The 143,123-nt window shown below is 42.6% G+C and overlaps 3 protein-coding genes and 1 long non-coding RNA gene across 11 annotated transcripts; 3 read left to right on the top strand and 1 right to left on the bottom strand.

Annotated features, from left to right (window-relative positions):
* The first annotated feature begins 2,962 nt into the window (after positions 1-2,962).
* PNISR (PNN interacting serine and arginine rich protein) lies at positions 2,963-30,054 on the top strand. Of its 2 annotated transcripts, none has more exons than XM_064707240.1 (12): positions 2,963-3,083; positions 15,330-15,448; positions 16,672-16,857; positions 18,624-18,850; positions 20,518-20,704; positions 20,966-21,156; positions 21,761-21,898; positions 22,923-23,022; positions 23,730-23,783; positions 25,051-25,221; positions 26,748-27,849; positions 28,088-30,054. In XM_064707240.1, exons 2-12 carry the CDS (start codon positions 15,361-15,363, stop codon positions 28,116-28,118), a joined length of 2,475 nt encoding a protein of 824 aa, XP_064563310.1. In that variant the 5' UTR covers positions 2,963-3,083; positions 15,330-15,360; the 3' UTR covers positions 28,119-30,054. The 2 variants fall into 2 exon arrangements, with proteins under 2 accessions (XP_064563310.1, XP_064563311.1); XM_064707241.1 differs by lacking the exon at positions 2,963-3,083 and adding an exon at positions 3,337-3,355.
* A 2,443-nt stretch (positions 30,055-32,497) lies between these two features.
* On the top strand, positions 32,498-40,102 carry COQ3 (coenzyme Q3, methyltransferase). 6 transcript variants are annotated; one of them, XM_064707248.1, is made up of 7 exons: positions 32,498-32,596; positions 33,523-33,620; positions 33,998-34,150; positions 34,309-34,408; positions 35,989-36,231; positions 37,453-37,612; positions 39,011-40,101. In XM_064707248.1, exons 2-7 carry the CDS (start codon positions 33,607-33,609, stop codon positions 39,226-39,228), a joined length of 888 nt encoding a protein of 295 aa, XP_064563318.1. In that variant the 5' UTR covers positions 32,498-32,596; positions 33,523-33,606; the 3' UTR covers positions 39,229-40,101. The 6 variants fall into 6 exon arrangements, with proteins under 6 accessions (XP_064563318.1, XP_064563313.1, XP_064563317.1 ...); XM_064707243.1 differs by having other exon boundaries at positions 32,500-32,596; positions 33,497-33,620; XM_064707247.1 differs by having other exon boundaries at positions 32,506-32,596; positions 33,527-33,620.
* An 11,145-nt stretch (positions 40,103-51,247) lies between these two features.
* Positions 51,248-72,469, top strand: FAXC (failed axon connections homolog, metaxin like GST domain containing). The gene is made up of 6 exons (XM_064707249.1): positions 51,248-51,635; positions 52,041-52,176; positions 57,350-57,546; positions 64,518-64,735; positions 70,277-70,393; positions 71,918-72,469. The coding sequence occupies exons 1-6, from the start codon at positions 51,367-51,369 to the stop codon at positions 72,199-72,201; spliced, it is 1,221 nt and encodes a 406-aa protein (XP_064563319.1). The 5' UTR covers positions 51,248-51,366; the 3' UTR covers positions 72,202-72,469.
* Positions 72,470-123,197: 50,728 nt separating this feature from the next.
* Positions 123,198-132,606, bottom strand: LOC135445195 (uncharacterized). Of its 2 annotated transcripts, XR_010439476.1 has the most exons (5): positions 132,422-132,606; positions 130,294-130,427; positions 129,168-129,289; positions 125,196-125,322; positions 123,198-124,212 (listed from the first exon to the last, which is right to left on the bottom strand). It is a non-coding gene; the product is annotated as an uncharacterized LOC135445195 (long non-coding RNA). The 2 variants fall into 2 exon arrangements; XR_010439475.1 differs by lacking the exons at positions 123,198-124,212; positions 125,196-125,322 and having other exon boundaries at positions 126,566-129,289.
* Between the last annotated feature and the right edge of the window lie 10,517 nt (positions 132,607-143,123).

Raw genomic sequence — 143,123 nt, forward strand, 5'->3', positions numbered from 1 at the left:
ACACAAACTGAATCATAAAGGGACATGAAATTAATGCCTCTACATTCTCAACCCATTATAAAAATCTTACTTGAACATATTTGTAACAAACTAAGAAAGGAGTAATTTCTTTAGCAGAAAATCTAAGATGTATTAAAAAGGAATTGAATTAGATGAGAACAAAGAAAGCATTTAAATACAACTCTTCTGTTAACAATAATTAACAAATTCAATTTTCATGAAAAAGCACACCTCAGCTCTAGCTATCTGTATTCCAGCTAACAACATCATGACCTAAGTCTACACTAAGTAAGGAAGGAAGATAATGTTTAGATGGGAGTTGTTACAACAACCCTGATTAAACAAAGATTTGATACTCCTTAGTTTTCAATATCTGGACTCTATTTTGCTGTACCCTGTACACATTTATACATTTGTACAAAGATTTGTATATCTATGGGAAAGAAATGCCACTATTCTTTGGTAGAACCATTTCAGTCTAATTATTTTAGAACAGATTATTGTTGCTTCTGTGTCTTTTTACCATGTCTTAGGCTGTTATTTTGCCAGCTGTTCTAGCTGTTGTACCTCTCCTGTTGGTGTATAAACAAATTGCAGAAATGGTGAAAAGTGATTATTCAAAAGGATTCATAATCTAGTTTTTTGTAAATGGATTATAAAATATATTTTCAGATGGATGTCTGTTTGTGCAAGTCAAACACTTTCTATGCACAACATTACATAAGAAATCTAAGTTAATTTTTATGTTATAATAAAACCATTGCAATGCACTGCAGCCACTTCAAAACTACTTTGTGTGTACATTTCACTTATATAAAGTTATAAACACTTCCATCATCACTGATAGCAGTAGAAAATACTAACTTTTAAGTGTCAAGAATGTTTCTTACATCTATTGCAGCTTCCAGCATTTTTCTAGCACAAAATGTAAAGATGCAGAACTGCTTTTAAAAGAAAACAAGAGCATTTATTTTGAATGAGTTTATGACCTCTTAGCAATTGAATTACCTCACTGCTTTGCTAGTTTAGGTTTTTTTTGCTTTTGAGCTGTGTAACATAGGAATTGTTTTAATGTATTCTGTAGTGAAACCACCCTGCCAATGGTCACCATTCCCTATTTAGCCATTCCACAAAGCTGAGTTCAGATTCTACTGACATTTATACATGGAGATAATCCCTGGTATGTTCATGTGTGCTTGCACTTACACAAAAGGCAATCCAATAATCAAAAATCTTGTTGCTAAATTCAAAATACTTGTGAGTAATAAATCAAGCATGTTAAAACTTTCATCTAGTTTTCATTCATTTCCTTTTTTCATCTGTCTGAACTAATAGTCTGACTTTACTCTCAAATTTAAATTGATATTTAAATAACAAATAGTATTTTTAGAATTTGACTACAGTGCTGATACATGGTACATTTCATTTGTAGATTTCCAATTCCAGATATTACTAAGTAAGCAGACTGTATTTACAAAACAAACACAATTCTGATCAGTTTTCCAGTCTACCCAAGGTGCTTTAACAATTTCTGAGAGAATAGCTGCATTTGTCATCTATTCATTTTCCCTTTTCATCTGTTATATATTGTTAGAAAAATATGTAAATAAAACATCCAGCCATTTGGAAAGCTGTGTTATTTAAACATAAGCTGTATGTTTTACACCTGAGTTAATGTATTTGGCTTGTCTCTTGTCTCACACCACCACTGCCTGTGGAAGAGCTCCCCAGGGATGAATCCATATCCTTGAACACTTAAGGTGCACCTCTTGTTTCCCCTGCCTTACCCTCTGTGGCAAAGGGCACGGATAAAGTTTGTTCCCTTTAGGAGAACTGAGTTCTGTAATTCTGTGATAAAACCAGGACCAAGAGTGGGACTCCCTCGCACGCCGTTTCAGTGGCAGCGGGAAGTTTGTCCATCCATAAGCATCACTCCAGAGTCCCAGATGTGAGTCGACACTGGACAGACTTAAAACTTCTACAGCATTTCTGTCCGTGGAAAGCATGCTCAATCCTGTGACAAAAACGGGAAAATCTAGAATGCTTCAGCCAACACTAATATGTAGCCTAACTGGCACTGACAATCATAACAAAAGTTTCTTGAATTTTCTCTAGATTTATGAGTGTCAATTCTGTTACTCCGTGTGAATATTAATATCACTTTATGCAATGATCAGAGACTGTGGATGTTTTAGGCATTTACATCCGTGACGCTGAGGGAAGGGAAGCAGCGATCCCAGCCGTAAGTGATGTGCCAGCTAATGGAAACCTCTGCTCCACACAAAGGAATGCAATTACCCAGTCCCTGCCGGCGGAATCATCCCAGGGTCGATACAAGAAGAGCTGGTTACTGCAGGTGATTTTTTTTTTTCTTCTCCATGCCTTAAAATAAAAGGAGAAATTCCAGGTAGAAGTCACAGAAGTTAATGTGGATATGCAGAAGCTATTTGGAGAATTGTCCTTACAGCCATACCCTGGCCTGGCTTTGAACGCTCACACTCTGTAGCCGTGCAGCACAGAAGTTATTGTGTATTTCAGTGTAGGGCCACTGCCCAGGGCCTGTCCACGTCGTACTCACACCACTTACAGGCGTAGCTACCAGCATTATAAACTTCTTCATGCAGCTTTATGAACTTCTTCATGCCGACCCCGTACTGGAAGCACGGATCACACTCCGACTACAAGTTACCCGTGGAGCTGCGGAGCTAATGCGCCTCCCACGGGCCTCCTGACACTATGGCAGGCGGGAATGTGAATTCCGCTCGGTTCTCCCCGCTCCTTCCCGGCCCGGAGCCGTCCCCGCCTCCCCGTCCCGCCGCCGGGGCTGCCCGCAGCAAAGATGGCGGCGGGGGGGGGGGCGCTGGCGCTGCGGCCGCGCCGAGGGGAGCGGGAAGCACCGCCCTCAGCAAAGATGGCGGAGGCAGCGCCCGAGTGTGCCAGGCGAGGGTCAGCACCGTGACGCCTTTCATTTCCGGGTGAGCGCTAGCGGGCGCCATATTGTCTTGTCCGTGAAGACGAGGAGTGATAGCGGGGGCAGCGCGGCCGCGGAGCGGCGGCACCGGCGGCGGGAGGCGGGGGAGCGCGTAAGTAGCGGGGCGGGCTGCGCTGCGCTCGCCAGCGCTCCAGGGGGGCCGGCGGGTGTCGTTGACCCGCTCTTCCCCTTCGCTCCGAGTCGAACCGGGAGGGCGCCGCGCGCCGCGGTGGCGGCGGCAGCAGCTGCTCGCCGGGCGTGAGGAACCGGCGGCGCAGACAGCGGAAACCGGCGGCCGGGACGAGAAGGGACGAGCCGAGAGCCGTTCGCCCTCCCCCGCTGCCCGTCCGGGTGGGGGGGGGGGCGGCGCGCCGCGCATGCGCGGTGAGGGCGTTGTGGGGGGGCGTTGGGGACCCCCGGGACCCCCCCCTTCCCCCCGCCCGCCCTCCTGCGGGGGTCCCCGGTGGGGACGGGCCCGGTGCCGGCAGTGCGCATGCCCCGGGGCCGCCCCGCGCCGCTGCCGCTGCCCCGGGAGAGGCCGGTGCCGAGCGCGAGCCGGCGGGGCCGGGATGCTGCAGCCGGGCCGGAGCCGGGGGGGGGGGCAGCGCCCGTGGCTCCGCGGGGCGCGGTGTGTGCCCGGGCTGGCCCGTAACCCAGTTAGGGAAGCGCCGTGTGCGCTGGGATTCCGTGCTTGGCTGTGTCAGCAGCCTGGCTCCCGCACATGAAATGTATTCCTGGGGTATTTGTGCTGTTTCATGGCTTTCGGGGCCGCTCCTATGAGTTCGTTCCACTGGAGGGCTCCAGAGAACTGAAATTCACACAGCGGCATTTGCGAGATACCTGCACCAGTAGCTTGGCAAACGCAGGGTGTTTTTAAATGGGTTCTCAAACAGATCATGGTTTGAAAGCCTTTTTGCTTTCAGCGCTTATCCCTGCAGTTTCTCTGTACTTCATTAGGTAATCCCACAAAGTTGTTGAAGGGAATTTTAATGGGATGTGCTAGGCTTTATGGTTAAGGATGGAGACACAAAAGTGATCCGAGGGCAGGAACCACTCTTCTGTGAAGACAGGCAAAGAGAGCTGGGATTGTTCAGCCTGGAAAAGAGAAGGCTCCAGGGAGACCGTCCCTTGTTGTGGGCTTTCAGTACCTAAAGGGAATCAAAGGTACTTTTGTGCATGAAAAAGCTGGTAAAAGGCTTGTTACCAGGGCTCTGGGTGAGGGACAGCAGTATTAAACTGAAATATAGATTTAGACTGAACATCAGGAAGAATTTGTTTATAATAAGGATGGAGAAACTGTGGAATACATTTCCTATGGAAGCTGCATGATTGGAAGTGTCCAAGATCAGGTTGGACAGAACCTTCAGCAACATCATTTCATGCAGAATGTTGAACTAGATGGTCTTCAAAGGTCCCTTCCAACCCAAACCATTGGATAATTCTGTGATATCCTACCCCAGCTGAAATTTCCTAAGCTTCTGTAACAAATGATAATGGAGAGTATTCAGACACCTTGGTTGTTGTTCATTTCTTCTCTTATAGTTGACACCTGTAAATGTTTTCTGTCTGTTGGAAGGTGTGGGGTACAGGAAACAAGAGTTGCCCTAAAGGGTTGCCCTTTGTTTTGAGGCACAGTCAGCCACCTTTCAGAGAGGGGGAATGGTGGTCTTCAAGCATAAAGCTTGTCTACCAGCAGACAGTATTCCAACATCATTTTCCAAAGGCAGGGTTACAAGTACCAGTGCAGTTCAGCCAACACCTGTACTGTTGGCAGGAGTAAGAAACCCCTTTCTGGAGTGCAGCTGCACAAAAGATGGCTCTGATGGGGGTGACAGATGCAGCTGCAGCTCCCCTGACTGTAGAACAGAGGGGAACTGAAAGTCTCTGCTTTGTCCAGGCACAAGCTGCTAGGACTGCTGACAGACAAGCTCCTGGTTTTTAATTTGTTTGGTGCAGCAGCAAACCTTGTGTCATCTCTGCTGTTAGCCATGACAAGGCTTCCTTTGTCCCATATCACATACAAACTCCTGCTCTGATAAGAATGCTTTCTACACTTTGGGCTCAGGAGTCTTGTAGGGCTTAAGAGTCCACAAATTTAGCACAGTTCCACAATTTTTTAGTGGTTAGCTCACCTTATAAGCTGCAGTGGTAGAGTGGAGTTATAACCATGTTTGATTTTTAGTTAAGTGCAGGATTATGTAAAGATTCAATGGGAACAGGAGTGTCCAGTCTCACTTCTTTTTGTGACTGAGGTATGTGGTGGTTCTGAGTCTGTTTTTGGGAGCAAGTAATATTTTGGGTAAGTTTTATTAAAGTCTTCTTGCTTTCATCACTAGCTGATCCCTTATTAAGTGATAACTGTATTTATCATTGAAGTCAATATCTGTTCATGACTAGTGAGGAGCAGTTGTTTATTTAGTTATTTGCATTGTTAATTTTTGTGTAGAGCATGTTCATTGCAGAGGAAGTTGTAGATGGACCATTCACTTCAGAAAAAAAATAATGCTGTGTTACAGGGCTAATTGAAAACCCTGCATCAGGACTTTCAGTGGAATGATACACGAAAAAAATAATCAGGTTGGACATTTTTTCCCCCCAAACCCAGCACAGTTTTGACTTAAACTGCTGAAGTTATGATAATGTTTCTGTGGTAGTAAATGTTCTAGCAGTGATTTTGTTTTGATACTGTATGATAATCAAATCATGTATTTGTCTTTGTCTTAGAAATAGAAAAAATAAGTAAATGGTACCTGGATGCCAATATCTGGTCCTTTTGCTCTTTTAAAAAAGAGTTGTGTTCAGCTCAGTGGATATGTGGATGTAAGTTTGGATTGACAGACCTTGGAAGCTGTACTGCTGGAGTGACTCCCTGAAGAAGATTTCACAGTACTTTTTTTTTTTTCTCCTTTTAGTTTTTTTTAAATTCGACCTTTGTTCATGCTGCTTCCTCTTGTTAGCATTGTAAATATTAGTCAGACATACTGATGTGTGAACAAAGTTCTGGGAAAACTTCATGGATCCTGAGCAAGCTGTTTGCATCAATTCTTTTTCTGGTTCTGTATTTTGGATCTTGGTTACACATTTGAAAAGCCTCTGTTCTTCAGTCTGAGAAAGAACAGTTCTATGTTAAAAAATGCAATGGAACAAATTTTAGTGATACACAACTATAAGTGAGCTGGAAGATTTTACATGTTTTTGACTTATCATGCTAACAGATCCCAGCAGGCTCAAAGGTATAGATAGCTTCTGGCTCTCAAGAGGAGAAGAGATGCATGGTACCTGGGCATGAAATGCTGGGACAGCTTAGGGTGGTGCCCTGCCTGATGGATAAAAGTCTTTGGCCAAGTGAAAGTGTAGTGAATGAAACAGAGAAGTAGGCAAGACAGTTACTGTAACGTTTCTGATTTATTGCAGACTTAAAGCACACCATAAGTAATTGATTTTCTAATCAACAACTGAGTATAATACAGTAATAAATATTAATTCTCCCAAGTAAAATGAAAGCTGGGGTGCTTTTGTCTGAGTGATGAATATACATTTGTTCTGACTCTGAGTGAATGTGTCTGCAGCCCCTCTGTAGTAACTTACAGAGTTTGTTCCTATGTAAATGCATAGGATACAGCGCTTTTCCAGACTCCCACATCCTTTTAACTGCAGAAGGATTCTGTCTTACCTGGGTCTCCTATGCTAAGACCCCCACCTAATGATAATTCTTTTGACACCCTTTCTGCATTAATTTTTTTTTGGTAGGGGGACTCCTTTGGGTATGCAAAGCTATTTTTCATTTGCAGTTCGTTTCAGTTGCACCTCTTTTGTACAAATTCTCACAGAAAAGTGTCTTTTATTCCAGTGACACAGTCATGGAAGAAGTGCTCAGTTTACATTTCCTTCCAGTTGGGAGCACTTTGAAACAGACATCTCTGGAGTTTGTACCATGTGTGTCCATTATTGACTTTGGATTCCAGTGTGGTTGGATATTGATAATACCAAGGTTGAGCTGCTCTTTCTAATTCCTTGGGAGAGCTATGTAAGCTGTTGGTGTTGTGTACCCAGAGGATTTATCCACTAGTTCAACCTCATTGGTGATGTCTTTGCTGCCATGGCCCTGTTGAAGCAATAGCACAGTGGAAGGAAAGTGAGGGGGGAACAGCTCTGCAGCAACACTTGCTCCGTTTGAACTCTTGGAGGAATTGGCCTTATTGCTGTCTTTCTACTGACTGCCCTGATCCTGGTGTGGTGAATGTAGGATTATGTTTATCCTGCTTGCAACTGAACAGTTGCACAGAATTCATCATGGAAACTCATCATGAGCTTTCAGTCACTGTGCTAAAACTTCACAGAGTCAGTGTCAGCTACCTTGAATGAAAGGTAAAAGCCTTACATTAAAATAAGGCACCCACATGAAAGATCAAGAAATCAGGCTATTGATTTCAAGGAGCTCTGCTCCTGAAACATCTCCAGTTTCCTTTAGGTTCATCTTCAGAGCCTAAATCTATATGAGATAAAGAAACTGCCCACAGAGTATGTGATGCTTTTGAGATCCTTCTCAAGATGTGTTGTGGATGACTTCTGTAGCCCAGGTTCTACAGGGAACATCAGAGACTAATGTGCCTTTGTGTGTTTCAAAACCAGTAATTGCAGTTTGTTACAAACCAGGACTCCTACCTCTTGGGGTTTTTCCCTTCAACTGTGTAGACCTAAATATAGTCAAACAGTCATGGCTGCACTGTCAGGTTACCTCAGAGGCTGTGGAACATCTCTGAACCCTGAGGTACAAAGAGCAGCTGTGTAGGGATTCTCCAAGTATGCATGATGGCCTGCTCTTTCAGCTTCCTTGTTCAATTAGATGATGGATATTTCTTTGCTAAATGCCATGCCTGTTTGGAATGCCTGCAAGACAAATCTTTAGTCACCAGAGAAATTCCTGCAGCTGTGTGTTAAGAGTTTAATTAGCAAGTAAAACTTGTCAGGCCATCTTGTGTCATATATTGACCTGCTCTTCAGGAAAGATGAGTAGCATGATCAGAAAACTGATGCAACAGCCTCCCCTCAGCATCAGAAGGGTCTTGATTTCTGGCTGTGGGTTCTATAGGTTCCAGAATCCTTAGTCTGCCTGTCTACAGGGTTGAATAAACCACCAGGGTGTGCCCTGAAGATGAGGTGCAATGATACTGATGTCTCAAGTAGTGTAGGGATTTCTGACCTTGATCTCTTCAGCTCAGGACACAGCAGAAGGTGTGTGCCACTCTCCTTCTAGGGACAGCTTGACTCCTAGGTTGTCTCCTGATTTCTTGGAGTTGAGATAGTCTAGCTTCTAACAAATCCTTGATTTTATTCCAAAGATGACTACTTTCCTCATTTGTAAGACATTTCACTTTCATGGATTTCCTGGCAAGCCATTGAAGAGAATCTCTGAATCTCTTCAGTATCTGCTGCAGAAGCTGTTGAGCTCTAAGGTGTTCTGCATGGTTAGGATGGTGTGTAACATTGGTATTAGGAAGAAGGAGATTGTCAGAGTGATGGGAGTTACTTAGGAGGAGCAAGAAAGTGTGTACAAGATGCACTCATCAGGACAGCTTGGTGTGGTTAGTTATCTTCCTGATGCTTTTCTGGAGCTGAGCTAACTTCCTAGCTCTCTGTGCTTCTCATCTTGGACTGGCTGCATCAATTGGAGCAATTCAGTTTATCCATTAGCTGTATTAAATTTTGTTTGGGGACAGATCTTGCTTATCTTTCCAGGGGAAGTTTCTTGCTATTTTTCAGTCCTGCTGCAGCCAATGTCATAAGGCATTTAAGGAAGATTGTATCTCCAGGGTGACAAGCAGGCTTTGTCTTTTGACATTTCCAAGACTGAGCCTTGCTCCATAAGACTCCTCCAGTGTTGAGAGGTCAGAGCACAGTTAGCTCTGCACAAGTGCTGTTGAACTGGGAGTGGATTTTAGGAGTTTACATTATGAAACTGCCTAGGTAGAGTTGTCCAAGGAACCTGAGTGAGCCTGTTACTGCTCAAGTTCTGTTGGTGGCCTTGTCTGAAAGATGGCCCCACCTTTGACATCAAGGACCTTCACTAAGCACTGTGCCATTGGCAAGTTCTCAGGAAACCATGCTCTGCTTCCTGTTGGTGTGGAAATGTGTAATTTCCTTCAGGATAGCTGTGTTTTGTGGGAAGTGCTTGGGGGAGTCTCCCAGAGTTAAAGGTGAGCTTGTGAATTAACACTCAAGACTGGTAAGTACCTTCTAAATGTGTAATTTCAGTGTGTGGTGTGTCTGGACACATCATACAGCTATGTTGGAAAATAACCTTATTATGCTAACAAATAGGGTGAAGGAGATGCTTTTTTTCCCTGAAAGAACAGGTTAACATTGAGGTGTAATTTGTAGTTGAGATGCATGTTACAATCAAGCATGGGAGTGGAAAGGTGCCTTTAAAAATATGCTCTTTGTCTTTACACAAAGAAAAGTTAGTTTAAATACAGTGATAGAGAGTTTGACATCACATTTAAATGTTTCTGAGTGCTGTTGGCTCTCAGAGGTTGATGGTGGTCGAGGTAAGTCCTGTCTGTATTGCTATCTCAGCTTTCATCATCAGCAGTGGAGCCCTCACCAGCAGTCCTGTCAAGGGTTGCACATTTTCATACCAGTAATTTGCTTTAATAAGACTTCAGCACATTCTAGTCCAGCCTTTGAATAGAAATTTAAAAAGAAAAAACCCCAACACGTGAAAGAACATAATTCAGAACATGTTTGCTCTTAAGAACTCCTGCAGCATTTTCAGGTATCTTGTGAACTTTCCATAATCTGTTAAATACGTGTAACTGAAATTAAATGTGAGCTGATGGGGTGCTTTGTTCATGTGATTGTGCTTCTGTATAAAACAAAGGGAATCCTGAATTGGCTTCTGTTTCTTCATTGGTAAACAGATTTTTAATAGATTCAGGTTCCTGTTCTGTGATCTGACATCAGGGAACAGCTCTTGAAGCACCAATAAATGTTCTTTTGTTTATTTGTGTGTGTATGCTAGAGAGAGAGAAGGAGAGAAAAAAAGGCTATGTCCAATTGAATTGGAGGGTAGAACAGCTAAGTAAAAGAACCTTCACTCATCATTGTGAAGGAGGCATAGTATCTGCATTTTCCTTTGTAAGTAGGTGCCTACAAAATGGATCCATTCTTTAAACCTGTTGCTTTTCAAACCTGTTGTATCATCACCTGTACTAGTGATGTCAGAACCAATATGTCTTAATGAGACTGCTGGGTTGAAGCACCCCTCTGTTACTGTCTTGCTAACCTTTGAACTGAGTTAATTTTAGCCAATATTCATCTCCCTCCCCTCCAACTTCAGTAGGAAATAAAGTTTGTTTCACTGTCATTTGGATGCTCTGCTGTGTTTGGCCTTAGGTCACTGGTGGGAAATAGAGCTGTCCATTGTATTAGGTGACGCTTTTCTTTCAGGTGATGCTGATTTGGGAACTTGTAAGAAATAAAAACTTGTTTATTATTTGTGTGGCAGCATCCAAAGTTAATTTTGTCAGTGCAGATTTTAGTTAGTAGGAGAGGATTTTGAGTCTCCATTATTAATTACTACTTGTGTCTCAGGTTGTTTTTTGTCATATACATTAGTACAAGAGGTTCCAGTTGTTTCAAGCCTTTAAGTTCCTGGTTTAGTGGGTGAGAGGCATTGCTTGTTGATTTTGGATTTCTTTCCTTCTCCCCTGCCTTGGTATAGAAGCTGAATGCCTTGCAGTACTTTTAAAATTACTGCTAACAGGTTACATTTTCTCCACTGTGTTTTGTGAGTTCTTTGTGAAGTAGTTTGTGCCCTTTTCTGTTTGTGGGCTCAGGTTCAAAAGTGTTGTTTTGGTAACTCACATCTCGTTTGTTCATTACTGTATGACTTGACTTTTTCTGGTTTGATTTTTGACACCTTTAAAATATCATTGGGAAGGAAACTGTCAGTGATGTCTGACAGGACAATCCTGAGATTCTGTTGAAGAGTCCTTTCATACTCAGTAAAGTTTCACAAGCAGAATACAAAGTTTCAATGCCTTTATGTAAAAAAGAGTAGCATCAAATAGCACAAGTGCTTGTTTTAGTTATCTTTTGGAACATGACAGCTGCAAATGAGGAGCTAAAAACAGGTTGGGGTTAGCCTCTGAAACTTAAAAGCAGATGGAATTATTAGACACTGAAGTGCTTAGCAAAATAATTTTTGAAGACAATGAACCATTTTTAAATGCCTGTAGCCTCCCTGTAGTAGATAAAAAAATTATATCAAGTGTCTTTTTCATGTTTACCTTGTACCAGTTAGTGAAAACTGGGAGAAAATGCAGGAAAATAAATGGAGAACTAAAAAACAGGGGAGTCTGTTTCCCAGAAAATGACAATGTCCTGCTGTTGCAGGTGACCATAAAAAGAGAGGTGCTACAAGTAACCACTTCTGTTCAGTGGTTCTGAGCCACACATTTAGTCTTCAATATTAAAAATTTTGAATATGACCTTCTCTTTTAGCCTGTATATGTTAATATTGCTTCTATAAACATTTTAAGGTGCAAATTTTATTCCTTCCATATCCAGTTTGTGTTTCTGTAAAGCAAACATTGCTCAATAAGGAAGATGTATTGAAATACATAAAAAAAATCATTTTGGACAGTTTTCACATCATATTTGGAAAAGGGCTTCTACATGTATGGTTGCATAAAGAAAGTGATGTCATTGCTTAAGTGTTTCTGTAGTACATAGTTCTGATTAGTAATGAATGTTTTTACAGTGAATTTGGTAATAAAGCTGTGTGCTTTAAAGCCAGCATATTTTATAGTTACCAACCTATGAAAATCGACATTTCTTCAGGAAAACCGTAGAAGTACAAATGCAATACAGAATTAAGATGTTACAAACCAGGACTTTCTGGTTGAAACCAAGCTTTCAAATACAGTTCACAAACTGATTTTAAATTAGTTTGTTCTGAGTGGCATAAATTGAATTAATCAAATATTGAAGTTCTTCAGGGTTTGGCACTGTTGCTGCTGTCTTGTCATAATGTTGTGCATCAAAATAGAACCCAGCTCCATGCCTTGACCTATTGCTGTACACTTCCCCACCTGATTTCTGTCCCCAGAATAGAAGTAATAAGATGAAATAACTTCTCTAGGGCAAGTAGAAGAGTAAACAAGTGCTTCAGTTTGTCCATAGTGAGGATCAAGGCCTGAGAGTAAAGAAAAAAAAGGCAGAATACTAAGTGTCCATTTCAGTTGAGAAATAAATATATAATTGTGCTAGCTGGAACATGTTTAAAAAAAATCTGTAATGCTGAAGATTTTAGGACAGAGATAGAACAAGTCCAGTAAAAATAAATCTCATCTAATCCTACCACGTAAAAACTGTGTAGGAGGTTCCAATTTAGTTGCATTTGTAGAAGTGGTCTTAATATTGTTACATTTTGATGAGAGAAATTGGTATTTAACTGTGTAATTTTTTTTTGCATTCAATTATATGTAAAGCAGTCTTATTAGTGAAAAAAACCAACCTTTTGCTGAGTTTTAGTGTAATTCCACGCACTTGTTGCAACATACTATGTATTGAGGTAAAAAAATGTTACCAGAATTAGTGAAATCCATGTTGATTAGTGCTAGTGGGATTTAACAGCTGCAAACAAAGGGAGCAGTACCATGAGGCTGTGCACTGCAGTGGTAGTCTGAAACCCCAATTCTTAAAACTTTTAATATGTAAACAAATTTATTTTGACATTTGAAAGAGTCTTTATTCTGGATGAAAAAATGAACTGAGGGAAGGAAAAAACACTTACCGTTTTCTTTAGGGTGAAAATAGTATTTGCAGTTACTTCCTCATATCTAGTGTATGATATATGTGTCTAGGAATACCTGGAGAGCTAATTTAAGGGATCAGTTAAAATGTTGCAATAAGTGCATTAGTAGCCACCCCATACACTCAGCTGGTATAAAAAAGTTAATTTCCTAGGTACAGATAAAATTGTGAAAAGAGAGAAGAGAAAGGGTGGTGTCTTCACTTATTAAAGGTTTGGATAGCATAAAAGCATTCATGAAATGGGAAAAAGCCTCCATACTTAGTTTAGCAAGAAAAGATAGTGAAAATAATAAAGTATTAGATAGGTTTTGCCCAATACTCCCCCTGTTGCCAAAGTTGATGTGGTCTTGTTTGAAGCCCCCGCCCCCAAAATGCAGCTGAAGGTTTCAGAGCCACAGGTGTAATTTTTGTACAGTGTTGACAATAAGTGGTTTCAAAACAAAGGTGATCTACAGTTTTTCAGATAAAGGATTACATTTGACAGAAGTATGCAAAATACAAGTTTGTGTTCATCTCTGCATGGCCCAGTGCCTCTGATGTTGAGTGCAGCTCTTTGTGGTGCACTTTTGTGGAGTGATGCTCTGCCCATGCAGTCATGCAGTGCCTGTGTGAGCTGGCGAGCTCAGGATGCCTTTGTGAGCAGGTTCCACTCCAGAGAGCAGGCTCTGTCTGTGGGGTGTGTGTGTCCTGCTCCCTCGGGGCCACTGGGGCTGCTCCTGGCTGGCCACCCAAGTGGCACTGGCTGCTTTGAACTGGTTTGCTGTGAAGCAGAGAGGCTCTATTCATCTCTTCTGTATTGCACTTGGCTGTGAGCCACGGCTGGGTCCTGTACGCTGCTCCTGTGACCTCAGGGAATGAATTTTTCTCTTTCTTTTAAGTTTGGAGTGTTTGAAACTACCTACATGCTTGATGTTTTAACAGTGTGAACTCAGGGGTTGTATGTTAAATTCCATGAGTGCGCGGGGGCGTGAACGGCCCTGGAATCCGGCTATCTGGTGAGGGGCGAAGGCCAGGGCCCCTGAGCATCAGAAAACAGCCCCCTGGGCATCTTGGCCTTGGGCTGAGCTGGGTGATAGCTCGGAGCAGCGCGGTGAGAGACGAATTAGAGGCGACCACTTGCTGGGGTAAACTGTCGGTTATTACAGAAGAACCAACAAGGAGGGGAAACCCCCAGCAAATGGCCCAAACAGGGGCAGGAGAGGTTTTAAGGGAAAAGGGGGGAAGAAGACAGGAAACCCAGCTATCCAATAGTAATACATATTTGGAGGTACGAAACATAACTGATATACCAAAGTAACCAACTGTTATAAATCATAGGAGGGGCTCCGGGCTACAGCCAACCATAACTCCCAGAGAAAAGAAAATTCTCGAAACCTGGGAGGAGAAAAGGAGTGATTGACTGACCCCAAGGAGGAAACAACTTTCACTTTATAAGAGAAACCAGGGGAGGAGCAGTTTCATTTCCATAGCAACCTAACTGACAGGGTCCTGGGAAAGGAAGAAACCATTTAATACAGAAAATGGGGGGAGCAAACTAACAAACTTAAGAACACACCACAGCACATGAGGATATATTCACTGAGTGGAAAGCCTGTTGAGAAGTTCTTGACAGATTGGGTAGGGCAGAGGGGGTCACACTCAGTGCATTCCTACCCTACTGGTTTTTGGGAACAGCTTCTGGAGTGAAGTGTTCCCAGAGCTGTGCCTAGTCTTTGTCTTTGGAGAAGCTGTTTGGAGCAGTGCAGGTGGCTGCTCTGGGGTACTCCGTGTGTGGCAGGGTAGGTGCAGGTGCTGGGAGGAGCTGTGTGCCATTGGGGCAGCCTGCCTGCACTGCTGTGCCTCACACGTTCACCCAGAGCTGGCCCTGGAGCTGCACTGCAAGCAGGCTGTGGGGCTCTGCTGCTGCCTGCTCAGTGAGGATATATACAGCACGGCAAGAGTTGTTTCTCATGATTTTAAGGGGCAATGTGGTAATTGTGTGGTCATATTGATTTATCTTTCTCAGATTTGAAGGTTATATTTAGAAGTTAAAAAGAGTCTGTACAATGCATAACATGCATGCGGGCACTGTCTTGTACCTGTGCAGTTCTCCTGTGCAATCATTAACAATGTGTTTTACCATTTGGTGACTTTTGTCTTGCTTAACAGCCTTGCATGACACTTGTTTGAAGAAATACACATCTTTTCCCTAAGAAGCAGGCAAAGATACCAATCATGCCTTTTATATTTTGACTTGCTTTAAATTACATTTATTGCCAGTTGAGATCTTGTCGTACAAACTTGTCATATCTCTCCTTGAACATCATTTGGTAGTTAATTTCTTTGTGAAAATACAGAGAAATCATACTAGACTCCTGAAATCTTACAGTAATATTTCAGATATTACTCCAAAAGGATGAACCATTTCCTCCAGCTTAAAATATTAAGCCAGCATTGCTTCAGCTTGCTTTGCAAGGCTTAACTATATCTGCAGTTATGTAAGTTTCAGTTATGTGATATTTCATGGGCATCTATTTAAACATACAACTATTATTTTTAGTTGAAATATAGACTATATAAAGACTTAAAAGATGTGGGATCAAGGTGGACAACCTTGGCAGCAATGGCCTTTGAACCAACAGCAGTGGATGCAGTCATTTCAGCACCAGCAAGATCCAAGTAAGTATATAGAAAGCTTTGTGGATTCATTCTTTTAATGTGTTGTCATTCAAATTTTTGAATCTTCGTGACAGAGTATGACTCATAGTTGCCTTTGTAGCTGCTCTCAAGAGAATACATTTATGATGCTTTTCTGAACTAGAAAACATAGAAAATGTACAAAGATTCATACAAATGTTTTCACATGGTTAATATGTAATATGCAAATACAAGCACGAAACCTGAGTTATCCTACACAATTTACCACCATTTTACCAGTCATGCAGATCAACATTTAGACTTCTGTTACTAGATATGTATCCCTGTCAGTTCTTTAGCCAAGCTAAATCCTTTGTTTGAGAGAATGTGCTTTTTTATTCAGTACCTGTGTGGCAGAAGTATTAATGCAGATTATATATACAGAAAGAAATGTCACTGGAAGACCAATGCAGTTCTTGATTTAGGTTACAGTAGTGATAATCATGATCTCTTGTTTGAATTTTTTTTCCCCCACCAAAACCACCAAGTGCTTTAAAGAGTAGAACATTATATAACTTAAATTGAGAATGTGGTGGCAACAATTCAAAATATCAAGAGAAATAGAGAAATGGATGAAAGTGCAGGTGTGTATTTAATACTAAGGCAAAGTGATCAGGCACACAGTTTTTACTGTCACTTTAATTTCTGTTAATTTCACTGGAAGGTTTTCTTAATTTGATAATAAGCAGAAGACATACTTGTGTTCTTATCTGAGAGTGCAATTTATTTCTTTACTGATAGGAATGGCAGTAAAGAAAAAGAATGGGAGAGAGAACTGTAACATAATATCTGGCAAGGGTTATATGAAGAGGGTACATTGAAGAATAATTTTCCAACTATATCTTTTTTACTCTCAAATCTTCATGAATTTATAATATAAGGATATGTATATTAATTTCTGATGTCAAAATTAGCTCACATATAAAAAAGTGCATTACTACCACCCATTCAGTGCTAATGTAAAATAATCTGCCTTGTGACATTTTGAACATATGCAGAGAAACTGTACTTCAGCAAGTGTGTACACTGACATTTGCTTTGTTTCTTTTACTGTACACTGTGAATAAGTTTAAATGGTGCTCACAGTGCTTGCTGAAGGTAAATATTGCCCATTTATCTTGAGCAATAAGACATGTAATTGAGAAACAGTGTTGAACTTCAGACGTGTGGGTTCTAACCTCTTTAACTTCCTCTGTTTATTTTAGGCCAGATTGACTGGGCTGCATTAGCTCAAGCATGGATTGCTCAGCGAGAAGCCTCAGGGCAGCAGAACGTGGTGGAACAACAAGGAATGATGCCAAACGGACAGGATATTTCAGGAATAGAGTCTGGTCCAAACAACCATAATAATTTTCAGGGGGATCCCAATTTCAACAGAATGTGGCAGCCAGGTTTGTTTCCCTTGCTGTTCATTCCTTTTTTTCATGTTTTTTCATTTTATTCTGGTCAGATTTTTTTGGTGCGAACATGCCCTGTCCCTCAGGCTTCAAAATGCCAAACTACCAGTTGATTTATTAATCACAGCTCCTACTCAGAGAGCTACTGTTGCCTCTGCTGGAGTGTAATACCTGCTTCTGGCATGATCTTGAAGTGTAGAATGAGGTCACAGTATAACTGATGCTGGCTTTAGATGTCAAAAAATCTTTAAAAAGGAAGATCAGCAAAAGTCTGTGTGAAAAATAATGGGTTTATTGCATTTCATATACTTAGAATTTACTCTTTTTAACTTAGATATTTGATTGTCAGCATTTTTCAGTCATTGTAAGTTAAAGGTGATTGTGCTCTTCTGTTGGTATTGATTATTTTCTGTATTTTTTACTTCCTCCAAACTTTATTTTTTCCCAAAAATTAATTTTCTTTTTAAAATTTCACAAGATACCACTGGTAATAAGAATGGGATAGAAATGGGTTATTTTCTGCTAAGAATTTTTCTGAAATTGTTTTCTGAAAGCTGGCTTATGATACTATAATGTAATGCAATTTGAAGTGTATGAGCAGCATAGTAAGCCTATGTGCACGTCCTAAGTTGTTTTGGGGAAAATTGTGCTTCATACTTGATTCTGTTAATGGTTGAGAGAATAACACTCTCAGTTTTCAGTGTCCAAATGTATTGAAATGCAACATTTAATATAAGTAGGCTTAATATGTTATTGGTAGCTCTTATATGTGTGTAATAAAAGGGAAGTAGCCATCAGGTTTCACCTACCTGCACTAGGCTACAAGTTACTGTAGGCACATGTGAGAATTTTTAACTTTTCTACATGGCAGAGTGTATTCTAGCTGTATTTTTGTACAGTGAGTAGAAATTTTCACAGAAATAGAAAAGCTATAATAGCACTTTTTAGTTGCTACAGTAATAGATGCAATTATGATGCAGATGGGAAGGACAGTAAAAATTAGAAAAATGTACTGAAGGACTGGATGGAAAGTAGGAATTAACCTGAGAGGCTAGATCCTAATTCTGTTACTGGTGAGAGTTATAAGGCAGCTCTGTCACGGTCTATAAGTATCTGTATAGTGCACATAATTTTTGTCTTTTTAAGGAGTCAGTCAAAAATTATGGCCACATGAGCTATTAATTCATTCCTTTTCACTCTGTTAGCCAATTGTAACGTATGTTTGAGGGCTTATGACTGTAGCTTATTCTGGGACCTGTGCTAGATATTGGGTAATCCAAGAAATCATCCATTATCAGGACTCAAGAGTTTAAGGCATAGGTTTCAGTGGTTGTGCTGCTTACAACACCATTTTCCTTCCATGGTAGGTATTTCAAGTCTATTATGCAAAATAGTAAAATCGCTCCTTGCTTTCAAAATTGATGTAGAGAAGTAGGAGCAAGTTTAAGCAATTTGTAAGTCTTGTGGTGAACTCACTATTACTAGAAATTTATAAAAACAAATTTAGAGGATGTCTGTACCTGTCCAGTTCTGTCCCCCAGCTGCATGTTTCAGTTCAGCTACAGCTATTTGTATTTCCTTAGTTTAGTTGAAGAAATTATTGAGACAGTATAATATAGTCTTCAGATGGATGATTCTTCCTTGCTTTATCATCTGTGATGCTTTGAGGAACCTTGTGATCAATGCAAGAACACTGAGTGATTGGTGACTCATTTAATGATACTAACTTGGTATCCAATTGTATTCTGACTCCTGAACAGAATGGGGAATGCCTCACCAGCCCCCTCACCCACCTCCAGATCAGCCGTGGATGGCTCCAACCCCCCCAGGTCAAATGGAAATTGTTCCTCCGTCGGAAGACAGCAACAGCCAGGACAGTGGGGAATTTACTCCTGACAACAGGCACATGTTTAACCAGAACAATCACAACTTTGGGGCACCTCCCGATAACTTTGCAATGGGGCCAGTGAACCAGTTTGACTATCAGGTGAAACATATTTGTTGCTTTAGTAGTGTAGGCGCGCAGAGTCCCTTCCATGGATGTGTTCCTCTAATATCATCTAGCGGCGGCTTTCATTCTTCAGTTCTGCCAACATCTACAGAATCTGTTATCTGCTAAGATACATGTTAACCAAACACTTGACAGAAGATACTTTAAAAGTTCTCAGTTCTCTTCAGAGGCCAAAGGGTTTTATTTTTCTACAGTATTAATAAGAAATGGCTGTTGTCTGCAGTATTAAAATGAATCGCTGTGTTCCAGTATATAAATTAACATTATGTAGCTTTGTGTTTAAAAAAAAAAAAACAAAAAAGAGGAGAAGGAAAAAAATAAATTCCAAAAGATATGCTTAAATATGCTAGATAATGTACCACAGGAAACAGTCCTGTATTTGCAAGGACATAGACTGGATGATCCATTGATCTTTTCCATATCTATCTGCTGTGATTCTTTGAATAAACAGTGGTATTTCTAAAAAAAAAAAAAATCCATATCCACTTTTTTATTCATTCTGGCATATAAGTTGTATAGTATAATAAACATGTAGGTGGTTTTGTTGCTAATAATAGCAGGGTACATTAGACAGACCTTTAAACACAAAGAAGTTTTGTATCTTCCCTCTATTTTCAGTATTTTTCTTCAGAACTCCTGATGTAAATGACAAACTAGCTGTCTAAAAACCTACCTCCTATTCATAAACAAATACATGGGAAGATGGGCAGAATTTTTTTTATTATCTTCTAGGCTATTTTTTATCTTCTAGATTATTTTTCCTCTTAAAATTCTCTTGTTGAACAGCACTGTTAAATAGGGAACTAATAATTTTCCAGTATGTGAGTTTATTATAATTTTTGTTTATTGTCATGGGACAAACTCTTAAAATTAGCTTCTCTAAATACTACAGAAAACTTGTTTTGCATTGAATGAAAGAGGGATGCTTAGCCTGAAATTGTAGTGCCTTAGTGCTAGTCACTTAAATACTCAGTGGAATATTTGATACTGTACCCTTTTTCCTGAACACTCTCTTCTTAAATAGTTTCATTTAGCATTTCTGGGCAGTAAATATTAAAATAAAAAACTCCTCATATATGCCTCAAGACTTGTGATTTTTGGGTTGTATAGAGATTGCCCAGAATCCATAATCTGTACTAAAATTGCATATTATGCATTTAATATTTTAATCATAATAATGAGACCTGTGAAGGATTACTGGAAAGTACATAGTGCAAAATTCTTATGTAATAAAAGGCTGGTCTTTTTTTGTTCTCATGCTGTAGTTAAAAGACTGCTAACACAGCTAGACTTTTAAATCTTAGTTTTGTACACTCTTTATTTAACTGCATGCTCTGATGCTAAGCTGGCATGGAACTGATGGAGATAAATGGCGATTATAGAGCTTAATGTTTAGCGCAATGTGAAAGGAGATTGGTTGAAGCCCTTTCAGGTTTGTTAAGTATCCTTGCTTAAGTCTAAGTTTAGTCATTAAATATTTAAAAGAAACTTGTTTCTTGGGGACCACAGTAAAAGAGATTGAGAGATCTCAGTAGCATAGAAATCATGGATTCCTACTTGCATGGATTTTTGTAGACCGACTTGCTCACATGCTGCATTTAGTGTTACCATGTGAAGAAAAATAAACTGCATTACTCTTTCAGCATGGGGCTGCTTTTGGTCCACCTCAAGGTGGATTTCACCCACCTTATTGGCAGCCAGGACCACCAGGGCCACCAGGTCCTCCAGCACCTCCTGCACCTACTCAGAATCGAAGGGAAAGACCCTCATTCAGAGATCGACAGCGGTCACCTATTGCGATGCCTGTGAAGCAGGAGCCTCCCCAGATTGGTACATGTTAACCACTCCTTAATGAAAAATTAAAAGCTGTATTTTATAAGGAATTGCAAAATTTGAAGACCTTTTTCTTTTAAATAGCAAGAGCAGGGAAAGAAAAAGCAATTATAAATGTTTTTCCCCACAATCAGATGTGGGACTTGTTTTGAATGGGGATAGGGGGTTTACGTCTTTATTTTGGGGCATATTTTTATTCCTTTTTGTGGGGGGAAGGTTTTTTTCATCTTGCAAAACTGTAAACCTTGCTTTATGTAGATGCTGTGAAGCGTAGAACTCTGCCTGCCTGGATTCGTGAGGGCCTGGAAAAGATGGAAAGAGAAAAACAGAAAAAATTGGAAAAAGAGAGAATGGAGCAGCAACGTTCACAGATGTCCAAAAAAGAGAAAAAGGAAAGTGAGGAGGCTGAAGAAGGGGATGGCCCACGGTTACCTCAGAGAAGTAAATTTGTAAGTATAAGGGCTTGTTTTTGCTCAGATTTGTATTTCCTGAAAGCTATCAACTTTTTAGTCTCTTAGAAGGAGAGGCTCTGTGTTCCTGGTTACCTCATTGGTTTTGTTTTTTAAAGTAAGGTTACGCTGCTGCTCTGTTGATAATTACTTATGTTTTGAAGATTTTAATGGCTAAGAGGTAGAAGTATATAATTTGTTCTGTAATAGCAAAGAAACAAGGATGAAATTGGACTTTTTTTTTTTCCCTTTTGGAATGTACAGAGCCTTTGAAAATCAGAATTCCAAGTCAGCAGCTGAAAATATTCAGATACCTGTATTTGCTAAACTGAGCCAATTTAGGCAACCTTGCATTGCCTTCATTTTAGCAGTTATATTTTCTGTAGTCCAAAGTATATGTCTGGCAGGGAACTGACAACTAAGTATTTTCTTCGCTTGTGTGGGTACATGTACCTGCATATTTTTTAGGAAAGGAGAAAATAAATGGTTTTATGATAACTTGTAATACAGATTTCAGTACAAAGTAAATAAAGCTATTAAAAATAGAAACTAAGAAGCTTGATATTTAAGTTTTTTCCTGAAGTGTATGATACTGTATTTGTAGGACAGTGATGAGGAAGATGAAGATGCTGAAAACACAGAAGCTGTAAGTGTTGGGAAAGTCAGCAGGAGTCCATCCCCAGCTCCTCAAGAGGAGCAAAGTGAACCAGAAATGACAGAAGAAGAAAAGGAGTATCAAATGGTATTAATAATGTAGTTCTCACTAAGTATTTCTGTTTAACTGCTCATACTTCTCAGGCATATCAAAGTAAATCACTTGTTCTATGCCCAATGCTGTCAACAGAGGTGCAGTATGCATTGTGCAGTAAAGCAGGATTATGTTTGCATCTGTTCATAATGCTGTCTTTCCTATAGAAACAAGGATATCAGTTATATAATTCATATTTAGCACAATAGTGAAAGAATGTAATGACTAAAATCTTTACATTGATCTTTACTAATTCTAGGTTTTGTTTCACTTCACAAATTTCTGAAGACTTTTAGTGATTAAGTGCACCCATTTCAAATCTGTGTTTCAGCACAGATGGGGTGCTGTTCCTATGAAAGGGTATTTAAGAAATGTATTCTTGCAAGGAAGTGCTACAACCCTAAATCCTAGATCACCAATAGTTTCACTGTGTCTGCACAACCTTCACACTTGTGAATTCTTGTTAATTAAGGCCCTGAATTCTACTAAGTTTGATGAATATATTTTTGTAGAGCATGTAGCCAGACATAAACGACTTGGAGAACTAGCTACCACCTCAATTTTTTTTTTTCAATTTTTGTAGAAAATATGTAATAATAAAATGCTGCATAAGGAACTTCCCTCTGATGGTCTTTACAGGCAGCATACCAGTCAGAAAAGTGCTCTTTATTTTTTGAAAGAATAATTGGAATCAGTCTAAGTACATTGCTGATTTAGATATTCATTGTTGTAATCATTTTAGACATTAAGATCAGTGCCTGGATAGCTGTGTGCAATACATGCAGACACAGTTCACAGTCAAAATAGAAACTTTAGAGTTGTGAAATCAGGTCACATTTAAACAGCTTCAATCTTTTCTTGGTTTTTTAGTCATGTCTTTTGAAAGAAGTTATTAAATAAAATGTGCAGGAGATGACTTTCATAGTCATCAAAAGAAGTGAAGCTGTACGGATATAACTTGAATGCAGAATTTAGTCAAGATGTTTTGGCCTTTAATTGTATATGCAATTTTCTTCAGATGATGCTGACAAAAATGCTGCTGACAGAGATTCTCTTAGATGTCACAAATGAAGAAATCTATTATGTGGCCAAAGATGTCCACCGTAAAGCAACTAAAGGTATGCTGGGTTTGGGAGGTTTTTTTTTTTTGAGTTTCTTCTGCAAAAATTCTGTATTTGCATGTCTTTAGAACATTTAACCTCCATAGTTCTCCCTCAAGAACAATTCCAGTATAATGCATCCAACTTGGTAGAGTTCAAATCCAGTAATCATGTACTGTTGTCCTGTGCAGTGTATTGTGAGTTACTTGAGTTATTCCATTTTTTTCATACAATTCATTTCAGTTAAAATGGTACCTGTGTGTCAATGACTCTTGAGTTGTAGCTGTTCCTTACTACTATCATCTTTATCTCAAAGCTGTTCAGAAGTGAAAAGAGATGAACTTTGAGTCCTCAATTAGTAATTAATTTGCTTTTGCTATTAACATGTATTGTACTTACAGAACAGATTATTTTAACATAACAGAGTTAATCTAAGTATGTAACTACTGAAGTTGAAAATTATGTGCAGATGCTGTAACTTGGAAAGTGATTTATGAGTATATATTTGGGTCTTTTCTGTTCACTGTTAATTTGCAGTTAAATTCTAAATCTTCATGGTCAGAAAATCTAGAAGTGGTTTTAAATGGATGATGCGTTTTTAATGTTTCTTCTCTCCCTCCAAAGAACAGCAATAGTAGTAGATTTAACAATACCATAGACTCATGACTATGAAATCGTGGCTATTTGTGTTAACATGTTGTTCCTGTTGTTGATGTGATACAAAGCTCCTGCAAAACAGCTGGCACAGTCCAGTGCACTGGCTTCCCTCACTGGACTCGGTAAGTATGTTCCTTATTTTTGAGAGGGCTTAAAGGGGGAGTTTCACTTTTGCCTTGCATTTCTAGAAATTGCATTTTGAAACTAGACTTGAATTGCCTGGGAGTATGGGTCACTTTCTGATAACTTTATCATTACCAGCACCTTTGTTTGTTCCACAGGTGGTCCTACTGATATATAAGTGGGATAGTTGCTGGAGTAAAGGACTAGGCAGTGTGATTTAGTTTATGAGAATCTTGCCCTAATTTTGAAAATATGTAAAAATTTTAGATAAATTCACTTGTCAAAATATGATAGTTTCAGAAGCACACTGCAGCCTTCAAAGAAAGGAATACTGTTTCATACTTTTCTTCTGTTTTGATCCATATGAACCAGGGGGGAAAGTTGATAGAAGAGTAATGTGAAAGTCTATAAATAAAAATATTATAATCTTTGTAATTATTATTTTATTGAGAAGCTACATAAACACAAAGGCTCCCATATCATATACTGCCAGAAACAACACAGGAAAGAGAGATTGAAATTCCAGCTTGAGACACAACTGCAAGAGATTTCCAACATGACTTTTATCATCTAAAATGTACTACAGCAGTGTCAGTGATCAGTTATGTGTTCATTACATGGAATATTGATGAATTAGATAAAATGTTATCATCACAAGTATTCATGTTTCAAAACTAACTCAGTAAAGATCCTAAGGACCTCAGACTGAAAGAAATCCATGTCATGTTTAAACTGACTTTATCCTTATCAGTCCAGTAGTTAAATATCTCTGGGGGAGAAGAAAGTCTGTTTCTATTCCATCTCCATACCTGTCAAAGTGCAGTCTTTTCTAAATCATATGGAAAAAATTGATATGGCATTCAGAATTTCTGTAGCCTTGGACTATGGAGGCAGCTGAGATGTCTTCTGGGAAAGATCCCAGGCATTTTCTGTCCCGTTGCTGATACAGAGGCAGGCACTGTTACAGTCTCCACAGGCAGCTTTTTTGCCTTTCCATACAATGGAAAAAGTACCATGGTCACAGTGGTTGCTTGCTGAAAATAAACAAGCTGTTCCAGAAGGAGTAGAAGCAGACAGTGACCATCAAAGCAGATACGGGGGCCTTGAACACACTGGCAAACAGCACTGGCACTTACCAGAATAAAGTGACTTCTTCAGAGACAAGGAAGTGAAGGAAGGGCAGTGTTACTCTCCTCTTTGCCTCACAGAAGTATTAAGAACAAAGCTTAATCTTTCCTCGTGATAGACTGGACTTTATGCACGCAGGTGGACTGGGTGGTTATGGATCAGGAGACAGTGAAGATGAGAGGAGTGACAGAGGCTCTGAATCATCTGATACTGATGATGAGGAATTACGGCACAGAATAAGGCAAAAACAGGAAGCGTTTTGGAGAAAAGAAAGAGAACAGCAACTACTACTAGAAAAACAGCTAGAAGGTAAACCATAGGATGTCTTCTTACTGTGCCACTGTACATGGAGTTTACTACTTAGTATATGTAAATTGATGGCAAAGAAACACGTTTTCAGCAAAAAACATCTGAAACGAAATTTTTAAATAATGGATTTTTAATTCAAAATAAAAGACCTGAAACCTTGTGATTTACTTCTGCTTCTCCATACACGGCAAGGTTTGTCCTTTTGTACAAGCAATGTAGGCCAAAATGGTAGCACATTTGATCCCAGTGCTGAAGAGCTGTCTCAGGATGGATGCAGTGTTAAGAAGTCATGAACCAAGTTCACAGGCTGGAGGAGAAAGTGCTGTTATGATAAAACTTCAAATTGATGGTTTCCTCCTTTAACTTTTTATTTAAAAGCCTGCAAATAAGACATATGGAGCCCTTAATGAAAGGCTGGACTAGCCAAACTTTTGGTTTTCTTAACAGTCCTGTCTCTCTTTGAGTGTTGGAAGATGTATGCATAAAAGCAAAGCCATATGGAGAGAGTCTGAGTGGTGCCTGTGACCTCTGTCTCCTAGTGCAGGAAGCCAGATGTCACTGTGGAGACATCTCCATGGGACTATTTGTAGAAATGCAAAACCAGGGTGTAAAGCAGCTGATTCTGTATCTCCATAATACTGAAGAATGCTAGTTCAGAGTCTCATTTGTAGCAGTGTTTTGGAAAGGTAGAAGATTTCTAATGGACAATACAGCACTATCTAATATACACTGGCTTCAGCCTGTATTGCCTAATAACTTAGGGACCAGCTGGAATTGTTTTCTGGGTTAAATTTGACCATTAGCTGCCATTTGGACCACTCTGGGTTTCTGGATGCAGTTTTAATCCCTAAATTAATTCAGGAAATGATGGCCCACATCAAAAGCCCATTTTAAGGCAAAAAATGTATGTCAGTTATTTTTTCTGGATTCAATTTAAAATGGGGAGATTAAGTTGGCAGTGATGCAAAGAATCCTAGATTGAATAAAAATAATTTTTATTTTGGAAACCTCTGAGAAATGCTCTGAGGGTCTCACTATGTGAGAAATACAGCTTCTTCAGACCAGACAGTAATCCTCAAACCCAGATGAATGGGGCTCTAAGAAAGGCAAGAAGCATCAGTACTTTCTGCTGTATTGATGAGGAGTCTTGTAGGAAGCAGAAAGGGAGAATCAGGTGTGCAGAAAGGTTGCAAAAGGAAAAAGTCTATTGTGTAGATCATTTTGGGAGTTCTGGTGTCCCAGGATGTTTGTTTGAGAACTCCCATCTTAAGCCATTAAAACATGGAATAACATCAATACTTCTAAAATGACTGGGCTCTACTTCTTCTAAACCAAGAGGACAACTTTTCTAGAATTATAAGAAAAGAGAGTGGTTTGTTAAGTAGTTGGTATAGTGGCAGTGTTTTAATTATAAGTATTATGAGAGGTGCTTGGAAACTTGGTTTTGTTAATGTAATAGTGCGGAAATTACTGACATACTGCTTGAAATGAATTGCATTTTATTTCCTGTGTACTTCTTTTTTCAGAAGAAAAGCTACAAAATGAAAAAGTTTCAAAAGAGATGAACGAATTTACCAACAAAGAACAGAATAATAACTTAGCATCACAGGAGGCAAAAGACATTGAAGCAGATATGGTTCATGAAAAGAAGAGATCTCCAAATGCAGTCGCTCCTGATGTAGAACTCAAGAAAGAGGGTAAAGAGAGGACAGGAAGGAGTGGGTCAAGGAGCTCTAGCAGTGGTAGCAGCAGCAGCAATAGCAGGAGCAGCAGCAGTAGCAGCACAGTGTCCAGTTCTTCGTACAGCACCAGCTCAGGTAGCAGCCGCAGCACTTCACGCTCTTCCTCTCCCAAGAGGAAGAAGAGGCACAGCCGCAGTAGGACGCCGTCACATAAAGTTAGGCGCAGTAGGAGCAGGAGTTACTCCCACAGGAACAGGAGAGAGAGGAGTAGGAGCAGGGAGAAAATAAGGGAAAGGAGAAGATCTAGTAGAAATCACAGTGCTGAAAGGGGGGAGAGGCGGAGAAATCGGAGTCCTTCGAGAGAGAGAAGCTGGGACAGGCGGAGGAGCGGCAGCCGCTCCAGAGACCGGCGAGCCAACCGTGCGAGCCGCAGCAGGAGCAGGGAGCGGCGTAAAGCCGAGGAGCAGCGCAGGAGCCCTGCTGGAAATAGGCACAAACATAAAAGTGAGGGTAAAGATCAAGAAAGGAAGAAGGAGCAGGGTGGAGGTGGAGATAAAGACAAAAAAAAGAACAGAGAAAGGGAGAGAGATCAGGAAAAAAGAAAAGATAAGGCCAAAAAAGAGGAAAAAGAAAGTAAGGCTGGCAATCATGAGGACAGTAGATTAAAGAGAAAAAGAGACAGCGAAAGAACTTTCTCTCGCAGTGATTCAATATGTGTGAAAATAATAAGACAGGATTCCAGACAAGAAAGCAAAAAAGTTATTACCAAAGATAGCAAAAAACGATCAGGCTCTGAATCTAGTGCAAGGAGTAGTTCTGAATCACCAGGAAGCAGTAAAGAAAAGAAGTCTAAGAAATCGAAGCATATTCGGTCATGCTCCATGGAGAAATCTCAAAGGTCTGGTAAGAAGGCAAGCCGCAAACACAAGTCTAAGTCACGATCAAGGTAGTATACTTTTTAAGTACTTTGTCTGACTTTTAAAAAGTTTTTTTATATTCGTCTTCATGTGTACGGCATATGAACCTTTTTAATGAAGTATGGTATTTATTAAACTTTGTCTTAGGCAAAAGTAACTTTGGAAAATCTTTTAAAACTATTAATTACTAAGCCTAAAGTGTGTGTGGGTTTGGGGGTCTTTTATTTTTTCCAATTAACTTTTTCCCCCTTTTCCTTTATTTTTCAGATCAACAACTCCTCTTCGTCGTAAACGCTGAGGAATTTATGGCACCAGTGCTATGATGTTTAAAAATTCCATGAGTTATAAAAGGCTTGTCTCATTATAGAGGCACATTGTGGCTATGTAGGTGAAACCAGAATCCTTTTTTTTATTTGTAAATAGGTGTATTTTTTCCAAATGCTGCTCAGAATAATAGGATTTCTTTGTATTACATTTTTTCAAGAACGGTAGTGCTTATTAAGACTATAAAACAGGCCATTCTCTTTCAGCTGTAATGTTCTTAAAATTACTATTGAATGTACTGTGATGTCAATAAAGCTCTTTAGTTCATTTTTTTGTTTAAAATTCTTGCACCTGAATTTTGTGGTATATGGTAGAAAGTACTTAAAAAAAAGAAAAAGAAAACGGCAGCTTTTTTGGTATAACAGATTTTTAAAGTACTTGAAAAAGATTTAACATGAAACACTTGTAATCCATGGACATTATGAGATTACTTTATTGGGGGTGTGGAAGAACAGAGAAAAGACATCTTATTTTTCTTTAGTTATGTATAATAGACTTTTTAATAACCCTTTTTTTTTTTTTGGTCTAGCTGGTACTATATGCTGTTTGTGTAAAATATGGGTCACTGTAACAAACTATACTTAAACAGACTGAACCCCATTAGGAATATGTGCAATTAACTGATCTCATGTGGCAGTGTTGAGCTCTGGAACTCTATTCCTCACCCAGTTTTCAGAGAGATCTTTGGATGTTCAGGCATATTACACACATCTCACAATTTTAGATGTTTTTATGGAGCATGTTTATAAACATCACTCAGTGCACATTGGAAACTGACAATAGGTTAACTTGACATTTTGGCACATGCATTAAATGCGTAGTGAATATTGAAGCTGGTTCTTAGTTCACAAAAATTATGACTTGTGTAAAGCTGATACATTGATGTATTAGCAATGCCACTAAATTTTTGATTTTAATATTACCACAGAATGAAAGAGGTCACTGATTACCTGCTTAAGGAAATTGACTATTGCTATTAGAAACAAGAGTGTGAAATAATAGAAGTTAAAAAACAAACCAACCACACCCAACTCTAGGCCAGTGACTGTTACAGAAGAACATAAATTCAGGGAGAGATCTGTGCCTAAAAGGTCTGGTATGACACCAGTTGTGGAAAAGGTAAAAGACTTAACATCGAAGTAAGTTCTCTTTGATTGGCTCAATCTTTTAAGAAAAAATGGTACTGGTACAGGCAGCTTGGAAAGTATGTCTTCATGAATAGATAAATCCATTTAACTACATCAAAATTCAGCTATGCAGCTTTTTTCCACTGTAATTTTTTTCATAAATAAGATGCAGAAATGAACTGCTTCAGGGCAAAGAAATGCATTTTAACTATGTGTTTAATAAGCAAGCTAATTGCTAGTGAATACATGCATGTTTATCAAAACACTGTTTCAGATAAATAATCAGTTATAAATTATAACACCCCCCTCAATTATATCATTCATATAGAGTAAGCAGTCATATTTATTAGCAAATAAGGCATAATTTACAACACACAACTTTTGCTTGCATTGGTAGGAATATAAATAATGATGTATTGATCCAATCTCACAACACTCTTGGCTCTGGGTAAGAGTGAGGAATTTTGGAAAGTAGGTAGCATAACAGTTCAGATGTCCTAGATGTCCTTTCTGTCTCTTGTGAGAGACAGAAAGAAACTAGAAATAAGCTTAAGAAAAGCTGTTGAGGAATACAGTTTCCAGGATGCATTGAATTTGATTTTCAGTTCAGATTTTATATTCTCTGTCTAATAATAAAAAAGATTGTGTATGAAAAGCTTTATATACTCTGCCAACAACTGGAATTCTGTCACTTCCTGTAAATATGAAAATTATTTTTTTGACACAAATGCACTTCTATGGGTAGTGACTGTATGCCAATAAAAAGAGCATACGATCTCTGTATTTAACTGTTTCAGAAATCTTACTCATCACTCAGTAATTACATACACCTTGGTACTCTTGTCAGCATCACATACATTAAATTTCTTTGGGCTTTGGAAACTCCCCTTAGAAATGTCTTCACCAGAAAAAGCTAAAATAACAACTGCTCTTTTAATTCCTTGCACCTGAAGTTCTCCTAAAATGTGCAAATACATACAAAAAATGGGAATGTATTGTTTTAAAATGAATGCTGCAAAAACATTTCAGTGCACTACAGGAAAGCAATACATAGGATTTTGAATGTCATGTAGCAACATGACATTTGGAGGCATTTCCCTTGAAAACTTTTTTAACAAATGAGGGATGGTGTGGAATCAAATGAATAATGATTTCCATGCAAATTTTTCTGAAGGTGAATACAACCAAGCCAATGTCTGTATGTGCCCCAAGGAGCCTGCTACACCATGTAAGAACAAGAATTAGCTGTGGCCATGGATAGGCCAAAAAAGAGTAGTAGAGTAAATATTCTGACTTTAAAGATTGAGCAACTACATGTGTTTTGAAATATGGCACAATAACAAAAACTCTGTTCTGTATTTGAGGCTCTGTCTCATGGAATAGCCACTTCTACTTTCAAACCAGCTTGTCCTGTTAAGTAGAATACATGGCCAGTGTGCATGTATTTACTTGCTTGTAAGCAATTCTAAAATCAAAAATACAAAAGCAATGGCAATGTAAGGTTTGGCTCTCTTGCTCAGATTTTGCGTTTGCTTTGCTAAATGAATGACAAGCAATAAAGTTGAAAATATGTGGATGCATGCCCTGAAGGAAGGCTTAGTTTTGTCTCTTAAGGAGACTATCCATAAGGGATTTGTTGGAGCTCTGTTACTTTCAGTAGCTCTGAGGTGTTATTAATGACTCGTAACTCCAGTGCACTGTGAGCTTTGTTGGATAGAAGGCAGGTGAGTAGAAAAGTGAAGCAGGTACATACTAAGCAGGTTTGCCATATGTTTAATTGCTGTCAAGACAAACTTTTTTGAGCCTTTTCAGCAGTCCTTATTTAGCTTTAAGAAGAAAATAATCCAGACTTTAACTACTACATGAATTATACTGTATTTACAGGAGACCTGTAAACAGGCAGATTTCAAGCAGTAAGGGTTGTATTACCAAGCAAGGTCAGTTCATAAAGCAGGCTGGCACTAGAGGGAAGTCAAGCCAGGACTGTTTATACTCCAAATTCCCTGCAGCCTGGAGGATGCTCCTGCCCTTGGCGCTGTTCAGGCCGTGTCTCCTGCCTGTGGATGCCAGCATCTGCACAGCCAGGCAGGAACACGGCTGGGATCATCCGCATGGCAGGCACGGAGCGCTGCTTCACAGCTTAACCTTTGCCTTGCTCTGCACTGCTGCCTTCCAGACACCTCTGGTTTTCACTGGGCGTTCTTGTTGGACCTGCAGCACAATAAAGTGTCAGAAAACGAATCTTTAAAAAAACTTGCTGAATTCTTTTCCATTTGTGTGTATCAGCCCTGAACTGCCAGGGCCACTCACCTCAGTTCGGGTCCCTGTGCAGCTGTGCCTGCGAGGGAGCAGGGAAAGCAGAAACGCTTCTCGTTCCTGGGCCACAGCCTGGACTTCATCTGCAAACCGTGACACGGCAGCCTCTCACAGACGCAGCGGCATGCCAGCTCGGATGGTTCCCCTGAGGGGGCTGCCCCAGGCCAGCTCGGATGGGTCCCCTGAGGGGGCTGCCCCAAGCCAGCTCGGATGGTTCCCCTGAGGGGGCTGCCCCAGGCCAGCTCGGATGGTTCCCCTGAGGGGGCTGCCCCAAGCCAGCTGGGATAGGTCCCGTGAGGGGGCTGCCTCAGGCCAGCTCGGATGGGTCCCCTGAGGGGGCTGCCCCAGGCCAGCTGGGATGGGTCCCGTGAGGGGGCTGCCCCAGGCCAGCTCGGATGGATCCCCTGAGGGGGCTGCCCCAGGCCAGCTCGGATGGTTCCCGTGAGGGGGCTGCCCCAAGCCAGCTGGGATAGGTCCCGAGAGGGGGCTGCCCCAGGCCAGCTCGGATGGGTTCCCTGAGGGGGCTGCCCCAGGCCCAGCCACGCTGGGGCCCAGGGGTTCTGCTCCCGGCTGCTGGGATCGCTTCCCTCTGAGCCTGCCCCGAAGCGGGGACTCTTGTACTTTGAGCCGTACCCTGAAAGCCCGGTGTGTTTCTTGGTAATGGATGGGGCGGAAAGCTGTGGGCTCGTCGCTGTGTCATCCGAACAAGCCTCTGCTTGCGGGTCTTTTCGTGTTCCAAGACAAGGCAATGACGGGGCACACATTTAAGCAGAGTTGCTCCAGACAAGTGCCACGGTAGGGGCTGGCATTCGCGCCGGCCCCAGCACCGGGCGGAACCTTCCCGGCGCCCGCCCGGCGAGGCAGCCGGCACCGCCGGCCGCGGACCGGGGCGGGGCGAGAGCGGCGGCGGCGGTGGCCATGGCCGTGTGGGGCGGCGGGGCGGCCCGAGCGCTCACCCGCGCCCTGCGGCGCCGGCGGGCGGCGGCCGCGCTGCCGGGGGCTGCGGGCGGTGAGCGGGCGCTTGGCGGGCGCGGCAGAGCGGGAGGGATGGATGGAGGAAGGGCCCTGGCGCGGCCGGCGGCAGGGGCGGCGTTACGAGGCTTCGCTTCGCCGGCTCCCTCGCAGCCGGGCCCCGCAAGCCTCCGGCTGGCGGCGGCCCCGGGTGGGTGTCGGGCAGCTGCCGGCCGCGTCCCACGGCACTCTCCGCCCGGCGCCGGCCGGCCGGGAAGGTGTTGTTCCCCTGCCGCCTCCTTTGCAGTCCGGAAGTGTCCAGATCGCTCCATCGCTCACTGCGGCCTAAAATCGTCTTCAGGGGTGGTTTACTCTGGGTACAGCGAGGCATCGCTGTGATTCGGGGCTGTTGGTGACCAGGCAGCAGCTGGGTGTGAGCGAGTGTTCGCCGAGCCAGCCTGGGCTGAGCAGGAGCGGACAGCAATTGCAGCATATTGTTCCTGGCCTGTCTGTGCTCCGTCCGTGGGGGCTTTTTGCTTAGGTTTCCTTACCGGTTCGTACAACGCAAAATGAGTGTGCAGCTGTGTATGTCTCTCCCACACATAATAAACACAGCACTGCTGAGTGTGTGTGTGTGCACAGCTCACGGTCAGGGTAAACATTTTGGGGAAATTTACACTAACTGAAACATTTCAGTTGCAAAAAAGCTCTTTCCATTCAGTCTCCTAATTTGGAAATTATGTACAAATTATTGTACATCATTTGAGGAGTACAGGGGTGGTGAACTAGCATACATTCTTTTATTTAATCCCCAATTCCCTAAGTACAATAGTGAGCAAATGTGCAAAGATTTGCATGGTTAGTGTTCTGCTAGAGCAGCACTCTTACAGCTAGGTGTTTTGTCTCTGACTTCTTGTAAAGCTGATGCTTTCCGTTTGGATGTCTTTTATTTATGCAGATGACCATGCTGATCTGTCTTTTCAGACAGGTCTGAGAGATATCCTTCAGGACTCCAACAGGAAAAGACAACTGAAATTTGGTAGTAGCTTGCCTGTCTCTCTGACTGAAATGAAAAGCAACATGTAAGTATTGTAGCTAAAATAACCCTGTGTGATGAGGGCTACTCTTTTCTGTAACAATTTAATTTGACTTCGTGACTTCGTGCCAGTGTCACGTGGAGTCGTTTTTATATCTCACACGTTTGAATGTTTGATGTGGCCTCTTCTTGTTTTACTAATTGCCAGCTTAAAAATGACAAGCATGCAGCCATCTGTTTGAGAAGATATGTTACCCATACATGTATAATATCTGTATGCTACTAAACAAGTGGAACTCGAATCTCTAAAGGAACATGAGTTTTACCTTTTTGCATTTTCTGATGCAGTATTTGTTCTTCCCATATTTCAGCTGACAGGAAATATTAGTATTGGTTTAATGACATTCTGCTTTCATTATTTAGGTTCACTGTGAAGAGACCTTTCAGCACTTCACACTCATCAGTGGATTCAAAGGAAATGAAAAAATTCCAGCTCCTTGCACATAAGTGGTGGGATGAAGAAGGAGAATATGCAGCCCTTCATTCTATGAATGATATTAGAGTGCCATTTATTAGGTATGGTTTTGAAGACAGATTTTTTTTTTAATATGTACTATTTCTGTATGACCTCAGAAAATACTGTAAAAAAAGCCAATTACCAGTGCTCAAGATAACCACAGCATCTATTGAAGCACCTTGTGGGTTCAACTTTAATCACATCCCTTTTCTTTCAGAGATACTCTGTTGAGCATGAGTGGTAATTATCATCTGGGAAATCCACTTTCTGGAATCAGGATTCTTGACGTGGGCTGTGGAGGAGGACTGCTGAGTGAGGTAAGAAACAGTGAGCTCTGAGTTTTCTTCTAAAAAGGCGTGCAAGGTATTTGAATTGTTGTACTAATTACACTGCTTAATTTCTAGTCCTCCAAGGAGGACTTTTTCTCTTCTATGATGTGCTAGTTACTGAGTAGAGTGCAGTGCACTCATCCAAAAAAAGCCCATAGAGTATTTGGTTAGCATAGTGGTGGTGGTTTACAGAGAATGAGGGAGTTGGTAGTGAGAAGTTCTAAAATTCTGAGATTCTAAATCAGGAAAATAAGATTTCAAGCATTGTAAAGGAAAGGAAGGGGGAAAAATGATGAAACAGTCCTTGAATATTTCTTCCTTTATTTTTCTTTTTTTACTTTGTAAGTCTAGGCAGGAATATCTGGAATCATGACATCATCATTACCAAAGAAACAATTTTTGTTATAAACTTGTTCTTACACATTCATTTATTTGAACTGCTTATCTTTAGTGTTTTACATGGGTGTGGGGATTCTCTCCTTTGATTTGATCTCATGGGAAATGCATGGAATAACATCAAGCGCCCAAATCATACCTGTCCTGTGTCAGTAGAGATTGCTGTGGTAAAGGGGCTGATGTTACAGTGGCTTCCAGAGAAGTCTGCACAAACTTGGGACTGAGAAGTTGCTGTTTGTGGTGGAACACTGTCCACACAGGCTCTGAACAGTGCTGTGTCCCATCAATGAACTAGTGATGGGGATGGTTTGTGAATTTAGGGTTACACATCTGGCTGCCTTACTCTGGGAACTTCATCAGCGTCTGAAGTGAGGTGTTACAAAGGAATTTCTCCCATGTTTTCTTTCTTTGTTTTTTTTCTCCTCTTTTGAGCAAAATCTTGTAGTCTTGTGAGAGGGGTCCCTCAAAACAATGCTGGCAAAACTGGTGTGCTGCATCACCTTCTCAGGCTGAGCAAGCGGTGAATTTCAGGTTGGAATATCATACATGTGGTCATGTTCTACAGCCTGTGTCAGTTTCAGAAGAGGTGATGACTGAGGTGCTAACCTTGGAGTAAGAAGACACTGGAGAAACCTGAGTGACAGCCAAGGCTGATGCTATCCTAGTAAACATCAGTGTTTAGTTCTCAGCAGTGAGAAAGTCCCAGAGATAATCACATATTAAGTAACCATTAAAAAGATATGAGGATTTACCATTACAGGTGGATGTTGAAGAAAGTAATGACAGTAATTAAATAGGGCATTGTTTTCTCCCCTTTAATTACTGTGTTGATTTTCCCTCTTTGTTTTTCCTGTATCAGAGAGTAGAAGTGGAAGAAATCTTTATTTGCTGTAACAAAATGAATTGAGAACAAATTATTCTAAAAGACAATTTAGATGTGTGTATAGTCCACTATATAATTTTCTAAGAAAATTAACACCACCTTTCCCAAATCCAAAGGTGTTTTTGCTTTAATAAACATTTAAAATAAAACTGCTGGATCAGAGCTCATAATTTACTGTTGTTTGTCTTGTGTTGATGCATTCTGCATCTTGTATGTACATTGCAAAGTTTCAGAAACCTTTAAGTAAATTGTTTTCATGCAGAGAATAAATTACACTCTTTTTTATTAGCCTTTAGGTAGACTGGGAGCTTCAGTTACTGGAATTGATCCTGTGGAGGACAACATTAGAACAGCAGATCAGCACAAGTCATTTGATCCAGTCCTGGCCGAGAGAATACAGTACAAGTCCAGTTCACTGGAGGAGATTGTGGAAGAGTCTATGGAAACCTTTGATGTAATTGTAGCTTCTGAAGTAGTGGAGCATGTGGCTGACCTTGAAATGTTTATCAAGTGTTGCTCTCAGGTGTTAAAGGTAAGAGAGCTTTTGCTTTCATTATTGGGAATATTTATTCTCTTTTATTATTGTGGTTTTTTAAAAAGAGTGTGAAAACACATCTGCACACATTTCTCCTCCTAAGTCAGAGGCATGTTCTACAAGTGCCTTCCATTCTTCTCCATGATGCAAATGCATCTCCCCAAATTTAGTAACCACAGCTAGGGGAAATTTATTTCTCCAACTCGGCCTCAGAAGAGTGTTAAGGCATTACCTAGCATTGCAGGTTTGCGTTGCTGAAGGACCTGAAGGAATCTGGGTGCATCTGATTTCACACAGGTGAGAGAAAATGTGGCAGTGCTGCTGTTGATGGACAGCTGTGGCTCAGACTGCATGGGAGCTCTGTAATCATGTTTCTGCCACAAGATTTTATTCCAGCACTAGCATCACATCACATGAGAGAGATCCTGGATTGCTTTTAAAGGTTCCTAGTTAAGCTTTGGAGATAGTCAGGTGGTTATTCATCTTGATGCTAGTTCATTTGCAAAAGAGGGGTGGTAGCTCAGCACACAAGTGGGAGCTTTTCTTTGTTCTCTTTATCTTTCTGGTCATCAGAAGAAATATTAATTATTTCAGTTGAATACATTAGTAACTTTTAGCCTGCTAGAGACAAAGAAATTATCCCTTATTTCTAACAAACAGTCCTTTAAGGACTTAGAATTTGTTTCTGGCTTTGTTTCTTTGCCCATGTAATTATTAAAACAAGCATGGCATGGCATTCAGCAGTCTCAGAAATTAAGGAAGTATTTCACATTTTACTTTGGTTTCAATTAAAAAGCGCTTTGTGGTTTTATTTTGGTTTTTTGCTTTGTTGGATTTTTGGTTTTTTGGGCTTGTTTTTTTTTTTTTTTAACAATAGATATTGTATATGCTTTAATACCTTTTATTTATCCATTTCCTGAGCAGAAAATATTATAAGTGACTTTTCTAGGTGTTCTTTGGGCGAGGGAATAGTTTTTAGGCCACCCAAGACCTGATTATGTTGATTCTTTGAAGATTCCTGAGACGTATTGTTAGGAAAAGTTATATTCTTTCTTGTATTAAAATGTTATAAATATCTATCCTGGGATGAAATTACTTCTTAGTCTTGCATTGTGTAGACTTTGACACAGACAAATTATTTGTCTTAATGTGATTAAATTTACCATTTAGAAAAATACAAAAAATTCTTCTAATTGAACATTTTAATATTTCAATTAGCCTGAAGGTTCTTTATTCATTACGACAATCAATAAAACACAATTGTCCTATGTCCTGGGAATTGTGGTTGCAGAAAAAATAATGGGGATTGTACCAGAAGGAACACATGAATGGGAGAAATTTGTTCCCCCTGAAGAGCTGGAGCGTCTCCTGGAATCAAGTAAGTTTCAGGCCAGATGGTGGGAATGGAGAGAGAAATCCAAATGGTCCCTGTAGAAATGGCAAAGGGATAAGTTAGGTGGGGTGGGTGCTGGCAACAATACACAGCTTCTCCTGCTTGAGTTAACAGTCATGTATTAAGAGTGTGGTTCCTGGTTTAAAGACACTGCTGCTTACTGGATTTTGCATAAAATAAATTAAATTGAATCCTAAGAATGCAGTGATTACTTGAACAAAATCACTGTTCTCTGCCCTCTGTTTAATAGCCTAAATAAAAAACTCCAATGTTTTCCATTGTGTTCTGGTGACAGAGTGTGTGCTCTGAAGTGGTTCATAAGCTCTAGGTCAGGTTTGAGGAATTAACTGTGTTGGCACTCTGGGGCTGCACTGCTGCCACTGCATTGTTTGTTGCCTTTCCTTTGGGAGGAGGCGTTTTTATTTTTGGTTTGCTGCTCTGTGTTCTCTATTCATATTATGTTACTAAAAGATTTCTTCCAAAATGTGAAGATGAAACCTACCACAAATTCATTAGTCAGTTCTTGAGAAACTCTGTGAACCTGATTTTAATTATTTCTAATTAAGTTAGCCTGGTCTGATTGCTTTTAAAATAGACAAAGCAATGAGCTGGGAAGGCTTCTGCCCTCCTTCACCACAGATGTTTTAAAACCCTCTCACCAAATATTTCACTTTGCTCTAGTTCACTGCAAAGAAGCTCAAGTATGAGTGGAGCTTTTCTCTTGGCAAGGCCTTTTCCTGGCACTTTGCAGTGATGCCATAAGAAATATGACTAATACTAGTTCACATACCGGTGGTTTTTTTCAGTTCTTCTTTGAAAGGAGAAGCAGGTGCAGTGGAGTGATTTGTTTTGAGAGGGTGTTTGTTTTCTGCCTTCCATCCTGTATCCTGCTGGGACACAGCAGATCCATGCAGTGAACTGAGTGCTGCTCAGCTGGGAGTGATAAATAACTCTTTCTTTGCACCGAGCCCTTGATGGCATTCATGTGCCTTTTTCTTACATTTTTCCATTCCTAAAGCGAATCTGAAGAATCCTTGCAAAGATGTGCTCAGATTTTGATTTTGGGGTGTGTGATGTCAACCTGAAGCATGTCTCCACCTCCAGAAAACGTTACCAGTCAGCCAGACTGGGGAGGTGTGAGGCTGGGGTTTCAGCAGAGCCCTGTAGCTGCTGCTGGGGCAGGGCCTGGCACAGAGCCACTGCCAGGAGCAGGACCTGCTCTCAGTGGCACTGCAGCTGGGGGTGTCTGACAAAGGCCAGCGTCCCCCCCGGCCCAGAGGAAGAAGCATGTTTCAGACTTGCTGTTCTAAAGAGCTTTGATGTTGCAATGACCTACAATATTTAAGAACATCTGTTGCTTTATGTGGCTTCTTTCTTTCCCAGCTGGCTTTTCCGTGAGGAGCGTGCAGGGGATGCTGTACAATCCGCTCTCGGGCTCCTGGAGCTGGGTGCAGAGCACGAGCCTGAACTACGCGCTGCACGCTGTCAGGGCCGGGGCTGCCCCACAGCCACACAGCACAGACACCCTGCCTCAGACAGATGTTCAACAGAGCTCAGGCACAGCTGGCACAGCTGGCACTGTCCCAGACAGCGCTGTCTGACTGTGTGCTGATGGACTGTCACCAGAACAGCAAGTGAGCTTTTACTCAGATGGACACAATAAAACCTTTGCCAACAACAAGCGTCCTGTTTGCATCAATAATACACGTGCTGTTTTGGGCCAAATACTCAGGGCGGTCTCAAAAAAATCAAGTGCCCACTATCTCAGGAATGTTTTAAGATTGAAATGAACAAAGCTTTAAAAGAATTAAGTATTTTCATGAGAAACTAGTTTCAAATTGTTGGACAGGGAAATGCAAATTATTCTGTTCATAGCTTGGAGGGAACTTTATTATGTGCTGGTGTTTTCAGTCCTGCTGGGACTCAGTTCTCTACAGAATAATGGCATAGATGTAGAGTGAGTTAAAAACCACAATGCTGTGCAATAAATAAAATGCCTTAAGTATTTAAGATCCTTAACTCTGTAAAAATATATGAAACACTCAATATCTACAAAGACTTTTTTCTGTAATACACCTTTCTCCCTGAGCAGGGGAAACAAAATAGCAAAACTTACTGTTGAGTCCTGCTGTTTCTGCTTTTTCTGTAATTGTGAAATGGAAGAAGAGTCTCTGAGACCAGAGCTCCTCAGCAGTGAAAGCCCCTTCACCATAAAGATACTTGTATCTGTGCCTATTTTTCAACTTCTCCCTCTGCCCAAATAAAGAGAATCTGCAGGTAAAATTTTACTAAGCAACCCGAGCTCCATGCTAGAATAATGACACATTAGCAGTCTGTCCTATAACAGGTGCCGTACCTGTTCTTAATGTTTTAGAGCCGGGGTAAGGAAAAGTAATTTACAATGAAACAGAACTTTCTAAATGAAGTTTCATGTGTTGTCTATGACTGCATCTCCTTCCTTCCTTCCTTCCTTCCTTCCTTCCTTCCTTCCTTCCTTCCTTCCTTCCTTCCTTCCTTCCGCCACTTCCGCCACTTCCGCCACTTCCTTCCGCCACTTCCTTCCGCCACTTCCTTCCGCCACTTCCTTCCTTCCGCCACTTCCTTCCTTCCGCCACTTCCTTCCTTCCCACCACTTCCTTCCTTCCTTCCGCCACTTCCTTCCGCCCTTCCTTCCTTCCTTCTTCCTTCCTTCCTTCCTTCCTTCCTTCCTTCCTTCCTTCCTTCCTTCCTTCCTTCCTTCCTCCCTCCCTTCCTCCCTCCCTCCCCCCCTCCCTCCCTCCCTCCCCTTTTTCTTTCAGTGTGTACACTGCTGGGAAGGTGTCTTGTTTTTGTTTGCAGGGATGAAACTTTTTTTCCCCCTCTTTTTTTCCTCCCTGTTTTAGTTGCTTGTGCGTTTTTCCTGCTGTAGAGGTGTGATGGGCTACATTAATTTTTTACACATTTGCATTCTTCCTGCTTTGCTGTATCTGCATGTTGCCTTCAGATCCAAGTTTCCTGATGGATTTGATGGTGCCCAGAAGAATATAGTTAATTTATAATGAAAATAATAGTTATTCATAGCTAATAAAGATTAAGAAGTAGTATCTCTTGTGATTGCTTCCATGACAATAAGTTCTGCTTCATAATATTTCTGTGGGCTATAGCTTGGCTTTGAGAAGATTGATCATCATTTTAAGAGTTTAGTGGTGGAGAAGCCACTACACCAGTAAAGAAATTGTTCCAAAGGTTCATCAGTTGAAGTGGTTTAACCTTGGAACCTCCCCAGTGATGTCCTAACATCCTCATTTTACACTAAAGTACCTCTATAAGCTGCAGTTTTGAACTGTCACCCCTTAATTTTCTCTTAGATAAGTGGTCTGAGAATATCTGTACAGCTCCTACCGCTACATGTGAGTTTCTGAGTTCACATGGAGTTTTGTGTTAAACATTGTTTCTGGAGCAGGGCGGTGGAACTGGCAGCAACAATTCATTAATGGTTTCACTGACGCTGTCCACAGGAGGAACACATCATTCCCTGTGTGCCTTTCTCCTGCAAGGGAGTCTCTGCTCCATTGGTCACGCATGCAGCGTGCATGGCATTCAGGAGAGGAGTGATGCTGGGAGAAAATGAGTCAAAAGAGATAACCAGTAGTCTTTGCTCCTAACTGTGTCCAGGTGTGTTAAACCATGTGCTCCAGTGAGTTCCCCTAACCAAATTAACAACATCAATTTAAGTTACTACAATGTATGACTCTTGTTTCAAATTTTACCAGCAGCTCTGAAAAGCACTGAGACCTGGACAGGTTCCTGATGTAGCCGACAAGAAACATCCCCCATGAGGCAGTCCCTCCTCCACTGATTTGTTTTGATACTTGTCAAGTGAAATAAAAATAATGTTATAAAACTGTCACAGAAAGAGCTGATTTTTGTTTTATTTAGGAGCCCTAAGTCCAGATGCTTTTGTGATTAGCTGTTATCCTGGCTTTCTCATTCGTTCTGTTTTTCCTCACTTTATAGATTCACAGAATATTCTGACTTGAGAGGGACACACATGGATTAAGTCCAATTCTAAAGTGAATTACTTGTTACTTTCTTTAGTTTTTCATTAAACTGTGAACCATCTAGGGAAAGGGTGTTGTGTTTTGCTTTTTTCAGTGTTATTTCTATTGCCCATAGGCAAAAAACCCCCTTTGATGCTGCCTGGGTTCTCTGTCCAAGCTGACAAGGGGGATCCTGTACCTAATGAACAATGGCTGGCATTTAAACCACAAGCACATGGACCTGGTTATCCATGGATACCTCTGGTTTTGACAAAAACCTTACCACAAGCATCTAACCTTCTGCTCCTACATGTGTATTAGAGCCCTGTCAAACTGGGAGAATTTTGAGAGCAGTGTGGACAAATGAGTTGGGACTGCTTGAACAAGTCCTTGTAACTTTAGTATGTTTCCAGATGTCCTGATATGCTCCATGCCCAGTCCTTACCCCTCAGTTTTCTTCCCCTGGGGATTATCCTAACTACTCTGGCTATATTTCACCCCACTGTTTAAAACAACCTTGTTTAAATGCAGAATTGATAGAATGCAGTAGAAATCATTTTATGAGATAACAAACAGTACAAAAATATCCTACACTTGTGAACTGGTTTTGGTGTTTTACATCCCTACCTTTTTCATAAATGTCCAACTGGCACAGATCTAAATCAGTACTGTGCTGTGAATATGTACTATGCACTTGTGCTCCAGAAACTTTTTTCTTAAAATCTGTGCCTAGAAAACCAATGACATTTTCACACCTCTTAGCCCAGCTGCTGCAGAAATTTCATAGATGCTATTGAAATGGACAGAATTTAAATAAAATGAATTTGCAAATGTTTTGTCTTTTATTTTGCAGCCTATTCATGTTTATGGAGCCATAGCTTCAATGCTTACAGGAACAGTGGTGGCAGGAAGTGAAAAAGCAATGTCATTGCAGCAGGCATGCACCCAGAACTAGGGGTGAGGCAAGAGGTGATTCTTGCCCTGGGATAGGGAAAAAACAATATTTGGAATTTGGTCTTTTTCAGCCTCTGTGTTTATTTCTGGTTGTCTACCCTTGACTCTTCTATTACCAGCCATTTATTCCTGCAACAAAACAAATCAGAGTAAGAAGCTGATCCTGAGAAAAAAAATGAAATTCAGCAGAGCAAACAATGGTGTTCTGGGTGGTCTTGGCTATTCAGCTGTGGTTTGGCTTGTGTTGTTTCATCTCTCCCACATTGCTCCATGTGGTCACAGTCCCAGCTCTTTGCTCAGACTGATTCTTGTCTGAGGTGTAATTTTTTTTTCTGCTTTCTTTCCTATTTTATTGTGTTTCCCTGGGATGCTGCTGGTGGTTGGGCTGTTCAGGGAGCTGAATTTTCCCACTGTGGAGGACTAGTGCCATTTGGGAGGTCAGCACTGGGAGTTAATGGAGGGAGAAGATGGGACAGAACAGCCCCTTGAGGGGCAGTAAGCTTTTAGGTTGGCTCAGTCTGTCTTGTGGAACATCACATTCAGACAATAACTGACACATTAATTGTGCTCAAGCCCAACTGGAGTAGTATGAGAGCCTCAGAGGAGATCTGCATTTAATCCCCTTTTTAAATAGAAATACAACTTGAAGTTTCTGTGGTTCCCATTATGCCATCTTATTGCCTATTGTTCCTTTGTGGTCCAGTGACATTTCATGACCATTTTTGCAGGACTTGACAATTTCTTTCCTCTACATTTCCACTAAAACCCTGTGTCAGGTTCCTTGGGGATGGAAAAAAAGAGAGAGAAAGGAGTGGGAAAGGAATTGTGCAGTGGCTGTGAGCTGAGATAAGAATAATGAATATCTTGTAGGAAGTTTTTCTGAAAATGGCTTCTGAAGTTTTTCACTCTGTTGAAATCTCAGCTTTAATTAAAAAGAAAGGCAACAAACAAATAAACTTATTTTCCATACACTTTTTATAAATGCTTGAAAGGAATAATGCCATGCAGTCTAGAAGTTCAGAAGTCAGAAGAATCAGTGTCTGTAATTAGCCTGATGAAGCAGACTGGAGGAAAAGTGAGACAGAACATGAATTACTGCGTGGGGGCTGATACTGCATTTGCAGGGGTTTGAGAGGTGCCCAGGAGTGGTGCCTAGAATGGGAGAGAGCATTGAAAAGTCAGAAATAGAAGGTGTATGAGCAATGTCTGGAAGACAAGTATGATTCTGATGGAGAGGAGAAATGTGAAGCAGAGGTGTAGAGAGGGCAGTCTGGTTCTGGTGTGCCTTTGAAGGGGAACTACTGATGGAACTGCTGATGATGGAGAGGGGCTCTGTGTCAGGCTGAAGCAGAAAAGTTCCGCAGTTCACAGCCTCCCACTTGCTCTTGCACATTAACCTCCAGTGCCTCATTCCAAATGCCTACACCTTGCTGAGCTCCTAGAAGGAAAGGTGGTGACTTACTAACCATGAGTTGCAGACAGATTTCTCATTCACAATGTTCTCCAGGTCATAGGACAAAATTCTAATCACTTAAAGTTTGTGCTGATGGTAAACTTTATTTTTATTGACACATGTTTCAATGAAGCAATATAAAATGTCATGTTATATTAGAATATAGGGCTAGAAGGGTTGGGATTTCACCTAGACTGTAAAATTACCTGACCTGTCTGGGCTCAAACAAGCATTAATTGCAGAGCCACCTCTCAGTGCATTAGGAATTCAGGATATATACTTTGATCTCCATTTTATTGTGCCTGTACTCCCCCATGGAGTCACTCCAGTGATATGATCAATATTCACTTACTTGTTCTAAAAAGACATAATATTTTTTTCTTCCTAAAAGGATTGTGAAGACCATTAGTGTTCCATTAATACATCTGAAAAATCTGCTGCATTCTCATGAGGTATGTTAAACCTCCCACCCCCAAAAAAAAAACCCAAAACAAACCCAAATAAACAAACAAAAAAAACCCCCACAAAACACAAAAAAAACCCCAGCAAAGCAACACCCCCCTCAAAAAAAAAAAAAAAAAAAAAAAAAAAAAAAAAAAAAAAAACCCAAAAAAAACCCCACACCAGAAAACAACAAAAATAACTGGAGATCAATGTAACATTCCTATAATGGAGCTGTATTATATAAAATCTTACAATAGTAGAAGATAGAGAAAATTATATGGTGTTTATTTTCCTGAGTTAGAATATGCACACACAACCTGCAGACATAAAATAATTAAAGCAAATGAAACATACACTAAAGGATAGCTCAGAAGGATGTATCCAACTCAAATGTAAATCAGCAGATGTACCCCAAATGCCCTGGGATGGAGCACAGCCCCAGCACTGACACACGGGGCTTTGCCTTCCAGCTGTGGCAGAGGTGGCAGCTCAGCACCTTGCCCTCCTTGCTCCACCTCCAAGCTCTGCTCTACAGAACTGACAGGACCTGGCTATCCCTGGGGGACCCTTTGGGGTGCTCCCTGCCTTGGTCCCAGCTGTAACTGGGGAGGTCCTGGCCTGGATGGGCACATCCACAGCCACCCAGTGCTCACTGCTGCTGCAGGAACACTGAGCACTGTGTCTCTCCCACACTCAGGGATGTTAAAAACCAGTAAATCCCTATGTTGCTCTTTCTTAACAAAGCACTACCAGATTGCCTTTTGATGTCAAAGAGAGGTATGTGTTCATTATCCTCCTCTCAGCCCTCCCAATCCCAACAGCAAGACCATCTAACCTCTCAAGAGCACAAAGCTTTGGAATACTGAGGTGATTCTCTGACCATGAACTTGTCCAAAGGTCTCTGTTCTGCAGCCAGGAAAAACAACCCTTTGAATTTAAAATCACCAGAACAGCATTTCTCAGTACACCATAGTAAGAAAAGTCCTACCAAAGCTGCCAAGTAAAGGTGTCTGCTAAGAAGAAATACGCATGTGTAGGGTGGGGTTTGGGTCACACTGCAATGGCTGAAGATGAAGTGCTCTGGAGAAACATTATTTTTACCTTCTCCAGAAGAAGTATGAGGCCCCAGATGAAGACACTGAAGTTTCTGAAGGTGTTGTTAGATGAGATGATGTCCCTTGAAAGGATAACTAAGGGAGGAAGCTACACAGGCTGAAAAACTTCATGGCAGGCAATGAAACAAACTTTACCTGGTCTGTCAGGGCATGTGGGTTGTGCAGCACCTCTCCCTTATTGAATCTCACCTGTGGATAAGGAAAAAGCTTCTGTCTACAGGATTACTTAACAGGCATTTTTTTCCAGAACCAAATTTATAATAAACCAAAATCCCCCTAGGTTCTACAGTGCTCAACAGTTCACCTTCTTGGAGGATGCAGACTGCAGGCCTTTGGCTCTGCCACTGTCTCTCCCATCTGTCTTTATTCCCAGAGCTCTTGGGAGATGAAAGCACAGCCTTGGCCTCAGGAATATGGCTTCTGGAAAGGTCTCTCCTCCTCCTGTTCCCATCCCTTCTCACTCCCCTCCCACTGCTTTCAGCTGACAGTTTATTTGCAGATGAATGTGTCATGCTGGAATGATCTCCTCTTCCCATTTTGTGGCCCAATTGCTCTGGATTGGCAGGGTTTGTTTTCCCTAATGGTACACTGCTCCATTTTGCAGTGTCTGCAGCAGCCAGTGCTTTTACCTCTATTACCACCTTAGGGCTTACAAGCAAATCTAAGGCAGAGGAATTGAACCAACTCATTTTCCCTGAAAATATGAAGACCATATAGACCTCTTGAAAAAAGTAAATATGGTAAGGAAAGGAAAGCTGTGTAAGAAAATCTGCAAAAACTTCATACATCTCTATTATTAGTTAAATATGAACTGAGATGCCAACCAGGTCATGGCAGTATGTACTGCAAATCTTACTTACTTCTGAGGATGCTGTAAATCAGAGAGCACCTATAATGGACAAAGACTGGGAACCACTGCACCAGGCTATGGCAAGCAATCTGTAGCAGGTTCCCAACATTATTCTTCTATTGAGAAAAGTTTATATGAAAGACCAGACTATAAATCATGTAGCTACCCCCATGACATTAGGAGGGTTGCCAGCTGTCCAAAAATCTTGTAAAACAGAGTAATAAAATTAAAAACAACTAAAGATTTTTGAGACTGTGGGTCGGTCAGCTGAGTAGCAGTCAGCTATACTCAGCTACCAGCCTGAGTACTTCCACCTGCAGAAAGAAGGAGGGTTCCTGCAAAGCCTTTTCTTCCCCCGCCCCCCGTGAAAGCAAGGAACTTGAGTTACATCATTCAGGGTAGACTCAGGGTATGCGTGGCCTTAGAAAGTGGCTTTGTTTCCCAGCAAGTGCAAAGTAAACTCTGGAGAACTGCTGGAATTGCACTTAATGTGGACTTACATGGAGACACTTCCATATAGAACTGAAGTAGTTTAGATTCTTGATGTTCTGCATTTTCTATGCATTTGGGCCTTTATATGTCATTAAAGTATCATTAGTTCCTTTTCTAAATCCAAACTGAAACAAAGCATTACTGTTTTGCATCTATACCTTGGCTATTCTTATATGAATAATTAAAAAGACATGTTTATGAAACTCAAGCTGCCCTGAGAGATCATTAATATTACAACAAAACCAATCCTGGCAGCAGTCAGGGGTTGTTTCAGAAGGATCCTGCAAGCCTGCTGGTGATGAAAAACCTTTTTTTCACCCTCTCATAAACTCAGACCTCACCACAAAACCCATGAAATTGTCAGTGGCAGTGACAGTAAGTCTGGGCTACTTCAAAGAGAAGGAAAGCACTTCCATACCATGGGATGACTTGAGAGCCCAGCCTGAGCTGGGGACAGCCAGTCCCTGTGCAAGGGCACAGCAAGGTGCTTTCACTTCAGGCAGAACAACCTGTACAACCAACCCACCCTGACTCATGGAGCTGCTCAAAGCTCTGTGCTGCCCTGCCTTTGAGCACTTGGGAATGAGAGAGGCAGTGAGTAGGAGCCATGGATGACACCAGAGCAGGAAGTAAGTGAAAAATGGATGGCCCTACTTCTTGAAACCCCAGGGGAGATCTAGTGAGTAAAACTCTGCTCTTCAAACCCAGCAGTACATGGAAGTAAAACCTGGGGTAAGCATGAGCTCAGAGCATGAGCTCTGATTTTTAAAAATCTGACTTAGTTCTGAGCTAAAACACAGCTGGGACAGCTTGTGCACTGGCACTCCACAATGTCCCATCACAAACCACCGGGTTCAGACTGTGGTTTCCACCTGATGCCACCTTTGTGGGCAGCCTGCCATGGTAATCTCAGGCTTTTTTAAAGATGTGCAATGAACTCAAGGACATTACAGGAAAAAAAAAAGGTAATGAAGATCAAGAGTCTTTATGCCAATGCAGAGAATCTAGTAACATTCTAAGTGCCTTCCTGCCCCCAAATCAAATTGCAGGCTTCAGAAGAAAAATCGGACTTGCTATATAACAAAGTCAGATTTATGTTAACTAGAAAAATCTACTTATTTTATTCTGTTACTCTCTCTTCCTTTAGGCAGCTGGACTAGAACAGATTACAGATAGAAGTGTACTTTAATGTATTGGGTCTTTTGCTCTGTGTGATGTATTTGAGGGATGACTGTTGCAGTCTGTGCTGCACTTGGTGTGTGTTTGCAGCCAGACAGACTTTGAGTGCATCACTCTTAGTTCTCATTTTCCCCACTCAAAAAAGTGAACAGTGATAATTAAGCAAACATGCTAATTTAGCTGGATTTCCACCCTCCCTAAGTGAGACAGCGAGGCAGCTGCCAGTGCAGTGGGAATCTCTTGTGAGCCTCTCTGAGGCAAATTTGGGAAAATCAGACCATGTCTCAGGAACCACCCAGACTGTGGCACCTGCAATGCACAGGAGCAGAAAACAATACTTGGGTTTGTGGGCATTGCTTCCAGCTAATAATCCTCCCTAATACAAGTCATTTGCAACAGTGTGCCTGAAGGAAGGGACATTGCATTCTTCCACAGCCAGGGAAAAAGCAGGCTAAGCACACACTTTTTGCTGTTTTTCCTGGTGATAAGCTTGACTACCAGACTGCCAGACCAAATGGATTCAATACCAGCTGGCAGAAATCTTTGAAACCTGAAGGAAGAAAGGCTGGCAGAGCACCACTAGCAGGACAACCTAGTGTGGGACAGGTATGAGGGTACTTGTGTTCTACCCATGCTCTTTATTTGCTGTTAAACTGGCAAACAAGATGTGACATTGGGACCTGCACATTTTAAATGGCCAGGCCTGGTCACCACCATGCAGGTAATAATCAACATCTAAAAATCCTGTTTATGAGCAGGACAGCAGGGCTGCTGGGGTTTCCATGCAGATCAGTATCTGACAAACCATGAGGTACATGTGCTGTTGCTGAGGCTTCCACACTGTTCTAGAAGGCATTGTTGTGCTCTGGGCTCTTGCAGCTTCCAAGCAACACTGCAGCCAGAATGGGGTTAACACAGCATAAAACCCTCCTCTGAAAGAAGGGTAGCAGTGCCCTTACTGAGCAAGTGCCAAACACCTGGCTGAAGTGCTGCTCTAGGAGTCCTGGGGCAACCAGGCATAAGCTGGACCACCAAAACACAGCTTCGATCTTCAGAGCACAAACTGCAGCAGTGCATCCAGGTTTGCCTAACTTTTATGGGTCTGCACCAGGACCTTCCCTCTCTGCTCTCCCCACAGGTCTCATTTGTGCTGGCCATTGATAAAAACACAGATTTCAGGATAACTCATTTGCCTCTGAAAGTCAAGCAGTGGCAGCAGCTGGGATGTGGATGCCCAGGACCTCTCCCTGCCCTCACAGAAACTTAGATCCCAGCTGTAACTGGATCCTTCTTATCAGTAACACAGCAAGCAATTCCCATGCAGGAACAAAAGCTGAGACCAGCTACTAGGCTGTGGCAGTCCAGATTTATTAGGCTGTCTGCTACTTGAAACAAATCTTTGGCCTGAGATTTGCTGGTGCTGTTGCAGAGAAAAAGCACTTTTCTTCTCTGTCTCTTCATTGCCCTGTCGTAAGAATTTAACAAAACTGGATGCTGCAAATGATCAGCTGTGGCAGGAAAAGGCTGCTGCTCTCACTTTCCACTCCTGTTTCATTACCTGTGCATCACCTGTCATGTGGGATAGCTCAAAAGCTGTGCAGAAGCTGCTCAGCCAGCACCTTGCTAAGGATGAGTGGAGGGCACAACCTGTATGTGGAATGAGATTTACTGTGAGGACCTCTCTGATCCCATTGACTCCTGAGACAGAGTATCAGCACAGTATTGAACACATACTTGCATGGCAGCCTGTGGCTCCTGAGTGTGTGTAAACAACAAGCTCAAAGTGAGGAACAAAACAAAATGCTGCAAGGAGCTGCTGCAGGAAGGTTGCAGGGCACAGCAGCCTTCCCCGGTGAGTGCAGGTAGGAGGCAGGGACAGTTCACAGAATCACAGAATCATACACTGTCCTGAGATGGAAAGGACCACAAGGGTACAGAAGATCAGCTCCTGGCCCTGCAAGGACAACCTCAAGAATCACACTTGAGACCTTCTTGGTCTCTGCTAGGCTTGGTGCTGTGACTTCCCTGGGGAGCCTGTTCCAGTGTCCAAACACCCTCTGGGTGAAGAACCTTTCCCTACCATTCAACCTAAACCTCTCCTAACAGCTTCAAGTTGCTCTCATTGACGTTGCACAGAAAAATTAAACTCAAAACTGCCTCCTGGGGGCACTAGGAGAAGCCACCATATGGATCTGAACTTCATGAGTTTGCTCAGGGACCTCCTCTTCCTCATTCACCTCCTTTGTCCCACCTGTCCCATATCCTGAGGTAAAGCATCTACAAAGTCTTGATCACAGACTTTGAGGTCCATTCCTCCTGGACACTGTAAACGGTGTCCATTTATGTTAAGGATAAGGTAATTTCTCCTGCCCGATGCCATAATAAAATATCCAACTTGTGGGAGCATTTTGGAGCAGCTATGTACACATCACAGCATTTGACAAGGGGCTGTTTAGGCAGAGGTATTACCCAAAACACAAAGGGTGCTGTTTTGGGGTTGGTGTGATATGCAGAGCTGAGGATATTTGGCAGAATGCAGGTGAAGTCCTGCTCATGCCATCATGGGATTCCCAAAGATCCTACTGCAGCAGGGAGGCCAGGGAAAGCTGGGCCCCTCAGTGCCACTAAAATCTCATGACCTTGTGGGACAAGGGATTTGCTCTGAAGCCATTTTGCTTCCCTTTCTGCTCACAGGATGTTTTCCTCAGTCACCTCATCGAGCACCAGAATAATAAGAAGAAAATCAAGGCGGTGTTTGCAGACACAGAGCGCCAATGCTCAGCTGCGGCCGGGGGCGGAGGCGTACGGGGGTGGCTCTTTTTGTCCCAAATACCGGGTGAATGCGAGGCTTCTGCTCCTCCAGGAGCAGCAGGGCGATGCTCGGACCGCGGCCAGTCTGACACGCCAGGCTCGCGAGCCACCTCGCCCTCAGCCCCGCACACCGGCTGCCGGGCCCGGGGACTCCGCAAGGGCAGGGCAGGACACACCCGGCCGGGTCCACCCCATCCCCTCCTTCTCCTTCTCCTTCTCCTCCCATCCCAACCCCTCCCTTCCCAGCGCGGTCGCGCAGCCGCGCAGCGCCGGCCGCGGGAGCCGCGGGAGCCGCCGGAGCCGCCCAGCGCGGCGCGGCCCTTCCCCGCCGCGGGGCCGGGCTGGGCCCGGGGGCCGGGCCGGGCAGGGCAGGGCGGGGGGCTCGGCGGCTCCGGGCGGGGGATGCGGGTGCCGGGCGCAGGATGCTGTGGGGGGTGGGCCTGGCGGCGCCGCGCTCCTGCGTGGCGGACCTGAGCCGCAACCGCAGCCTGTCGCTGGGCTGGTGCGCGGGGCCCGAGGAGCCGCCGCCCGCCTTCTATGGGGGCGAGATCGTCGCCTTCCCGCTGTCGGGCGGCGGCGGCACCATGGCGGCGCTGGGCTCTGACTCCTGGTGGAAGAAGACGCTGTACCTGACGGGCGGAGCCCTGCTGGCCGCCGCCGCGTACCTGCTCCACGAGCTGCTGGCCATACGGTGAGGCTGCGGGGCTGCGGCGTCCCCGCGGGGCCGGGGCGGCGCTCGGAGCCACTTACACCTGCGGGGTCAGGATGGCGAGGCCCGGCGGGTCGGGGTCTCTCCTTCACCGTGCTTCTGCCATTTGCCATTCTTTCCCCCCCCATTCGCCCTTTGCAGCAGCGCAGGAGGCGGCTCCGCAGCGAGCCCTGCGCTCGCCCCCACAGGTGGCCCGGGCTGGGCCCTCGCTGCCTCCGGACCCGGCAACCAAAACCTGCAGCGAAACCCCTCGAGGGCTGACGAGAGCCGCGGTTTCTCCTTTGTCTGTTCAATGTACTGATGTATTGTGCGCCTGTCCGATTTGGCTTGGTTTTCTTGTTTGTTTGTTGGTGTTTTTTATATTTTTAATTTTTTTTTTTTTGACAGGAAAGAGGAAGAGCTCGATTCGAAGGATGCTATCATACTGCATCAGTTTTCAAGGCCTAGGAATGGCGTTCCGAGTTTATCCCCGTTCTGCCTGAAGATGGAAACGTACTTGAGGATGGCTGATTTACCCTACCAGGTACATCGTGCAGTTTGCCTTTGCCTTGCAGCTCTCTGTAATTGCGTGCAATGGCACATAGGCGTCCTGCCTCTCCTTCCCCCAGTCTGTCTCACCCAGGGAGATGTAAACATACACCTACAGCTAGGTGGGTTTGCCAACGTTTTTGTGTCTCCAATTAAATTTAGTGTATAACCTTTAAAGATATGACTTGAATAAGATTATCTGGAACAGCTGTAGACTTAACTGGCGAAGCTAAATCAATGTTAAAATGCTGAAGTGGGAGGATAGTCTGGAATTTATATAACACTAAATAGCACCCCAAAACTAAAGCAGAAGACTATTTGATCCTTGAATTTCACCATGCTAAAGACACCACAATTAGACAGCTGCAGGTTCTTGTTTTTTTGTGGAGGCCTTATCTCTAAAGCTGTCTGGGAAGAAGTGCTTACCTTTTGCTTCACCTCCCATGGCTAATGCTTCCTCCCCAGTGAAGTGAGATAGGATTGCTTTTAGAGGTCATGAATACTGCTCCTTAATTGTGGTTGGGTGCATCCCATGCCATCTTCCTGCAGAGAATGAACCCTGAGCTACTCCAGTGAAAGAAAGCTGTAAGAGTGGACGCTTGAATCTCATGGTCTTGCCCATTAGCATTGAGGTTGAGCTGGGACACTGCAAGTGTGGCACACATCTTGTGGTGTTGGCAAGCTGTGCAGCACCCAGGCTTTTTGAGACATGAGATGGTTTTCTTTTTCTGTGTGTGTTAAGCACTGAATGCCTTTAAGATGATAAAATAATGATGATATATATAACTAAGATCTTAGGTAGAAGAAATGTCTGGACTTCTTTTCCTTTTTTCTTCTCCCTCTGTTTTTTCCTCATTAATATAAATTTGGCATTTTATTCCATACCAAGGTGTTAGGAAGAATGTTTTGTGTAAGTCAAATGTTGTACAACGGAAAACCAACCCTATTGCACCTTTTTTTAACACATTTGCCATTGATATTTAGCTTCATATGCAGCTAAACTCCTTTACATTGGAAGAGAAAGAAAGTCTAATTAGTACATTTTGCTTAATTCTTTAAAAGTCTGAGTTTAATGTTTTCTTACAATTCAGTGGGATTTGAATCAGATGCTTGGGAGTACTAAAGGGGAAGACTTCCATCCTGTGGGATGTATTTTCCTCATTTAGGTTTAGAGAACTTGCAAGATTCTGAAGCTCGAACATGTCCTTGGAGCAGGAGGGCTTTGTGCACATTGCTGTTCTCAAAATAATTTGGGTAGAAATTGCACGTTTGAGGGGGTGACTCTCTTGGTGAGATCTGTTTTCTTTCTAGTGGCTGATGCAGTTCAAAGGTTTGTGATGGTCAGGTTTGCTCTGGTGGAGAGTAGGTAAATAAAACTGCATTATAAAAGATGGTTGTGGCTGTAGATGGTCACTTCTGAAAGATAACACAGCATTTGTGTGATTCAGGATGGAGTTGTTTGGAGAGCTCATGCCGGTCAGAAATCACACAGCTTTTTGGGGAGAGGAATTTCTAGAGGGTTATCCTCCCCTCTTCAGTTTTTGTACTGAAGGTCAGCATTACTTTTTGGTGTTGCATGTCTCTCACTAGCTGTGCGTACACGAAACTGACGAGACCATCAAAAGGAACATGCCTACCTTCAGCCCTTGTCCCTTCCTGCACATGCTTTTCTGTGGCAGCTCAGGCTGATCAGAGCTGGCCTGGCTAGAGCCATGACATTTAGTTTATTTGGTTTTAACTCAGCTTGATTCCCCACATGCTCTGTGTGCCATTTTGTGGGAGCAGGAATGGGTCCTGTGGGTGCTGGGAACACCAGGATGGCGCTTTGAGCCGTGCTGGCTTACATGGGCTTAAGGTGTTTGTGGGGTCACTGACCCTCTGAAAGGTTTTAGAGGTAAGTTTGATGGAGCTGAGCTCATAAGCTGAGGACACAGCTCTTTTTTTTCTGGAAGAAGCAGATATGGTTTCTGTCCTTGTGTTAGGAGTGTGGTGCTGCATTGGGCTCTGTTGAGTGGAGGAAAGTGTGGCTGCTGCTGTCGATTGGGTGGGAGGGGAGCTGAAGAGGGAACTGTTCTTGGCTGGAGTCTCTTACACTCTTCCTGTAGACTTTGGTCTTGTTCCCTCATGACTGAGCTACCCTTAGGATGCTGTAGGTGATCCAAGGCTGCCTGGCAGGCAGCAGGGTGGGTGTGAAGGGGGATCAGCAGGATCCTGAAGGAAAAAACACCTTGCTTCCATGCACACTGTCAGGGGCCATGATGGAGAGGTGCTGCAGGTGGCAGCTGGTGCTCGTCCCAGGAGACCTGCAGTGGTCATCACCTTGCTGGGGAGGGACTGCTTTGGAGGGAGGGTTCTGAAACGGGGTGAACAGAAGACAGTGAGGTGCTCAAACAGCTTTTACACTTTTGATTCCTTGGTGCATCAGACTGTTGAGTATTGTGCTTTGTGTTATGCAACGTGCTTTAATGGCACGTGAGGGCTGGAGTAGAGTGACATATTCCTACCTTACTATCACCTGAATTTCTCCCAAAACATGCACTATTGTCATGTGCTTATGTTTTCTGGAATCTGCCTATCTATGTGTGAGTTTCCGTGAAAAATGGTTTGGGCAGCCCCACCCCAGCTGGGCTGTCATAATCCCTAGCTGTTTTTTCAAAACATTTGATGTTTTTCTTGGTAAAGCTTGCTTTGAAAGAGCCCTGTCTGTGTGCTCATCAAGATCTTTTGGGTATTCCTTGATTTCCTCAAGAATATGAAGAGCTGAGCCTTTATGTAATCTGATAAATAATTAGCACAGCAGGAATGTGCTGTTTTCATGCCAGGTCTGTGGAAATGGCAGCCTCCTCAGGAAAAGACATGAGTGAATGTAAAATCATAAATGGGAGTAATGGAAAATGTGGAATCTAATTTCTTCTGCATAGTACTGTAAAATTACCCTAGAAATACCTTGTGCCATTCTTTTTGTAAATTCCTTATGAATGAGGTTCTGTAGAGCTATTGTTATTGTTGCTCTGCAGGCACTTAATGTACTGTGAATGAAAAGGGATATTCTTTTCGTTTGTTTTTGGTTTTTAATAATACTGTAGCGTTTTCCTGCTTAGCAGCTGGAACAATTTTCAAGTGGAAAATTGATAAATATTTGATAGCAATTAGTATCAGCCATAAGGATGCAGAGGTTTCAAGCCTAAAAATGTCTGTTTGAGAGCAGTGGATACAAAAACAGTACAACAGATTTCTCAAGAGACTAAGATTTTTCTCAGGTCAGTGAAAGATATTTCCTATTTTGTTTGATAAACCGTATGTAGTGAAACACAAAAATCTTTTTAGGGAATGTATTTATATGTATTAGATATATGTGCTTGAAGAAATGTGCAGCTGAGTAATAACTTACTTTTTTACTGGGTTGCAAATGGTATGGACTGCAGTAATTGGAAGATGTAATAAACACATCTTCAAGTCCAGCAGCTTCTGCAAACCACCAGTGTTTGTGCACAAGAGGGGAAATATCTTAATGGAAGGACTTAATGAAGATTAAGCCAGCAATGCTTAGGATCTTCTAAACATGGTCTGTAGTTCCAGGAAAACCTTGTGCTTCTGCAGTAAAGTCACAATGAAAAATTATGGAAATGTGTCAGTTTCAGTGCTGAATGGCCATTTTTGATGAAGGAGAGGTCTTGGAAGGTGGAAGGACAGGGCAGTGCTCTCCTTTCAGTTTCAGATGTTCAGCGGATTTAGAGCTTGTGCCATGGGATTGGTGCCTGTGTCACCCACAGGTGTGGGTGGGAGGGATTCAGCTGCTTTGTTCACCCACACAGGGGTGAGGTAGGTGAGACATGGCATCATCCAGTGTCCCTGCCATGCTGTTTGTTGGGCACAAGCCCTGGAAAGGCTGCAGCCAGAAGGCATTGCTTCCCAGAGGTGTTCCTGTTCATTTTCACCCGGAAGGAAGAGCCTTTGGGAACGGCTGCATGATCCCAGTGCATTGCACATCTGCATTTGGGGGAGCAGCCGGGATGCTGGTGCTCTCAGACTGAGCTGGAGGCGTGTTCTGGTGTATGCTCCTTGCTGCCAGAGCACCTTAATCTGTTTTAAATGGATTCAGGAAGGGTAAATACTCGACACCCAAACATCAATCCAGAACTGCAAGCCCCAAACCTCCAGCAATTAGGAGCTAGGTCCTGAAATTCTTGGGGTGACTGCCAGAGATTGAGTGCAGAGCCTTTGCTGCTCAGCTTTCTGTGGTAGGAGTTTTCATTCACTAAATAACAGGATGCAAGGATGGGAATCACAAGAAAGGAAAAAGGTTGTGCCTTGAGTCTCTGCCTTCAGGAGTAAGAGAATTGGAGACAAATGTCTGATCGTGTTTTGGCAGCCAGCATTTCCTCTCATGCTTGTTACATGAGACAGAAATTCTCTAATCTCTGTTTCGCCTTGTCATAGGAAAACACATTGCTGCTTCTGTGTGAGTGCTGAGCTGGGCAGGTATAGCAGTGTGCAGTGATGCTGTGCTCTGCTGTGCTGGGCTCTTGGGAGACCCAGTTGTAACGAGTATGTCTGTAAATGTCTGAGATTTCTAAGTTTTGAAGTTGCAGAAAGCAGATTTCCCTTCTGCTCATGGAATGATATGCCTTCTGGAATGATATACCTTTCATATATGCTTGTGACTCTCTGTGTTTTGTCCTTGGAGGTAATGCAGCCATCTGAGTTGGGTAGTGAATTTATTTTTTTTAAGGTACTTTTAACATGGAAAGTGCAGATGCATGCAGGAACTGAATTTAGTTGTGAGTCCTGTGATTTACAACTTCTTTAGGATAACAGGCACTATCTTCTGGAAGATCTGAGCATCTCCAACCCTTAAATAACCCAGGTATTTAAATAATAAATAATATCATTTAAATAATATTATATCACATGACATTCAGCGTAGAAGCATGGAACACCATGCAGGGCCTGGAAATAATTCTGTCTGAATTTTATGTAGGGTAAAGCTGCTGCTCTGATTGAATAGCCATTGTTACTCTAGAGTATTATTAAAAAAAAAAGATTTGTGGATTTGTTTCTTTAAGAACACAGAAAATTATTTAAAAATATTTATCTCATTAAAACAGAACCTGAAGGGCTTTTCTTGTCTGTATATTTGTATGTTTACTTGATTTTTTCCCCCTTAGAACTATTTCGATGGAAAACTTTCTCCTCAAGGGAAAATGCCTTGGATTGAATACAATCACAAGAAAGTATCTGGCACCGAGTTCATTATTGACTTTTTGGAAGAGAAACTTGGAGTGAATTTAAATAAACACCTTGGTCCACATGAAAGAGCTGTTTCCAGAGCTGTGACCAAGATGGTGGAGGAGCACCTGTACTGGTAAGCTTGCATGGCAAAGCTGGCTGTGTTCTGTGCTGTCAGATGTGTCCCTGAGCTTGGGCTCAAATACTTCTTTTCTCTTGCAGAAATCTTGGGTACCAAATTATTAACTTCACAACTCTCTTCATCCTAGGAAACTGCTGCTCCTTTATGTGTGCAGTGGTATGAGCCAGGGATAGTCCCCTTGAAAAGCTGTGCTGTGCAAGCAGTGTAAAGTCAGGCCTTTGGCTGCAGCTTTGTAGAAGGAAGCAGCAGTGGGATGCTCCTCTGCTTAATGTGACTTCTGTACAGGAGCAGCCTTGTTAGTAAAGACCAAAAGATCAAGGTGGCTGAATGTATTTGTGGTCTGAGGGGTGTAGAGGAATGATTCCAGTGTCTGTGGTGAATCCAGAATATTGTTTTCTTACTTTTACTGATTTTAATTATGTGTGAGTGATTGCAGTATGGCTCATTGCCTTTCCTGTAACACAGGATTCTTCTGTTGATATGGATTGTTAACAGCACTGCCCATTGATTATGTCCAGTGTTAGTTACAGTATCCTGAGAAGCTGAAATATTGATATGAATGGAAAATAGAAATAGAACCTTTCTGGGACTTTATGCATTTTACTGACACCTTTGGAAATAATTCCTGTGATTTCCTCTGTGCTTTACATTTCTGTCCTTCTTGAGTGCCCTTTCCAGTTTGGGCATAGAGGCATCAGCTGGACATGCACCTTGAATACTGCATTTGCTCCCTTAGCAGGCACAAGGCTTTCTCCCAATAGTTTACTTTCTAGTATGCATTTAAGTGCTTGCTGCGCTAAGTTTTGCATTTATGTTGCGTGGTTTTTCTTCAAAAGAGTGTGCGAGTTTTAAATTGAATGCATTTATCTGCTTTTTCTTTCACATTTTGATCAAAGATCAGCAGCAATATGTTTACATATAGTTCTTCAAATAATTTTTAGCGTCTCCTGGGAGAACAATTTTAGCACACAGTTAGCATATTGAAGTGATTTGGTTTAGAAATTAAATCTTTGCCTTCCAAGAAGTGTGGCCTTCACCAGTTATACCCATCTGCAGTGTCATAGCCTCCCAAACATGATACAGGCAGCCTGTAAGTTAACTTTTTTTTTGTTCAGTTTTCCACCCTCAGTTATTGCAGCTGCCAAAAGGAGGATGAAGCCATTTAGTCCCCTAATGCTTCATCTCCTTGCCTTAGTGTCAGTTGTTTCGTGGTTCATAGATTTAACTGTGTTAAATGTATCATTACTGATGGCAGGCTTGTACTGCTGTTGTGTCTCAGTTACACAGTGCTTTCCTCTGTGAAGCTGTTGTCCATCCATCAGGCTCCCCTGGAGCTGGCTGGCCACTGCTGGACGTGACATAGGCAGGTGTGGAAGACAGGTATTGCAAACTCAGGCACTGGTCCAGAGAGGGGGCACCTGTTTTAACAGGTGGACAATGTTACATCAGGAACAGAGATGGGCATGGCTGGCTGTGTATCCCTGTTGCTTTTCCTGTGTAGTCACACAGAGCTGAGTTCCTCCAAGGCATATATCTTTGCTGCAGTGCAGTAAAAAGTCCAGCTGTGAGTCTTATGGTATGTCCCTCCAGCTGTACCAGAGACTTGATATGTTGGTGAGGTTAAACCTTGCAGATTCCTGTAGCAGGCCAAGCCTGAGCCATGAAGTGTTGCAGTTGTACTGCTGTAATTCCTGGAGAAAAACTTTGCCCATCTGTACTTACACCAAAGTAAAATCAGGCTTTCACTGTGTAGGACATATTTCTCCTTGACAGCATTGCATCTGTGGTTGTAGAATCCCTTCACATCTGTCCCTGAACCTTCCAACTAAAGGCTTAGGGTTTTTTCTTGGTGTCCTCATGTCCCATGGTGAGGAATGTGAAACAGTGATTGCCTTTCTGCAGAATGAGGTACATAAAACCAAACCTCCAAAGCCACGATGCATAATGTGATTCCTGCTGTTTTGTGCCAGCAGCATGTAAAGTAGCTTCATCATAAATTAGTAATACTGTAGTACATTTATTGGACAAAGACGGAAAGTACATCCTGTGGTGCGCTGTCTCTGGGTGGAGCTAACCCTGGTGGATGCTCAGCATTTCCTCCAGAAATGTTTAGTTTTGCCAAGCAGTGGCTGATCCTCAGCAGTTAGTGCCTCTTACATGTGTAAGTGACTGCTGTGGCTGGAGTTGGGAGCAGTGTGGGGTTGTGGAGAGCCTCAGCCTCTGGACACCCTCTCTCTGCCCCAGGCTGGGACGCCCAGCAGGGCTCAGGCAGGAAGATAACAAGTGAGCCTGCCTGTTTCCATGCTGGGGTTACACTGTGTCTCTGAGATGCACAAGACTCATTTGGAGCTGGTGCTGGAGCTCCAGTCCCTGGAGAAGGCAGTAAGCCATTAAGCTTTTGCTATGTTTAGCTGGCAAAAGAAAAAAAAGTCCTCTAATCTGAATGGGTATTGAGGCGAGCCAGCAGTGAAAGATGGACATGAAATAATTTTGTGAGTCTCACTCCAGGCCTGGATCCAATGCAGACCTCTGCCATCTGCTGTAGGCCTGCTCTGAGTTACCTCCACTGCCTGCAGTGACCCGTGGACCCCCAGAAACCAGTGGGGCACCCACAGCTACCTCTGGGGAGTGCGTTGGGTTTTTGGTGTAACTGCAGCACATTTGTGGGATCAGACCTCTGATTAAGAGAGGTCTGATTCTCACTTCCTTGTGGAGCTGGCATGCTGGGCTTGACAATACTGCTGGGATTCAGGCCAGGCACCTCCTGGGTGCCTGTAGGGCTAGCAGTTGCTGTGAGATGCTTTCTGTCACTTCAATCTCAGGAAGCAGATCTTAGTTTGGTGACACTAATGTGCTTAGTGAGAACATAAAGCCTTGAATATTCGGCTTAAGCAGATGAACCCATTAGATTGGTTGAGCTGTATTGTCAAACACAACTGTAGTGGTTTATAAATGTGTGTGTATGTGTGTGATTTATAAATGTGTGTGTATGTATATCTGCACTTGCAAATATATTTGACTTGTTTCTTGCTTTGTCTTTCAAGAAGCAAGCATCATATGTGATGAATGCTTGACCCACAGGAAGAGCATAATATGACAATATGGATGAATCTGACTTTAGTCAGTATTTAGACTTGCCAAATGCTAAACATAAAATATTTTTATAATGTAAATATGTTTAAATACATCAAGCCAATTTTAAGAGTAGCATCTCTCCTACTGCTAACAGCGGTGAGCCTTGAATGCTGCTGGTGGCTTAAAAACCAGTTGCTCTGAGAAGTTGCACAGCAGGTGGGGTTTCTACAGCTGATTGTGGAATGAATTTGTTATAATCCTTTTGTATGTCAAGAAATTCTGGTCTGTGCACGTTCAGATAGGAGAAATAACCCCCTGTTCACATCCTTGTGAATGCCTTCCCCTTGCCTTGAAGTTCAGACAGTTTTGGGATAATCAGGCAAGCTGCTGTTGATGAGTCACTTTCTTCATCTCCTTGCCTGATGTATGTATTGAGGCCAAAGCTGCTGTTACATTTGGGCTTAGGATTTACTTCACCCCCACAGCATTGCTCCTTAGTGCATTATTGTTTTATTTCTACTCTAAGATTTGTACAGATGTGCTGGCACAAATACGAATGGTAATGTTTCCCAAAATGCTCAGTTCAGGCCAATATTTAAATAATTATGTCATCCCATAAATGCTTACTCCGGTGTAAAATGTATAGTTATGATGTACTGAAGTAGATTATTACGTAGACTACCCAATTTCTGGCATTTCCTAACCTTTTGTAATATTGATCATACTCCACTAATGTAGTTTGAATATAGGAGTGATGGGTGGAATTAAATGCTGAGAAGCATATTTTGGCAGAAAATTAATGAACCCTTGAATAGAATTCTTTTAACTCTCCCTAAATTGGAGCCTACTTTTTTCCTTGTTTTGTCTACTCAGAACCATTACATTTTGGAAGTAAATTCTGTGATTGTCTATTTAGCTGCCTTCATTGCCCATGTAAATTTGACACTTGGGACATGAAACAATTCTGCTCATTGAAAGGGACAAGCAGATGTCTGAAGATTTGTGCTTGACAGTTTAGGCTATGCAGGATTACCCAAATTCTGTGTAGTTCTCTGTTGTTGTCCTAGTCATTAAACACCTGGTCTAATTTCTGCCTCTTCCAGACACAAAGACCTTCTCTCCCAGGGCAAGCAAGTGAGCTCTGGGAAAGTGTATTTTTGCATTAAAGTATGGGCCAATTAGCTTTGTGGGAAACCTTTTTCATTCTGTTTTATGAAATTAAAACAATTTTGGGCATGGGTGATCACTCCTGGTGTGATGCCAGCTCACTGGTGTGGTTGGAGTGAGCAGGTTAATCTTGTGCAACTGGGGTGACTTAAAAAACACTGCAGTGGAATTCCTGTATTCTTTTTCTGTTTTGTTTTTACTTCTTTTTCTTGTTGCCCTTCTCCAGGCCAGGCCTGTTGTCCAAAGTAACTAAATTGTATTGCAGAGATGAAGCAGGTCAGGTCCATCCTGGGGAAGGAGGGTCTTTGCAGCAAGACAGAGCAGTGCTTTCAGAGAGCAAGTTCTTCTTAGCTTATTCAAGTAAAAATACTAATTTAGAGATTAGGAGAAGAACTCATTCAGAGCAGCATGGTGGAGAAGGACTTGGGGACTCTGGTGGATGAAAAAACTGGACATGAGACGGCATCCTGGGCTGCCTCAAGAGAAGTCAAGGGAGGTGATTCTCCCCTTCTACTCTGTGTTTGTGAGACCTCACCTCTTCTCAGCTCTGGAGTCCCCAGCATAAGAAAGATCTGGACTGGTCAGAGCAGGTCCAGAGGAAGCCACAAAGATGATCAGAGGTCTGGAGCACCTCTCCTGTGAAGACAGGCTGGGAGAGCTGAGGTTATTCAGCATCAAAAGCAGAAGGCTCCAGGGAGAGCTTGTTGTGACCTTCCAGTACTTAAACAGGGCTTATAAGAAAGAGGGAGAGTGACTTTTTACGTGGGTAGATAGTGATAGGACAAGGGAGAACAGTTTTAAACCAAAGGAGGAGAGATGTAAATTAGATGTTAGTAAGGCAGTAAGTAAATTAGAAGTTCTTTACTCCAAGGGTGGTGAGGCACAGGTTGCCCAGAAAATTGTAGATGCCCTGTATCTGGAAGTGCCCAAGGCCAGGCTGGATGGGACCCTGAGCAGCCTGATCTAATGGGTTATAATATCCCTGCCCTTATGCCTTCAGGCCAGCCTTCTTTCCATTTGCCTTAAGTCCTGCTTTACCCTTGTTCCTGGAAGAGTGCAGTCTCACACCACATCTTCCAGACAAAGTCAGTGCTTTAGGACTTCCAGTAGCTCTACTGCTGCATTTGTTGGCTTCACATTCCTCCTGCACTGCTGGTGCCTCTGTCTGCTAAATCTGTCTCTGATTCAAGCTTTGCGTTGCTGAAACTGCTCAATGACTCAAGTTCATCCATCAAGTTTGAAAAACCAGGACTGTGCAGAACACCCCATTCTGAAAGTGGTGTTGAAGCATGTGAACTGCCAGCAGGATGCTTTTGTTATAATTACACAGTGCTGGAGCCTGTGGCATAATCTGTTGAGGGTCAAAGCCATCGGTAGCAGAGCAGGTACATTTTTGTTGTTCTCTGTTTATACATTTGCAGCAAAGCCTGTTCACACCTCACTGTTACTGACTTCAGTGAAAGCAGTTAGAGCAGAAGGCATTGATTGAACTGCAGTGGACAATGTGAGTTTGATAAAATGTACGTTATCAAAAGAAGTCACAGGAGTTCTCCAGCAGATACTGGGTTTTTCTTTTTACTTTCCTTTCCTGAATTATGTGAATCATATCAGCACTAAGGAAATTATGTGGCGTTGGAAATATGTACAGTGATAAAACTGAAGTCATATTCCAAACTAAAACAATGAAGCCTTGGAATGGCTTGGATTGGAATATGTGTATTAATTCCCAGTGTTTCTGAGACCCCACAGGCCTTCTGTGTTTATCTTGTCTACTTTGAGGTGCCTTTAGCTATTTTCCCAAAAACCCTTGAACTTTATGACAAAAGTTCATCTATATGGTCTTTTTGGTTTATTTGTAATTTCTGAAGATACTAAATTTCCAGATATTAAAAGATACTAATTTCTGGATATTAAAAAAGTTAATGTTTCTTTTTTCATAGGTTTCTATAGCAACAAATCAAGATATGTGTGTATGTGTGCCTGTAATATTAATAAATAACAAAAACTCATGTGGGTAACAAAAATTTAAGATGATGAGGCAAATTATATAAAAAGACTTTAAAAAGATATTACTTGCCATTCAATAAAGCATGGAATGCAACAGAGTCCTTTAGAAATGTCTGTCTCATAAAATTAGCATTTTGAAGAGAGGAGACTGTATAGGAGAAAACCAACTCAATAACCACCACCTCTTAATTTTTTGTATTTTATTTTTAAAAGTTCATGTTATTCTTAGTTTTTGAAGAGAAACTTTCTGAAAAATTACTGCTTCAGTATTTATGTTGGAACAAAGTTACTGCTTGCCCAAGTGTCAGCAGCATAGAAAGGAGAAAGGTTGGTGGGAAAGATTGATTTATTGGGGGGCTGTTTTGTTGTTGTTTTGCCCAGGTCTGTGCAGTGAGTTGTCTTTAGCTGATAAATGCATTTTGTTACAGGAGTTTAGCAGAATTCTGCAGCTTTTACTTTATATTTCAACATGAATCTTGTTTTCTCCTGAAGTGAGTCATGATTTAATGAGAGAATAAGCACTGGGCAGTCTGCCTAAGTACTGTAAAGTGGGTTTGCTCTGCTGGCGCTCCGATTGCCTCAGAGGCTGCTGTTTATGGAAGCTGCCTCTCCATCAGGGCAGCAAGCACCTGCCTGACCTCTGTGCGAGCCTCTGCTGGGTGCTCTTGGGCTCTCTGGGGATTACACTGCTATAATTTCTTTCTGCATCCTTCCAGGACTTTAGCTTATTGCCAGTGGGTGGAAAATCTTCACGAGACACAGAAGATGGTTTCGCTTTTCGGCCCCTTCAGCGACTTGCTGAAGTGGATCTTCTGCCACCTGACCAAAGGGATCGTGAAGCGGGAGATGTACGGCCACGGCATCGGGCGCTTCTCGGAGGAGGAGATGTACACGCTGATGGAGAAGGACATGAGGACTCTGGCAGGGCTGCTGGGTAAGGTACAGCGGGTTATGGTGCTCTGATCACAGCCCCTCTCTCCACAGGCTGGAACTGACCTCCAGGGCTCCCTGACAGTGTGATCACACGCAAATAATCTCATTTTCGCAGAAGGTAGAGGCTGTCATTTAGTGCCTTCCTTGCTCTGGCAGAGACACTGTTTTCTTTTCCCACTGTTTGCTGCCAAATTGTGTGTCTAGAGGCATAAGAGGCTTCCTTCTCTGAGCACAGAGTATGTGTATGTAGAGCAGCAAAACATGGCCTGCTGTTTTGGAAGAGCATTTAGCAATATGAAATGAGGAAAATGCAGTGTTTAGTTCTGCAAATGAAGCCTCTTTATACCTTTTCTGGGGGCTGGGGAGTGTGTGTCTCATTTTATATTTTCTTGTTGTATTTCCTTTCCTGGTTTTTATTTGTGGTTCTTTGACAGATTGCTCCAAGGCTGCCATTTCAAAACCCTTTGCAGATGTTATTTTGATGAGCTGAACTTTGCTGTGTTTGGTTGGTGTCAGCAGCTTTATTCAAAGCTCCCAGTAGGAGATGGTTCTGTGCTGTCAAAATACATGTGTTTAAGAATCTTGGTTATCTTGGGTGCATCCCATACAATTAGTCTTAAGGTTGACTTAGCTAGAATTACATGAACCTCATTTCTGTTGTGTGGCTCAGGTTGAAATGTGCACTGGAACTGTTTTGCACTGTGCTTCTTGCCTTCTGCTCCACTGAGAGCTAAGCTTACTGTGCATCTGTGCATGGCTTGCATTTTGAGGAATTGCTGAGGTGCAGGTGGTCACTTTCCATGTCTCTCTTGTGGGAGAAACCAAGAGAGACGTACCTGTGTTGTTCCCTGTAACAATTGCTTTAAAGAGGTGGCTGAGTGGAGGACAGGAGGATGCCTCCCTGCCCTGTGCTCCAGGGGGACACACTGTACACGTTCTAAAGAGACAAATGTGGGGTAGATGAAAGGACCAAGCTGGGGAGAGCCCAGCAGAGGGCAGAAGCTGAGTGCTTGCTGAGAAAGGAAAGGAAAAAACATGATTCCGGACTTCCAAGCTGTTTTGGAAAGGAAGGTATTTGCAGTAACCCAGCTGTGGAGTTTTCTGTAACTTTCTTTTTTGAAACAAACCTGTTGAGTTGCTGGGTTGGGACAGGGTGGAAAAACACCCATGAGGTGCCTGGACACAATGGGCACATGGGCATAATGGGCAAGGGGAAAATTAGTTGACAGCTCCTCCTTTGACAGCACCTTCTTGTGCTGCATTTTATTTGTTAGCAGAAGCAATTATCTATTCTAGTGTCTCTTCAGAGAAAATCTGTTGTTTGGAGATGAAGAAGTCTCTTTTCTTTGAGAGGGAGGAAGGAAGGGAGTAATTCATTTTAGAAGAGGAGATCTGGTCATACCTGCTGCAGAGCTGTGGCCAGCTCCAGGTGCTCTCCTCTGTGGGACTGCCGATGTTGCAGTTTTGAGATTGGCACTGTGTGGCTCCATGTTCATCACAAGGAGGAGAGGGGCTGGGACAGGAGCTGGGCCAAGTTCAGTCTATGACTTAGAAGCTCAGCAAAGCCCCTGGCTCTGGCTAGGCAACTCTGTCAGGCTGAAAGGAGTGGCAGTGGATTAGTCTGTGCTAAAGTCATCCCTGGCTACCAAGAGCAGACAGAACCTTCAAGAGAAAACTAAAACATGTATCTGAGTACTTGTAAAAGTATCTTGATTTGCTTATTTCTCTGGAGTGTGTACTGACACTGAGATTTGTAAGATTTCAAGTTCAAAGGGATCATTTAATCATCTAGACAGATCTCTGTGGATTGGACTGCTTGACTGCTGTCTTGAGGCCTGTGCCTTTTTACTGTCTTGGAGGTGGCTTTCTAAAAGCCATACAGTTTTAATTATGAGGTTTCAGCAGGTGGAGGTGCCACCTTGTTTTGCTGACAGATGTTAGTCACTCTCTAAATCTGTTCAAAATTGGACTTGTTTCAAATGAGAGTTTGATTCTAGCCTGCAGACAAATTCTTTTCCTACTTCTTTCTCCCTTCCTGGGTGGCTTGGGTCATCTCCCTGTGAAGGCAAATGCTATCATCAGTCTCTGGCTTTTATAGAAAATGTACTGAAAATCCTCAAGCACTTCTTCAGTATATAAAATTTTAAATTGTATTATACATATGTTACCAGCAGAGTTTTTCTTCTTAATTCCAGGTTGTTGTTGAGAATGTACCTGTGTACTTCAAAAAGCCTTGATGGCTGTTTACTGTATTCCTGTTATTTTATTATATTACCATCTGAATGTTGTACATTTTTTTCATCTTCCCCTCTGAAATGGATGTCAGATTAGTCAGTGTGCAGTTACATTTTCCCTTTTGATTATTGATGAGTTTGTCTACTTTTCTGTAATTGCCTTAATTTTCATTAACATCACTATGCTCATGTTTCTTCAGCTAACTGAAGAATGTTAGGGTCTAGGTAACTGTGCCCTCGAGATGCTATCCTGGAATGGGGACAGGAGGTGGCATGAAGACTTCCAGCCTGACTAGAGGCTCCCCTGTTTCAAAGGGGGAAGGAGAAGGCAGTCAGTCAGCTCACTGCCTGCACAGTCTTTGAGAGATTCCCCTCCATATATATGTACCCAAGTGTTTTCCCAGAAGAGAAAGGAGCTGAGATTTTTGGCTGTTATCTTAAGAGCTTAAAAATGATGCCTATGGTGCAGAATAGCTGCACATACCAAACTGTAGCTGTCAGCCATCAGGAATATCAGATTAATGCTCCTCTTTTTTAACAAGGACCATTCACATGGGAACAAAAATAACTTTTAATTCTAAAAGCTGCTTCCAGAGAATGATAACTTTGTAGCTGTCAGTTCTTATGACATGAATTTTGACATTTCCAATCACATCTTTAGTGCTTTTTTATTTTCTTTATTTTTATTTCTGAGAATAATTTTGCTATCTCCCTTATACCCATTTCCCTGACAGACTCCTCCAGACCTTATAAACATGGAAATTGGAACTAATCCCTCTGTGATGGATCAACCTGTCCTATTGGTATCACCTTTCTCTCTGTCCTGTAGTCTTTAAACCACAAATGTAATTCCTTGTATTGTAGCAGTTTCCTACTGCCTGGTAATAGTGTAAGAAAGTGTGGGGAATGAGCACATGAATTAGCAATATATAAAAATACACATTTTGGTAATTGTTTAGAAGAGGCAAGTGAGTGGCCATAAATCTGTTGGTGCCCTCTCAGGCTCTTTGGCAGATGAGGATTTTGAGCAGGGAGTTGCAGGCCAGCAGCTTCCTGAAGTGGATTTTGAAAAGCACTTGATGCTTTGGGGAGGGCAGGGGTGCTCAGAGCTGAAAACTCAGAGGTTGGACTAACCTGAATCTGAGCCTCTAAAGTTAGTTAGTGCCCTGTAGAAGCCTGCAAGTGCTGTAGCTGCCTCTGTGGAAGGGTGCAGGCCTGTGTCCCACAGACCTGCTTCTTGCTGGGGTTTCTTCACCCACTGTTGGAGTAGCTGCTTTTGAATCTTCTGGTGCATGCATTTGTAAACAGTGGAGTTGGGTACTCTCAAATTCTGGGAATTCAGTACAAAGTTGATCCAAGTCCATTGTGACGAGGTGATTTCATTTCTGTTGGATTAGCCAGGGGATGCAGAGGGTTGTTTGAGATGATCAGTGCTGTGGCAGCCTGGATGTGGCAGACACTGTGTAATCCTGCCTAAAAACAGACACAGAAATATCAGGTCTATCAGAAGGTCTTCTGGACTAAAGTTGCCCTGAAAGTTTTGAGAACAGATTGGGAATGGTGGAATAAAATGTGCAGAGGTGCCATACTTTGTGGAACAGCATGACTTAAAAGCAGGTTTGGAGTTTTATGATCCCACAGTTTCATTTTCTCCTCTTGCTCTTTGTTTCCATGCACCTGCAGGTATGGGGTGTTGTGCCTGGGGACCCAGAGGGTGGGATGGTTTAGCCCTCACTCAGAGCCTGCTTTAGTTGTAGCAAGATGGAAATGGCATTATTTCTTCCCAGCACAACACCACTATGGATTGAATCTCAAGACCCAGTTGTATGGTGCTAAATTCCTGCTGCTGGCATGTAACTGTGGTTTAGGGACCCATTTTTGAGCTGTGCTTGAGATTGATGAGTGCTTAGGTGTCAGATAAATACCGAAAAGACACAACATTTACCCTGTACAGAGTTTTCAAACAATAAATTGATGGAACCGTGGAAAGAGCTGGGGAGAGTTAACAGTATGTTCAAATGACATCTGACAGGCCAGAGAAGGTTTCTGTTAGAGTATTCCTGAGCACTGTTTTGCTGGGCTCTTGTGCGGGGGATTGGCAGCATTCCTTGTACTGTACTCTGGAATTTGATGCATTTTACACTGTACAGTTCCTCTGGACTTGCTCAATAAACTGAACATTGAATAACCTGCTGAATTACAGGCAGCTTGGAAGAATGTCCTGGGGAGATGGGATAAGTGGATTTTGAGAATTCAATTAGGTGCCACATTTCACAGAGTTAATGGCACTTTGGGCAGAGGCAGGAGCAGTGCAGCCAGCTAACCTGACCTCTGCAATACTTCATGTTTCACTGTGTGCCTGGTCTTTGTTCCAGGGCTTCTGCCTGTGATGGGAAAACAAGTCTACAGTGGATGTTTTGTAGCAAACAGTGGCTTTGAAAAGATGTATTTTCTTCCCTTAGTTAATTACCCATCTCTTTGGGCTGTGGTGGCCATTTAGGACCATCATGATATTGGGGTGCCCAGAGAGGTAAAGCAGAACTGCTGTGAGGAGCAGACCTGTTCCTCCACTGCACCAGGCCAGTCCCAAAGGGCTGCTGTTTCACTTAGTGCCTGACATGCCTCTGAATTCTCCCTGTCAGGGGTCAGTGGGGTGAGGGCACTGCAGTGGGAGTGTGTGAGAGGACCTGTCCACTCCTGCCTGTGCCTTTGTTCTCTTCCTGGAGGTGCAGGTTATTTCTGAGCACTTGCTGCAGGTCTGACTGGTGCATCCATTTCATCCTGAACAAACAGGGAGGGAGGAAAGCTTTGGGTGTGACTTTTCTTTTTCCAGCTGATCAGATGAGTAAATTGAACCTGGATCTGCATGGATGGGAGGTAAAGGGTGACAAGCTTCTTTCAGCAAGTTCATGATTTTGAATCGTGGTTGAGTGGTTTTGGGTTTGCACCAAAGGCAGAAACGGTGTTTTCAGGCATATTGTAGCTGCAGAGCAGATTTTAAATGCAGCACAACAAGTACAGGGTGTGAGCACTGCCAGCTCTGAGGAGCAGAGGAGGTTCCTTGGCCAGTGGTGGCTCTGTAATTGACCTGCCTGTAGAAGTCTTGAGCACAGGGGCAGCTGCAGTAATGGATTTCACCTGCTGAACCCTTGAAACAGCTTTGGAATCCCTGTCTTTGAGCAAGTGAACATTTTCATTGAAATTATTTCAGTAAAATGAATATGCTAAAGGTGGAACTGTGATTTTTTTTTTTTTAATTTGGGGAAGAGTGACATCCAATAAAGAAATATTTGCTGTTGTATTTACAGGTGACAAGAAGTACATTATGGGATCAACTGTTTCCACTGTTGATGCCACTGTCTTTGGGCATCTGGCACAGGCAATGTGGACATTACCAGGGACTCGACCAGAGAGGCTAATCAAAGGTAAGAAAGCTTAAGTGAACTCTGATTAAAAGCTCTGGGTGGCATTTTTCACGTTTAAACCTGGAGTACCTTGGAAGGACATTTTGAAGACTGCAGTACTTCAGCAGACTGTTCTTGCCTTTGATGTAGCATTTGTATCCTGTAATATTGTTTTCTCTTAAAATTCTTTGTTTTCTCTTTAGTGTTCTATACAGTAATTGTTTTTATTTTTGTATTGATCTTTTCCCTGTTTAACATGGCAAACCCTTAAAACTTCTAAGGAGTGAATGCTGGGTAACGTATGAGAGAACAGAAGAACAGCCATTAACCAAATTCTGCTGAGCTGAGAACTTTTCTTGATAGTAGAACTGCAAGTGCTCTTGTCTCACTGAAATTACAGCCTCTGCTGCTCCTGAAGATGCCAGGCAAGGAAGAAATCCAGCTTGGCTTTGGAGTCACTTTGCTTTTGCATGAATTGGAAACCAACATACCCCTTCTTCTCACAGAGGGTTGTTCTTTGGTTTGGTTTTTTTTTTGTGGGATAAAGTATCTTTGCATGCATTTTCGTAGTAAAACCACACAGTATGAAAAATGGGAAGAGCTGAGGAGGAAAACGATGTAAAATAGTGTGAAAGGAGTGAATCTGACCTGTAAACCTACTCTGTGCAAGACAGCTCTGCTAAACCTGTGGTGAAGAGGCACAGGCTTACTCTTTTCCTCAGATAATGAGGAGAGGATATAAATATTGGCTATGCAGTTCTTCCCTTCTATGTCTGGGGCATCACAGGTAAAATTCTGAAGGGCTCATGGCTGTCTAGAAGGATTACTATGCTTGTTGAATTAGTTTGTCTCTAGTGAAAATAAATAGAAGATAATAGATTGAAATACCCAAGCAGTGTTGTTGATTCTCTGTACCTATCAACCTACTTATGCTGTCATGAATACAGGTATTTACACTCACCTCCCCTTTAACATGCTGTTATTTCTTTTTTGAATTTTTAACGATTTATTCTGTAAGCATACATGTATTTATAAACCAGGCATAAGATACTAGGGCTGGGAGCAGTAGGAGTGAGCCGGTGGCCATATTAAATGTGAATTTATGTTGCAGACAACGCTGCCATCTGGTGGTGAAAACCCCACATTCACTGTATTTAATAAGCATGCTCTGCCATCTATAAAATCAAATTCTGTCTTTAGGAACCATGTGTTTGCAATTAAGCAAAAAGTTCTACTCCAGAAACCTTACAGTATTAGTGTCTTGTCTTGACTTCTTTTTGTAGAGGTTGAATTTGGGATACTTACTTTGCTATTTGCGTGACCATGCATTTGTTCTTATTCCTGTGTAACCCTTCTTGTATGTGGTTACATTAAAATTAAAAACAGCTGCTAAGAGATTGATGGCATCTTGGAATTTTGAAACTTCTTTGGAAAGGCCCTACGCAGTTTGTTTCCTAACACAGCTAATGTGTTTTTGCATCATCAGGTGAGTTAGAGCATTATTGCCTGGATATATTTTCTGAAGTCTGTTGTGTTGTGTTGCAGGTGAACTCATTAACCTTGCTATGTATTGTGAAAGAATAAGGAGGAAATTTTGGCCAGAATGGCACCATGATGATGACAACACTCTGTATGAATCTGAGGAGAGCAGCGAAGCAAGCAAGACTTACTCCCCTTTGCAGGACTTCAGTTTTTATTCAAGGACAGAAACATTTGATGAGGAAGGGAACAGTATTTCCCAAACCCCTGACACAGATTACACTGGACACTCCCTCTTTGACTCAGATGTGGACATGGATGAGTACAGAGATCATGAACAATGCAAGTGATGTGTACAAGTGTCTCCCATTGTGCAGATAAGCTGTTTCTTGGGATCACTCTGATTTGTTTTCCCCTTCAGGTCAGGAAGAGGTTTATACCACTTTGGAAGAGACCATTTTGCTTGATTCAGCTGTCACATAGTGCTTGGACTATTTCAACTGTATTTTGTTTTGTGTAATTGTTCAGGTGGACCAAGGTAAACACATTTAAAACACACGTGGGCAAACCGGAGGTTTAGAGGGCAGCAGGACCTTTCAGCCTATTTTTGTTCATGTTCAAAACCAGATCTCCCATCAAAGTGGGACAAACTTCTGGGAAGTGGAGCATTTGTCACAACTGGTTTGTGTTATCTTTACAGCAGTGGGTTGAGGACAGAAATGGAAGAGGTATGACTGGCACAGCTTTCTTCCATGGAAAGAAATGATGGATGCTGTAAAGAAAAGGCCCTGATGGTGTTGGCTGACTGCCATGTCAATATTAGCCAGGGCTGTGCTGAGGTGCATGAGATTCATGCAGCACCCTGGCCTGTATCAGCAGTGTGGCCAGCAGGACCAGGGCAGTGATTGCCCCCTGTCTCAGCACTGGTGAGGCTGCACCCCAAATCTGTGTTCAGTTCTGGGCCCTTCACTACAAGAAAGTCATTGAGGTGCTGGGGCATGTCCAGAGAAGGACAATGAAGCTGGTGAAAGGAACTGGAACACAAGTCTTGTGAGGAGCAGCTGAGGGAGCTGAGGGTGTTCAGCCTGGAGAAAAGGAGTCTCATGAAAAGGAAAGGCCTTGTGGCTCTCTACAACTGCCTGAGGAGGTTGTGACAAGGTGGGAGTTGGTCTCTTCTCCCATGTAACAAGCTCTAGGATAAGAGAAATGGCCTCAAGGTGTGCCAGGGGAGGTTTGGATTGGATATTGGGAAAAACTTCACTGAAAGGATTGTCAAACATTGGAACAGGCTGCTCAGTCACCACCCCTGGAGGTATTTAAAAGCCACGTAGATGTGGCACTTCAGGGACATTGTTTGGTGGTGGACTTGGTAGTGCTAAGTTAAAACTTGGACTTGATGATCTCAAAGGTCTTTTCCAACCTAAAAAGATTCTGTGATTTGGCAAAGTTTCAGGGGAATTTTATTTGATAGCTACCCATACTTTGGGTGCATATATTATAGGTTCTGCAGAAAAGAACTGGTCCCATTTTTTTTGGAGACAGTTAGGGAAGGATGGAGGAAAACGTAATCTTGCAGAAAGGAGCTGGTTAGTGTTTCTTGTTCTTTGCAGAAGGTTGAAATCACTACTCTAGAATACTTTTATGCAGGAGGGAGATGTCAGTGTTAACTCATCTGGAATGTCTGTTGGTCAAAGTTCTTCTGTGTTACTGAATTATTATTAAGTTTTTACTCCCTGTTCATGGCTGCTGTCTGCAATTTCTAGGCAAGGCTAAAGAGCTGGGATTTGCTGCTAAAAGCCTGGTGTGTCTCAGCAGTGGGTGCTTGGTGTTCCTTACCAACAGACAGCAAACCCATGAAGGTGGAAAGCAGTTTGAGGTATCAGTAGGCATGGGATGCTGTGTAGCTGCAAGCTGTTGGCCCAGGCAATTGAATGCTTTACAGCTGCCTAGCGAGGGGCTTCAGGGGGTGCTGGGCACTGTGCTGGCTTGCAGTGTACAGTCCCTAAAGCTGATGCATGGGAGGAGGTGGGATGGGACAGTTCCCTCAGCACTGCCATGTGTGTGGGGAAATGCAGATGCTGAAAGCATGACCAGAATTGAATTTAAATTGCCTTTGCTGACATGTCTGTGGATCTGGATCCCAAAATGATCGCACAAGTTCTGACATGCTTCATGTTCACGTCTCCCTAAATGCAGGTTAGAGATGAGAATGAATCCATTGGATTTACTCACAGCTTTGAAGTTAAGCATGTACTTCAGTGTTGCTTGGCCATGATTAGTTGATTTTGGTAGAGAGAGAGCATATCAAACATACTGAGCTGTTGTGTTTTTAAATATGCATATAAAATTGGGTATTTGACTGCAGACTTTGTTTGTGGCCTGTTTTAATTATGACATTCTCGGTGACTTACAGTTAGATGAATCAGGATCCCTCAGCAAATTTTTTATAATGTGTTGGTTGTACCAAATGTTCTAGGAGCACACAGGGCAGACAGCTGCTTTAGGATGTAAATTTTTGGTAGTTGTAGTGAGTCTGGAGCTTGAAATACCTCCAGCACTCAAAGAATAGCTTGCTCCTTAGGATCCTGGAGTGCCTCCTGCAGGGGAAAGTGCCTGCTCTGGGAAACTTGGAGTGAGCCTTGACTTTGGAAGCAGGGACACCTTTGTCTGCGCTGAAACCCCAGGTCTGTTCATGCATGGAGCTCCTGCAGTGAGAGCTGACAAGTTTGGTGTGAATTTGCTCCTGTTTCCACAATTCCCTAGGCACGTCCTTGGAGCCTTATTCCAGTCAATGTTGTGGGCAAGTATGAATGGCAAAGTGAACCAAAACCAAGGGGGAAGATAACATCCAGTTACTTGGGACCCTTCTCAGGAAACTAAGCACAAAAATAGGGCACAAGAAGAGAAGTCTTGGGCTTGAAAGTGCAGAGGTGATGGCCTCGGTAACTCCATGGCAAAATCAGGAGAGATTTTATCTGCAAAAATGTAGGTAATTGATATTCTTAATAAAAGGAATCTGCACCAAAAAGCTCCTATTTAAAATCATTAGTGTGTTGGAAATTCTGATGGAGATGTTCTCAGTCATTTACTGATGCATGTTTGAGGCTGTGCTTTCTCCATTTGTTCAGCATTGCAAGGTGTGCTTGCAGCAGATGAGTCCCAGTCATTAAAAGACCATTAAAGGATGGTCAGACCTCTTTAAAAGGATTTAAATCCTTTAAAAGGATTTAATCCATGCATTTTCTTTTGAAAGCTGGTAAATTGTGGGGAAACAAACAAGCAAAAAGTTTAAAAAAAGAAATTAAAAAGTGTTCATTTATTTTGGTATTTTGGTTTGCATGGGAAAAAAAAGGATGTGTTTTCTTAAAAAGGGAGCAATTGTTTTTGACTTTCCAAAATTTTGCTAAAAGAACAATGTTTTCTTAGTCCTGCAGTCTTTTTTTTTTTTTTTCCATTCCATCATATCTATTTTTAATGTTAATGCTGAGGGGCAGTACAGAACTAAAAATAGAGGGCATCTTAATTTTTCTTTTGGTTTTTTTTTTTCCTTTTTCTTTTTTTTTCCTCCCTCCCTGATGAAAATTTGAGCGAGTCCATTGTAGGGATGCTGGAGATGCTGATGGTGCTGCTGTGGAGGTTGGGGGTCAGCAGGTGTCTCTGCAGCCATGAAACTGCTGGGGACAGCTGTGGGTTGCCAGGTGAGCTGGGATAGCGGCCCCTGCCAGGAGCTGGAGGCTGATGGATGCCAGGACATCATGTCTGAGGTGACACAGAACACAGAAGGTTTTTCCCTGGCTGCAGATCCGTCTGCCACAGCCAGAAACTCACTGTGGGGTGATGTTAGGAGGGGTTTAGGGGCCACTCTTGCACTGGCTGGGTGAGACCCCTGCCCTGCTTATGAGCTGGAGCACAGCCCAAATCCTAGTGAGGAGACAGCACTGTTCCTCCTGGTTACTTGACCCTAAATCCTGACAAAGGCTGAGTACTGCCTTTGTGTTTCCATAGTGCTGCTTTAAAGGAATGAGGAATTGCTCTGCCCCTCACTTGGAGAACAGGAGTTCAAAGCAAGCCCTGCATTTCCAGTGGAGTTAGATTTGAAGCAGTCTGTTGGTTTTTTCCATGTGAGTGGCAGTGTTTGACTGTGTGACACTCTGTCATGTCAGAAGGGATTTGTTTACCCCTGTTGGTCTCACTGGCTCTGTCAGCAGAGCTCACTGTTACCGAGTGGGGGAAACAGGCACTGGGATGTATAGGTCCTACAGAAATCCTGCAAATGTGGTGTTTGGTTTAAAAACCAAACTGAACCTGATGTTTCAGATCTGGAGGACTGTTTCCATCCAATTATAGCACTGCAAGTAACACATTTTGATCTTTAAAACCTTGGCAATGTCCCTCCAGATCTATATTCTCTTTGAAAAAATACTGCCTGAAATATTTCTGCAGCAACAGTTCAGGCACAAATTTGCTTTTGTCAGTGATGTCTGCTCAAGTAATCATGACAGTTTCATACTGTTTTCCTTGAAAGGCCTGTATCTGTCAGATGCTAAGCCTTACAAAATATTGCCTGCTGGAAAAGCGTGTTATGTGCAGATTTATGCAGGGCAGCTCACCAAGTGAAATTTCTGTGGCAGGGTATGAATTCAAGTGGGTCTTGTCCTTAGATGTTTGAATAAGAATTTGAAGCTGTTTTTTGACAAGTAGCTGTTTGGCCTAACCCTCCTTCCCTCCCCAAATACTGCAGAATTATGATTTAGGCATGTGATACTAATGAAGCAAATTATGCTCTCTAAATGCATTATTAAATTGGATGATCCAGTAGCTGGGATATGGAAATGGGTACCCATAGGTGTGAGTCATGGCCATACCATGGCCATCACAGCAGCTGTGATCCAGAGCAGCATGCAGGTTGTAGTGTTTAATCCCATGGAACCAGAGGAATAGAGGTAACTCTGAATGGCTGCAGTGGCTTTCAGCAGTTCATCTGTGCTTTGGGGCATCCATGTGTGCTGTGCCTTGGGTATTCCTTAGTGCTGGGTAGGCTGTGCAGGGGCTCATTGTGGTAGCTGTGGCCCCTATGGGGCACAGCCTGCTGTCATCCTGTGGCTGAGCTGCAGAGCCAGGGGTCTGTTTGGGAGTGAGCCTTGGCAGTGAGCAGAGCTCTGAGCCTGCTGGTGAGTGTGGGCTGTTGTTCTGGTGTCCTGTGGAGGGAAGCTGTTCCCCCACAGTGCACATGTGCATTCAATTTTCAGGGCAGTCACCCCAGTCTCCACAGCCTTGCCTTGGTGGAGAGAAGGTTGCAACAGGAATCGGCTCCATCTCACTGGTTTGGGGCAATCCTCTCTTTGATGGCCATTGGGGAGGGCTTCTTCTCTGTTCATTCCCTGTGGAGGTGCCCCAGTGTGAAATACTTCGTGGCAGAGGTTTCTGCAGCTCTCTTGAGCAATTTGGAATGTTAAATGGTGTTAGTCTGTGTACAGCACAGGAATGCCAGTCACTGAAAGCACTGTGCGTCACTACAGTGTTAAACCCTTGGTTCTGAGTCCTGGTTGCACCACTCCTAGGTTTTTCAAGGCCAAGGAGATCCTTACGGGCTTTTGGTCAGACTTCAACATAAAAAGGTTTGTGGGATTTCATGTAATGATTTACACATTCAGCTCAACAAGTTACAGCTGAAACATATGCTTCCAAAAGGCATTCAAGTTTTGTGGAATAAATAAAACCCTGCTCCACTTTGAAGTTGTTGACAAAAGTGCCATTTGCTTCAGCGGTGCCGGAGTTTCCAACAGAGCTTCCAAGTGACCCCGAATTCACCACTTCTCTCATTCCTGTCTAATTATACTTAAGTAAAATTTTGCTTTAATGGGGGCAGTAAGGCAAACAAGATGTGACTGTTGTTCTTTTTTAAGCTCCCTAAAAAAAAAGTGCTTTTTTTGTCTGCACTGGTCACATTGGTATTTTCACTGGGCACTATGATTGTGTGTGTTCTTCTCTCACTTCTTAATTTGTTCTTCTGACTTATCTTTCCTCAAATGTACAAGTTCTTATTTTTCAGGATACTTGAAGCATGCAAGTCCCAAAGACAGGGGTGTGCAATCCAGCAAGAATAAAGTATATGTAGATGTATATGGGCAAGGGATATATCCAGCTAGCTGCAGTGTACAAGGTTTAACTAACAAAATGAAGCAACTCATTTCTAAATGGGGACTCTGATGCTGCAGCTGCATTATGTTGTTTGTCTATGAACTACACGAGACATACATTATTTTAGCACTGTTATTACTAGTTTATAAAGCCATATTTAAAATTGTACACTTGATTGTAACATAACTTTAAATCGTGCACTGTGTTGATCAATGTACATATATATGAAGATCTGTATATTTTGTCTTTATGCTGTATGTCATTGGTGTGTAAATTATAACTAATGGATCTAAAATACCTTTCTGGTTCATGTCCTTATTCTGTGTCTGTGCTTTCTGTGGAGCTGTGAGCAGCTGAGAGTTGCTCTCTTGAGAGCAGGGATTGCATGAAACTTTAATGGCCAGTCAGTTAAGCCCTCATCTCCCCAGGCAAATACTTTAGCCGCCAGCATTGTTTGAATGGAATCATTCTGTCACTGATCCCCTCTCCCCTTGACACTCAGGAAGGATTTCAGGGTGTAGCACAAGAGGAAGAACTGATATAAACTTGGGTATGAGGAGGGGTCCCTGCTCTCCTTGCTCTGTTTTTATGGCTACTGCTACCAGAGTGAAAATAAGTAATCCTAAGGCAGCTCTGTCAGGAGTGCAGAACCTTTAAGGTCTTTGCTCAGAGCACTGTGCTAGCTAGTTTCTCTATATTTTTGAAAATTTTCAGCAAGTGCAAGTCCTTAGCCAGGCTTAGTGTGCTGCCCCAAATGCAGCAGAGGGGCTGTGTGACAGGAGATGGGTCCTGGCTGGAGCAAACACAGGGCAACAGCAGGCAGGCAGTAAAGGTGCAAACTTTATGCAGGCCTTTCAAACCTCACAGAGGCCTGACATCAGGTCCAGCTTCCTAAGTCATAGTGTCAGTGTTGTATTAAAAACAAAAAAAAATCCCAGAACACCCAACTCAACCTAGCAAAAATAATACAATGCCCCAAAGAAAACCAAAGACAAGTCAAGCCCAAGCCTGTAGTACCATTCTAGTAGATTGCTCCTTTCACTGCCTTAAACATCTATGGTTGGTGAGGTTGTTTATAGACTTTTTCTCTCCATGAAGGCTAGAAATTTCAATGTGTTTAATAAACACAGAGGTCAGAAACATGCACCTATTGAAACATTAAATATTGCAAGCTTGAAAGAGCTGGCAGCCAAAGCAGAGTCCTGTCAAGTCCAGGGGTCTCTCTGTTCCAGTGAACTTCTGTCTTGGTGAAATACTCACAAACTCTGTTTATCCTCTACTCCCAAAAACTTTAATTGCAGCATGTGAGAAATATCCTGGATGCCACACAGTAGTTCTGGGCCATATGGGCACACACAGCCACTCACTGCAGCTTTGTCAGTGGGAATTTGGTCAATTACAGTAACTGGTGATAAATCTGATCCTTATTTCAGAGAGTGCTGCCAAAAAGGTGAGGGTGGGTGCCTGTGTTCTCTGCATGAGGAGATGGAGGCAGGCACATGGTCCAAGGGTGCCCCAGGACAGCAACCCTTGGGAAGCTGCCAAGATAAGTTCCCTGAAAAGCCATTTATCTACTGGCCAGATCCTGCATGGTAACATCTCTACTCATTGAAGTGGGATTCAACTAGGTGACCTGTAAAGGTCCATTCAACCCCAAAACCTTCCAATATTGCTCATTTCCCAGTTAAATTGTTCACAGCAGCTGATCAGGTCTCTGACAGCTTTTCCCTCATGCTGGTGTCTGTTGTGAGATGGGCCAAGGGCACAAGGTGGTGCCCAGTGTGTCCTGGGAGACCTGAGGCATCTGTGTAGAGAAGGCTGGCAGGATCCAGGTGAGACCTGGAGCAGCAGCTGGAGGCCAGACAGGCTACCCACAGCATCTGAAATGATGGCTGAAGAGCTGCAAACAAATCCTACCTAAAGGGAACATCTAAAGGGAAAATGAAAGTGATGGTGGTGTTACATCTAAAGGGAAAATGAAAGTGATGGTGGTGTTGCAACTAATGTTATTCAATGTTTATGTTGTGGTAGGGCCCAAATTATCTGGCCAGCATGAGTCCTTGCATGCAGTGTTTTCAATGGCTCAGGTTAAATACTGTGAAGTTTGCAGTCTGAGAAAAAAATGGTGCAGCAAGAAAAAGAGGAGAAAGATAGTCTCAGTTCAGTGTAGGCTGTGCATTTAGCTGTGAACATTTGATTTTATTTTATGACTTTTCTAGGCTTCTCTAGGTGCCTGCATTGTTGTAATCCATGAAGATCTGCTCTGAGGGGCCATGCAGCCCCAGGGCTCCTCAGCAGAGCAGAAGTGTTGGCTGTTGGGTGAGCAGAGCTGCCCCTGCTGCACTGACTGCATGGACCAGATTTCCCTGGGGGATTGTGTACCCTATGGTCAGACACCAAATTTAACACCTCAATCCCAGGCTGAATCCCACCCAAAACCAGTTGTGTCTTTACCTGGAAGCCCAGTGATCACCTCTACTTTGATACCTTTTCTGGGCCATGATGTACCATTTCAGACAGGGGAAGTTGTTCAAGGGAACTTCAGATTTCAGAACACTGAGCACTCCGTGGTTAGGAAATACCAGAGTTCCATTGCACATGTAGTTTTAATGCCACTTCTTTTTGCATAGGTATGGAGTGCAGATTTCAGTTCATTCTTTCTCTTACTGTTTTCTTTTCCTTAGGACCTCTGCCTCATCTGGTGCAGGAGGTAGAGACTGATGAATTAATGATGAGCTGGTGGAGATTTCTTTTGAAGTTTGAACTCCAAGCCTTACTTACTGCACAGGATTCAAGTCCTACAATGGAAGCAGAATGATTAATTTCCTCATGAGCTTCTCTGTGGCAGTCATTACCATGGTTTCTGGGTGCTTCAAAAATACTAACAAGTTGATAAATGCAGTAATAGACAAGACAAGAAAGATAGAGTTGTCAAGAGCCTTGAAACTAAGTGCAAGAAATTGGAATTTGATATAGGAAGCGCCAGTGGGTGGACTCAAAGAAAGAAGGAAAGATATAAACAATAGCCATCAGAGTTTCTTAGCAGACGCAATTTAAGTGGGTTAGAGGGTCTTAGAGAAGCACTGATTAGGATGGAAATTGAGGGTCTAAAATAAAGACTTGCTTATCAAAATAGGAAGGAAATTTAAAGGAGAAAATGTGATGCAGAAATAATAACATTTGGAGACAGGACACAGGGGCTGGCACCAGGCAGATGCAGTTTTTCTGTCCTTCACAGTAGACTCTGCAGTGGCTGAGAGTGTGCTAACCTTACAGACAGCAGTGACAGGAGCTGAGTTTTCTCTGAGTTTTTCTCTGCTTAGGCATGAAGGCTTTGAGGTTGAGCCATTGCTTGGAAGGCAGCTTTTCTTTGGGAGCCACCTGAAGCACGGCTATTATCTAGTAAGCAGCTTTGATTTATCAACTACATCTCTGCATAGGGAAATTGCCGTAATTTCACATGCAGTGATTCACTGTGACAAAGAAAACCATAATTACCCGGGGTGCAAACTCCACCGCATGCTAATGCGGCTCTGTGAGCGCCGTGCTGCAGAAATAGCCGTGCAGCAGGGAAAGGTGATTGCTCCCAGGAGATCTGGGGTGCTTGGAGCTGAACAGCGGGCTCACTGTTGCTTGGGAGAGCCAGGGCTGAGCATAGGAAAGGTGGCTCCTACCCCAGCCTCTCTCTGTGCCCAGCCCTATTTTTGGACCTGGAGATCATCAGTGATTCACTGTCACACAATGATTCACAAGGGGAAAATGTGAAGGTTTGCTGGTGAAGGAAGCATCACTGTGAAAGCAGGTGGCTCCCAAATGTGTGCATGTTTTGATGGAGCAGGGGGTGAAGTTTGTGCCTTCTCTCTCCTGAGTTGTTGAGCAAGTTGTGAACAGCCCATGCTTTTTACAGCTCCAGAGAATTTTCCTGTAATATTTCAACTGTAAAGTACGGTTACACATTTTAAAGGTGGGACCATAGCTACTCTGCCTGCCCAACTTAGTGCTATCTGAATAGTAAATATTCTCCCAGCTATTTTCTGAAATGGCAGCCCTGCTATTCCAACAAAATAATTCAAATATCACACTCACTTTATTCTACATGTCTTAAGAAACATGACTTGGGGTTTTATTGTAGCACATAACCAGCTACCAAAATCCTCCAGAATAACAAAGAATTGTGAAAGTGTGAGATGATATGAAGAATTTCTAGCTTCTGTAACTATTGTTAGGTATTTGATTTCTGCTGAGGCCAAAAGAGGAGAACTGAAGAAGAGAAAAAAGCAGCTCCATCTGATGCACCATTTATATAGCTATGGATACATTTGGAACCCACTTGGAGCGTCAGAGTGAATAACAGCCTTTTTAAAGCCTGCTTACTGGAGTAGTTCACAAAATCAAATCCCTCAGAAAAGTTGTTAAAGAAGTCTTCATTTTTTCAATTGAAAGTTATGAAATGAAAATATTAGTACTTTTACAATAAGCCAAAAAACATGGAAAACAAGAATGAATGGTGTGACTGTAAAACAAATCTCTCTGTGGTTTTGGATGCAGAAATATCAAGTGCTTCGTAATGATGTGCCTTGCCTATTATTGTATATATATTTTAACCTGTACATGGATTGTGGAGAGCTTTGGAACCATGCATCACAGGGGCCTGGTAGCATCAGACAGGACCATGCACTGTGATATCCTCTGGTAAATAGGCACGATTGGTGAGGGAGAAGGAACAAGCATTTAAACAAATGGAGTAAACCAGAAGCCTTGAATAGGAGGAGAATAATAGAAAACAGGCAGTCATTTTACACATGCAAACCTATGGTTATTATGTGAAGTTTTAAATTCTTTAAAATTCATTCTAGTATGATTGTAAAGCTTCAAGGGGAAGAAAGGGAATGAGATCCACAGGAGGGTGTCTCTTGCCATCTTATTTAACGCTGTGATACCTGACAATAGAGATCAAGTGGCTGCAGCAGGCAAGTTCCTCTGCACAAAGTGTAAGAAGCACCTACTTTATTGCAACTGTGGCTCAGGCTGTCTTGAAGTAGCTGCTGCTGGCCAGCTAGATTTTGTGATGAACTTTTACCAGTCTAAAACCAGGCTCTGAAGCTTCGTGGCATCTTGAAAGTTTCAGAATGGCTTCTATCAGATCACCTTAACATTGAGCATTTCCCATACTAACAAGATGAGAAACCTCTGGATTTGCTGCTGACGTTTGAGGTTTCCTTTCAAGATGGGAACTAACCATTGTAGGTTCTGTGACATCTTTTACTTGCACAAATCTAAGTGCATACTTGTCTCATTGAATTGTAAGGCAGGAAGAGGTTCATTCATCATCTAAATTAAACACTCTCTCAGCTCTACAGACAATCTTGTATTCTACTGGCTTTTGATAGCTGGGGAGATGGGAAGAGGGTAAAGAAACTGGGGTGAGGAAGGAAATGATAAATACAGTACTTAATATTCTAGTAAACATGTTTATAAAATCATAATTTGTACAGCCTTTATTACAAATATTGATGAATTAGTTTCACAGATACTGAAACATGTCAGAAATTACTCAAAGGAGCCACAAGCCCTGTATTTTGGGGTGGATATTTCCCTGTAGCCTGGGATGGTGCAGCCCCTGGGGCAGCCTCTCCACACACTCTGTGCCACTCAATGAGGCAAAAAATATTGAAGCAGAATGAGTCATCCTGCAGCATTTCAGCTTGCAAATCTTATGAAACTTTCCTATTTCCATTCAGGTTCGAGACCAAATGATGCTTCAAACTTAAAAAAATTACAGAAATGAGTTTGAGGCAGCCCTGGCCCAAGAAGCAGCTCACACCATGCCCCTTATCTGATTACACACTGCTGGGAGGCACCAGGACCAGTTATTAATTGCACATCCCCAAACTTCCATGCTGGGGTTAAAATGACAGCTTAGGCATCAATCACCCTGATTTTGATCTGGTATAACATTGCCCCGAATGAGGAAAGGCCCAGCAGAGTCCCTGTTTGGCTGGTTTTCCATTCTCGCTCTTGTGTAATCTCCCTCAAACAGAAGTGCTGTTTTTAGCTGTAATCTAAGCCCATTTGCCCCTGTGCTGGAGCTGAGGGGAGCTCATGTCATCAGACCACTGCTAACATAAGCACACGAAGCTTTGTTAGGCAAGTAAATATTTTTTCTCTTTGACACGTGAATGAAATGAAATAGATATGAGTGATTGACTGGCACCAGAGAGGTCAGACTCCTTTAGTGCCCCCCTTCTGGCCTAGTTTAGTCAGCATTTTGTTCCATATGTATTCAAAAATGTAATTAGTTTTTGTTTATTCAGAACTTTAAATGACTGAATGATGTTTGTAATTTAAAGTGCTGATCTTTCCCTCCTGTAACCTCCCCAGCCTAAGCAGGGTATAGTCAGACAGTTTAACATTCAAGCCAAGTGAATCAGGGTACAAGCTTTCAGCAACAAAATTACATCATCTAATGCAGACATACCATGCTTTTGAAACGTGTTTTGCTCCCTACTTGGTGCTTCATCTCTTAGCAGCCATATATCAGGAAGCAGAAATAAATCATCCACTTTGCATTCAGCAAAACATCATTGTGGATGACTGAAGTTGGGCTTCTACCTGATTTGCCTGCAGCTTGCTTGTGCTGCTCAGCCTCCTCCTGGCTGCTGTGACAAGTCTCCAGCAGAGCTGGCTGCTCCTGCTCCCGCTGATGTGCATCCCCCTGCTCATGCAGCCTGCCATCTCACTGGGAGAGGATCGAGCAGTGGAACTTCTGATCATAAATTTTCCTATTTTCTTTCCTGGGGAAAATTGAAAGAGACTCTGAAGAGATCTGCGGGAAGAAGCTGCAAAAAAGACCCTGACATCTTTCTTCAAGGGGTTGCCCATGCGACACTGTTATTGATTTTAGTTATGTCTTATTCCTAGAAGAGAGACGTGAGATGTCCCATCCAATCTTGCTGTATTTGTACATCAGGGAAGCGTACATAATTCTGTTGTTTGTGCCCCTTTCTTCTGTTGCAGAATCCTTGGTGATGATCAGTGGCTGTCAGCTGCAGGGACGTTCCCAGCTCTGTCCTGAATCATTCCTTTGCAAACACCTCTGCTGTGCTTGCCTTGATGGATGCACAGGTGGTAGCACAGCATTGCCAGCATGCTTGGCTGACTCCTGGATCCCTCTGTGCTGACAAATCTGCCTCCTTAGTTTCTCTTGTTTCAGCTCCTGACCACCTACTCTCCATTTCGTGGTGCCTCTGGATGCACGATGCTGTGCTAAACAAAAGCCTCCAGGCTTTGCGGCATCTCACCAAACCACCCATCTCTCCTGTGCTCTTGTGGAGAGGAAACCAGGGCCCAGCCTTCTCCCTCTCTGTTGGCTACTACTGAGAAGCTGTATTTACACAGAAAGACTTGTCCAGCCTTGAAAATTCCCTCCCCAGCCCTTGCTTAGGATTTTCCTCACAGGGTGGCTGCAGTGGGTCTGGGCCCCAAGGAACATCTGTCCACTGGATCCCCTGGCACTGCATGGTGTGGGGACAGCCGCAGGAGAGATGCTGGCCCTGAACTATCACATGTGCAATGACACCTGCCCTTCAGCTTCTGCCTCTGTGCTGACAGCACACCTCCCCATTATTTTCACAGAAACGTGACCCACCTGTGTGTGTCGGCAGTGTGGCAGTAATTTAGCAATCTGTAGAATGTTGATGGGTGAAAGTGGGAAACAGTTTAGAAAAACAGTAGAAATTCTGAAAAATTTACTCAATTTTTTGATTTAGGATTGCTGAACATCTCTTAAACCTCAGTTGTGCATCTGTTGACAACAAATACAACACGTGCCAAAAATGAAGCTGGATTAAAAGCTGCAAAATAATGATTCCAACACACTTGACAATCCCAATACTTCCCCTTTGGCAACAGCACAGGAAAATGGTAATCCTACCTGCACCTGATCAGGAATTTTTCAGGGACTCTTGTGTTGTATTAAGAAAAAAAAATGGAGTAATTTCAGAGAATAATATTTTGATAACAAGGTCTTTAAATTCCCTTTTTCACAAGAATGCACTATTACAATTTTCTAAAAACTGTAGACAACTATTAATACATTGTATCTTCTCACAGTATTTTTCAATTCAGTTGTACATGTAACATATCCTCTGTTATTTTCTAGTAATATTCTACCAGTACTTAAGGTATAAACTATTTTTCAGCCAACAGCCAAACATTATATGTTGGTGAAAGATAAGATAATGAAAATCTACTAATTTGGCAAATGTATTTGCACTGACTTGAAGAGGAGGCCTTCCTTTGCTGCCGAGTGCTTTGGATGTGCTTTACACTCAGCCACGGGAGGGCAGTGAAGGACTTGGATATGCAGCTCCTTTCTAGTTTTTATCTGTTTTTTAATCGTTTCGTTTCCCTTCCACCGAACTCCTATCTTGTCAAGAAATAAAAATTTGACGCTGATGCGAGAAAGGGGATTTGATTTTCATTTCCCTCTGTGGGTTTGGCACATTTTCCTCATACTCTTGTTAGTTCAGCTTATCATCAGTGTGTGGAGAGCGTGTGATACCATCCCTGGTGCTGCATGCAGGGCAAGAAGGGAGCGGGGGAAACGTGTTTGCACAACTCCTGTGTTTGCACAACTTTCAAGGTCAGGACTTCCTTCCAAGAAAAAATATAACAGAGAGCCCACAAACAGTTTAGTGGTTATCTGTGATGCTCACAAGTTCTCCTAGATGCACTCCAAATTATTCCTTCTCCATTGAAAGACCTGACCCACATTCCACACAGGTTTCAGCCAACAAATAGTTTAATAAAATCATAGATCTGGACCCTCCTGTGAGTTGCTAATAGGCTGGTGTCTCTTTTTGCCTTAGCTCTTTACTGTTAGCAAAGGGTAAAAGTTGTAGTTATAATCAGAATTAGAAATTTTTGGTAAAACCAAAGGAAAACAAATGTCCTCATGATCAGTGTTAGTGACCAGAAGGTCTTTAACAGCTAGAGATGCTGGGACAAGCTCTCTAGACTGACCTTATGTGCTGATCAAAGGTACAGAAATTGGCAAATAGTCAGGATCAGAGGAAGTCCAGCCTAGCAGCAAGCAGAAACAGCCACATTCTGGCTGGACAAGTGCTCATAGAGACCGAGCAGGAGTTCTACAGTTCACAGCAGAAGTGATGTTGGAAACATTTGGAAGGAAGTTATGGAGAACAAAGGCTGTTTCTGTGGCACACACAGTGAGGGGAGGAGACGAGAGCACCCGCAGCCTGCCAAGGCTGTATGAAATATATGCCTGTGTCTCAATATGCCAGAAGCTTCTGGGCTGTATTCCCAGAACTCCCACTGCCAGGTATGACCTTGTGCTAGTCACCCACGCTTGCCATGCCTCAGTTTCCCTATTGCACACTGGGGACAAGAGTACCTCTGAGCATCTGTCAAGCAGCCCATTTGGCAACTTTAGCATTGTAGGGATAGGATGTCTATTGAGCAGCATCAGCACTCCAGCATTCTAGAGCTTTTTGACATTTTCAGTAGAGTAGCCACTCTTTGCACTGAGGCATTGAAGAAAAAGAAGGTCACAGCAGAGGCAAAACTCACATCTCCCCAGGTACAATCTCTGCCACCTTCTGATGTAGAAGCCACCCTTAGCAGCTGACAGGAGGGGAGCTCTGACTGGTGCTGAGGCAGTTTTGGCCCCATCTATCAGGCAGTGCACACTGGCCAGATGCAGAGCAGCAGGTTACTGACCCACCCTCTCAGCCCCAGGCTGGCTCCAGCTCCCAGTGCAAGGCTCAGCACGCCCACGCTGGCAGGAGGGGATGCTCAGGCAGCACTGGAAAAGCAAAAGGAGCCTGACCCTTAACCGTGAAGGGCAGATGAGAAACCATGGGGTGACTGATGAAAATCTCCATTTGGCTGGCCTGGTGCTTGCTGGGTCAGACTCCACATGCCCACTGTGAATGGATTGGACTCACTGTGTAGGTACATGTGTGACTTATCTCTCAGTGGTTTTACACAGATTTACAAATCTGGCTTGTTTAGCATGGAATTACATCCTCCCAGAGCTGCCTTGGGTTGGAACATGTTTCTTTCAAATTAAGGTTTGGATCTGAAATCCAATCCATTTGGATTTTATATCCAAAATTGAATGTAAACTTCAGAAGTGGGATTTTTCTGTACTTACACTGCTTTCACAAATACACCTATATGAAACTGAGCCTTCAGGCTCATACCCAACATGAGCATGAGCACAGCCCATCAGTAACTGATTTTTGGGGAAAGAGGGAGAGCATTTTTGCTATTAGATCTTTGTTCTCTTTTCTAATTGGTTACCTCAATAGTCAGGGGAGTAAGAGTAAGTTTGTTGACAGAAATGTCTTCTAATAAAACAGATTGTAAATGACTTCTGTAACAAACCAGGAAGTAAAACAGAATTCCTATAGATACTTGTGTTAGCTCCTCTCAGCAGCAAATGCAGCACAGGAGCTGTGACCACTTCAACTGCTCAAATATTGGACATTGCCTGCTGTCAGCTGGTTCCTTGTGAGCTATCCACCAATAAGCACACAGTCCTCTTTTCATTTAATTTTTTAATAAGTATTACTTCTTTTTATACTTTTGATATCTGGATCTTCTCCCAGCATCTCAACAAGCAGTTCTAAAAACCTCATCTCCCCTGAGGTCTTGGCAGCCCCAACTGGCCTCCAATAGAGAACAATAATATCTCATTTTTTCCTCTTCTGAAGAAAATACACTGGAAACTGAGGTTTTGGTGTCCTAAGATAGAGATGTATGAATCCAACAGTAGATATTTTAAACTTTTTTTTTGTATGGAGTGCTGTTACCTTGGGAGCAATGTTTAAAGACATGGAAAAATGAAGCTGTGTAGAAGGCTGGAAACCTGCCTTGGTACATACAGGTCCCACCTGGAACGTAACTACAAAGTTCCCACTGAAGGAGTGCTGATGTTTCTCCTGTAAGAAACATGTTTTTCTGGGAGAAAGGGAATTATTGCCTACAGCAGGTAGGCCTCTGTCAAGTGAAGGTGAAGGGAACCAACCCCAAACCAATGCACCCCAACCTCCACTGGTGCCTCCAGCACCAGAACACAAAGGTCATCCTCATCATCACCTACCCCTTCATGAGAGATATTTTTTGCTCTAAATCCACCCAAGTGATTTAGTCTTTACCAGAAATTACTCCAAGTGCAGTCTAAATTAACTGGAAATACTGAAAAAATGTTAATCTGAGTCAACCTGGAGGAAAATTTTGGTTCTGAGAGCTATTTCTGTTGCCTGTGGAGCTGAAAGCCAAATGCTTATTTTCCCAGGCTATGCAGTGAAGTGGGTGGTGGAAGGGGAGAGAAGAACATGAGGTTACCAAGATCAGCTAGTCTTCACTAAGAGTTTTGAGACAAGTCTGGTTTTGTTGCTGTTGTTATTTTTAAGCCACCAAATAAACAAGAAATGTTAATGACATCAGTAATCCCTCATGGACATATGCTTGGTCATTCACTTCTCTTATTTTTGTAAGAAAAAGCAACAGCATTACATTGTGTTGATGCTTTTTCAAGAAAATATCGCTGGCAAATAATCCTCTTAAGGAAGTGAAAGTGGCTGGAGGCGATGCTTGGGGCTGAAAAACACAAAGTGGGCTCAAAACAAAACAACTGCTGCCCTCCATGCTACTCTGCTGCTGGGCCACCCTCAGCATACTAATACAGAGAGGTCTGGTGAGCCAGCCCCAGCTCACAAAACGAAAGGGTTTGACCACCTTTTCTGACTGAAGAAAGTTGTGTTTGATCAGTGAACACTGTCATATCTCATAAAGGGTAGGAGATAAATCAGCTACCAGATAATTATAGTGTCAGAACAGTAGATCAAGTCCATCCCTGCTGCATGCCAGTGGAATTCTGATACATTTGACCAAATGTATTCAGTATTTACCTGCTGCTCAGTCCCAGTTAAACTTGCACTGAAGGTGCTGATAGCTGTTTTCCAGTGGGCCTTCAAAAGATTTTTTTGAGGAGTACTCAAACCTGTTGCCTGTTTTTTCCTCCCTTCACAGCATTCCTTTAATTCTAAATAGAAGAACATCCTCTAGATCTGATCCTGCTCTTTCAGATTCACCTCTGACCATGCGGTCAGTCCTGGGCCTTCTTCATGGAATCTCTTAATTTTGGTTCAGAAGAACCAAACCTTGGTGAGATCTGTGCCTGTACTACCCAGCCTGAAATGTTGCCTCACCTTTATATTATTTTCTTTGCTTATGCCCATCAAAGCTGCTCTATAGCGCTTCTCCTCAGCTGGAAAGGGGAGAGAAAAGATAACAAAAATGTTGTGGGATGAGATAAGGAGACATCCCTGAGCACTTAACATTACAGGCAAAACATACTCGACTTGTGGAAATTAATGTGATTTATTGTCCTTTAAATGAGACTGATTTGAGACAATAGGAAACAACTCAAAACCTTAAAAACACATCCCCACCCCTCCCTTCTCCCTGGGCTCAGCTTTATTCCTGAATTCTCCATCTCCTCCCATCCGAGCAGCTTGGGGGGTGGGAGTGGGGCCTGTGTTGTCTCTGCTGTTCCTTCCTCCTCATGGGGGAGGATTCCTCACCCTCTTCCCCTGCTCCAGTGGGCAGTCTGCAGTTCCTCATGAACTACTGGAGTGCAGGTCCCCTCGATGGAGTGCAGCCCTCCAGGAGCAGCTGCTCCACTGGCTCCCCTCACAGGGCTACGGGTCCTGCCAGCAAACCGGCTCCAGTGTGGGCTCCTCTCTCCATGGGAACATGGATCCTGCCAGGAGCTGCTCCAGCACAGGCTTGCCCCAGGGTCGCAGTGTCCTTTGGGCATCCAGCTGCTCTGACACAGGCTCCTCCACAGGCTGCAGGTGGAATCTGCTCTCCCTGAGCCTCCACGGGCAGCGGGACACGGCTGCCACACCATGGGCTGCACCAGGGCCTGCAGGCCAATCTCTGCTTCAGCACCTGGAGCTGTTGCACTGTTCCCTCCTCCTGCCCACCCCAGATTAAACCTGTCCTTCCAGAGGCTCCATTCACCATTTGCTGATGGGCTCAGCCGTGGTCAGCACAGAGTCTGTGTTGGAGCTGGTTGGAATTGGCTCCAGTGGATGCAGGGGAAGCTTCTGGTAGCCTCTCACAGAAGGCTGTCCTGTAGCAAATACAATGCGCTTATCAAACTACACCCTTCTCCACTCCTCATGAAGATGGGCATATGATACATGCAAATTATAGGAAAGTCTGTAACAAGGACTCTAGTAACTGTAGTTTAAAAGCACTTTACATTTTTGTAAACTTTATGAGCCTGTTTGCCTTTATTTTTGCCCTAACAGAATTCAGTGAATATTTTCAAAAAATTTTTTTCTTGCGCAGAGGAACTAAGTTCTCTAGGAAGCCTGCATATTTATATGTTCAATTAACTTTTCCTTAAACCATGGGGTTATCAGGGTTGAGTGAATTTCTGGGAGCCCAGAGCAGAGCCAGGAGGGTGTGTAGGAGATGCTCCAGCACTGGATGTTGGAATAAACTATTGCCTAGACTATGTTGTATGGCAAGGCATCTGCTGGAGCACAGCCTTGGTCTGTCTGATGAGGTCTGATGGCAAGAGAAGTTCAGTGGCAACAAACTGATGGGGTTGTGTTGTTGTATTGTTAATGTAGGACTCTATTTCTTAATCTTGTTTTCTGCTTTTTATTATTTCCTGTCATTATCTCTAAAGTTCATACTGCACTCAGCTGTTGTGCCTGTGCTTGGTCTATACAGAGCTTCCACCAGAGCAGAATTTGAGCTGGACTCTTGGCCAGTAGCAAAGCTGGTGATACAGGTCATGAGAATTACGAGCTTATTTCCCTGGTCTGATCACAGAGGGATAAACCAGTCCATATATATTATGAGGCAATTATATGAGCTAATGATCGAGTTTTCCTACTCAAATTTTAATAGCCATGCTTTTTAATTCCAGCAAGAACAAATCTGACACAGGCTCTGGCCAGGCCAATAATGATTGCCAGTTCCCGTTACACCTTTAAAAGTTGAATAATAAATATGTGCAGCACTTGCAGTGTTTTAGAGGCACTTAACATTGCCAAAGAGCTGAACAAGCACTATTGCATTTCACACTCATTTCTGTCAAGCAGGTGTTCACAGCTACCAACCCCACCAACCTTCCTGCAGTGAAACTATGGTCTGAGGAGAGATGAGAGTAAGTTTTTAGCTCCTGCACATCCTTGCAGTAATGCAGCTCTTTGTTTTCCACACTGGAGTGAGATTACATCCGTCTGCACGTAGTCATGTAAGTGTGCCTCTCATGGCTGCTCATGTTTCCCTTTCTTCTCTTCATTGTGGGTTTAATGGAGTATTAGGGAAAATTTTGCAGTTTTCTGTTTTGTTTTCTTCAGGTGTCTGTGAGCAATTTTGATCCTTTGCAGTGAATGCAGGTACGAGAGGTGTTAGCCTGAGTCTTCCTGTGCTTTGCAGCAGAAAGCAGAGCTCTGCACTGAAGCCTTCCTAGCTAAAAGCTGGCCAAGCTCAGTTCTGGAGAAGCTGCTGCAATGTCGGCTGCTGCAGGCTGCTGCTGTGCTCAGCACCTCCTTGGGTCCATGCACAGTGAGCACCTGAGGTCACTGAGCACTGGAGTCACAATCCTTCCTTTGGGAATGAAGATGGAATTCAACAAAAGGAAAACTGGGTAAAGAATGTCCAAATTAATTCAGCTGTCTTCAAGTTTGATGTTTAAATCAAATGAGTTCCCTTACTCTCTTGGATCTCTACAGTGGAATGATATCATGGAGGCACCCCATCAGTGGTCAATGTATAGAACAGGTACCTCTCTGTCTCTGGAGGGCATTTTGTAACATCCTCAGACAGACATCTACAACAGATGGCAATGCATCACCTCTGCAGGCTTCTTTTTATTCCTTTTCATAATTAAAAACCCACAAATCAACAAGGTCAGGATTTGCCATCTTTTCAGCCCTGACAATTTGATCAGATGGCTCCTTTTGTCATGTAATAGGTTCCCATGTTTCATTCCCTCTTTGAAAATCTTGGTCTTTCCGCATTACATAATTATACAGTGTCTTCAGACACTGTCCAGGCAGCAGTTTTTCTGTCATGCAAGTGGGTCTGTGATACTATTTTATTGTAAAGAACTCTGGGCCAGGCATAACTGCACATTTTCCTCTTGTTTGTCTGCATTTCTAATCAATTTACACTGGAAGATCCAGGCTGAAGACACGTCATTATGGATAACTTAATGCGTTGACTGTGGTGTCTATGGTTATAAAACTTGAAAGAAAAATTCTTCCACCTGCTGCAGAGGATTTGCCATATTCTTACTTATTCATACTTATATCAGCAAGCCATGCCTCTCTTTCTCTCTCACCCTTTCTCCTTTGGTGGCAATGTTGGAATTTGTTCTGCATAACTTTACTTTAGACTTAAAGCAAAAGTAACCAGATTTAAAATGTATTTTTGGACCTTGTGTTTATTGAGCTACTAGGTCAAGGCCTAGGAAGTATCAGCACTATCATGTGTTAGTGATCCATGGTGTAAACCTTTCCTTGTTTGGATGAAAACTTTCATGATACACAGGGGGGGAAATCAACTCTTCTGTTTTATGTGAAGAAATAATGAAGGAGGGTGGATACATCAACTCAGGCCTAGACCAGAACTCAGGTAGGAAGTACTGGGATGAAAACCAAGACCAGTAGGAGAAAGTTCAATGACCTGAGAGAAGAGATTATGCCCAAATCTCTTGGTGTTGACTATCAGGTTTTGAAAAGAGGGTTTATAAAAGAAAATAAATTACTTAGTAGATTGTGATGCAGAAAGCTCTGATTTCTGCTCATAGTGAATACAAGGGAGCTTAAATTATTCTGTTCATTGGAAGGAGTAGATTAAACTACTCATAAATATTGTTGGGATCTCAGTTCAGCATAACTGAGAAAAGAATTGGCACAGCCAGTGGAAGTGGCTGATCAATAGGGAGCTGTAGGTGAGAGGATTGAAAGGTGGGCTGTGCACGGAATGGAGCTGAAGGCAGAGCACATTCCAGTCACACCTGTCATGTCATGAAGGTGCAAATAATGAAACACGAGAAGATGAAAATCATAAAATATGACATCACCCAGAATTCTGGTCTGAGTTCTGCTCTCTTTGTCTCAAAAAAGAAGCGTGAAGCAGAAGCTGCCATCTCAGTAGCAGAGGTGGTTGTTAAAATAGAAGGTGCTCCCATCTGAGTTATGGTTGAAATGACTAAGACTGCTTAGCTTGGAAAGAAAATAAGGAAGTGGGAACATATTGGCAGAATTTATAACACTGAAAATGAAAAAAGTAAATAGATTGCATATTTTTTCTGGTAATGCCAGATGAAATGAATATCTAAACTAGAAAGCACTACTACTACTTAAAAACAAAAAAAAAAGCTTTTTAACATGACGCAAAATAAACATGTGAAGTGATGGTGGCTCAATATGATAGAGCTCCAAGTGGTTAGCAGGATTAGAAGCAAATTAGACATTTACTATTAGAGCAATTACAGATAATGAAGAAGTCTACAGCTATATTAGATGCAATGAAATATGCAAAGGGATATAAACCTTTTTGCCTCAGCGAATACAAAAACCAGTTAAGAGATGGGGTTTAAGAAAACACTTCCTCCATGTAGAGTCCCACATTCCAAGAGCAGCTTTCTCCTTAATTATCTATATGAAGATTTTTGCATCTTTCTTCAAGCCATCTGTCACTGGACACTATCAAACTTTGGTTGGCTATTCTATTTTTATGGTTCAGATTAGGGAAAACCTGATCAAAACTTGTGAATGTGGCAACTACACTGCATTCAGGACCAAAATAGATACAACAGTTGCAGAAGATGTAGATTTCTTGTAAACCTGGTTGGAAATGAACTTATTTAGGGGAAGGAGAGGATGAGTTTGGTGAACTATATAGCCAAGAAGATCTAAGAGATTTAAAAAAAAGGAAAGAAGACATGATGTTGGAAAAGACAAGGGAAGAGAACTCATTTTTTGGGTACAATGTGGGATGGAAGAGATGTAGAACTGGGATGGTGGAAAAAAGGCTTTGTACACATGCCTGTAAATAAAAATGACTCAAAGAGATAGCAGACTGTATCATCAACTTAAACTACTCCTACTTGGAGAATATAGGCTAATTGACCTGTACAAAGAAGCAACTTCTGTTCTGCTCTATCCTATTCTCTCTATTCTATCACAATAACAGTAACTTCAGCATGTCTATACTCAGCTCCTTCTAACTTACATTGAATAATGTGTATTTAACTTTTTATCTTTAAATTTTGTGGTTTTTTCCATGGCAAAGAGCTGCGGAGGCATTTGTAGTAGGGTCTTACAGATTTTTTAAAAGGTACCTTGCTGATAGTGTTAAAGATGACAAGGATGGTGAAATGTGTTCTGCATATGGATCAGGCAGAATTAGCAATGGTTCACCACTCCTGTGAGAGTTCATTCGGCTGCCACAGACTGGCCCATGAGAATATTTCTGGAGAGATGAACTTTATCTAATAATAAAAAGTCCACTGACCTGCTCTCATGTCACAATTCCTATAGCATGAATAATTGCACCCTCCTGTATAATTGGCAACATTAAGAATGCTAAGTGAAATAATTAGGCAAGGCTCCGATTTCACGAGCGCGCCGTGCTCTCACTTTGAGGATTTCCCTGGTACCTCTGCCCCTCTATGGATAGTCACTGCTGGGCAGGGCTGGGAGATGTGGGCAAGCATCTGCCTCAGCAGCTCTGCCAGCCTGGCTCTGGCAGGGTGTCAGCAGGGCCCCAGGGCAATGCATGGCATCCTCAGCATCCTCAGCATATCTGGCCTTGGGTGTTCCAGCAAATCCGTGGTGAGACACGAGTCCATGGCACAGGGTTTTACACTAGGTGCCTGGAACTGGGCTTTTCTGGGGCTAGGGGACAAATCACTCAGCAATTGCAAGGTCCCTGTTCCACAAATTAATAGAGATGGATCCTTCCCTCCCAGATCTCTTGATAAAAGTGGCAGTATCACATTTATGGGAGAGCAGCCATTCAAAGCTGCCGAGTGAGGGCACAGCTCTGTGCTGGGTCATGTAGATGGGAGCGTGCCATCTTTGCTGGGTCAGTCTAAAACCAAAGGAGAAAATTCCCTGACCATCTGGCAGGAGGCAGCTGGCACCTGGGGTAGTTAAAGAGATTTTTGCTGGTTGCAGGGCAAGGCAGAGCTTGCCACAGAGTGCTGAATGAAGTTCCCAGAAAACCCCAGGGAAAAACTCCAGTGATGTGTTCCAGCTTTGACTGGGACTGATCTGTGCAGATAATGTGTTTGACAACCATCCACTGCCTTATAAAAAACCAAACCAGAGGAGATGGAAATCCACATAAAGACAGGAAATATGAGCTGCTGAGATTTAGCTTGGCATTACGTGAGTGTGAAAGGTACTATGATAATTCTTAGGTCACATGTTGGGGTGGAAATCTGGGGTGGAAAAACTGAGTCGTACGATGGATGCAGTCGTGTGCACTGATGACAAAAGAGCTGTGTCCCAAAATATGCCAGATCACAGACTGGGGGAGCAGGACCTTGTAGGAGATGAACTCGTGGTGCCCTGCACTCAGGCCACACATCCCCAGCACCCATGTGTGACTGGGAGAGAGGGACATCACACAGACTGGGGACTGGGAGAGGGGATGGTCCAGCCTCTGTGCCTTGTGGCAAAGCGGGAGGAAGGGCTCCCCAGCTGAATGGGCCTCATGGGAAACACCTGCTGCTTTCTTCAATAGAAAAAATAATGTGAGAAAACTTTGAAATTAGTACCATCAAAGTTTAATCTAAGAAGACAAATAGGGGGCAAAAGGAAGAGCTGGATTATTTCTGGAGAAGCCAGTAGTCAAGCCACCCTCTTGTGAACAAAGAAGATAAAGAATTGATAAGGCCTCTGAAGAAGATCTAAGATGGTCTTCTCAAGGTGCTGCCTTGCCACAGGTTTGTGACCTTTGCTGCTTGACAGCTGACCTCTGATTATCTGACACCATTTGGGATAGGCAGAGGAATAAGTGACAGCAGACAGTTGTCCTCAGGTGCAGTTCTGGTGTTTCTTTTCTATCATATTGTCCCTGTGACTTACCTTTTGTGTGGGTCTCCAGAACACTTGCATGACTCACACATAGTACCCATTTCTCAAACAACCCTTCCCTGATTCACTCAGTAACCACCACAGCCCTTGCTCTCAGCACAGCCCCCATGGAAAACTGGAGTTTTCAGCACCAACTCGTTCAGCCTTAAACTCTGATGTGCACCACTGGTTCTGCTGGTGCCTCACTGTGTGCCAGCATTAGCCTGGGACTTGCTTTCACAGGCTTTGGGAAGAGGTGTGAGAGCAGGATGGACAGGGAAAGCAGACAAACAAATGTGTCAGAACAGGTCTGAAACAGGGACTGATATTGTGGTTTTGTGCAGACTGCTAAGCTCTTCAGAGCATCTGCTGGGAAAATGCTGGAGCCCAGGTCCCAGCCACTGTCCATTATGCCAGCTGTTCTGCAAGCCAGCCTAAATACAGATGTCTTTTCCCCTTAGGTTCGTTAGTTTCCATACGTCAACATAAACAATAATAAAGATTAAAGGAGAAAAATCTTTCTAGTCGGATAAAACATAAGGGGAAGGGAAATTAATGTAAAGAAGGGTTCCAAGGCATGAGGCAACAGGCTGTCTGCTGGGAATGGAGGAAATAAGCACTGCTACAGATGAAGATTTATAGGGAGATTTCTAAATGTGCTCAGCTGAAGCTGTTTCAGAAAGAGGATGGATCCAGTCTCTTAAGCTAGGTTTTAAACTGGATTCTGCCTGTCTTAACACTCTTTTATTTTGGCAATTATAACATTTGTGTTTATCCACACTTCTCAAACTCCATGTAATCTGAGGAGATTGTAATATCATGTGGTATGGCTGACTCAGATGCTAGAAACAGTTTGCTAGTGAGATTATGTGGAGAGATATTTAACATTTTTGTCACATTCTTTCCAAAATGTCACATGAACAAATTATTTCTGCATTATTGTTTATAAGAACAGTAGTTAAGGCAAAACCAAGATGCTCTACATATTTTATGATTTTGCCATTTTTATGTGGAATAGAGACCAGAATGGTGGGAGCCATGTAATACTAAATGATGACTTAGCATGTGTTTAGACCAGTTGTTTGCTTTTCGCACAGTGGTAATATAGACTAATTGCCATTTCCTGCAGTAGCAGACAATTCTGATTAATGCACAGTGAGCATGGTTTACTAATGATGAACTATTGTGCAACTCATCAATAAAAATTAAAGGTGTACTGGACATTCAAAACATCATAAATTTGCAAATATTTGGAGCGTGTGGCTGGGGCTACCTTGCCTCACAATCTAATGGAAATGCACAGTGTTTTTGCATAGTCTGTTCTGGCTGTACAGAGAATATCACAGTTTCAGTGTGCCTGGGGCTGTCAGGTAGGCTGGAAGAGTGGAGATCAATGGTGCACAAAGGACTCATAAAAAAGGATTGCAGAATGAAGAAACTGGTGCTGGGTGGCTGGTACTGGCTGAAAACTTTCCTTCCAGTCTGTTTTCTTCAAATGGGAAATTGGTAATTTGGCAGAAGAAAAGTAATTTTCCTTGAAACTGTTGCTTGCAAAACAAAAACTATGAACTGCTGCTCTTTGGCAGACAATGGAAGAAAAAAAGGTTTCTAGACTCAGCAAAATTTCAAACTTCTGAAACAAAGGCTCCCACTGTCTAGTCATGGGGACAGTCCCCATGGGCCTGTCCCTCCTGCCTCCTGAAACAGCTCCACAGCAGGTCAAGCAGGACACTTTAGGAAAGGTCATGCTTTGCAGATGCCCTCTTTCATCTAGATGTAAGATGCAAAGCCTGACAAGTTGTGCTTCCGTATCACTTTTTTTGCCATGTCACATTTATGCCTGGGTCAAATGCTGCCTGCTTAAGTTATTAGCATTGTAAACTCTTATTATGTTCAGCATGCACTTCATGTGTCATTGGCCTCCAGCTGCTGGTGCTAGTGCGGGAGGAGATGACTGACCCTGGGTGGAGAGGAGGGGCATTTTGGGAGACCCTCGGAGTGAGGCAGCCTGGGATGCTGTCCAAGGGCATGCATGTGTAAAGAGCAGCTGTGGGAGGTAGGACTTGCCCAGGGAGCCATGCCCTATCACTCAGATTAGCAATTTCCTTATCCTTTCACACTTTTCTGTGCTATCAGCCAAGCCTGCAGCTGGCGTGGTGGTGTCAGTGAGGCATTAATGCATTGGCTGATCTGTGACACTGCTCCTTCCCAGCCACACAGGGCAGGAATCCAGGACAGGAATCCAGCATGGTGCATAAAGAGCCAGCAGCCAGCCCAAACAGGGCACCTCATGTGCAGAACTCAAGGGAGGGACACATCTCACTTCTGCAAAATTAGCACTGAGGGCAGGCCATTGCTCTAAAGGGAAAGGAGTCTGGCTGCCTCCGTGGTTGCACAATGGCCAAGACTTTTTAATGTGGAAGAGATGTTCCTTTCACTCAGCTGGAAATCATTAAAGAGTATGGAAGAGGAAATTATGAAGGATGGAAGCTAAATGGAAAGACCAGGAAAATGGAGTTCCAATGGGTTCCTTAACAAACAGAATACATATGCATCCCAGAAGGCAGGAGGAAAGGAGAGAGGGAAGGGGTGAGCAGCACAAGAGACAGGAGATGTTAAATGGCTTTGGTCAGGGTGTGGTGACAAATCTGTTTGTAAGAGAGGAGAAAAGGGGCAGGGGAGGGAAAGCAGCTGGGACAACAGTAAGGTGATACAAGGCCCTTTCACTCCAAGTTTCCCTTGAGCAGTGAGCTGGAGAAGTTGTTCTTTTCTGTTGTCAATTGCACTGTTGCGGCTTTCCAGAGCAAAAGACTGCTGGATCTCCTCCTGGCATGGACCTCTTTTCAGCAGAGGATGGCCCTTGGTGTGGAGTTCAGATGGGTGGTGAGGTACTTCAAGGGATTTTGGGGAGCACAGCCCCGAGTCCATAGGAAATGGATGAGGGAAGTATTTCTGCCACTAGTAGGACACTGTGGCTTTATAGCTATGGGACCTGTGGCAGTCAGGAGAAAAGATAGGTCTCATCTTCTCCCTAATGCTACCTCAGGCCCACAGGTGACATGCTAGACATGCTTTAGTACTAGTTTCATGTCTCTTTCAGTTTATCAGACTATGTTCCAGAGTATTTTTATAGTTTTGGTAGTAACAGCATAGCATTGACGTAGTAACCAGGGGGCAAAAAGTGACTCTTACAGGGAAACTTTAAGATCATTCCTTTCCAAAGTGGGAGAACAGAAAGTCAGTGAATGCACCTATATGTCAGGCAAATTTGGATACAAGGCTTGCACCTGAAAGAATCAACAGTACTTCTTACACACATGTATGTATATATGCATGTACTTATGACTCACACATGGGTGCACATGCAAATTCTTGTTAGGATTATTTTTTCTAGTGAAAAAACCTAACCATGCTGTCAGCATCCTATAAATGAGATCTCTTAAAACCAAAGATGGATGAAGACCAGAAATGCCCAAAGGCTTGAATGACTTGGGGACATGATTGCCACCTTCAATCCACCTTGGGCTTTGCTGTTCAGGGTAGAGTTTGTTCCCAGTCTCCAGAAGAGTCTGAAGGAGGATCACACTGCTCCCAGACCCTGGGGACGGTGGGACAGGGTGGTTTCTGGATTTGTGGCCCCCTTTCAGTGCTAATTGTGTGAATGCAGAGTTTTGAATCCAACTGAGCACCACTGTGTTTCAGGTTACACAATACAGCAGAATGGGATGCGATTGAAAAGGCTACAGATAAAATCAAATGCGAGGGAAGGATGAGAACACGTCCTTTCTTCTAGCCATGACTATTTTGTTGTGTCTGTTATCTAACCCTGTAATTAGGATGGCATTCAGAAAATGCGAACAAAGTTGGTATTCTTTTCATAACTCCCAAATCTTTGCATTGCTGCATGAAACTTTTGGCTTCAGCTTTTCCCTGTTCATTAACCATGCCAAAATTTTTAATCTAACACCACTGTTAAAGAGTGGCAGGCTTCCAGGGAAATATATCAGCCAGGCTTATTAATTTCATGCCAAGTGCTGGAGGCGTGAATGTAGAGAACGCTGTTTGAGTTTGGATAATAGGAATCAGGCAGCTTAAAGGCAGGGGATAAAGATCAGGAGCCCCGTGTCTCAAGAGGAGGAGCAGGTGCAGGCTGCAAGCAAGGCCTTCAGGCCCAAAGGGGCAGCCAGTGCTTAAAACAATCTGCGGTGCCTTCCCCCCCTCCCCCCCTTTTTTTTTTTTTAATTTGGCATGTGCCTCTCACAGCTTAACAGACCGCTGCTCCACAAAGAGTGGTAAACAGAGAAAGGGAAATTAAAAAGGGAAGTCCCATGATAGACAAAAACAAATTAGGGCAAACAAATTACACAGAGTCAACAAATAAACAAGGGAACATCTGTGAATATATTTCTTGGATTTTCTGATTCTGAAAGCAACCTGAGAAACAGTGGAGGGATGTATAAAATTTAATTGGGGAACCGAGCCTCCCCTGCTCTCCGTGGCCCTGGGAAGGCTGAGTTGCAGCAGGGGATCCCTGTGCTGCCACTGGGGACCTCACTGGCAGGGCACACATCGCTCCCTCCCGAGCCCATCCCCGTCCCTGTCCTGTTCCTGTCCTGCTGCTTCCAGCAGAGCCATCCCCGCTGGCTGCTGCCCTGGGAGCACCAGGGGAGCCAAGGCAGCCCCTGCTGGCCCTGGGGTGGGATGAGGCTGCACCACATCACTACATGAGTGGTTTCCCTTTCCCTGGAGCATTTCCCAGGCACTCAGGGAGTGCAACACACTGGGGAGTCAATATTTGGTTCTCCAGCTCTTTGACTTGCCACTTGTTATATCCAGATAGAAATATAGGAATATATGAGTACATCTAAATAGAAACATAAATGTAATTATATATTTAGTACATACATATGTATTTCTATATACAAATATATAGAGGCATCACTGAATATAGAGATACAGACACAGATCCTAAACATTTTAGGGTTTCTCTTCAGGGAGGTTTTGCTGGGATGCCTCAGGATCTGAGGACATATAATTATAAACCTGAACTTGAATGGAAATTCTGTGACAGCCTCTTCACAAATCAGTGTGGATCATAAAAAGCCCCCAGTCCTCAAACAGCTGCATTTGCCTTTTATGCAAACACTATCAGAAAAAGACATTTACTAACCATTGGTTGTGGGGATGTATGGAAAAGAAAATGGAAGAAACTTTAATTTAGCAAACAAGTGTTTGTTTTAGCTTCTAGAAATTTATGGAGTTCTTCATTTTGGAAAGTTCACATAAAGGGTCTGAAATCAGAGAAATCCATGTAAGGAACCCTGATCTCAGAGTTGACTCAAGAGCACAAACCAAATATTTCTTTTATCTCTGGATCTTCACATGGCACTAAATAATTTTCTCTCCCTCAATTGCATTTATTACAGTAAAAGATGCTTTCAAAAGAAATTGCTATGTGGATAAGCACTCAGAAGAGATACATCAATACTGTCCATGTTTTCTATCAGCCTTTAATTCACCCCCTTCATGAGAAGTTTTAGGCATAGCATTGCACAATATTATTCTCACAGAGCTGTGGCCTTACTCTGTACATGCAAGGGGGCAATATTTATTTAAGAGGCAACTATTCAGCCCTTTGGTTTTGAATTATTCTGTGTGTGGTCTCTGCCTGCTATTCAAACTTGGCTTGGCAGGCAGAAGTTGTTCGTTTTTGTGAAGTTTTTCTGCATTGTTCAAAACCATGGTTTTGAGGTGCTTCAGAAGCCTTGTTTTGTTTTTATGGCTCTCCAATAAGGATGGTGATGATGACAGTGCTGTTTTTGTCTTACAGATGAGAAGTGGAGGTGAGGAGGAGCTGCAGGTAGGCTTTTTTCAGGTGATCAGTTTGAAATGTGTGGGACCTGGGCTTTATTGTCCCCAAACATTTATATTTCTATTTAAGCATGTATCTATAAAGCACAGTTGCTCTTAGCACATCTTTTCTTGTGAATCTGTCTCTTCGTGACTTTGATATTTCTGATCTGCCCAGCTATTGTTTCAGCTCATTTTCCTATTTTGTTACATATAGCCAAATATTTCTTTAGCCCTTGGGATATTACATAGCAACATCACAGAAAGCATAGGAAAAATCAGCCTGGTCTTGCTATGGGCCCTGGTTGCAACACTGAAGAAAGCCTCCATGTGGTCCTGTGCAGCATCATGTCCTACATATGTGGAATTTCTCCAAAAGCAGTGGTCATTTCAGGTGAGCAAGCCATAGGAGCAGCTGTAGGCAGTGACAGCTGGGTGGACATTTCCCAATCACTACTTTCTCTTTTTCTGTAGAGAATATCAATTAAAGTGGTCAATTAATGCTGTTTAACAAGAAGAAACTTCAGTGAAAAAGAAAAAGAAGACCTTTCTATTTCTGATAATTTTAGAATCATAGAATCATACAATCTCTGAGGTTGGACAGGACCTTTAAGATAACTGAATTCAACAGTTAACCCAGCACTGTCAAGTCCACCACTAAACTGTCCCCAGGTGCCACATCCACAGTTTTTAAAATACCTCCATGGTTATTCCACCACTTCCCTGGATTGTCCTTCTGACCCTTCTTGTAGATGGGCTTCACATTTGCTAACATCCAGTCAGGGCTGCTGGTCAGTGATGGAAAATCTCCTGGTGAGCCCTTACTCCATCTCCCCAAGCAGCCTTGGGTGGATCTCATCCAGCCCCATAGACTTGTGTGGGTTGTATCTGCAACTATATCCATTGATCAGCAGTCCTCTGGGCATTTGAAAGCATCCAGAACTGTTGTGATTAAAACAATGAAAGCTAGATAAATTCCAAACACACCAAAAGTTGAGCAGGAAGCACAGTGCATGGGTAAAGTTCCTTCCTTACAGGCTGAGGCTGGAACTTTCCCCATAGATTTGGATGCTTAGCTGCTCAACTTTCAAGAGTAATTTTTAAATGCAAAATCCGGGAGAGAAGTTAGAATTCAGCTTGCTCTGAGTAGAACGCATTTATCTGAAAGGAAAATCACATTTTTGAAATGCACTTTCTGCCTCACAGCCTTCATGTGGCTCGGTATGCAGATCAAACCGAGTAGGTGCTGGATAAACATGATCAGTAAAGGCTCATATCAGACTGATGCACACCAGGCTTGTGGCTCCCAGTGTTATCCAGGCTGGTTATACCATGCAGAGAGAGGAAAGTAGATGAGGCAATGAACACTGCTTCTTTCTTTCTCCATGATCAGGATGGCTTGGTCAGATGCTGTGACAGAAATGCTGAAAAAAGTTGAAGAAACTTTTGTTATCTAAGAGTTGCTATTTAAGGGGGCTGGAGGAGGAAGAGAAGTTAGGAGAGAGTCTGGGCATGCCTGTATACTTTAGGCACTGAAGTTTCTGCACAATTCTGAGCACAAGAATGAAAAGTTTCATCCAGAAATTTAATAGAGGCTTAAATGAAGTTTTTAAATGGCATTTTAATTGCTTGCCTAGGCTCCCTTTATTTTTCTTCTCTTTCTTTCATCTGATTGCAGATAAACATAGCCCAGAAGTTCAATAAGTTTTGCCGGTTGGTCTTTCTGAGTCTAAGTAAAGGACAGGAATACAGTGTGAATTTGTCTTTGAGGAATTTTGTTCCTTGTCCAAATTTTGTCTGTCACTTTGGAAATATCACAAAATTCTGCTCCATCTCATAGGGGCATGGTGAAATGTTTAATGCTATCATGCAGTTTCAAGGCCATTTTTGTCACACCCAGACAAGGCGTGGGCCTGGGATATACTGGGACATGGATTAATGCAGCTGACTGAAGGCTCATCCTCATGCTTGGGATGTAGTAAATGTGAGTTGGGCATCCTTTGGTACAGAGCACATACCTGGTTTCTGTGAAGAAGGCTCTTTATCAAACAGTGAAGGCACATTTTGCAATTTTTGTTTGGTCCCAGTTAGTGAGGGTAGCTCTACTGGCCACCTGTATCTCCTTAATTAGTTACAAAAATTTCCTCTTCAGAATAGGTCTTGTCTCATTCATCCATATATTTGTGGTCTACTGGTAATGGTTTTCTTTACCTTGAGTTCATAATTAGAACATAAATTCTCCATCTGCTGTAGAAAATACACTTCCTCTACAAGGGCTGCTACAACTCTAATTCAGAGAACCACCCCTGTATCTCTTGATAAGACAGAATCCTGTGTTTAATTCCTGTTTTCTGGTTTTAACTTTGTTTGCAGCATGAGACTGTGTATGTACCTTTAAAATTCAGATCTGTGTCCTGCTTATTTTCTTCTGAGTTCACCTGAGGCATCTTTGCAAACTGGTTTAAGACATGAATGATTAAGGATGAGGTACTATGTCTCTTAAAACTACAGGAGCTCACTAGAGTCTGTAAGTACTTAACACACACACATTCACCTCATTTCAGGAGATGTCAAACAGCTATACTTTTTTGGCTTCTAAATACAAGGGTTTAATTGCACTGTCCACATTTAGATCTTATTACTTAGCTTCTAAGACTGAAAATTTGACCATAGCCAGCTAATCTGAAGCTTCAAATGTTGAAATTTAAATGCTTTAGCATTATCTGTGTGGCACTGCTTTCAGTATCTTTGCCTTCTCTACACCCCCAAAAGTATTTTAACATATTTTGTGCAAATTTCCTCTCTCTTCCTTAACTTCTGGGCAATTTCAGGAACTTCAAAAGCTAAATAACACCTGCTACAAGCAAGTTCCATATATCCCTAGGGATGATATTAACTAGAGTTGCCTATGGTTTTACAAGTCTGTCAAGCACTGTGGTGCCAGTTACAGTGGAGGGAGGTGGAAGTTTTACCTGCCCAAAGGCCTCCAGTGGTTTCAAGGGAGACGGCAAAAAGTCACGATGGATATCTATGGATATCTATGAAAACTCTGCTGCCAACACACAGCAATGTTCTGGGAGACAGAAAAGTCTCTTCACACACCAGACAACTCCAAAATTTGCCTCTCCAGTGCACAGCTGTGAAATAAATGCCATCTGCACCAGCCTGTGTCTCCTCATGGTCATACCTCAAGGTGTCTGTGTGGCTTCACTTAGCTCTCCACCTTTGCTCATCTTATCAGCATCAGTGGCAAGAGGCTGTAGTAGGAAGAGCACAGAGATCTTGGGCCTTTGGAAAGGAGGCAAATCCCATTGCAGGAGAGGGATCAGGCCTGGGATGGAGCTGGATGGCTGTCACAATGCAGTGGAGAGTTTCATGTTGTAGCTAGTGACTCCTGGAGAGCCCCATGCTGGTTTGTTTGAGGTAGGACAGCTGCATAGAGTTGTGATGCTGTTTGAGAGAGCTGCAGGCTGAGGAAGAGAGATGTTTCATATCAGATCATGGCTTGCTCTGCCTCTTTCTTTTCTGCTGCTGCAACATATCTGGATTGCTCTTTGCAGAAATTATTGTTTGGAATTTACCATTGCATCCACTCAGCTGGATTTGATAAGAGTGTAAGTGCCAGATATATGTGTATGAATGTACATTTAGGTAGATAGGCATGTCTGTGAGCTCCTGTGTGCAGACAGTGATTCCAATGGACTTGCCACCTTAGTTATTTGATCCATGGAGGCTCACAAGCTCCTTAGGCTGCTATACAGGCAAAGGCTTTCCACACTTCCCTACCTCTCCATCAGCAAGGCTACTTGGGGAATAAGGACTTATTCTCAGTGAAGGAAGGGATTGGGTTGGAACACTACTTCAAAGGTTGATGGTTGACTCCCAGGGTGGGTCATGATGGGAGGCAAATATTTAGTGTTCTCTGTATGACTTGGTGAAATTGTACTCCCCAGCTCCTCTGTCTTGACCCTTGTTTTTAGCAACACATGCTTGCAGGACTCTATGTAAATGAGTGTTATTGATAAATGCCATGGAAATAAATTTGATGATTTTCTTTGGATTTAAATAACTCTTCTCAAAAGAGATTTATCTTTCTTTGACAACAGCAGTGCCTGTTTACAGGACTGCAGTACCTACCTGAAATGCAGGTGGTCTGGTGATAATTAGGAAGAAAATTTTTACTATGAGGGAGGTGAGGCACTGGGACAGATTGCCTGGAGAATTTGTGGATGCCCCATCCCTGGAAGTGTTCAAGGCCGTGTTGGATGGAGCTCTGAGCAACCTAGTCTAGTGAAAGGTGTCCCTGCCCATGACAGAGGAGTTGGAACTAGATGGTCTGTAAGGTCCCTCCCAACCCAAAGCATTCTGTGACTCTTTGATGGTTCTGTGGTGTGTGTCTCCCTGCACTGCTACAGAAAACCCAGCTTCTTGCCAGTTCACAGTGTAACACAGCTGAAACAGAACACTGGGTATTATAAACACCTTGAAAACTCAGCCCACAGGTTGAGGCTGGGATTTCTCCATCAAACATGGCTGCTTTTCAATTAAACAAGAGGACAACTCCCTGCAATATTTGCAAAGAGCAGAAATCTACTCCCTAAAAAAAAGGTGCCTTTTATGAGCTTCTTTCAGAAAGACTAGAAAGTACCTTGACTTTCCATTAAAGAAGAAAAAAATTGTGTCAGAAAGTGGCCCTGGTTGCAGTCCACCTGATTCCTGAGTTTAAAAAAAAAAACTGTGACAAAAGATTATTCTTAAAATAAACGGGCAGGGAAGAAGATGAAACAACACATAACTGAGGCTGATAAGGCCTGAATCATTCTGGTTTGATTCATTAAGCCCCTGAACTGAATGTCAGTACACCTTTTTCTGTACCCAGTGTTAAATTCCAGTATGAAGTCTAGTCTTTTAAAGAGAGATGTCTTACCTGAAAATCAATGTACAAATCTAGACTGGCAGGCAGATGTTTTAGTGAATCAGACCCTGAGCTAAATATCAGACTTTAGTAAAACTTAAGCCACATGGATATAGACATTTTATTTGGTTCACAGTTTGAATAGTTTAAGAAGAAAGATTAAGGCAGGGATGAATTGCTGTGTTAATGAAAGCTGATAGGTCTTGGAATGGGCTGTTGCAACGTTGATCTAGGTGTCTCAAAAATGTAATGTCATTATCCAGGCTTAGAGATTATAACTGAGAAAAAGTTTCTTTGTGCACATGAATTTTTTCTCAAACTCTCCTGATTATTAGATTACACTAAAGATTTCAGCCTCACGATGTGTAATGTATTATGAGACAGGCAGATGAAGAAAATAAACAAGCAAACTTTCTCTGAATTAATTGCAGTATTTTTTTTCCTCCTTCTGCCTATTCTCAACACACAAAATGTGGCCTAGTTTCAAAGGTATTTTGAGAAGTTATTCTTGGTTTAAAGTAATAATTCACAGACTCCAAATAATTTTTTTTGTCTGCGAGCTTCTTGGAACTTGAACCTCTTTCCACAGTGTCTCTGATTCCGTGGGACTGCAAGGGCAGAGGAACCTGCAGTGACCACTCGTGTCACCTCTCCCAGGACACAGGCCAGGCTCCTCTCCATCTCCATGCCCAGATAGCTCCTTCATCTTTAGAAACTCATCCAGTCCTGGAATGGAAGCTTTGAGACATTCATAAAACTTCACCTGGTGATTATTTTAGATATTAATGAAGCTCCTTTTAAAAAATATGTTTATACTTTTTTCTCTAGCTTTGGCTTCGAACACCTGGATGTCTTTTCCTGCTGAACCAAAAAGCCATGCAGCATAAGAGATCTTGAAGGTGCCTGCTTGCAGCAGTCAATGACTTCTTAACAATTTTTGTTTAAATAATATGTAGTATTATTTATAATATATATTTATATAATATGTATTATAGAAACTATATGATTTACATAATAAATCAATAAAAATTAAGCTTCTGGAATCTTTTACTATGAGGCAATTTTTTCTGAATGTTTACTACAACTTGAGCTTTTTCCAGTGTTTCCATCTTCCTCTTGCTCAGAGCCTTGGCATTCCTGACCACCAACTTCCTGGCTTTGCAGCTTCCCAAGGCCGTGTTTCCAGGGCAGTGGAAAACCCCAAGGCAGGTGAATGACTGAAAACCACTGACCTAACTACAGTTGTTTTTCTTTCAGGAGCAGGTAGACAATGCATTAATGAAAAAGAGAGGCAAAAATCAGGATGCACTATGTACCTCACGCATCACAGATGTGTTCCAGCTCTTGAGGTGGAAAGGGAGTGTGCCAAGCTATCCAGACCTGGTTTGCAACAGACAGCATTTGAAAGCTCCAGCTTAACTGAGAAGAGGGCTAAAGAAAAATGAGGGGAACATGGAGAGGTATTTCATGTCTCTCTCTAAGTTAGTATGACAGACAGTCTCTTGAGGTGCATCTCTACTCAAGAGTTTGATACCTGTAGTGGAATCCTGCCACATTGGAGGAAGCTTTGCTTTGTATTATATTACCTGTTCCTGCAAAGTTTATGCAACGTGAGTGCTGTTAAATCATCAAAGTCAAAATTGTCTTCCTTTTGAGAATTTTCCCCTTCTGTATTTTCTGTTCTTGTTGCTTGAAGGATTGTTACAGTTAAAAAATTAAAGTCTGGATCTCTTTTCATTACAGGACAGTTTGTAAATTCCAACTAGGCATTTCTCAATTTGCATTTGTCATCCTTCCAGCTAATTTTCACTGCTGCAAAACAACTCAAAATATTGTTTGAAGCCCTTCATTGAACTCTTCTTAACATGACTAACACAGTTTTCCTGTAGTGTTTCGTTTCACTCTGGCCAGTGTTTATTATCATCACAGAAGGCAAAAAAGAGGGGAAACTCTGTTTGTATGCACAAAAATAGAATGAAACTCTTCAAATAATATGAATTGGAAATGTTTTTGACCCTCCAAAATTTTATGTTATTAAAAAAAAAAAGTGAGCTAAACAAACAAATCACAAGGACTGAGATGAAAGAAGGTAAATTCACAAATTTTCCTGTCTTCCATACCTCTGCAGTGATTAAACAGAAAACCCTTTAGCAACCAAGTTACATTTTCACTTTAAAAAATCTTCAGCAAAATATAACCTTGCAGCTGTAAACATATGTCTGAATAATTATTCTGGCTTTATATCAAAAAAACCACCTCTGCCAGAGCAGACAGATTTTAATTTAGCATTCCCCCCAGAGCTCTGGAGGGCAAGGTGGATGATTGAGAGGGCAAGGTGACTTGGCTTCAAGGGCTATCTTTATTTGCATGAATGAGTAACCGTAAAGCACAGAAAATATCTTTAAGTAAATTCTGCCTGTCACTGACAGTGATCTAAATGGAATTATAGTTGCATGAAACTCTTTTTGCTAATATATATATTTTTCTCCTGTGAAATATCTCCCCCCATCCATTTTAAAATGATGCAAAAAATATGTGAGAACAGAACGATCATTATTGAAGAGCAAGCAAGGAACACGATTAAGTACAGAGACCAATCTTTTAAACAAATGGAATTTTACCCCTCCTAGGCTGGATGGAAAGTGTTGTTTAAATGTTGTCCCATTTAAACCCCAAATAGATATTGCAGAGCCCATAAAAGACAAATCTTTTCTGTAGTGCTCTGCTGATATAGCCCAAAGGTGCCTGGAGAGGGCCCATGCCAGATGAGTGTCTAAGTAAAGTCTATTTTTAAGACTGCAATTTAAAGTTGATCTGTACAAAGGAATTAGAGTTGGGAATGTTCAACCTGAATAAGAGAAAAGGCATAAAGAAGGGAGGGTGCAAAGAACTGAGGCATTTTTCAGTGGTAGCCAGTGGCAGGACCATGGGCACAAAACTGAAACACAGGAGGGTCCCTCTTGGACATCAGGAAATGCTTTTTTATGATGTGTGTGACATGGGTACAGGTTGCCCAGAGAGCATGTGGAGTCTCCATCTTTGCAGGCATTCAAATCCCAACTGGATGGAATCCTGCTTATTGCTTCTTGTTTATCACCTACCCTGATAAGTTTCCAGGTTTTGGGGGAGAAGCCTCTTCCAGTGAGCAGATATCCAAGATATCCAGATAACCAGTGAGCAGATATCCAAGATGTGACCTCCTTTGATGCACAATTAATTTATGATTGGGATTTTCCTCTCTCTATATATGCATCATTTGTTGAGAATTTACTGAATAGAGCATGATGGTTTGGCCATTTTGCACATGAAAGTTACAAAAGGAAGGAAGAGTTGTAGGTTTTATTGTAATTCTGAATAGTTTCTGCAGAGACTGACACGTGGGAGCAAATGCCATCTATCAATGCAGCTGAGGTGACATTGCTGCAGGACAGCCAAGAAAAAGACACCCTGACCTTGCCTTGCTGCCTCCTCAGCCAAGTTTAGTGGCTTTCTGCAATCGTTTCTGGAGCAGGAGGAAAAGCTGGAGATGTTCTCAGAGCCCTTCCCAGCTTGGGAAGCCACTGCTTGTCAAGGGAAACACAAAAGCCAGCTAAAAGGGCAGCAGGCAGGCAAGAACAGATAAACTACATGGTATTTGAGATAGATATGATTCTGATAATTATTAAAAACCATTTCCTAGAAAAAAAACCAACCACATCTTGCATTTATCACCATATGGAGTAATATGAGCAGGGTCTGGGTGTGCGAATAGCAGTAACCTTGTAGGTGTTTTGCAGTGAGATTTGTTAGCCTGGTGGTCCCACTCTGGCTGCAATAATATTTGTTTTTGGTGACAATTCCTGGCTTCTTTTTGTTTGGTCTGTTCTATTTAATAGCTTCCTAATTCCACTAAATTAATAAAAGAAAGAAGTATTTAAAGTCCAAAATAATTAATGTTCAAAACCTCAGCATTTTCACAATTTTGCCACGATCCATCACGGTTTGGGGTCATTTCAATGTTATTCTTCTCAGCTCTATGAAATGTCACTCACAATGGGAGGAACACTGGGGAATACTGCTAAGGACTTGTCTACATGGGGAAATTCACCAGCAGAATGAGGCTGCTATAATAGACAGTGGTGTTTCATTGGCATTCACCATGCCACTACTGATACGGCATATTTAAAGGACATGGAAACTTTGAAAAATCTCTATTTGATTATGTTATGGAAAGAAATTGCATCTTCCTTTTGTGCTCACCTCTTAAAATAAAAATGATTTTTAGAGAGTGTTTACTGAGTTAAGTGGAAGTGCAGCAAAGAAAGTTCATTTTAAAAGATACACTATTCTGAAAATATGCAACTGGTAAGAGGAAGACAAGATAAAAATGTCAGTCCAGTCCTCAACAGTGAGGAAAATCTAACATAGAAACCAAGAAGGGCAAAGGTTTTGGTATTTCTTTGTATTTTGTGAAGGATTAAATGAGATGGCTGAAGCAGTCAATAAGAGTAACTAATGGCTAAGGACTCAGGCTAAAATCTGAAAGAAATTTACATGAAAGTTGAGACATTTCAAAACAGCCGGACAAGTCAGGGCTGAATAGCTTGGGAGCTGCCTGAAAGAGCTGGAGGATTAGCAGGCCTTGGGGAAGGGAGTGGGCAACTTCAGAAGTGTGGTGATGGCAGCTTGGGGATCTATTGTCTCTCTTTAAAAGAGAGGGAGGGATTTCAGGAATTAGACTAATTTTGACTTAATTATTTGATTATATTTATAATATTATATTTTATATATATTTATTTTTGATTATTTGATCCATTTGCTAAAGGATCAGCCATCTAGATAAGAACTAAAAAAACATCCAACAGCCAGTACTTGCCTCATCAAGCCAAATATATCCAGCCAAAGTAACTGATTTATGGGCAACAGACCTCATGGAGGAAATAAAATGATATTCAGGATAGATCTTGATTCCTGGATGTACCACATGACAGGTTCATGAGCAAATTTAGAAAAAACAATGACCTGTGGGCAGATGGGTGAATGGCTGACTGGAAAGCTGGCCAAAGAAATCAGGCAACCCTTTACTGCTACACTGCAAGTCTGCACTGATTGCAGAGAATTGGGAGACTTAGAGAAATACCAAACTGAGAAACTCTTCAAGTGCATTGGTGGGCAGGGCTAGAATTCAGAATTACATTGAATATTTTAGGAATTTATCTGCAAAAACGGAGTAGACTTTGATAGATGCAGGCTCCTACCCTTCACAAGCATGATTGACCGCAGAAATGCAGGGAAGGGAATAAGTGTCAAGGGAACAGTTTGGCAGCAGAGGAGCTGGAGGTTGGGATGATGAATGTACATCCAGAGCATTACATAAGAGTAATTAAACCACAGAATCAACGTTAGCATGCAGATATTCAGATACCATGGTGCTCAGCACTGGAGACCTGTGTTAGGCACCACATATTCCAGAGAGAGGAAGGGCCAGGGAAGGGCAGCAGGAGCAGGCACAGCAAGCACGACCTTTGCAGGAAAAATTTCAGTTATCTTTGTTTCCTCTGATAAAGAGATAACAGTAAGGACATGGGGCAATTTTACTGCAAAAATGGGAGGTGTTTGAGTTATCTGTGTGTCCTTTGGAGATCAGAGAAGTCATGGAGGTGTGTATCAGACATGGGGAAGAGGAGTTTTCTGTCAGCAAGAGCAGCTGGGCACTGCACACCATCCATGAGGAGGAGTCAGGGGGTAGGGTCTGAGACATTCAGAGTGGTTTTCTTCCATTTGCAATATAATGCATCAATGTGCTAAGGGTAATAAGCCATCACTGCCTTGCCTTGTCATGTCAAACATCTTCAATTTCTCCATGAAATAGGAATTGTTTCAAGAGCCTTTTGCAAATTTTGCTTACTTTCACTCTGAAAAGCAAATTCTTCAAATTTTATTTATTTTTTACTTAAAGGGTCTTCACTTAAAGGAGTATCATACAAAATAATTATTAATGTTGTGAAGATTTTATAGAAATTTTTAGCTTTTGCTACTTATCTGGGATTGAAAATTCTGCTGGATCAAACTCTCTTCTGTTTGTGCATTTTAATAAACTGGTTTGAAATGGTTTTATTAGTCCCCAAAATAGCTTAATTAAGTATTACTAGGCTAACAGAAGAAAATTGGAAGTACCTGTTCTCAGTCACACATCATGTTTATTGTACTAAACTAGCCTCTTTAATTTGTGCTTTTATGTGACATTTTAAAATGTCAATTTGCCATTAAGATAACATAAAGTTAAAATAACATTCATAGTCTGACCATGTAATAGGTAAAGAAGTAAGAAAATATTTGCACTTAAATGAAATTCAAATAAACACAAAGTAAAATTTTTAGATTCCAAACTACATTCTTACCTCACATTGCTGATTTTTTTTAAAAAAAGGAAATTCACAGAACTGGCTATGATTTCACCTGCAGCTATTTACAGTCAAAGCAAACTTTTGTTAAGCAATACATTTTCTGACCATTTCTGCTTCTAGTAGAGATGAGTCATATGTATGAACAGCTAGCCTTTGGTGCATTTTAATAAAAAATACTACATTTTAATAATCTCCTTTATATTCTTGCATTTATTCAATCTATGTATACTGTACTTTTATTTTGCGGTTTCCCGGAATTGCTGAAGTGCCCATTTTTACATACTGACTTTTTATGTCAGTGTTCACACTGATTAAGAAGCTGATTTTAAAAATACAGACTAGGCATAGTTTCATAAAGGAAGAGAACTTATGATGTTCTAATCAATTAGAATTTGCAAATTTTTGTTTGCAAATTTTTTCCACCTCTGTGTTATATATATGTATGTATGGGTTTGCAAATAGTCAGGAAAAGATAGCCCTTTTTAGCAGTTGAAATAGCAAAACTGAAGAAAAATGATTCTGCAAGGAGCAGAAGACAAACCCTAAATCCTTCACTTAAATCTTAGTGAAGAATGTCCCAGTACCTCGTCTGTGGTGGAAAGGGCTTCACAAATAAAATGCAGATGTTCAGGATTCAGTTAAGAGTTTATTTTCTCTCAGTGACAGCTCTTGCTGCTTGGGTTCATTGAGGAAATTAAGAGGTAAGATGATGATAGAGAAAGAGAAGGACTCCCAGGGTGCCTGGGAAAGTGTTAGGAAAATGCCTGTCTTCTCTGCTAGCAGATCCTGTGTGTCCCCACGTCACTGACCTGAATGAGAAAGCAAAGCCAAATCCATTGCACCACTTCATTTCAGCTGCTTTCTGAACTGATTTACAAGAAAATATGCCAATTAATTGCAAGAAATATTAGCAATGTAATACTGATTATTTCTACTAAGGATCTTTTCCAGGAGTCCTCACACAAGTCTACTGACTCAATCTGTAGGATCAAGTCCAAGGTAAGGTCTGAGTAACATTTTTTTTTCCTCTGGCCTCCAGGTGACATGTCAATGAATTTTAATCAAGTTATTAGAAATAAGAAATTAAATCTGCAGTTATGGTAGTGAGAAAAATTTGTTTCAAAATCAGAACTGTTTGAATAACTTCAAGAGGATTGGGCTCCTTAAACAGAGAAAAGACCCACCAATATCCTGCTTCGCTTGCTGTTTAGGGCTCTGCTCAAAGGCATAGCAAACAATCTTTCCCAGGAGACCTCTGAGGACCTCTGACTTTCTATTCCATTTAAGCCCTTCACTGGAAGCCCTCAGGACAGACATTTTGTGCTCTCTCAGTCACTGGCTCCCAGGAACAACATCATGTAGACAATGCCTTGAACTATGTTAGCAGCGCTATGTAAAAAATGATGAGATTCAGCTTGTTTGGGCAAGGGAAGATGGTGCAAAGTTCCTGAGCAGTAGGGTTACAGGGTGATAACTCAGTGAAATTGAAGCATTTAATCCATGGAGGATAATTAATAGCACCACTGGTTACTGATTCCTGTTTTTCTCATTGTTCCAGGTGGATTATACTTGGAAGGGCAGCAGGCTTTTAAACAATGTGGATTAATATTGGACAGCACTAAAATCTAAACCTTAGATATGATGAACTGGGAAAAATCTCATAATTGTCGTTGTTTATCATATTAATGCTGGTAGCTAGATGTAGGGTAACCATCCCTAAATTCAATATGAATTTTTACGTAAGCAACCACTTATATTCACACCTGACAATCTCTCTTATATTTGGCCAATTCAAGGAAGTAATATTATGCATATCACATATGTATGGTATGGTTTAATTTTTTATATAAAGGCAGTGTATAACTATTTGCAAAACTCTTTCTGAAGGTTGAAATAATGACGAATGACAATTATTTCCCAGGAGTACTTTCTTTTTTCTTGTAGAAGTGTTTATAACATAATCCCAGATGGCTAAAATCATGCTTTCCTTACATGCAATTCCATTTATCACAGAGGCACTTGCAGTGTTTCAGTGGTAAGAGTGGTCCAGCTGGGAACTTACAAGGGTGATGGACAGAAAAACCCTGCAAGGTCTGGGGCTGAGGTCTGTGACTAGATATTCGCTTTTTATAAGGTGTCATGGTAGAATCACGGAATAAATCAGATTGAAAGGGACCTCGGGAGGCCATTTAGTCCAGTGCCCTGACTGAAGCATGGACAGATATAAGACAGAAGCCTATCTCCAAGGAAACATAAGAGCTGGGATCCCTGCCCCATACTTTATTGCCCGTGACCCCAGATTATTATCAGCAACCTGACAGGGGGTTTTGGCAAGTGGCTGATTCATACTGAGATCTCCAGGCTCATTATAAATAATAAGTGGGTGCTGGGGATGCACTGTAACTTTTCAATTGCTGGTGCTGTAGTTCAGACTGAGGGACATGTTATGGATGATAAAAGACTCCTTTAAACCACACAGATTCCCTGTACATTACACTCTTATGCTTCCTTTTCTCTGAAAGGTCTCCAGGCATCTAACACACAAACAAGGAGTCCCAGGGCTTTGCATTGCTTCTTGCTCATCAGCTGTGTTGTGCCCACATTGGAGAAGCTGAAAAGCCCTTCTTAGCCCTGCTTCATATCTAATTTATATGTATATGGGCCCTTTGGGGTCTTCTCCAGAGGTGGACACTGGTATCTGGGACTGTGGAGGCAAGATGGTTTGTGATTTCTACCAGGTACTTCTTTATACATGCAAAACCCACACTGTCCCTTCTGCAATGTCATTGCTGCCAGGAGCTCTTGTCTTCAGTGGTTCAGAGCATTTTTTGAGGCCCAGGCAGAGCCTGCTCTCTGTTGCCCTAAGTCTTACCTGAATTTCACTTCCTTCACCTGTCTTAAAATGCTTGTTGCTGACTTGCAGCCATCCATCCAGGCAATTGCCATCTGCCTGGAACAATAAGCTGCTCTCCTTTACCCCTCTACCAGTCCTAGTGTCATTGGTGAGTTGTACAAGACTTTATTTTATCATCTGTACTGCAGATAAAAATTCAAATGTGCTCCTGCCTGTAAGCCCTCTCTTCTAGCAGTGGCCATCCTTCACATTTCTCCACAAACACTGGAGTTTAGACTCTGTTCTTAAGGCCTGATACCTGCTCTACTCTTCATGGGTATTTCTAAAGGAGTTCAAAGTGCAGCTTTAAGTAAAGGCAAAACAAAACTCTTTAGATTTTGAACCACGAATAGCAAGTAGCCCAAAGTTACAGAAACAAATATTTTAAAGCAGCAGGAACTGAAATGTCTCTCTGTTGTATTCACCCGTTCTCAGTGTTCTGCTTGCATCTCTTTATGTCTGGTAGTATCCCTAAAGCTGTACAGTAAACTCCTTTCAGTGATGGCTTGAAATGTTTGATATTATCTAACATTTTATGAGAAACACCCAGACCAGGAGGCAAGTCTTGGATGGTTAAAAAAAAAAAGAGAAAGATTAGATAATGTTTAAGTTTAGTTTTTCAAATTGCATTGAAATAAATTCTCTTAAGAGATGTGCATTGTGGCTTTAAGGTTTTGAAACTATGGTATCTAGCTTCAAAGTACTCTTGATGTTTGCCAAAGCATCCTCATCACTATGTAAACTATTTCTTCTTGTCTTCCTGTAACACTGAGGAGAGAGGAATACACGGTATTTTTGTTTCTACAGGTGGGTCTCTGCTTGCTGGGTTTGCTGCTTGTGGCACAAGAGTGCCCTGTAAGATTTCACCCTCCAGCATGTCTCCCTGGGGAGGCAGAGTACAGTCCCCAGGCTCTCCTTGCTGGTGGGATTGGAACAATCTGAATTTCAGCTGGGCATTACTGCAGTACCAGTGAGACCCTGCTGCAGAGAGACAGAGATCTGCTGAAAATAAAACTGCAGATTTAAAACACAGAGGGTGTCCTCGATGAGGTGCAGGATCCCCACACCCACAGCTGGCACTGCCTCCCCAGCCCCCTCCCCACAGCCAGGGGTGCCACAGCCCAGGACAGGAGCCAGGCTCAGGGAAAGCAGCATCCCTGTGGGCCCTGGGCATCTCCCAGTCTCCATGCGCTCCTCCTCACAGCCAGCCTGGGGCAGGAGCAGAGCTGGCCATTATCCCAGGGACACCTTGGGACTGTGCAGCTCTTCCAAGGGTCTGGTGTGCACTCATACCCCAAATCCTGGCACACTGACAAGGTCAGAAGGTCTCACAAACCAAAGGAGTCCTGGCTTGTAGGCACGCTGTTGTTTCCTGTCCCAGGTTAGCACTGCAGTATTATTTAAATTCAGTGCTTTCCTGAAAGGTAGCTTTAGCTCATGATTATTTTGCTAGCAGAAGAGTTCCCTTTAGCCCTTACCTTTTATGGTGCTGCATTTTTCTGATAATTCCTATCTCTTTTGGAGCACACCAGCTCCTGAGGGTGGACCAAGTCTCTCCAAAGCAGCATATTTGCCTGGCACTTCTAACTGCCCCATGCTTGCTGCCTGCACCCAAGCACAAAGCTCAGCCAAAGCCACATGCTGCTTGCCCCCTGATTAGCCAAAACACTGTGAGTGGTGGCTGCGGCTGAGCAGGATCAAGAAAGAGCAAAGCCCAGCAAAGCCCAACAGCTTTCCTTGTATCCCTGCTTGTCAGCAGAGGGATGGAGGCAAGTGTGCTGCAAGGAGGTGAACCCTGCAGGGGTGTGTGTGCAGTTGTCCTGAAAATCAAATGTGTGCTCTGATAACACAGAGCTAATGCAATTTATGGGGTGCCAGCGATGAGTGTTTGGCCTAAGATGTAAATTCAATAAATGGGGAGGGGGGAAATACATACATACATATATATATATATATATATATCTGTACATATATATGTATTTTTTTTGGGCTTCCACTCTTGCTTATCTCAAGCCAGTTAAAAAAAATAAAATCCCCAAGTTTCTATTGGACTTTGGATGAAGCAGAGACAGCATATTTTCCCTGTCTCTCCTGAAGCATCACACCCCACTTTGGGAACTTCATTTATATGCACATCATATTCAATCTGACTGACTCCTACTGTACCTTTGAACAGATCCAATCAGATACCCATATGCATGTAAATGAGGTTCCCAGAGCTGCGCTCTCTGTGCCGAGGAAGAGGAGTTAAAGAGCAGCTCTTCTTGAAACTTGTTACGGTGACAATCTCATCCTGCAAAACACAATAAAACCTTCCCCATCCCCCCAGCCCTGTTCCCCAGCCCTTCGCTTTTCTCTCTGCCACACATGTCAGGAGAATGCCCTGTAACTCACTTTTCCAGGCTGAGGTAATTTATTTAAACATGGATTATTTGAAAAAAAAAAAATGGGAAGGGATACAGGGTTTGATTTTAATCCCTGCTAACACAGAGGAAAGAATGCTCGTGTCACAACTCAGTGAGTGTAAAAATTAAAAAAGGCTGAGACTATTGTTTGAAAACAGGCAAAATAATTAAAATTATTATGGAATAATCACATATCACACAACAACCTCCCACTCTTCTGAGCAACAATCCAAAACAGCTCCTCCAAAGCAGGCCCAGGGGCAGAGGTTCTGTATATCATTCAAAGACCATCTGTCATTCAATTCCTGTAGCCCCTTTCCACTATTCTAAGGGCAGGCTGAAATTTAGTCCTGGCATTTCTTTTTCCATTTGCTAACAAACAGCAGTGATGGCAGATAAATATGGCAAACAATAGGTGTTTGTAATGAACTGGAAAGGGATATGGATTTTTGGAACCGGCACCAAGAAGTTCCCGGTCCCGCGCGATGCTCTGGGGACCCCCAAAGCCTGGTTCTGCCATGTGGCTGCACAGACAGACATCTGCAGGCTGTGTTAGGCTTTCAAGAATTCAGCCAACCTGCTAAGGGGCTGATTTGAATAAGATCAAATTTAAGAAAAAAAAAAAAAAAAGGAAAGACTGAAAGCTAATTCCATTCCAGGCTAGGATAAAAAGGGACACAAAAGGATCATGGATATACAGCACAAGCAGTGCAGAAAGCTCCCTGTTCTAACAATAATCTCTATTTTTTTTTTTTATTCTCTGCTTTTCTTAACTCATTCAGCATTTCCCATTGATTCACATAAGGGAAAAGCAGCAATGGATCCTGCTTTTATGCTGTTCTTTGGGAAGTCACGCGTGTTAAATGCTACTTAATCCAATGCTCATTTTATATTTATTTATTGTTTGGAGACTGAAAATGAAGTGCGATTGTGCCAAGTGGAAGCCGAATGACAGAATTACTGCTGCACGCCCCTCGAACCGATACCATTTCTTCTCACAAATGAACTCTCTGGGAAGTGCTCAGCTGGCATCACAGGGATGCAAGGACACTGCTGCAGAGGAAGGAGGATGTGGGAGTGTGGTGCCTCACCTCTGTTCTGCCTTTGAGGGGCCACCTGGGCAAGGGGAATGCCTTCATCGTGTGCAACAAATGAGATGGAGGGGCAAATAATGAAAAGGGAGCAGCTGGGCTGTGGAAGTTTTGGGTGTTGGGAGGACATCCTTCAACACCCTTCAAAACCCAACCCAGCAGCGAGGAGACTTTGTTTTCCTGGATTGCTTTTCTGGTTTGTGAGGAAGCCATGCAAAGTGCTGAATGGCCCCTTGTTTAGGACACAGACCAAGACTGAGGCAGGCCACGGCCCAGAGTGGTTCTGGACTCGTCTGGATGTGGCTAACAACACATTTCTCCCTAGAGGGAATTACCAGGAAATCTGTAACAGGTCACACAGGGACTGGGATGAGATGGCCTGTGTCCCCATCCCCCTGGCTGTGACATCCTGCCCTGTTGTAAAGGGCATTCCTGCATGGCACAAAGTGCCCACAGCTGGGCTTGCCAGGGCAGAGCAAGCCTGAGCTGCATGGCTGGGGGAGGGAGGTTGATCTTCCCACCCTTGTCCACCCCAAGCATGGGGCCAGGGAGAGGGGAGCCCGGCCTGGCTCCCTGTGCTCTGCAGCCCTGCAGGAAGGAAAGGCAGTGAGGATTTGGCCCCTTGCAGCCTCCCTCTGTGGCCCTTTCCAGTGCCTGGGGCTGGTCCAGCTGTCACCACCACACAGCAAACCCTTCCAGGGGGCTCAGCCACCTGCACTGGCTCTGCCTTTAGCCCAGACAGAAGCCAAGGGCCAGCTCCAGTGGCCTGCCCCAGCTGGGGTGAACCAAAATGCTTGAAAACAGAGGAGTTTTTGCAATTGTCACCTTTTAGCAATAATTTTCTTGCACACATAAATAAGCCAAGCTTTCTCCTGCATACTGGGAAGGGAAAGCACAACTCCTTTGATGCTGCCTCTATTTTTAGAAGCTAGGAAGTCTTGGGTACAATGGGAAACGGGGAGAGGGAGAGCATGTATTCACACAGATACAATCTAGGTCTAGTATAAAGCTCGACTAGTTTTCAATTTTAATATAGATTCTAAACAAGCCTTCTAATAGCTCTCTTTTGGTGTCTCTAACTATAAAGTGTGGATAATTCTTAACAACAGGTGTGCTATCAGGCTTAATTAATTAATGTAATGTAATTAATGAGAACTTGAAAGCAAGGTGACATGAAATGCTAACTAGCACTATAGCAATCAGTCACTTTTTCCAAGTTGATTGTCTTTGCTACCACTAAAATGCTCCTCTAGAGAAGCTTGTAGCTGCTTGTTTCAAAGTGGAAAATGATAAGAACCACGTGTGAAACAATATGCTCTTAATATTGCACTTTGTGAAGAGCTGATGACTTTGTTAGATGGTTTGCAGATGACTGAGAGAGGACCCTGACCTCCAGAGCTCTCTATACTGCTTTTTTATAGCTTTTGCCCAGGAAAAGAAAAAGACAAGACTCCATGTTTCTCAGAGCTGGGACAAAGGATACACAGCTGCACTGCAAAATAATGTTTTAAAGCTGAATTTTACTGAATACTTCACTTTCTAGAGATGCCTTAGCCATGAACTCTCTTTTATACAAGTTAGACAGTCAGAATCTCAGAGAAATTCTTCCTCCAAAGAATTAAGAAAATGAAATTAGTTTGATCAGGGGAAGTACAGATTGGATATTAGGATAGTGTTGCTCATCCAGAGGGTCATCAGTCACTGCAACAGCCTCCCCAGGAGAGTGGTCATGGCATCCAGCCTGTCAGAGTTCAAGGAACATCTGGATGACATTCTTAGTTACATGATTTAGTTTTAGGTAGTCCTGTGCCCTTCCAGCTTGAGATATTCTATGACTCCATGATAAGGCTTTATATTTCTGTCAGGAAGAGCTGAATGCTGGGGAAAAGCTGGTGACATCACAGAAAAAGATCATGTTAGACATTTGGATTAGAAATGACGACTGGAGCTGTGAAATTTGTTGAAGACAAAACTGTGGGGCTCCAGATGAGCTAGGATCAATGTGGAGCAGCCTGGAACAATATGCCAGTGGCTCTGTCAGATCTGCTTTCAATTGCTCCCCACGTGGCGTCGTCATTTCACAAAATTATCTGGGTATGGCTGTGACTTCTCAGCAAAAGGAAGAAAGGCCTTACACCAAGAAAGGACATCACCAATCTGTCTGCATGTCTATTAGACCTGCTGGTTTTCATGGGGAAAACCTTGTAGATATCTGATTGTAGACAGATGTATGCACACCCAACATGTTTGATACAGGGCATGGTTTAAGTAAACTGATAAAACACCTTGTTTTCCCTAAGCTTTTGCATTACTTCAAGAGAATAACAAGTTATTGCTGCTTACCTATGCTAAATGAGCAAGAGATGAAACTTCCTCCACAGTCCCCTGGGCCATCTCGATACCTCATGATCATTTTCAAAGGGTATAATTTACATGAGATTTTTTTTCCCTGCCTTGTGAGCCATAAATTTATAGGGAGCCCCTCTGAAAGACTTACTGCTTTTGTGAGGCCTCAGATGAAGTCAATCAAGCCAACCAGTATAAAATCCAAACTCCAATTAATTCCATCCCTGAGGACCATGTTGTTTGCTGTGGAGCTGGCAGGTCTGTGGGGCATAGGCTATCTCATTCCTGGATGGAGAGGGCCTGTGTTGGACATTTTTCAGTCCACACCTTGAGTAGCTGTATGTGCTCTCTAAGGAGGAGGAGATCATTCACAGCAGTGTGAGTGTGCCATCCAGGCCCTTAGAAAATGATAAATAAATAGCTAAGGGGTTACTTTCCTTTTTTCCTCACTTGCTACCCTCTCTACTTGCTACATTCAATTATTTTTGGAAGCTGCATAATAAGCAAAATTGTACATTTCAGTGTTCCCAGACGAGATTAGAGAGGATTAAGCATCAAGGGGTGGCAGCTGGTCAGTTTATTGCACATTTTTAATGTGGAAATGTTTCTAAATGAAAAAATGAAAGGTGGGAGGTGGTAGCAAACTCAGACTCTTGCATCTGCTCTCCAGACAGCCAGCACATCGTGGAGAGGGGATGAAGGGCATGGCTGATAGGGCAACTTAATGGAGCTGATGTGGGTGAGAGGCCAGGCTAAGGCATTCACAGCAGGCCTAAAACCGGGATAGTTTCAGTCAGGGGGCAAAGGGGGCCCTGGTGAACACCGAGGCTGTCAAAATATTGGTGCTGAGTGTTGTGCTTGCACACAGCAATGTGGTGGTGGCACCACAGAACCTGGCTGCCAGGACGGGATGCTCTGAGCTTGCCCCTCCCTGACCTCTCATTGGAGACCGGCCACCCGAGTGTCAATTAGTGCTAATTGTGAGGGGCTCTGTTTGTCATGTGGCCACCTGTCCTCCAGGAGCCAGGCTGAGACCCCTGGCAGCCTGTAATGAGCAGCTGCCAGCCTCCAGCCACACTCAGGCTCGCATGCCCAGGGCTGCATCTGAACATACCTCAAGGCGAAGGTGTAGTGACCTTGTTCCTGGGAAATATCTGTGTCATCCCCATCATGTCTTAAGTGTAACCTGTATTTTAATGGAACAGAAATGTGTCTTGGATTTTTTTTTTTGGCTAATTAAATTACACCCACCTCTGTAATTCCAAGATGTGCATTAAAGAGTGTAATTAAATGAAAGCTCAAGTTGCTAATTAGAACAATTCTTGAAGGGGCACATTCTCCCAGTGATACTGGTGTAACCTCTATATGTGAATGATATGCATCTTGGCATTGCAAAATATGTGGTTGCCCTTATACAAGACTTTTCTGCAACAACAAAAAAAACTACAGAAGAAAATTTGAGAGATCAACTGATTCTGTGCTCTTTGTTGAAAGGCTTTGTTTGGCAGTGTATCTTCTGAAACACCCCAGTAGGAACACAGCCCTTGATGTGTGGATAAGGGTTAATGACAGTGTGGGAAACCTTGACATAAATCCTACAATGTGCTGAGGAGAATCCAGTGCTGCAGCTCTTGGTTTGGTAATTCCCAGCACTCCTTCTTCCCCCTGTCTTTCCTGTGAGGTCCTACTGCTTTTATATCTCCTCCTGGTTCTGCAAAAATTTATTTCAAAAATCGGTGTTATAACCAAAATATCTGTGTGTGTGCACATATAAGCAAGGGTATGATGCCCATTGTAGGGCTTCTGTTTCAAAGAGGTGCAGCAAAAGTCCGTGGCTGTGGCCCACCCAGCTCAGGGGCTGGCAATAACACACCAAGGTTTCCCACTATTCCTGACTGTGAGGGCATCCAAAAGTCCTGCATAGTAGTTTTTAAGTCCTGCTTCCCTGCCATGAGTAAGGGGACATGATTTTTTTTGCTCTGCTTTCATGTTGCTCTGGGGCACTGAGGAGCTGAATGCACATGAAAGAGGAGGCAGTGGCTGGTCTGTAGTTTCCTCATGAAATTTTAGGGCATGTCTGGGTGACACTGTTCCAGAAATGAGAAGGAAAATTTCTGGCAGTCAGATGAGGCAGAAATATCTGTGGATTAGTGTGGGCCAGACACTGACCTGACAGTCCTGGACACTGGGAATGGAACACCTTGGCAGAAGAGGCGATGACACACTGTGAAACTCGGCTTTCAGACAGGGAATACGGGCTGCATTCCTTATGCAGGGTAGCTGTCTCTCTGGGACTCTGTTCAGAGGGAAAAAAAGAGCATCTCTCTGCCTTTGCTTTTTTCCAACAGCATGCCAAGAATAGCTCTGCAGGGACTGAGCAGAGGAAAGCTGATTACACCTTTTGATTGATGGTGCCTTACACATTTAAGAGCGATTTCATACAGGAGCCTGATTTACTTGCACATCAGTTCTAGAGAAGGGCCCAGAGCAAAGCCCTGGACTCAGATGCCTCAAGCTTTTAGGAAATTCAGAAGGGCATCTGAATTTTCATGTATAAGATGCCTTTTACCAATTCTTCCTTTAACTGTGAATCTACTCTCTCCTTCTATTCCTTGCTCCCTAAGGCCCTTTCCTAATAAACTATCTCCAGAGTAATTCAGGATGCTGAGGCCATTGATCACCCTGTAAATCTCACAGGGCTGGGCACGCTGCAGCCCTGTGTGACTCACAGTGCTCGGACCGAGGCCATGCCCTCTGGCTGGCCCACAATGCCCTGGACAGAGAAGCAAGCTCTGTAGGGGTGGTATCTCTCACCTGCAGGAGAGCATGCTGAACCTTTGTGCAAGGGCTACAGCTGCAATTGATTTCTGCATTTGTTATTTGTAAGGCATCTATGTTGTTGCCTTTACTGTAAAATGCCAGGTGATTCCAAATGATACACACTAGAGACACTTTGTGACATGCAAACACAAAAAATTATATGTAGAATTGTGTGTTTGAGTATGCAATGAAGACAGCTGCTTCATTTACAGATAAATTTTATATCTGATTGTTGAAATTAATGCTCTTATACTTAATGTTTACTGTAATGAGCTGCCTGAAAATACTTTTAGTCCAGCACAGGCATGGAACCAAGTAGTGAAGTGAGTATAGAAAATGATGTCTAAAAATAAGAGTGATTATAAAAAGGGTTAAAGTGGGCAGTATTTGCAGTCTCATTTATCACAGTTGCTATCTTTGCACAGCATAATAAATGCAAGCCTTAATCCTATTAATAGTAACACTTGTGCAGTAATGTGTGTTGCTGGATGCCAGTGCTTTTCCAAAATATTCCCCCCATGAATGCAAAGGGGCTGGATTGCCAACCCCTCATCTATGAAGGCTGTAAGGCTGGTGAAGTATCTTATCTACTCTCTGTATGTTTTCTGTCCTTTTGTTGTGGTGCATTTTTCCCTTTCCTTACCAAACTTGTAAGAACATCAATCCCCCACTGCCTTCCTTGTCCCAGCTACCTGCATTTTCCAGTGTTTGTTGGCATCTGCAACTCTAAGGTGTGGAGGCAGACACCATCCTTTTAAGCATACCTAGCCTTATAGAAGCAAAAGCTACTGAGATTTTTTTTTTTAAGAACAGTTTTATATCAGTTTTTTGAATGAAATGTATTGAATTATATGACCTGCTTTTCTCCAAAGCTGCTGAGCTTCCATATTTGAAGCTGATGGAAACCATGGTAGCTCAGAGACCTCAGATAAGCAGCCAAAACTTATGTTATGGTCTGTAATTTTTCTAGTCTTATTATGGGGATGTTAACTCTTCCCCCCATTCAAATCTCTCTGAGCTAAAGCAAAGCCTGGGAAAGAAACTGTATTTTATTCCATTAAGGTGAGAATTTGGAAGGTTAGTAAAAAAGGTACCTTCAGTAAGATGCAAGATTGCAAGATAATCAAGGCCTGGGTGAATATTTCATTCTTCAGAGGTTACTAACAGATGACTGATAAAAAAAAAAAAAAGGAAAGGAAAATATTTCTAGAAATCCAAACCCCTCATTTACAGTATTTCATCAGCAATATGGCCTGACTCAAGTTGCTGGAAGGTTCAGGCATGGGCTGGGACATTGTGGCTCCAGAGACTTCAAAAGCACTGAAGAAGAAGAAGAGTTTCTGACCTGAAGTACAACATATAGAAAGAGGACCCAGAGACACACAGGTACAGATAGACACAGGGCCAGAAATACTGGTCATCAAGAAAAATAGAGGTGCCAGGAAAGGTGAAGGAAATCAGGTTTTGTGATGCTGCACTTGAAGTGGAGATGGAAGAATGAAAACAAGCCCCTGAATGCCCAACCATACAGAGCTCCTTTTCATCTCTTGCACCAGCATCCTCAGAAGCCAAGTGGATCTGGGCAGGATTTAGGATTACAGGTCATTTTTCTATCAATGTCACTTGTAAGGACACCTAAGGACAATGCTGCCAAGGACAAGGAAATAGCTATGGGCAAGGACTGGTAAATTTATGGAGTGGGAGGAGCAGTAGGAGGATGCAGGAGGAGGAAGAGGAGCATCCAAACTCAGGAGGCACTGACTGTAGCCATGAGAGTAGGGCACATATTGTCTGAAAGTCTTGGGAGGAAAGACACAGAGATTTATCACTTGCATGCATCAAAGGAACTGCATAGATCAAAGAGGATGAAAATAAAGAAGCAATCTTGCAAATATATGTGTTGCAAAAATACTTCAGGTAAGGGGGCGAGCAAGGCTTTATTGCACTCCTCTACACTGTGAAGTGCTCCTTTTCCAAATCCATGTGCTTTCATATGACTCACACATCCTTTAGGTTCTCTTTTATGGGCAAAATCTTGCACAGACACATAGTTTCTGAAGCAAGATGGGTCCATGCCCATATTGTGCAGATGTCACTGAAATCAGTAGAGCAAAGGCATTTGTCCGAAAGGAGGTTGGGGCTTTCAGCTCCAAGGTCTGAGCTCCTGATTTGGCTTCTTTGTTTGAAAGCTGAGCTCAAATGGCTCCATTTGCTCTTCTCTTTTTTCTTCTTTTCCTTCTTTGGCTTCATGTACTGCTTTTAAAACTAAACTGTGGAAAATTTTTAAACATTTGATATGGCATCAAGGAAAGAATAGCTCTGCTGATGGAAGAGAAACAGTGAGAAAAAAAAGAATGTTTTTTCCTTCTTCTGGACTGAAAATATAATAAAAGCCTGGACCTGGTGTGATGCACTCTTATTCAGCATGTTTTCTGCTGTGAGATGACAAGAGGGGGGTGGGGGGTGAGGATGGAGTTTCAGCTAATTCCATGAAACTATGCTGATTATCTGAGGTGTCAGATGTATATGTGTCAAGAAGCATTTGAGTCTTTGCTTCTTGTCAGATCATTTTTTAAATCAGGGTGCCTGGGGCCCTTCTCATAAGCAAAAACAGGATATAAGCCTTCCCCCCCAAGATGATTATCAGTTTTAGAAGTACATTTGTATACTTTCAGAAGTCTGCTTGAAATGTAACCAGGCAACTCATTTGGGGAAGGAAACAAATGTCAGCCCAAACTCAAGGCTGAACTGCAACACAAGCTTTAAAAATTCTGTCTTTGAAAGAAAAGACAGTGGGTCAATTTCTGTGGCCAGGGAAGCTGGTACAAACTGGATTCACTGCTTACATTTGCTGTACACAGAAGGTAGGAGATATACATGCTGCTTAGGAAAGGCACAAGTTAAATTGGAAAGTGATCTACTTGAGCCAATAACTCCTTATTATGGGGATTCTGTGATTTTAGTAGATTATACTTCCCTCTCTCTTGGGTGCTTGCCTGTAGCTTCAGATGGCCAAATTCTGAAGGGCATAAAGCCCACATGAGTTTAAAAGTCCAATTCTTAGCTGTTCTTCTACATACTACTGATGCCTGCATTAGGCATGGTTACAGGGACACTACACAGACTTTCAGACTCCTGTTGCAGAAGTGCTATTCCAAATCTGGCAGCTCAGGCAGGCCTGAGATGTCTCTCCAAATGCTCAGCCCAGTGTAGAGGGTGGGAATGTGCATCCTGCCATTCAGAAATGCTCTGCACTCATTTTCCAAGAGTTAATGAAGACACACAGGTCCAGACTCTCACAGAAGAAGATGTTGCAGCTACCTTGTGGGCAGGGACTGGTGATTTGTGCTATCTGCAAAGAATATTTTTCCTTTGATTCAATTCTGAATTCTGAGTTTGCCCAAAGGTGACTCTTGAAGGTTCTTCTTTTCCTTCTTGAAAACCTGTGTGATGAAGTAATATTTTAGACTGCCCTGCATATACTTGGAGCCAGCTTCTCCAAGTTACTAAAATCTACCCAGAAACAGGTATTTTTGGCACACCAGGGCTGCAGCATCTTGGTAATAATGCACTTCCAGCAGGTGATGCAAACAAGCCTGTTCATTCCCTGCTTCATTCCCTTCATCAACTGCTCCTCCCCAGCAGTTGATCCCTGTATAATTTTCATGTTTCAGAGTAGATGCAGTAAGTGTGTATTACTCTAAAGCTGCATTGTCCTGGTACATGAAATTATTTTTTATTAAAAAATCAGACTTTAGAAAATATTAGGTCTTTTCATTTGGGAACTGGCTGAAAACACCAAAACTGGTTGTTAAAAATGTGACATTTTCTGAATTCAGAGTTCATTCTGCTTGCTACGCTTGTAGCCTGGGAGGTGGATACCTTTTGTATCTTGTCAGAACAAGATACCATCAGTGTAATTTTGACTTTGTCCCCAGCAGTACAGTCTGCATACTGCTCCACAAGGGTGGAACCAGAGCAGGATGAAAGGCCACACTGCAAGGGCTGGCAGTGACCAGCCTGTCCCGAGGTGGTGGAGATGGAAAGAACAGCAGGAGTGGGATGGATCTGGCTGCTGCAGCACCCATCTCCTCTCACAGTCACCACCTTTCTTTGTCACAAGGGTCAGTTGCTACCTGCCTGGTCTTCTCCCTGGTGAGGGGACTCACAGCACTGGACAGTCTCGTTCCCTCCTTTGTGTACCTCTTACCTGGCAAGTATTTGAACCATCAAGTTAGGTATTTTATGGAAATGAAGAGAGCACTAAAATTGCTGTCTGTTTTTACAATGATTATTGAAAGGGCACCTAGGCTACCATTGGATCTGTAATAATCCCTTATTATTTCAGGGCCCCACATAAAAATAATCTTATTGGTTAAAAAAAATCAAAACTCAAACCCTGCAATATGTGAAAAAACCCATGGAAATCTTCCATGTGGCCACATACCCTTTAGCACTGTTTTCTTGAATTTAACACTGCCAGGGTCATTCATAGAAGAGCCTTGGTATGACACCTCCATTGAATAATAAGCTTTGACATCTCTCCACAATCTTTCTCTTGGAGGAGTGGAAGTAAAATCTCTGTCAACAAAAGGGAAAACACAGTGGTCAGAGGTGGCAAAAAGCAACATGGATGACACAGTTTGTGCGCATGCCCTAAGTACCATTGATACAGCCTAAAATAAACCTTGCTAGTTCATCTGGCAGCAGGACAAACAGTCTTGGCCACTCACAAAAACTATCTGAAAAGAGTTTATACTGATGATGATGAGAAAAGAATATAACTGTCTTAAAGGTGGCATTTACCTGGTTAGTAAATGGAAGGTAATTGCCACTTGGGACATCTCCAATGAATTCTTTAAATGCAAAATATGTATTTATTATAATATGCAATTTTAAATTGGTGTTGATCACTTAATATTGTCCATTAAGTTTTAAAAAATGTACATTTCTTCTTCAGATCCAAATGTTTGTGGTATAGTAATAAAAACATCTCAGCTTATATTAATTAAAAAAAAAGAAACATAAAAGGCTGAGAGAAAGGGTTTTCAGATATTGCATCTTTCAGGAAGAATGTGTTGTAAGAATTTTAAAGACTCAAGAGAGGTCAGTTATTCCAACATAGCAGCATTTTAATTTTGGATGAAACCTTACCTGTGCTGGCTACTGTTACAAAACTTAAGGAAAATACCTTTCTAGAGTGGAAGATGAAGTAAATGCACAGAACACGAGTGCACCAGGTAGGAACATTGCAACAGCTCCCAGATGAAATCCCACCACTCTGAAGAGGGTGCAAAACTCTGTGAAAGCACTGGGATTCAGACTTCCCTTGATGCTTTCCTTTCACATGCAGGAAAAGCCTGCATGGCAGCCGGATTGCAAGTCAATGCGCTGACACAGTGAATCATGTAATGAATATATTTTGATGCTCCTTCTGATACTGTAGTATATTTATAATTATAAACTATGGAGAACAAGTATTGTGTATTTCAAAAGCAGCATTTAATATACTAATGTGTTCAATAAAGAACAGACACATTCACAGAAATATCTCCTCATGTTCATATATGCTTTGTCAGGTTAGGGATACATTACAATGAATTGCTTACTATGAAGCAATAAAAACACTACTGAGGACCCACTTCACTCCAGCATCTGGGACCTACATGTGTACTGTACAGTGGCTCTTCTGATTTCTGTTTTTGGTTTGGTCCCTGCCCATCAGCCCTTTTCTGTCTCTCTGGTCAGCATCAGTGAATGTGTCCCTGCTTAATCATCTCCCAGGCATGATTAATCTACTGCAACTTACAGGTGAGAAAAATCTTATCAGCAGTAAGGCAGTTTTAAATCTCAGACATCCAGATCTATTAAGCCCCATAGGCCAGAAAAATCAAGCTCCAGAAAATTCTTGGTGATCCAATACATAGACAAATTTGGAAAGCTTCCTGGAGACCCAAAGGGTTGGTTTTTTCGGTTGGGATTTTGTTTGTTTATTCCTTTTTATTTTTCTTTTCCTTGGAAATTACAACTTCTCTATAGGCCCTGGGAATTGAGGGGGTATGGAATCACAAAATGTTCAAATGGCAATGTGATAGTTGGAGACAAGTGATGCTGGTAACCACAATGAAACTTCAGTGTTACATTTATGCCTATAGAAATCTGCGTGTGCATCTGTGGGAGGTGAGTGGGAGAGAGAGGGAAATGCAAAAATACAATTAATTCCAGTAACCTCCACAGGTATCTCCCCAGCTGACACATATATTCCCAGACAACAAGGAATGTGCTGCAGATTAGAGTGATATATAATTTCCTTTGCCTTTGCCAATGCCCCCAGCCCCACGCACCAGCACGTAGCTCCTCACCTTCCACAGAGCTCAGAGTCAGGCTCTGCTGTCTCCTCAGTACACACAGCCTCAAAGACGCTCATTTTCCCTACCACTCCAGCTGTAATTCCTGCTTCCCCTGCATGACCACTTACTATGCTCTCTTCTCCTATGCTCTACCTTTTCTTCTGTCCCTGTCAAGCTGCTGATCCATCTCTGATTTCTCTCACACCTCCCTGTGTCTCTGCTTACCTTAGCCAAAACTGCCATTCCTCCTCAGTGATGCAGAAGAAGTGATGTCCCTGTGTTGTCATTGTTATTGCAAAGCTCCCATACCTGCTTGGTGATTTCTTATAGGCAGTTCCTCACAGCACTGAGGGGGCTCAGCCCCCAAATTCCAGCTCAGCCCCCAAATTGCAGCTCCCTCCACAGCACAATCAACAAACTCCAGCCCTCTCGTCACCCAGCTTCCCCACTCTTTTGTAGCACTCATCATCTTATTGGACTCAGCTGTGGCCTATGAAGGGCAGGCCTGTTACTAATCTGTGGTGATTAGTACAGCTGCAACTCCTCAGGTGTGAGATTACCTTCTGCACTATATTTTCTTACATTCTATCCCTCCACATCCCTGTGCTTCAGGTAACCTCAGGTAACTTTTTCTCCCACTTTTCCAAAGCATTCCTAGCTGTGATAGCTCACTTCTGCTACCTTCATCTACTCTTTTTGCACTATCGTGCGTGGACAGTGGATGAACATGCAAAGTGACCTCCTTGTTCAGCAGTGAAGCAGCCCTCCTCTTCCCTCACCTTCCCACAGGAGTATCCATGACTGTGTTATTCTCCAGGTTGAATTGTCTGCCCATCTGGGCAGGCAGCCTTGCCCCAGGGGCATCCCTGGACTACTAAGGCAGAAGTCTCTGACTACTTAGAAACATCAGCACCAGTGTTTTGCTCCATGCTTCTACACATTGTGCTACCCTTGTAAAAACAGATGCTTACCAAACATATGAAATTAAAGCAGCCTCATGGGAAAGAAAGCCCCGAGCACCCCAGGCAGGAGGCTCCTGCTGGCACCCAATTTGTGCATTAGAGGGTGACGAGTGGAAGATGCACACCGAGCCACGCCGCTCTCCTGGTGGTTTTGTTGTTGTTGTCACAACATGGTGGAGAATATCCAGACTTGCCAGTAAGGCAAGGAACAATCTCTTCATATTATGCCAGCTCAAATACTAAACCGGCTTACAGCCACACATCTGCATGATCCTAACCTCCCCTCATTACAAGCACAGTAGGGATTTACTTGCACCACACTAGCTGCATGGGGCCAATATTTTTATCCAGCAAAATCACATATTGTTACCTCCATATGTACAGTGGAAACAGCATGAGTAATGGAACCTTTAATCCTCATTTTTCAAAATTAGATTATAGTTTTACCTTCACTTTCTCTTAGTTTTTAAATCTCTCCCAATGCCCAGCACTGAAGATGCTGCTCCCCCTCTAATCACATTCTCTGGTGGATCCAGTCACAGCTGGCTGGAAGGGGCTGCCTATGCAGATCCAGACCACAGGAGACTGCCTGTATCACCTTCAGTCACCTTCCTTGTGTCCCTTGAAGAATTAGTTTAATCGGAGCAGATAAAGTAAATGCCACATAACGTAAAATTAAATTAAAACCTATATGCAACAACAAAGATAATATTAAGATGTAACCATCATGCCTCCATATCCCTGCACTTGCAGATAAACAGAGAGATTTATAAGAGATGTATAAGTTCCTGCCAGAGAGTACCAGAGGCTGGCAATATTGAATTAAGCTGCACATGTTTTTCAAAAGCTTTTTGAAAGTAGTATGGTCTGCACAGTGCAGTGTTTTGTACCTCCTGCCACGTTCTGGAGTGAAATACATCACACAGCATAACACGGTGGATCCTGCTTTAAGGTACAAAGCAAAATCATTGTGTGATCTACTCAGCTGCCTCACACTCCAATTGCATTGTTTTAGCCAGCACAGATATTCAGCAGTGCTGCCACGGAGTATCCTTGAGGATCTCTTTGTAAATTCCCTTTAATCACTGTAAAGTAATTACACTGCAAACTGCAGCCTTCTAGGAAGAGCTAGACATCCTTGCATAACAATTTTTTGGTGCCCTGTAACAATGGCTAGGACACTTTCTTTGACCTGAAAATTGCCCTGTTTATGCTGATAGGAACTGAAAATATTTCTGGAAGCTTTGAATACTCTGTGTCAAACTGGTCTTGAATTAAATGTAAACAAAATCTCCCTGATTGAGGCACCTTCACTAATAGGAATGTTCATATTATCATGCATTAATTATTATTGTTTAAACTTCAAGATGTAGTATGGATCTGCAGCAAATACCTGCAGACATCTTTATGCTACTCACTTTACAAACACTGAATAAAATGATCCTCCCCTGTATGTCAAATGATCTCTTTCTTTCACATGCATATATATATATATATATTTATATATGTATGTGTGTGTATATAGTATACATGTGTGCAGTATCACAGTGTGCAGTGTCTCAGTGATTTTACCTTTGTCACGTTCATCTCCCAGTAGCCACAGAAGAACGCTCCTGGTGGGTCAAAAGGCCTTGGGATAGAAGTCAGGTTCTTGTTCTAGGTGTGAATTTCTGGCCTGTCCAACTCACTGCCAACACAACCAATTAGTCCAGAGACAAACCTTTGCTCTCCAGGGCTGCATCAAGAAATCAAGCCTAGCTCCAGGCCAGAATTTCTTCTCCATCTGTAAACAGGAGCTTGGGCCTGTTAAATGTGGTTAGTGCCCCACATCTCTCTGTCCATTCCCTTCAAGGCAAGTTGAGTCCCTCATTGCCACTTCTCCAGAAACATGTGCTGACTTCTGACATGTTTGAATTTTTCCAGCTGTACCTTGTGTTCCAAGTCTGTGCTAGCATGCCTGTTATTCCTCATGCCTTTGCTTCTCCTAGGCATTTTTGGGTGTTTGAGTGCTTCTTGGTGTCTGCCAGAGCCTCCACAGTGGTGGCTCACCAGGATCCCAACTTGCCAGAGATGTTGCTCCTTTTCCCCCCCTTTTTACTCTTAATTCCTTGTGCAATTTTCACTGTACTCCCCATATCCCTGCCCTCCTCAGCCACCTCCACAGAGCTCAATCCCTCCCGAGAAAGGCAGCTCAGGGAATTCAGCCCCACGGACAGCAAGAGTAACTTTTCCCTTGCCTACAAGCACAACTGAGTGTCTGAGTCACAGCAAAGCCCCAGAGCCTCCCAGCAGAGACAGCTAAAAAAAGCCTTTTACTCCATGAGTTGATGGGTCCTCACCCCACATCACCTGTGGAACACTGCTGTGGGATTTGTAAGCTGAGCTCTAATTAACTTAAAAAGCATATGAGGAAAAAAAAAAAAAAAAAAAAAGAAAGGAAAGTTGCAGGATTTGAACCAGGAAGCCTCATGAAAGCAGATCGCATATTTAATTTGCTCTGTCAGACAATAAGAAGATCAAATGATTTAAACAGTTGATGTGTTGTGAAAACACATCCTGTCGCAGCTGGGATGTGGATGGAGTCCTAATCATTCATTTCCCCTCAGAGTCATTCCCCCTCTGTTTGCTGTGACACCATGGAGTTTGGAGTTTAATGTGCTGGTAATTGAAAGATGCTTCTCTCAATATATTTCAAGACAGATTTTTCAGAGAAAGAGACCCATTGTATTTTCAATATGTGAGATAATGCCATTAATTTCTTATACCCCAGTTTTGTCCTTTGCCTTGTCCCCTCGGAAAATCATCAGTAAGATTTGTTTACAGCTTCAGTTTTTTATTCATATCCTGCTTCAATTTTTTACCCATATCCTGGTTTTCTCCCCCTCCTTTTTGCTTTCCTCCAATTCTTCTGCTTCTCACCATCTCTTCTTTACCCTTTGAATCCAGCATCCCAGGAAGTTCAGTGAGCATGCCCTACTCAGTATTATTCATGCAGGTGTCTTACAGGACTCTTTTAAACATGCTGAGAGGAATTGAGTTCACTCTTGGGCAAAGGTTTCTGAGGAAGGTGACTTTTATTACTCAGATGTACTCTGCAGAATACAGATAAACCTCAGTGCTCCCCTCTAACCCTCCATCCTCTTCTAGCACTCCCAGCACAGAGAGTTATCTTCATTAACAAGTTCAGATCAGCACACACTTGCAGTGCCAGTGGTCAATGAGCGCACGTTTTACTCGGTCTGTGAGACGAGCGAAACGAGTAAGTTACTTCCCCTGGTCAAAAACATCCTCCTTCCTTAATGGAACAGCTTAATTATTCTTTCTTTCTCCTGGTCCTGGGGGACAGATTATTGAAGACAGATGGGCAGAGAAGTGTGCATACATTAGCGGGCGAGGCTGGATGCAGCCGTTCCGTGGATGGGAGGGCCGACAGCTGCATGGTCACATCCACACACCCGGGAAATTGCCAGAGCCTAGGGAGTGTGGGGAGCACTGGTGACCCCGTGTTGCTCTGATGCCTTCAGCTGGGGGCCCACAGGGGCACATGTGCCTGCACATGAATTCCTGCTAGGCTCTGCAGGCTTGGCCATAGCCATCAGACCTGTGCAGAGCTGCAATCACACAGACACAACTTCTTAAAAAAGACATCTCTTTGCACCAACCTCATGTTTTCCCTTCCCTATTGCTTTGTGACAGCCTTTCAAAATCAATGTAATTGCTGTCTCTTTTGCTGCCACTAGTTCCTGTCCTTCTGCAAACTCTCTGAAGCCTCTTGTCTGGGAGGTGGCATTGCCTTCTCATGAACAGGGAATCCATCAGAGCCCAGCTGAGGAGAGGAACCTCGATGCTTAATGCTCAGTTTCTGCAGGTGGATTCTGGGCTGTGCTGAGTGAAGAAATGTGATACTAATGTTTCATGTTTAAGGACAAATCCAGAATGATGATAACTATATACTGATCTCTGCTGTGACTGGCAGGACTTCTGCCATTCTTGTCCCCACATTAATATGAAGCCTGTCCTCCAAGTCTGGCAGGTCATTAAGGTGGAGATTTTAAAGTGCCCAGATTATTTAGGAACAGAAATTCCATCAGCTGTATGGTTGATGTTTTTTGGCCCATTTACCACTATTTAAAATTTGTGGTATTTTGTGAATGACCTTCTTGGATGGTGTCTTGTGGCAGTGGTCACAGGGGTTTTCAGGTGAAGGTAGAGACGAGAATGTTGACTCCATGTTCAGAAGGCTTGATTTATTATTTTATGATATATATATTACATTATAACTATACTAAAAAGAAATAGAAGGAAAAGGTTTCCTCAGAAGCTAGCTAAGCTAAGAATAGAATAGAAAAGAATGATAACAAAGCCAGCTCTCTCGGACTCTGTCTGAGGTAGCTCAGTCCTTGATTGGCCATTAATTATAAACATTCAAGATGGCTCAATCAAGAATCCACCTGATGCATTCCACAGCAGCAGATAACCATTGTTTACATTCTTTTTCTGGGGCCTCAGCTTCCCAGAAGGGAAAATCCTAAAGAAAAGATTTTTAGTGAAAAAGATGTCTGCGACTGTGTCTTACTTGAGCAACAGTGGTGACCATCACTTGTGTGCAGCTGAAACAAGGCTCGGGTCACACAAATCACACAAATTCTCCCCACGCTGTGCTGGTAGCTAGAGTCAGCCACTGCTAAGTCTCATAACTAACTTCAAATGTTCATCAGTCTTGAGGGGGACTCAGCTATCCAGATCTAAGAGCTTGTTTGCTTGTGCTGTGAGATGGCTTCAGTGCCTTTCTATAAAAGTGCAACTACGCTTTGATAGTGCAAATGATCAGGATGATGAAAGTGCAAAGGATCAGGATATTAAGTGCATCCATTGTACTGGTGAGGGGGGCCCAAAGCTTTTCCAGGCTGAGTCTTGGAGGCCCAGTGGCTCATCACTGAGGTGGTGTGTAAGAAATATGCTTCATGTGTGACATGTGTGACGTGACACGATGAATCCTTTATCAGGATACTCCTTGGGATGGAGGAGCCATGCTCCTTCTTGTCTCAGTGCAGCACCTAAAACCAGTTTCCCAAGCTGTAACTAAGATTATGACAAAAAGCAACCAAAAGAGCAAATACACTAAGAGTTAGCTCAGACAGCAGCACTGCTCTCTAGCTAGTGAGCAAAGCCAAATACAGATTGTCAGCCTTCCTTTTTATTTTTCCTTTTCTTTTTTTTTCAATTGAGAGGACCCCATGATAAGTGGTTTCATTAATCCTCCCACAGAGATAGTTAGAAAAGTTTGAAATAAAGTCAGCTGCTGGAAACCCTGTCTGGAGTCTGCACACCCTAATTTGCATTTTGATGTCTGTGATTTAACTGAAGGCACAGGTTGTCACTGCCAAATATCCCCTGCCTACCCAGGGATATACAAGGTAGAACTGCCCAAAGCAGCCTGACTTATGAGAACTGCCACAGCAACACAACCAATGCATCCCTAAACATTTAGTAATAAAAAATCTGTTGTTCTTTAGTCGCCAGGATTTAACAAGCCTAATCCCTAGGAGAGGTGATAAAAATTCATTAATCTAATTAAATACTTCTTATTGCCAAAGTGACTTTGTAGAGGAGCTTTGCTGAAGGATAAGTGCAAAGTAAAATGGAGTCCCAGCAGAGAAACAAACGTTAGACTTCAGCAAGCTGGTACACGCTTCATTAAACTCATAATTATCCTTTGGTTCTAAGTAGCTGATAATATTTAATGAGTATCCAAGATAATTTAAAGAAAATGTTTACTAATGAGGAACAAACAGTGCTATGGAAAACTGATATCTGGGGTACCATAGCCGTGTATCTTACCTGTATCTTGTGTTCTTGCTTTTGTACAAGCGATTCAAGTGTTCTTTTCCAAACTGTTTCAGTACTGGCTGGTGTTGCCTGTTTCACTGAGCTCCCCTGTGAACTACAAGGCTCCCAAGGGAGAAAAGGATGGGCTGGGGAGCAGGCAGTGCTGCTGTGGGGGATGACAGGCAAAATAAACCTGAGCACAGACTGGGGAGTAAGGATTGGGATCCCTCAGTGATGTCAGGGGGCAGTTTGGCTAGGATTCTCCTAAATATTAACTCCTGGATTATAAATTGTGATGGAACTTAGTTTTTGGCTCCTTGTGAGTGGTTTGTCTGGTCAAGGTGAATGCCCTGCAATCTGTGTAGCTTTTATTATTAAATTTAACAGAAGAATTATTTGACTCCTGACAATCTACATATCATTTGTTGGCAAGGGAAGCAGGACAGCCAGCCAAGCACTGGCCAATTGCTCTCCTCCAATATTCCTTTACAGGGATTGGTTTCTTCTTCACTGGGGACTTGTGGCTTCCAGAGCAGAATGCTCTGCATTGGAGACAATGTGCATTTTCTTTGTGTTTGCATCCTGCAAATATGCAGCTGTGCATCTTCCTAGGACAGAAAAGTTGATCTGCATTTCAAAGATGTCAGGAAAGGAAAAGAACTGTTTTGTGTGGATGCTAAGGTGATGAGAAGTAGAAAGTGAATGTGTGATGAGGAGGGGTTCACCCCAGGACAGTGAGCTGAACCCCTGTCCACCTCTTGTGAGTGCTTTGCTTCTGCTCTGGGCAGCAGCCTCCATCCTCCCTCCCCGACCTGGGAGACCTGACACAGCTCCCTCTTGCTGGCTGGCTCCCACCCCTGTTTGCAAACCTGCTGCTCTGGGAGGTCTGTTGTGTTTGCTCCCCCACAGCAGAGTGCCCAGAGTAAAGGGGTAGTGACTCATATCAGCATTGCCACATCACAGAATTATTAATTTTATATGCAGCAACCAGTGCAAAAAGGAACAGCCTGTATTGCCTGTGCCTGGCTGGCAGTCTGCTGTTTCCCTTGGGATGTGAGCTAGCCTGATTTGTCACTGATGGATCAATTTCTGGGAGCTGGCATTACTTTTGCTAACCCCATGTCCCTCCCTGCTCAGCGGCATTGTCCAACTGAAGGTACACAACCCTGCCTTAAGATAAGGGTGGTTGTGCCCAGTTTGAACAGTACCAAACTTAATATGTGAGTTTTTTTGGTGAATATCAGCTGCTGAGCTCTCTAAAGTCATCGAATGCTTTCCTGCAGTGTGTGGCAAACCCCGATAGCAGCCAACACTTTGAAACCAGATAGCAAACAGCAGGGCAGAAGCAGGTATAAATACAAAATTAATGTAGGTATTTCTCACTTTCATCATAGCAGAAAAACAGCCTCTTTTCCAAAATGCCTGCATACAGCCTTGTGTCCTGATGGCGTCCGTATATTATTGCAGGTATTTTGGTGCTGGAATGAAAGGAAATGAGGACTGTGTGGATTAGGAGACCACATGCATGTGCCTATTTTATGACTGTGATTATCTTTGTGAGGTGCTTAAATGCTGCAAGTGTAGCATCCTATAAATGGGTGGGCAGATTAGATTAGATCTGCAGTTCTCAGCAAGGGAGTTTATACCTGCTTGGCTCACTTGGAGGCTGAGTTTCTCTTTAAATGCAGTATTGCTAGCTGTTTCTTATGCCCTTTATCAACTGAGTTTCCAACCGGCAGCCTCATAGGGCTTGATGCTGTATCTTTGATCTCAGATAGATTTTTGTATATAAAATAATATTTCACACCAGCTTTGCAAGCTGTTATGTTAATTCATTGGCTGTCTGCTATCCTGGCTGCTATAAACACAATAAATACCGCATAAGGAATATATAAAGTAACACCCATCCACGCACCCAGTCTTGCTCCTGAAGCAAAATCCAGGGCAAACCTTTTGTGTGGGGGAAGGGAAGGATTTTCTTCCACATCTGTATGTATCAGATTTTCAATTTTTGCCTGATGGAAGCCTGATGATTTCAGAGGGGTTGAAAAATAGCTGGTGCTTGGTCCATAATGACTGTGCTACTGTTATATCACAGTGCTTCACTGAAGCCAGGACTCTTGCTCAGATGGATTGGCAGGGTGCCTGGACATGGATTTTTTGGGTTTTTCTTTGAGTTTATTGGGTTTGTAAGCAGGAATTGGGTAAATTGCTCTTTTGCAATATTAGTAAGCCTTGCAACTGGTCGTTGGCTTTAAAACAGGAAAAGTGTCCCTCTGACAGCTGCCTTTCCTGTCTTTGACAGCAGCACTGCAGCTCAGTTTCCTATTTTGCCCCCAGAAGATTCCAAACAAGCCAGTGGTCATCGGCCCATTGGAAAGAGACTGCCTGTTCACATTTGGAGAACACAGGCATAGGAATGAGAATGGCTCATGCACCTCCTCCTGGAGGCAGGGAAAGAGTCACAAAATTGTCCCTGCTTTTTACAAGTTGGTTCTTTTCAAATTTCAAAGTGCTCTTCCTATTCAGCATCTCACAGCCGAGCAGGTAGGTTGATGTGTTTACAACCACCGTGAAGGGTAAAGTTAAGTGTAACAATGAAGTGAGCTTCAGAGCTCAGTGTAATATAACGTTACCCTTGTGAAATGCAATTATTTCAGCTCTTGTTTTTAAATAGTTGTTTTTCTCAGTGTGAAAGCTAAATCACGTAACATAATGATGTTATTCGTAAGGATGCGAGTGTTTGTTCCTAGCAAATTTGCTTTGATTTTAAAGGGGAAATCAGATGTAAACAATTTTTTTCTTAAAATCTAAAATACTACATAAAACAATAGATAAAAATGCCTTTCAACAAGCCAGCCTGTTCAAGCAAGTCTAAAAGGAGCACCTATTCCTTTTGTTTCACATAAATACGTGAGGTGAGGGGTAGCACAATTTTAGAGCTTTCTGATGCATCTAATTTTCTCTTTGCAACAAAATTGTCATTGGTTTGAGTGAGGAAATGCTGTGTAATAGCATTTAAAGTAGATTGTGGTTATAGGCTTAAGGCCTTATCTTGGCTCTTATTTTTAACTCAAGGTGTTTCAGTGAGGTGGTATGTGCAAAAATGTGACTTCTGTCCTGTCCTGTTGGAAGCTAGAGAGTATGGAAGAACTGCTCATGGGTACCCGAGTCCAGAGAGGTGCAGCTTGTGCTCTGCCCCCTGCCTGTTCTGCTTGCACCAGACGGGCTGTGGAGGGCTGGAAGCTTTGTGTGGGCTCTGGTGACCACCTCAGCTCACACAGGGAAGCAGCAGTCAGGGCAGCTGAAGCAGTGAGTTTGTAGAAATACAGATAAAGAGAGAAACAAAAAGCCTTCTGGATTTTTTTTTTTACGGTAACATGAAAAAATACAGCAGTTTCAACTCTTTGAGCCTAAAACTCTGCATCCAAAATACCCACAAACTGGAATTTGATTACAGTGATGAAAACATAAGGAGAAAACAGTAGAATACTAATAAAAAGTTGCAAATTCAGCTGAGGAATAGATCCTTCTTCTTACCTTGGAAATTAACCCTTTGATGTGTTTTTCATAGTTTGGTAGATAACTTCTGACTTCCACAGTTGAGAATTATGGAAAGTGCCAAAGTTTCAAAGGTAGCTTTTAAAAACAGCCATTGTTTTAGTAGGACAGGTTGAAGGGAAAGACTTTCTCCTCAATAATTTATGAAGAGCACATATTAAGTATCCAGTGAATGCCAGGTGATTGCACTGAGATACTAGGTTTTCACACTAGGTAAACAAATAACTATAATGGAAACCCAGCTGATTAATGGTCAGCTAAGAGCAACTGTGAGCAGTGGGCTGCAGTCCAAAACCCAAGAGAGTTTTTGGGGTTAGAAAATAGCTGCTGTGTATGAGTAGACAGAAGGTTGGAAGGTTTGCTGAGATGGAAACTAGAAGCCTATAAATAGGAAGGCAATAGAAGGGCAAAGGAAAAGATAGAGGATGCTGATGTGTGAGATGTTCTCACACTCCTCAAAGATTAAAAATTAGTGTGGATGATGGTTTGTATGTTAAACAGGGTGGCAAAGTTGATCTGACAGCCCTGTCTCCGAAAAGTTTGAGCATGAAGGGAAAATGCTTTGGCTATGTCTG

Source organism: Zonotrichia leucophrys, chromosome 3 (genome assembly GCF_028769735.1).
Source record: "Zonotrichia leucophrys gambelii isolate GWCS_2022_RI chromosome 3, RI_Zleu_2.0, whole genome shotgun sequence".
Taxonomy (NCBI): Eukaryota; Metazoa; Chordata; class Aves; order Passeriformes; family Passerellidae; genus Zonotrichia; species Zonotrichia leucophrys.

Excerpts from the sequence above, each read along its gene's own strand:
- PNISR (XM_064707240.1), top strand. The coding sequence starts at position 15,361 with ATGTGGGATCAAGGTGGACAACCTTGGCAGCAATGGCCTTTGAACCAA. Across the intron at positions 16,858-18,623 it reads CAACAGAATGTGGCAGCCAG|AATGGGGAATGCCTCACCAG; the intron begins GTTTGTTTCCCT and ends ACTCCTGAACAG. Across the intron at positions 27,850-28,087 it reads AAGTCTAAGTCACGATCAAG|ATCAACAACTCCTCTTCGTC; the intron begins GTAGTATACTTT and ends TTTATTTTTCAG.
- COQ3 (XM_064707242.1), top strand. The coding sequence starts at position 32,635 with ATGGATGGAGGAAGGGCCCTGGCGCGGCCGGCGGCAGGGGCGGCGTTA. Across the intron at positions 34,409-35,988 it reads GAGGAGGACTGCTGAGTGAG|CCTTTAGGTAGACTGGGAGC; the intron begins GTAAGAAACAGT and ends CTTTTTTATTAG. Across the intron at positions 37,613-39,010 it reads GGAGCGTCTCCTGGAATCAA|CTGGCTTTTCCGTGAGGAGC; the intron begins GTAAGTTTCAGG and ends TTTCTTTCCCAG.
- FAXC (XM_064707249.1), top strand. The coding sequence starts at position 51,367 with ATGCTGTGGGGGGTGGGCCTGGCGGCGCCGCGCTCCTGCGTGGCGGAC. Across the intron at positions 51,636-52,040 it reads CACGAGCTGCTGGCCATACG|GAAAGAGGAAGAGCTCGATT; the intron begins GTGAGGCTGCGG and ends TTTTTTTGACAG. Across the intron at positions 70,394-71,917 it reads ACCAGAGAGGCTAATCAAAG|GTGAACTCATTAACCTTGCT; the intron begins GTAAGAAAGCTT and ends GTTGTGTTGCAG.